The sequence below is a fragment of the Malus sylvestris genome, chromosome 1 (assembly GCF_916048215.2).
Source record: "Malus sylvestris chromosome 1, drMalSylv7.2, whole genome shotgun sequence".
NCBI classification, from domain to species: domain Eukaryota; kingdom Viridiplantae; phylum Streptophyta; class Magnoliopsida; order Rosales; family Rosaceae; genus Malus; species Malus sylvestris.
Genome location: NC_062260.1, coordinates 27,707,536 through 27,820,992, shown reverse-complemented (window position 1 = coordinate 27,820,992; position 113,457 = coordinate 27,707,536). Strand labels below are relative to the sequence as shown.

Sequence of the window (113,457 nt, the reverse complement as noted above, 5' to 3'; positions counted from 1 at the left end):
ATAGGATTCTGTTAATCCTAGTGCGCATGACGAGTAATTAATAAACTAACTATGTCATTCGGTTATGTGCGGGGTGTGCCAACTCGTCCGTCGAACTCGACCAGGAAGTAAAATATGTTGATGTGGCGTTGGGCGCACTGCTGACTTCTTGATCTCGCGATTGCGACCGATGAAGGAACACGTCTCGGCCTTTGGGTTCTAGAGTCTAAAGACAAGGCTGCTAGTTGTGTGAAGTTCAAATATCAAATTCAGCTTTCAATGTGCCGAATGTAGTAATTTGTAACACCTCACTTTGCTAAGAAGGCTGATGAAATGACCTCTACCAACAAGGACTTGAAAATCTTTGTCGACTAAGATTTGGATAAATAACCAGTTGGTCTCGAAGCAGTGTTATTTATTCAAACTGAAGTTGATCCTTGATCGGCTGATTCTACGACTCCAGTGCTGTTTAACCAAACTGAAAATGTGCTCCTTAATCGGCTGATTTTACTGCTCCAGTGCTGTTTATCGACTGATTTTACGACTCCAGTGCTATTTATCCAAACTGAAGATGATGTTGTTGGTTGCCTTCACAGTGTTGTTTATCCAAACTGAAGATGTGTTGGCGGAAAAAGAAAATAAAAATCTCAAGGTGGTTGAGAGGTTTATGTAGGGTAATTTATGCGTTGAATTAGAGGGACCTTAAATGTTGCCTATGACTCTGTATTTATAGCATCCATACTTTTTGCTTGGCACGGCCTGATAACTTCGTAGAAACCAACTGAAACTCAAACTCGTAGAATGAAAGACTGATCCGTGGAATAGGCTAAAGCCTATCTTCCGGATGCTTGACTTTTCAAACAAAATAAAAGCCTATATAAGCTTATTACATCACATTAGAAGTCTAGCCCACCTAGGCTTATTACCTCATCATCAAAACTTCATCAGTAGCCTTTATCCCATGCATAATGTTTTATCCATAGCACATTTATCAAACGAGTAAGATTCTTTCCCCTCTCTTTTTTTCTCCCCTTCCCTCCCCTCCTAATTGAACGGTCACGGTTAAGCCACGTCAACATCTTATATTAATTTTTTATAGCAAGAGAAAGACAAAATAAGAGAATGTGAGAGGAGGGGATGGAAGAGAATGGAAAGAGGAGATGAGAGAATCATAGTCCTTTATCAAATCCATCCAATATAATCTCCGACTGATGCATTCCATGTGGCCAACATAAAAAAACATATACCATTTGTACGTATATGATAATCATCCCATCATGCATGCTTCATTATCTGATGTCGTGCATATCCCCATATTCCATCATCATTCAAATGGGATTTAGACAAATATTTAAATAATTTAATATACTACTAAGAGATAATGTCATGATTAAAACCACAATATTATTTCTCAATAATAACTAAAGATCGTTTCAACCATTTTATCATTTAACGGTCTAAAATTCTGCTCATTCAAAGGCCTCGATCTCATTACGAGAAAAACTTGTGTAGGGCTTGGCATGCCACTGAACTTTGCTGAGTGACACTACAATCCACTCAAAAATCACCACGTGACAAGTCTTAAATATAATTTTTTTTTTCTCATTCTTTTATATTTAAAATTGTCACAGCCCGTTCCAAAATATTACATTCGTGGCTGTGAATGGACGAAATTGCCCTTAAGAAATACTAAGTATGTGAAGCTCAAGTTGTTAATTATCTAGGTTCCTAAGTTTTGAAAATAAAATGGAATTTATTAAGGATGGAACTTAGATTTTTAGGTTAAAATTTTGTGGTTTGGAGTTGGGGATTGGAAAAGGACCACGAGGGATCCCCACATCCCTCAATCCTCTCCCTATTTTCTGCATACTGTCTCTCTCTCTCCTCCCTCACGAAACTCTCAGTTCTCTCTCCCTCTCCTTCGAACTCACGGACCAACCACAAAACCACCCTAAATCTATACCAACGACGAATCTAAGACCACCATTGGAACCCTGAAGACTTCACGAGCACGATGGTATCCATTTCAGGTAAGTTCTACTTCGGAAAACCCTAGTTTTCAAGGACCCCGTGATATTGCACTGTTCATGAACTTCGAATTGGCTTTGTTTTAGGTGAAACCAAACTCACAGTGAGCTTTAGGAAGTCACAAGGAAGCTCGGAGTGCTTCGTTGGCATGGATTGGACGTCGGGATCACGAGTTGTAAGTTTGGCCGATTTCTTGAATTTTTGAAAAGTTTGATCTCGTAGTTTTTAGGCCCTAAAACTAGTCCAACGTGAAAGTAGATGTTTAGGGCTTCAAATTGGTGTAAAATTCGAGAAATTTGGATGAAAAACGAAGGAGAATAGTGGATTTGAAATATTCCCCAGTTTCCGGTGACCGGAGTCCGGCGAGGGACGACCGGAGAAGAAGAAGGAATAATCCGTTATATTTAACGGAATATTCCTAACGGCAGTAACGGAAAAAGGTTAAGTTAACGGAATATTCCGGGGTTTTAACGGAATATTCCTGACGGCGTCAATTGACACCGTCAGTGTGCTTGGCACGTGGCCGCGCGTGGGGGGCGCGTAGGTCCGTGCCACGTCAGGCGCGTGGGGGCGCGTGAGGACTCCAAAAATTATTTTAAAAATATGGGGATGATCCTGAGGTTGTGTAGGTCACGATGGTATATTCATATACCCAATTTGAGCAATATATGAGGAGTTATTAACTAAGTTTTGGGTTAGGCGTTAAATAACGTCAAATTGGTTACTTTTGTATAGGTGAGGTTTATGCGGGCATCGGGCATGGCCAAGGGATGCTCAGGGACTTACGAGACGTCGATGTATTCTGTGAGTGGGCAGTTTTGTTTTCCGTATATATATATATACTTGACGTTTCCCAGAAATTGAATTGAAATGAAAATATGTTTAAAATGAAATGCATATGAGTTATGTGGAAAAACGGGAAGTGAAATACCATGCATAGAATTGATATGAAAAGTATATAGAAATGTGAGTTGAAATGCCATGCATGAATTAATATATGATGCATATGTATGAATTAGTGCGGTGGACGCACAGGTAAGAATTGATTTATGATGCATATGCATGAATTGGTGCGGTGGACGCACGGGTAAGAATTGATTTATGATGCATATGTATGAAATGGTGCGGTGGACGCACATGTGAGTATTTAATTCTGTTATGATGATGTTGATGTATATTGAGCTCAAATCCTGCACCATGGTTTAGTGCTTATAGTATTCACCGCATCGCACGCTCGCCTTGGATCCAAGTAGATGCTGGTCGCACAGTCCACGCGGAGTGGGTGCGACGGGCCAGTCGAAGAGTGTTAGTGAGATTTCGACTGGTGGGTGACCTTAGATTATGTGCACAGATGATTGATGAGAAAGCACTAGAGCGTAACTTGTGTGCAGAAGGCCGGACAGGTCACGCGGAGTGACTCCGGCAGAGTGTGAGAGTGATAGATTTTGAGCTCTAGGTTCAACCGTGCAGGGCTATTAGAGGGCCTCCGGTTGATTACTTTCTTGCACCTGATATGATTATTGTTGATGCATCCATACTTAACTGTTGAATTAGACATGGCATGGCATGATTGATAAAGAAAAATGTTGAGATAGTAAAAAATGAAGTTTGAGAATATATATGTATATTTATATTTTACATTTCTGGGAAAGTATACAGGTTTTACGGAGAGGGGTTACAACGTTTTGAGAAATGTTTGGATTTGGAAAAGAATTGTTTTACTGACCCACTCAATTTTGGTTTTGCGCCCCTCCAGGTTCAGGAATCACAAAGGTGTGGTGACTACGAGGAATTCGACGGTGTTCTGACAGATTGGACAAAATTAGGACTCACCTTCGGGTGTATCAACTTATAAATTGTATCTTAAAGCTTCCGTACTGTGCAAATGGTTACGTCACTCTCACGTGACGGCCAGCATGCCCTCCTTCGGGACGGGGTGTGTCAAAAATTCTCATAATTATTTTTTTCACTAATTAATATGCATCAATTTAATGGCTTATATTTTGTTCGTCCCCCCCCCCCTTTTCCCAAATATTCCCTCCAGTTTATGTTGCAGGGCATGCTGCCTTCTTTAACTTCCCAAACAATCTCATTGTGTAATATTATTTTATTTATCTCTTCGAATATGCTCTTTACGAAGACTGAACCCTTTCCTCATAGCATAAGCATTGCGTACTTGAAAGGCTTTAGCATCATAATTCACCATCATTCTAATTTTTACATCTTCTTAAAACTTCATTGTCTCAGCAGCAACCTACCAATTGAATGAAAAAAAAAAGACTACCACATTAATAAAATACTCATAGTAAAGAACGGAAAAAACGATTGTATAAATATGTGGGTAATTTGTATTAACATATTAACCATAACATTGATTAACATTTGAGCCCTAATATTAGATTAACATGTTAACGAAAACAAATAAAAAATTAGATTAACATTGATTCACATGATCAAATCAAGTATTGTATAAATAACAAAAAAACTTAAAGATTCTTGATAGCTTTCCATGACAAAAGTTGGAGAAAGTGATTTTGTTTAGGGTATAGAATTTTTTTTGAAGAACAGTGAGAGAAAAAAGTCGGAGAGACAAAGAAGTGGGAGAGAGAAGAAAGTGAAAGAGTCCTGCAACATAAATTGGAGGGAATATTTGGGATTGATAACCGTGACTTACCACCAGTTTGCCCATTTCTTTAAAAAGAAAGAAAACAAAAAAATATCCATTAGATTGAGGTATATTAATTAGTGAGAAATATAATTATGAGAATCCTAAATATAAAAGAATGGGAAAAAAATTATAGTTAAGACTTGTCACGTGACGATTTTTTAGTGGATTGTAGTGTCTCTAAGCAAAGTCCAGTAATAAGTCAAACCCCACACAAGTTTTTCTCCTTGATTACTCGGGCCGATGGTATAATTTTGGATCCAAACATATTCACTTTGATTTTTACAAAAGGTTGGTTTCAAAAACATTTCTACCTAAAGCGTTTTCAGTTATTTTAAAAGTATTTCCAAATGAGACCTAAGAAACGGTGTTATTAATAATCTCTCACTGCCAAACCACACCGTAATGGCTTCAAACACTTTTTGAAAAGTTTAATGGCTTTTGAAAAGGGAAAGGGATCCTCTCCAAATCCCTTTCCTTTGAAAAGTATGTGCAATCATAGTGTTTGTTTCCTCCTTCGGGAATTATGAGTCGTTGGCTTTGCATGAACAATTTTTTGGAACGGTTCTAATTTCTCATGGGTCATCGTTGTTGGTGGGTCTTCCGCATCCCAACACACCTTTTCTTTATCTCTACGATCTCCACGCGTTATTTCAGATTATGTCAAGTGAGAAAAGTAGAGGGAGACTTGAGTTGGGACTTTGGTTTGGTACAATATTGTCACTATATATGACTCCAAGCATGGAGGAGTTCAACAATGGAGAAATTCTTGAATACGAATAATTGAACCGTAGCGCAACTTCTCACAATTAGAGTCGATTGTGTGATATGTAGTTTGACCTTTATTGTGAGTCGTTGTTGCCCGTACCCAAGAGTCTCTCTTTGTGACCAGACATATTTTAGTTTCTTTTGAAGTTTATCTGTCGAATCACGTGACCATGCAGTTACACACTTAAAAAGAGTCCGTACGCAAGACTCAATAGTCTCTCTTTGTCCTCTCACAATCAGGACCAAGTGAAAATTAATTAAATTTAATATTATTTACATCATCATGTAACCAAATATTAGAAGCTTAAGAGCTCGTTTGGAAGTGTTTTTGAAATGATTGAACTTGTTTTTTTGTGAAATTATTTTTTCTTAAAGTGTGTTTTTTTAGGATCTACTTGGATTTTTACAAGAAATTGATTTCAAAAACATTTTCATCCAAAACAGTTTTAATCATTTTTAAAACCACTTCCAAACAAAACCTAAGAACTTTGTTATCAGTAATCTCCCGTTGCCAAACGACATCGTAATGGCTTCAAACACTTTTGGAAAAGTTCAATGGTTTTTGAAAAGTATCTGCAATTATAGTGTTTGTTGGAACCAACATTAATTCCGAATCGTTGGCTTGATGAATAGTTTTTTGGTACGTTTCTAGTTTCTGGTGGGTCGTCGAAGTTGGCAGGTCTCCATATCCCCCACAGCCACCTTTTCTTTATTTCTACGATCTCTACGCGTTATTTCATACCATGTCAAGTGAGACACTGTAGAAAAAGGCTTGGGTTGGAACTTTGGTTTGGTACAATATATGACTTCAACCATGGGAAAATTCTTGGATACGAAAACTGACCTGTAGGGCAGCTTCTCACAATGAGAGTCGACTTTGTGATACATAGTTCCACACTGACTGTTAGCGGTTGTTGCCTGTACTCAAGAGTCTCTCTTTGTGACAAAGCAAATTCTAACTTTTTTAGAATCTACTTGTCAGATCACGTGCTCATGCAATTACGCACACATAAAAAGAGCCCGTACTCAAGAAATTAAGAAAATAAAAGGATATTATATTATGGTAGAAGTAATTAAGAGGAAGAGAGACGTTGAAAGTGTCTTGGTGAAGTGAAGAGTCCTTGGGGGACTGCAATTTTTTTTTTTTTTGAAAGACTGGAAATATAGCATAATCAGGGCCAAAGCCAAAGATACAGGAAGCCTACAAAGAGGGGCAACACGGGGAACCACAAACATAAAACAGAAGAGGAGGGTAAATAACCAACAGACGCTGCACCAAGAGCAAGGCGTCGCTCCCTCCACTGCGGGGAGAACTAAAAAAGTTTATGGAGGGCAAGGAAGTCCATCTTTCTTCAATACAGCAATTTATACTGAATAATTGAAGGTAGGAAAGGGAAGAAGAACTTACAAAGAAGGAACTGAGTCAACGCAACTAGTCAAGAGTCAAGACGCAAGAAGTTCATTCTACAATCAACAAAATCATGTGCTAATTTTGGCTGCAAGAGAAAAATTAATTAAATTTTAATATTATTTACATCATCATGTAATCAAATACTAGAAGTTTAAGGGTTCATTTGAAAATACTTTTGAAATGAGTGAAACCGCTTTTTGTGAAATTCATTTTGAGTTTCAAGAGCACTTTTAAGTGTTTTTTGGAAGAAATACTAGACATGTATTTCTTGCAGGAAACACTTAAAGTATTTTTTTAGGATCTACTTGAATTTTTACAAGAGATTGGTTTCAAAAATATTTTCACTTAAAACATTTTCAATCATTTTAAAAGCATTTCTAAACGAGATATAAGAAACATTGTTATCATCTCCCACTGCCAAAAGACACCGTAATGGCTTCGAACATTTTATGAAAATTTCAATGGTTTTTGAAAAGTATTTGCAATCGTACTGTTTGTTTCCTCCTTCCGGGAAGAAGCCAATGTTAATTCTGAGTCGTTGGCATTTGCTGAACAGTTCTTTGGAACGATTCTAATTTCTCGTGGGTCATCGTTCTTGGTTGGTCTTTAACCCCAATTAAAAGTTAAAACAAAGGTTACTCAAGTCCAACTCAAGTGCAGTAATGATTCTTTCATCATAATTATTTTTTATGAAAATCTGACGAAGTTGACGAAAATGATTATAACTACATGTTTTGATGAATTAAGCGATCAATGCTTAAGAACTTTTAGTTGAGAAATTATTGTTCTGATTGAATTGAGTTAAAGTTAAGATTCATAGTTGAGATAGACATCGGAATGCATTCTTTCTCTTCCTCATCCTTTCCACAATTAATTGTTGCGGTCACAAGTTATCAGCTTATTCGTGTAAAACATCATTCAATTTAAAATTTTTGTTTACCGATCATAATACTCAACTTTTATGTATTCATTGAGATCTATCAAAAAGGACATGAAAATTTTCAAGTTTATAATCAAGTATAACGAGGGATTAAAATGAGAATAGTGCAGTAAAAAATGATAGCATATAAATATTAATGAAATTGCTAAGACAGCTGATTTTCATTCACTGATTATTCGAGTAAATACTATATAAAAGAAATACAAAGTAATACATCAAAAATACCTCAAAGACTTCTGGATCATGGAAAATTCAAGACCAACCACAATATTTTAACCAAAATTTTATCCCAATTTCAACCACTGTACATATGATTTCTCTCCTTGAAAAAACACCGTATCAACTGAATTTTGCCAACCATTTAGCAAATGACACAAGCATTGGGATCCTCTTCTGAACTTCTTACGTAATAATACGCAGGCATTGGAGGATAAAGTGCTGGGTAGGCCTTCATAAGCTCAAGCATTTCGTCCTTTGGATCTTTCTTCTTCGGCTCCTCCTTCTTCGGCTCCTCTTTCTTCTTCTCCTCCTTTGCCGGTCCGACTGAGACTATCTCCGTCCGGCAAAGCTTCCTCAATCTTCCCACCAAATGCACGGGATCTATGTCCCCTGTGGCCGTCAACTTCTTGTCCTTCATATCCATAGAAATTGAATCAAGGCCTGCAAACAGAAAATTCCAGGAACACAATTAAATTAGTTCGTTACTCAATAGATGAGGATTCGAACTTGAGTGCTCTTACTGACTTGTCTACGCTTGGGTCTGCTAATTCGAAACTACTGTAATCGGAGTAAAAGAGAGTAATATGGCCATGGAATTTATACCTTCAAGCCCCGAGACGGCCCTCATGACTTTCTTCTTACACTTCTCGTCGTATAATTCCAATTTCAACACTACTTTCTGTCAGAAAAAATAAGCAACGATCAAAATCAGAACCAAGTGACAAATTAATATAAATATAAAAAAGTGAAGGGTAGCCAAGATTTTCCAAAAGTAAGTTTTGGGTTTACCCAAAAGTAGCATCATCACTCATGCAAGCATATCTTTTATGTAAAAAAATCACATAAAAAAACTTGTCTGCAGAAAGAGAAACCTAATTACCTTCATTTTTCTGTGGAGCTTGAGTGATCTGAGAGCAAGAAGTTGAATCAAACACTTCAAATATCTCAGCAGAATCCAAGAAATTAAGAAAATAAAACGAGATTATATTATGGTAGAAGTAAATAAGAGGAAGAGAGACGTTGAAAGTGTCTTGGTGAAGTGAAGAGTCCTTGGGGGACCGCAATTTATACTGAATAATTGAAGGTTGGAAAGGGAAGAAGAACTTACAACGAAGGAACTGAGTCAACGCAACTAGTCAAGAGTCAAGACGCAAGAAGTTCAGTCTACGGTCATCAAAATCATGTGCAAATTTCGGCTGCAAGAGAAAATTAATTAAATTTTAATATTCTTTGCATCATCATCATGTAACCAAATACTAGAAGCTTAAGAGTTTGTTTTGGAAGTATTTTTGAAATGACTGAACTTGCTTTTTGTGAAATTAATTTTTAGTTTACAAAACTTAAAATGTTTTTCTAAAATTCACTTGAATTTTTACAAGATATTAGTTTTAAAAATATTTTCACCTAAAACGGTTTCAATTATTTTAAAACCAAACGAGACCCAAGAACTGTGTTATCAGTAATCTTTTTGCTGCCAAAGGACACCGTAATGGCTTCCAACACATTTTGAAAAGTTCAATGGTTTTTGAAAAGTATATGCAATCATAGTGTTTGTTCCTTCCGTGAAGGAACCAACATTAATTCTGAGTCCTTGGCTTGATGAACACATTTTTGGCACAACTCTAGTTTCTTGTGGGTCGTCGTCGATGGTAGGCCTCCATATCCCCCACAGCCACATTTTCTTTATTTCTACGATCTCCACGCGTTATTTCAGACCATGTCAGGTGAGACATTACAGAAAAGGACTTCTGTTGGGACTTTCGTTGGGTACAATATATGATTTCAACCATGGAGAAATTCAACAATGGAGAAATTCTTGGCCCCTAGGGCAGCTCCTCACAATGAGAGTCGACCTATGATACGAAGTTTCACACTCATTGTGAGGGGTTGTTGCACGTACTCAAGAGTCTTTCTTTGCGACAAGGCAAATTCTAACTTTTATAGTGTCTACTCTTCGAATCATGTGGCCATGCAGTTACACACACATAAAAAAAAGTCCGTACTCAAGAGTCTCTCCTTGCGACAAGGCAAATTCTAACTTTTTTTTTGTCTATCCGTCGGATCACATGGCCATGCAGTTACACACACATAAAAAAAAAAGCCCGTACTCAAGAGCCTTTCTCTTCGACAAGGCAAATTCTACTTTTTTAAGAGTCTACCCGTCAGATCATGTGCTCATACAATTACACACACATAAAAAAAGCCCGTGCTCAAGATTCTCTATTTGTAACAAGGTAACTTTTTGAAGGCCTACTCGTCGGATCACATGCCCATGCAGTTCCACGCGCATAAACAAGCCCCCTACATTGCATTTTCTCCCGTCCTTATATGTGGTCCCGTCAGCTATTAGACAAATAAAAAAACTTCTTGTGGTAGGGATGCATCTGTTAGTATGTAAGTTGTTGTACTGATTAGTAAACATTACAAGATTGTTATGTGTGTCATGTCTCAGCTCATAGGCTGAGCTATTGTGTAAAATTGTGATGTGTTGATTAAGTCTCATAGGGCTTATCATTTGACAAGTGTCTTGATCTTAAGATAGGTTGTGATGGTTGGTTGAGATTGAATTGAGGTTATGATTCTCTCTTTCTCATCTTTGTCATCAGATATATGTCTCTTCGGGTTGTTATGCCCATAATGCAATACAATGATAGAAGTTGAAAGGCTATGCTCTGTGTGTGCTCTCTCTCTCTGATTTCATCTTCTAAATCTTACAATCTTTCTCTCAAATCCTGTTAGACTTAGTTATATTAGTTGTATTGCTGGATTCCAACATGGTATCAGAGCCGAGTTCGATCTAGATTTCTGGGCGTTGTTTCTACGAGTGGGTCTCGGATTCACAGCAAAAGCTTATTGCGGTGATTCGAGTATCTAATATGGTAGGATCTGGAGGAGGAGAACTCCGGGCACCAATTTTCAATGGTGAGAATTTTGATTTCTGGCAAATCAAAATGAAGACCATCTTTCGCTCGTATGAACTGTGGAATATGGTTGAGAGTGGGTACAGAGCTCCGGCGAAGGAAGAGGAACTCACAGAGGCGGAGAGGAAGCTGCTGCGTGAGAATGTAGTTAAGGATGCTCGAGCACTGGGTATTATTCAAGGTGCAGTTTCAGACCAAATTTTCCCGAGGATTGCAACTCAGGAAAGTGCGAAGGCTGCGTGGGACATTCTGAAACAAGAGTTCGTTGGTGATAAACAAGTAAGATCTGTGAAACTTCAAGGTCTTAGGCGAGATTTTGAATATACTCACATGAATGATAGTGAATCTCTTTCTGTGTATATTGCTAAGTTGTTTGATCTGATTAATCAAATGAAGAGTTATGGTGAAGATCTGAGTAATCAAAGAGTTGTTCAGAAATTGTTAATCAGTTTACCTAAGTCCTATGATAGTATTGCAGCAGTGATAGAGAATACTAAGGATTTAGACACCATAGATGCACAGGATGTTGTAGCTATCTTGAAAGGTTATGAACAACGGTTGGATAGACATGGAGAGAGTAGTATGGAGAAAGCATTTGCTAGTTTGAAGTTTGTCCCGAGGTCAAATAAGTTCAATGGTCAGCCAAACAGTAACAAATATCACAAGAATTTTAAGCCAAAAGAGAAACAATGGAGTAACAAGGGTGATTGGAGCAATAAGGGTGGATTCACTGTGAAAAATGAGGCAAACAATACTGGAGATAAGTGCAAGTTTTGTGATAAACTTCACTATGGAGAGTTGGGTTAAAAACAAAGTTAAGTGTCACAAGTGTAACAAAATTGGGCATATTGCAAGGTATTGTAATATGAACAAGACTGTGCAGCATGTGAACTTTGCTAATCAGGTTGAAGAAACTGGAAACTTGTTTTATGCAAATCATTCTGTAGAAGTAAGGAAGATAAGTGATGAATGGTATATAGATAGTGGATGTAGTAATCATATGACATCCAGAGAAGATCTACTTGTTGATATTGACAGGAAAGTGAAAGCAAAAGTCCAAGTTGGCACTGGAGTTTTGGTTGAAGTTGAAGGGAAGGGAACACTGATCATTGAAACTGTAAAAGGTCGAAGATATATAAAAGAAGTTATGCTTGTACCTGGTCTTACAGAAAATTTGTTAAGTGTGGGACAAATGACTGAGCATGGTTATTTTCTGTTATTTGGAGATTATAAAGTGGATGTGTTCGATGATAGATCCTTACAAAACCTGGTGGTCAGTGTGAAACAGAGAGGAAATAGATGTTTTCCCTTAATCCTCAACACAAACAAGGAGCTTGCATTGAGGACAAATGTGCAGGAGTGTGTTAGAATTTGGCACAAGAGGTTCGGTCATCTAAATTTCAGAAGTCTCAAACTGTTACAGAGTCAAGAAATGGTTTTGGGGCTGCCTGAAATCCAAGACAGTGAAACTGTATGTCAAAGTTGTGCACTGGGGAAAAATCACAGGGAACCATTTCCCAAAGAATCAATGTGGAGAGCAAAGGAACCTCTTGAACTAATACACTCGGATGTGTGTGGTCCTATGCAAACATCAAGTTTGAGTGGCAATCGATATTTCATTACTTTCATAGATGATTTTTCAAGAATGTGCTGGGTATATTTCTTGAGAAACAAATCAGAGGCCTTCTATGTGTTTAAGAAATTTAAAGCCATGGTTGAGCTTCAAAGTGGATATCATGTAAAGAAGCTAAGGACAGATAGGGGAGGTGAGTTCAACTCAAATGAGTTTGGAAAATTTTGTGAAGATTTGGGGATAGAAAGACAGCTCACAATTGCATACTCTCCACAGCAGAATGGAGTAGCAGAAAGGAAAAACAGGACGATTGTGGAGATGGCAAAGTGCATGATCTTTGAGAAAGGACTTCCAAACAATCTCTGGTGTGAAGCAGTAAACACATCTGTGTATTTGCTTAACAGGAGTCCTACAAAAGCAGTGAAGAATACTACACCTTTTGAGAAATTCAGTGGAAGAAAACCTGGGGTTAAACATTTGAAGGTGTTTGGTTCAGTTTGCTATTCTCTTATTCCAGGGAATCTAAGACACAAATTAGAAGAAACAAGTGTCATGGGTGTTTTCATTGGATATGGAACCTGTGAAAAGGGGTATAGAGTACTGAATCCCTTAACTCAAAAGGTCTTGTTGTCTAGAGATGTAATTTTTGATGAACATGGTAGATGGGACTGGGAGAAACACAAAGTCAAGGAAGTCTGTATTCCTTTATCTGCAATTGAGTCTTCAGAGGTGGATAAAATTGATGAGATGTCTGAATCTCATGAACAAGAAGGATCTGATGGGTCTCAAATTCAAGCTGGAAGTTCTACAGTTACTGCTATTGGTGAATCAAGTAGTTCACGGGTCTCTGCTCAGTATGATGATACTACACTGAGGTATAGGAATTTGAGTGAGATCTATGAGAGATGTCACTTATGTATTGTTGAACCTGAATCCTTTGATGAAGCTGCACAGGATGAAGCTTGGAAAAAGGCAATGAAGGATGAAATGAATATGATTGAAAAAAATCAGACATGGGAGTTGGTGAGAAGACCCTCAAATAAGCCTGTGATTGGAGTGAAATGGGTGTATAAAACAAAGCTGAATTTGGATGGAACAGTTCAAAAGAACAAGGCTAGACTTGTTGCAAAAGGCTATGCACAAAAGCCTGGAATTGATTTTAATGAGACTTTTGCACCTGTTGCAAGATTAGACACAGTTAGAACTCTAATTGCACTGGCAGCAAAGAATAAATGGAAGTTATTTCAACTAGATGTGAAATCAGCTTTTCTGAATGGAGTATTAGAAGAGGAAGTATATGTTGAACAGCCAGATGGGTTTGTAGTGCAAGGAGAGGAAGAAAAGGTTTACAGATTACATAAAGCTTTGTATGGTCTAAAACAGGCACCTAGGGCCTGGTATGGTGAAATAGACTCATATCTTATGCTTTGTGGATTTAAGAAAAGTATCAGTGAGGCAACTCTGTACACCAAATACAAGGGAGACACAGAATTGATCATAGTATCCATCTATGTTGATGATATTATATATACTGGAAATTGTCAAGAGTTAATGGATGTTTTCAAAGCTGAGATGATGTCTAAGTATGAGATGACTGATCTTGGTCTCTTACACCATTTCCTTGGTATGGGGGTAATCCAAACTGAGGAGTGTATCTTCATTCATCAGAGAAATTATGCCTTATCTCTTCTGAAGAAGTTCGGACTACAGAATTGCAAATCAGTGAGTACTCCTTTGGTTCCAAGTGACAAACTGAGAAGAGAAGATGGAAGTGGAAATGCAGATGAAGCTCAGTATAGACAGATTGTAGGTAGTCTGCTGTATCTCACAGCAACTAGACCTGATATAATGTATGCTGCTTGTCTCTTAGCTCGGTTTATGCATTGTCCCACTAACAAGCACTATGGAACAGCAAAGAGAGTATTGAGATATGTTCAAGGAACCCTTGATTTTGGTTTGGAATACAAGAAAGGTGAAGGAACACTCTTAATGGGATACTGTGATAGTGACTGGAGTGGTTCAGAGGATGACATGAAAAGCACATCCGGGTATGCTTTTACTTTTGGAAATGGGATTTTCTCTTGGTCTTCAGTCAAGCAACAATGTGTTGCATTATCCACAGCCGAAGCAGAGTATATCAGTGCTTCTGAAGCAACAGCACAGGCTACTTGGTTGAGATTTGTCCTAGAGGATTTTGGTGAAATGCAAACGGTTGCAACACCAATGAATTGTGACAATACATCTGCCATAGCCATCACCAAGAATCCCATCTTTCATCAGAAGACCAAGCATATAAACCGAAGATATCACTTCATAAAGGAAGCATTACAGCAAGGAGTAATTGATTTGATTCACTGTCCTACAAAGGAGCAACTGGCAGATATCTTTACAAAAGCATTGGCAAGGGAGCAGTTCACTTACTTGAGAAATCTACTTGGAGTGAAATCAGTTCACAACTTAAAGGAGAGTGTTAGTATGTAAGTTGTTGTACTGATTAGTAAACATTACAAGATTGTTATGTGTGTCATGTCTCAGCTCATAGGCTGAGCTATTGTGTAAAATTGTGATGTGTTGATTAAGTCTCATAGGGCTTATCATTTGACAAGTGTCTTGATCTTAAGATAGGTTGTGATGGTTGGTTGAGATTGAATTGAGGTTATGATTCTCTCTCTCTCATCTTTGTCATCAGATATATGTCTCTTCGGGTTGTTATGCCCATAATGCAATACAATGATAGAAGTTGAAAGGCTATGCTCTGTGTGTGCTCTCTCTCTCTGATTTCATCTTCTAAATCTTACAATCTTTCTCTCAAATCCTGTTAGACTTAGTTATATTAGTTGTATTGCTGGATTCCAACAGCATCATGGTCATAGTGTGAACGGTATTTTTAATGTTTCTTGTATTTCTTAAATAATTTGATTAAGTTAAGGGTTAGTGTCACATGGTGGAAGGTATAGTCTAGATAGCCTATATCTTTTGCTGGGTTTCTACGTCTGCATCTCTGCATCTGGTATATATACCATATCCTCTAGTTTTAAGATTCTCACTGCATTAATCGAAGCTAGTAACATGCTTAATTTGAGCAAGATATAAAAAGTTGTTATTTGATATACGACAGGCTTGGATTCGGAGTCCGGGGATCCGCAAGCGTATACAAGTAGTTACAAAAATTCTGTTTACACCTGACTTTTGTTTTTGAACACCCATATAATTTGGACACTCAAATTTTTCTTCACTTTCTTTGGAGACCTAAAATAATTTTTAAAATTTTTCAAAATTGCCCTTTTACTTAATCAATTTTTTTCTTTCTCTGTACACTCATCTCCTCTATTTTTATATTTCATCTCTTTCTAACATAATTCATGGCATCTTTGTGTTCTTCAAGCACATTCTTCTTCTTGATAAAACCTATCAAACTTCTCTATGGACTCAAACATTTCCCACACACCCCAGTGATTATCCTTATATAATATATATATATATATATATATATATATATGTTTTCTTTCCATTTAATTTTTGTTTAAGAAAATTTTCAACGTGATAATAGTCAAGTTATGTTTAACGATCTCTTAAGCAAAAAACAATAGCCGATTCGTGCACTTGAGATTTTGCCTTCTTTTCTCTTTAGATATCTACACCAACCTCAGAGTTTTTGAAAAATACAGTGCAGTAGGCAAAGACACTTAATAGAAAGGAAGAAAAACACTTCATTTGATATAAGAGATAAGTACACTTAATAATGTAAACATCATACTTCATTTCATATGCCAATTCCAACAAAAAAAGAAGTATAAGTTACATGCAAGACCTAATCCTTGCGAAATTTTATTTTTATTTCTAAATACAAAATTAAACCGTTGTTTCTCTGGACTATTAAAAAAAAATTCTCAAAATTAAGAAACAAAGTCGCGTGGAAAGCAAAATGTGGTGGGGTTGGAACTTGGCCGTCTAAATATCTGGAAAAATATATGGTCCATTCGCTCTCAATGTATTAGCTTCAATGAGTGGCCACATACTCGGCCACATGATACGTCACGCACCTTGAGCTCCCAGGTCCAAAGACCATGTGTCTGCTTCACTTGGGGTCCCTATTTTGCAAACCCTAATCAAATCATAGAGAGGTGATGCACTGGTTCCTGGTTCACACAAGTCCACCGTTACCACAAACAACCAAAATTACATTAACTTTTGTGGATGGGAACAAAGTTCTATGACACATCCCGACCGCGATGACATGGTGGACTCTCAAATTAAGGTGTGTCAGCCAATTCTGAAGATGACGAAATCATAATGTGAAGATGATGTGTAAAAAGTACGAATAAATTAAAAAATAGTATAAAATAGAGTAGAGTGTTCAATGAGTGTGATGAACTTTTAGTAAATATATGTACGAGAAATTAGAGCAACTAAATATCTACAGTGAAAGTACACAATGTACCACAAGGTCCACAACAAAAAATGCTAATTACAAAATTATGAATAACCCCTATACTAATGAGGGAATATTATGCCTCCACACCTCGACATCAAGGATTCTAAAGCCTACTAAACTCGAGTTGGGGTGTGTCATTGTTTAATTCAATAACTAGAAAGAAAAAAGAAAAAAAAAGGAAAAGAAAAGAAAGAGCATTGGGTGAGAAAAATTGTGTATAAACCAATCAAATCATAATCATCCACGATCAACATGGTTTCCTTCTCCTTTTGGTAAGGAAGTCTACTCATCTCATGTTCTCTTAGTTGGTCACTAATTCGGTATGTACCTTAATTGGGTCACTCAACTTAAACATTTTGTTCACGTGTTAATTTGCTAAATCATACCATCTTTCACTACTTGGAACACCCATTGCACTTAATTTGTTGGTCGCTTTTGATAAATAGCCAAAGTTGTTCATGTATATGACTTTTAATCCTATTTTTACTCTTAAAATTTTAATGATTGAAGGGGAGTTTGAATATGTATTTTGTCCAAGTGTTATCTCAAGAAAATTTTAAGCGGAATTTTAGCTTCCAGCATTTCTCGAGATGTCTCAAGAGGGATCACAGACAACGACTCCTTGCTCCGGCTTGGAGTTGGTGGCAGCCCCTTTCCTCCTTCCTTCTAGCCTCCCGCCCTTCTTCCCTATGCCCTCCTCCTTTCCCCTTCACCCCTCTGTTTCTTCTCTTTCATCTCCTCCTTCTTGCCGATCCCTTTCCCGCGCCTCATCTCCTCTCTCGTTTCTTCTTTTTCTAATGAAGTCTCCAACACCTCTAATCCTAATTTTGTTTCTCATGAACTATTGAGCATGTTGGTTGTGTTCACGATGGTGATTATTCATGTTAAGTTATTGAATTTCTCATGCGTTCATGATTCGTAACACTTTTTTTCTTAAATTATTATAATAGTTTTACACCTTCTTTTTCTCATTATTAATAATATATATATATATATTAATCTTATTTCCCAAATTTTCCTAAAATTGGAAAGAACCAATCAGTCAATCTCACGACCGTAAACGTGGCGAGTTACTATTGGCCAGCTGCACACCCACCTAAATCTCCGCCGCATCCAACAATCCCCGAGTCCTTATATAAAATTTCCGCCGCCTCCAGAAGAGCCGCGGCTTCTTTCATCAAAAAAACCCGAATCCGACTATTCCGCAATTTATGGTATCCAAAAACCCGAACCTGCCAGAGGGCTTGTACTTGGATCCGGACGTAAACGGCATGGCGTTGGGCGGACTCGGGCCGTTCGCCTCGGTCACTGCGACGGCGTCAACGACGTCGTCTTCGGCGGAGGATCTCAGCAAGAAGATTCGGAAGCCCTACACTATTACCAAGTCCAGAGAGAGCTGGAGCGAACCGGAGCACGACAAGTTCCTCGAAGCCCTCCAGCTGTAAATTTAAATTCTCCTAATTTCTTTAATTATTTTTTTGTTTATTTTTTTGTTAAATTCTCTTAATTCTTCAATTCTGTATATGTTACATATGAATTTAGGGGGACAGAGTTGTAGTTCCGAATTGGGTGTTGAAATGTGGGGAAAAAATGGTGTAGATTTTGTGTGTTGAAATTTGTAAGATTTGTTTGGTTGCGGAGAAAATTTAGGAAGGGAAGAAAAAACGAGAAGTTTCAGGAATGTGGAAAAAGGGTAGGAATTTAGTGTTGAATTGGGTTTTAAAATTTGTAGGATTTGTTTGGTTGCTGAGAAAATTTAGGAAAGGAAGAAAAAACAAGAAGTTTCAGGAATGTGGAAAAAGAGTAGGAATTTAGTTTTGAATTGGGTTTAAAATGTGGGGGAAAGAAATGGTATAAATTTTGTTTGTGTTTTGAGGTTTGTAAGGACTTGTTTGGTTGTTGAGAAAGTGTAGGACTTAAGTGGGAAAAAGAGTAGGATTTGTTTGGTTGTAGAGAAACAGTAGGATTTTAGTAGGAAAGAAAGAAGATAGAAGTTTCGGGAATGTGGAAAAAGAGTAGGATTTTCGTGGCAATTGATTTTCTCAACAATGATTTGTATTATTATTTGTTATGATGCTCAGCCCATTTGAGTTTTAGCTCAATTTGGTATAAATTTTTGGGTTATTCCCTAATTTTGTTAATGTACCCTCTGTTGTATTCAGCTTCGATCGCGATTGGAAAAAGATTGAGGCTTTCATTGGGTCAAAGACAGTCATACAGGTTAGTTTTCTTGATTCGTTCTATAGTTTCCTATGCAAAGAGGAAGACTGCTTGAGTTTCAATTATCACCAACTTATGCTTTTGGTTTAGTCTTATGTCTACAAATTCATCAATTAGGAAATAATGAACTCCCTTACTCATAAGAAGGATTCTTTTCGCAGATACGTAGTCATGCACAGAAGTATTTTCTAAAGGTTCAAAAGAATGGGACAAGCGAGCATCTACCTCCCCCTAGGCCAAAAAGGAAAGCTGCTCATCCGTATCCTCAAAAAGCTTCAAAAAATGGTGTGAATAGTTTCTGTTTTGTGTATCCTGTTTTTCATATGACAAAGTCTATACAACCCTTGCTCATATGTGCTATGTTTTCCAGCTTTGGCACTTCCGCCGGTATCTGGGTCATGTCAGTCTTCATCTCCTTTACTTGAATCTGGGTTTAATCAAAGGCCAGATTCATCATCAATGCTAATGAGTCCCATCCCTGGTCCTGTAGCCACTTCTTGGACTAATGGTTCTGTGCAAACAGCCAATCCATCTCACGAGTCCAAAGGTGCGACTATTAAATAGTTTAATTCATCACAATGACTTGATCTCAGTGTACATTAATGTTGTCGTTCACAAATTTGATGATTTCTTTTTCATGTGGTAGTTGTTTCAGGGCCAGCAACTGTGCCGAACAACAGTTGCAGCACCCCAGAAAGCACCCCTAAAGCTCAACCAGTTGGTGGAACAACTGATCAAGTGAACCATAGCCATGCATTGAGAGGTGAGGCTTCAGTCTTCCTGTTTGCAGTTTTTTTCTCACCCGACAACTTTAGTCACATAATGATTCTAATTCTTTGATATTGAATTTGAACTCTGTCACCTTGAAGTGGGATATAATGTGGCAAGAACATGGAATTTCATTCTTGTATGGGTGCACAGGTTTTCTGTTTCAACATGTAATTGGGTACTCAATGTATCAAACTTTTAGGAGATAAACACAGCTATTTGTATGTTTCCTTCATTTGTTCTGTTAAACACCGGAAAAGTGCACATCTTTGTCGTCATGGCCTTGGTTTGCATTTTTGTATGTGTCATAGACGAGGAATTGCACTATTTATGTACTCTCTTCTCTGGATAAGACTACATGTCTAACGGCTTGTCACAGTTGGAACCAGTAATGAATGTGGTTTTTTATTAGCAATGCACAGTTGCAACTTTTGAATTTGTATGTCACCCGTTTTGTTTGCTGTGTGCCGTGGCCTGAGCTATGGATTACAAATTTATAGCTAGAAAAAAGTGTTTTTCCATGAATATGACACTTACTTGTTTTATGCAGTTCTTCCCGACTTTACTCAAGTATACGGATTCATTGGCAGCGTCTTTGACCCCAATGTTACAGGTCATATGCAGAATCTGAAGAGGATGGATCCGATAGATGTTGAAACGGTACTTTTCTCCCTTCTGACCTCATGTGCAATCACTTTTAAGTTTTGACTGTAGTCTATATATTTGTTTGTTATCTAAACTAGTGTTCGGTTACTGCCTCGTATAGATTTACAATTTTCTTTTGTAATTGTAATTGGCTTGTGATCTTATTATTTTTCTTTGGCTCCTCTTCAGGTGTTACTGTTGATGCGAAACCTGTCCATGAATTTGACCAATCCTGATTTCGAGGATCATGTAAATTTCCGTTCCACTAACCTCTGATTTATTCTTAGCTTTGCTTTTACTATTGGAGCAAGATTTATCATAACAAGCTATAGTTTATTTAGTTGATCTCTTAAAAGCAAGTATATTAATGAACTTTTAAATTGGATCCAGAGACAGTTGCTTTCATCCTACAAGATGGATGCAGATACAGGGAATCTCAGTGATGAAACTAAAAGCCGTTGTGACAATCAACACGAGAAAGTTGCTTAAGTGGTAGTTCTGGAACTTGGAAGCTTTCTTCTCATCCCGTTGGCGGTGCTTGAATTTCAAATCTAATCTTTGCCCAACTGGTCTTGGCATCCAGCAGATGAAACGGCAACTATTAGAAAGCGTCAGGTTTCATCTAGGTATTGACTCTTCGTGATACTGCGTTGTAAGTGTAGTGAGCTCGTCGACCGCAAAACATGTCACTTGATATGGCATTTTGCTGTGGTTGTATACATCAAGATATAAGTAACGGGTTTCGGTATAGTTAGTTCAAGTTATTTTGTACATCCCGTTGTATTCAAGTTTTCGTTGTTGATTATGCGATGTTGGCATGGTGTTTGCATGCCTGTTTGAATTCTCTTGAAATTGGATGCGTCCGACTTTCTGTGTACTGTAATCTCGGTTTTTTGTGTACAATAATCGCGCCAGAAGCCCTTGCAGCTTGGGCGCGATCCCTGGTCATTCATCTGGCTCTCGAACCATTCTCCGGCAGTTTTCGGTTCAACTTGAAATGGTTGTCACAACAGAATACAGTAAAGCAAGTACCTAACATAAAATTTTAACAAACAAAATCGAGCCAGAATCGTAAAGATAACTTTTCTCCCCCTTTTCTTTAAGCTTCTTAAGCTGCTGTTCTATTTTTGCCTTTTTCGCGTCGTTGTTTTCCTTGTACAGAGTCATATTTCAGTAGAAACTAATAGTCAAACTTGAAGTGAACACCGAAATATTTACAGTCGCATCATCTACAGATTGGTAGAATCAACGTATAAGCTGATGCCGTAAAGATGTTCGTTAACCGCTTTGTTTCTCAAAGGTTGTCCGAGTATGGCCGGCCAAGGTAGAAGCCTGTCCCCGCCTTGCGCTGAGTTTCTTGCAGAGGGGTGTTGAAAGTCAGATCATCACTGTTCCCATAGACACGAAACCCTGAAAACACCAAAAGCAACGGAAACAAATATTACTACTGGATCATACTTTTCCGAATTATGACAGCAGGTAGAAAGCTCGAAAGAGATTCGATGCCAAAATATCAGATTAACTAACTTCCCACATCGTACCTAGACCTGGCATTTCGAAAGATCCATGACTTGGTGGCTGGTAGTTCAAAGGAAAATCTTGAGTAGGGCCGAACTCCTGCAAGTAACGAGATTGATCACAAGGACAATGAGTCATTGCACCTCCGGGACACCCACTAAGTTGGTGTTGTGGAATCCTTCCTGGAACGTGCATCTGCAGCAGTTGCTGGTGTTGTTTTGCAAGGGAGTGATGGACAGTGCTGGGGAGTATATTAGTAGAGAAAGGATGGTGGGATGGGACGGAGGCCTTGCGAGCTTGAGCTGGATGAGAATCTAATGGACAAAAAGATGTTTGCTTCGTCTGTCTTGATTGTATGGTTCGTACCCGATGAAATGTTGCAGGGCTTCTGTATGCTTGTAGTTCTTGACTGTTACTGTAAGTCCCCAAGCCAGTGACAACATTATACGAATTACAGAAGGAAGTGGAATCTTCTGAACTCAGTTGAGTAGATTTTTCATCTTTGAAAATATTCAAGCCTGTTAGATTTGTAGAAATAGCAAACGGTGAACTTGAGTTTACCCCATCAGCTTTGACTGGACTTCCTTCAATTGTGTTATTGTCCTTTTCGGGTGTAAACTTGAAGTCATCCGCTGTAATTAGGCTGTCCTCATCGGGCAAAAGAAGCTCAATGGGAAAACTCTCCGTATCATCAATGCAGCTGACAGGATTGTGTATCAACCCTGGGTCAAATGGAACACCGGATCTCATTTTTTCGAGCAAATCATTAGAGGCCAACTGACTTTCCCTGCTCTTACTTTTCTCACCAGAGCTTGAAAACAGCATGTTTTCACAATCCAGCCAAATGAGTGCATATTCGTCAATAGGAAGTGGGAACTTGCATGGTTCTGAAACATCATTCCTTGCCGACCTTTCTAAAGAGCTTTGCTGAATTAAAGAAGTTGCATCAGTTGATTGCAATCCCTTCCCAGAAACTGTATCATATGATGGTTCTCGGGTCAAGTCCTTTGACACTCCATGAGCTATAGATTCTGATCCCGGGTCAAATTGAACACCCAATCTGAGTTTTTCTACAAAATCATCAGAGACTAACTGAGTTTCCCTGCCCTTACTTTGTTCACCAGAGCTTGAGGACAAGCTGTCTTCCCCATCCATTGAAATGAGTCCATATTCTTCAGTGGTTGAAGGAAAGACATATTTATCTGCAATTGGAAGTGGCAAATTGCACGGTTCTGAAATGCCATCCTTTCCTGACCTTTCAACAGAACCTTGTTGAATGAAAGAAGATGCATCAGTTGATTGCAATCCCTCTCTGGAACCACCGTATGATGGTTCTTGAGTCAGGTCCTCTGAAACTTCATGAGCTATAAATTCAGACCGTTCACAGCAAGATATGCCATAGCTAGGCGTTTTCTCTGGAGAAATGCAAAAAAACATTAGCTTCTCTCCATATTTCAGCAGCTAATGCAAGTTAAAATTTAATGGACAGAGGTCAAAATGTTCAGTTGAAACCACAATTTCCACAAAATATTAAGCTACTAAAGAACAATCAACATTTGCAACTCTACCTGTAACATGAAACTGGTGAACAAATTTAGAACAACAGATTTCAGGGTCCTCGGGGTGAATTGTGGTCAGATCAGAATGCTGCGGGCAAGACATTTAACAAAGGGGTGAGACAGAAAAATGATGTTCAAATTTAGACTAATAAGTTAGTTAAGCATCACGCATACCTCTGGTATGATCGAATCAATTAAGAATTTTGCTTCAGTATCCTCGTCAACGGATATGACCAGGAGACCTGGGGATAATTCTTGTCCAGATACAGGAGTTTGTTGAGATGCACTGTTGGAAGAATTGACAGGTGAAGCAGGGGAGACTACACGTTCCTCTGATGTTTCACATTTGTTTCTTGTACTGTTGGTAGAATCCTCAAGAGGCAAGCCAAATTTGGAAGTTTCGTCATGCTCGTTTGAATTTTGAGTTTGCTTCTCTTGAACGGCGTTTTCCTGTGCTTCTGCCACCAAACAAAACTGATAGTCAGTAGTTTACATTTGCATTAGGAAACTTCTTCAGTAATCCATCAAAGAAGCAAACTAAAAGGGCAAGAAAGCACTACATAACTACAACCCAAAACTTGCAGTATTTTTAAATGCAATAGCACAAGGAGATCGTCGCACCTCTTGTAATGTTTCCCTCCTCTTCTTCCTTCTGACTTGGACACTCGGAAGAACCAAAAGTCTCATCATTGTACGAATTCCAAGGGTTTGTCCCCAAACGATTCACTGCCTGAAAGGTTATAAATTAAAACTTTTAAGTAGATGTCTTTAGCAACACCTTCTAAATCCATGCAAATATATAAGGACCAAAAAAGGCTAATGAGAATTACTTAATTAAAGACATCGTACAGGCTTGCCTAATGCCGTAGTTTGAAATAGAATAAGAAAGTTATCAATCAGACCTTATAGAGTTGTCGAGGACGATATGGTTCTTTGCTCTTATGGAGTAGGTGAGGACTGTTTTGCAACATGGAAGCAGAATCCCCAGGAAAGCGCCCATATACTCCCAGTTCGTGCCCGTTTCCCAGAAGTCCACGATATTCTGAGTTTTGCAACAAACATGTCATTTATGTACGTTGTCATGCCATCTTTCACATGGACGCTCATTGTAAACAGAATCAAAATGCAAGAGTATTCTCCAAATACAGAGAGAACAGTTCGCAGAATGCGGAGGGCTAAAAACAGTGTTAGGAAACCATAAACTACACACCTGAATCACGAGAAGGTTGTGACGAACGAGGACACACAGAATAAAGTTCACTGTTCCAGGACAATCATCAAAGTAAAAGCATAAGAGCACGAACCAATAGCTAGCTATACACAGAATAATTTCGAAAAATATGTAAACAACCAAGCATTAAGTATTGTACCTTAAAATCGAAGATTCGATCCCACTCGGAAGTTTTATGCTTGCATCCACATTTGCTAGAGAGAACAAAATATCCCTACTATATGTAATCCTTGAATGTCTGAATAAAATTCAGAAAATAAAAAACAAGTTATCAGCTAATTAGGCTAATATCACGGCATTTAAGCAGGTTTAGTGACTTCAGTAAAAACAAAATCACAAAAACGAGAATATTTTCTCGGTAACCAAACAGAAAATTTGAGCAGGATTAATTCACTTCCTCCATTTTCTCGGTATCCAAACAGCAAAATAACAATATAACAGTAAAAGTAGCATATTGAATATTTTATTAGGAAGATCAGCTCAAAAGATTATAATAATGCAAAGAATACTTAAAAAGCGATATTAGATTACTTGGCGAGGTCTTGTGCGTCAGATTCAGAGTGCGGAAGTCGACCCTTGTCCTCACTTTCCGAGCTCATTTTCCCGGGAAAATCCGGCATTTTAACCAGTCACTTCAAATCAACTGCAGATTTTCTGCCTCCTCCACAAACCTTCAAAGATCAAGATGCAAAAATATGCAAAATCTTCAATACTCTGTGTTTCTCTGTACAGACAGAGAAATAAGAAGCAAAAAATTACTAGAAAATTAAGGAAATAATTACAAAAAAAAAAAAGAAAGCAAAACTTTGACAATGCTGACGAAATCAGAGTTTCCAGTGAAGTATGAAACTCTTCGTGTGCAAAATTTTCCGGGAAAATATCTTAGGGTTTGGCGAAATGAGTGTTTGGTTGGCGAGAAAGTGAGAGAAAATTCTTGAGAGAGAAGATTATGATGAGCACTACCTGGTTTGTGTTGCCTTTCTGCAGAGCTATCGCCAATAGGGGAAATATGCATAATGTACGCATACAAGTTTTGCGGGAGAATAATCCGCTGCGGAGCGGGTGAGGACGTACATAGTGTAGCTTTGACGGGGGCTTGCCACGTGGGACAGAAACGCCGAAGTTGCCCGAGTTGAATCTGTTTGACCTGGTTGGGTATTTGACTTTTGGTGACATGGGAAGACCACATTGGTTGGCCCCTTTGAGGAGCATTGCAGCGCCCAAATATGTCCTTGTCCAAAACTCCGATTTGGCCGGCTCCATTGAAAAATAAACAAAAAAATGTGTGCCAAGTGGGAAAAAATCCTAACCACGTCATTTGTACAACATGTCCCACAAAACGTAAATTTTGTGTGTGATGATTCAACCTAATTACAAATGGTACTTTATTTATATGAGAGCTCGTCTAATTAGACCACAATCAAATATTTTCTTGATCAACCCGAAAACATAATAATTTCATTTATCGATGGTTTCATTTTTTAGAAACAATTTTCTTTAGGAAAAATTGAACGCAATAAAGACGGAAATTTACATGAAATCGTATGCTCACTTGTACTCTTTTTATTTCGGAACTACTTGTTACCGATTGTTTCCTTATTCGAGTTGCCTTTCCTTCACTCTTGCAACTTTGCAAGCAAACTACCTAATTTTGGCCATACGGAAGTTATAAAAAAATAAAATAAAATAAAATAAAAAAACTTAACCAATATTTTTGTTTAACCAATACTAACCATAGAGTTTTTACCTTAATTGGAGTGGTAGAAAGTATGAAGGCATTTGCCATTTTTGGGAAGGTTGATGGAGACCTGCAACTTATTGTTCCCCGGTCAAATAAATAAGACGAAACGTGGTTGAACAGGGGAGAATGAGGATCCCGAAAATTCTTCAATTACAATTGTTCTCTTATATCGTGTGACTATAATTTATTATAAATCTTTTTATTTAAAATAAAATATAAATAGTATCTGACGAAAATTAACCATACAATATATGATGAACGATTATGATTGAAGAATTTTCGAGATGAAGATCCGGGGATTCTCGTTCCGCAGGGGAAACCATCACTGCATAATTGAAAATTGTACACTGAAAAGGTAGCCGGAAAGTGACAGGCCGTACCAAAAGGACTGTAAAAATTCAAATCGAGTTAATTGACTGGTAGAAAATGACGTTTCATGGAAATTACATCCCCACCCTCCGCCCCCGAGCAGAGAAAACGTGTGCCCCAAGCAAGCGTACCCTGGGCCTCGCCTACCATCAAACTCATGCGGCCTTCTAATATCAGTCCAAGGCATAAACAAACGACAACATGATAATTGGACATGTTGCTTGGCCCCAAAATTAGAGTACGACATGTCGCATATTACATTAGATTAAGCCAGCAAATGACGTATTTGCACATTACAGGGCTGTGGAACTCAGTCGCTCTCAACTCAATCCAATTTTAAACAGTTTGTTTGAAAGGATTTTTAAAATTAATGAAACCATTTTTTATGAAATTATTTTTAAACTTGAAAAGCATTTTATGTATTTTTTATAATCAACGTGTTTTTTTTACGTAAAACACTTCGTTTTTTAAACATAAAAAAAAAAATTTTAATTATGTAACCTATTTTAGTTTCATTGAGCCATTGAGCTGATCGAAACAAAGTAAAAACTCGTCCAAACCTAACTTGACCAACTTCGCCAACTCGGATCTCTTCTGTAATAAGTTGAAACCCCGAATTCAACCCAAACCCAAATCGATTTTTAACCTAAAGCCAAGAAGGAGAGTAGGTAACAATACAAGTGAAAAAGAAAAAGCACAAAAAATATGAGAAACTCAAAATTATATTAACATTATCGAGTATCAGAATTAACCACCATCAAGTTTTGACACGGACTGAAAACTGACAACACAAAATTAAAAGACACTACAAGATTGACACACCACGGGGGGACAACTTTCATCCAATAAGACCGCGACACCTACCAACAATTAGGTAAACCAAAATACCCGAAATATCCACAAACTCAAATGACATCCCAATTGACTCCAAAACGCAGAAACTGGCTTAGTCCACCTCCTCCATCTTGCTCTCCTCAGCACCGTCCTCCTCCAGAGCAGGCATGTCAGTATCATCGCCGCCGGTCTCCTCCTCCTCAATGCTCAGCCCCAGCTTCAACATCCGGTGAATTCTCGCCGCGAAAGTGTTGGGGTCATCCAGGCTGAAGCCGGAGGTCAGCAGAGCAGTCTCGAACAGCAGCAGCACGAGGTCCTTCACGGATTTGTCATTCTTGTCAGCCTCCGCCCTCTTCCTCAGCTCCTCCATGATTCCGTTGTCCGGGTTGATCTCCATCGTCTTCTTGCTCGACATGTAGGAGCTCATGCTGTTGTCCCGCAGCGCCTGCGCCTTCATGATCCTCTCCATGTTGGCCGTCCACCCGTATTCTCCGGTCACCAAGCAGCAGGGCGAGTCGACAATCCTGTCGGAAACCACCACCTTCTCGACCCTGTCTCCCAGAATGTCCTTCATTGTCTTGCAGAGGTTCTCAAATGACTTCTTCTTCTCCTCTTTTGCCTTCTTCTCTTCCTCTGTCTCGTCATCGAGTTTGAGACCCTCCTTGGTGGCGGACACCAGCTTCTTGCCGTCGTATTCCTTCAATTGTCCGACGGCATATTCGTCAATGGCATCCACCATGTAAAGAACTTCGTAGCCCTTCTTCTTCAGGCGCTCCAAGAACGGAGAGTTCTCCACCGCCTTCTTCGATTCTCCGGTGATGTAGTAAATGTCCTTCTGACCCTCCTTCATTCTGGTCACGTAGTCCTTCAGGCTTGTCAGCTCGTCACCGCTCTTGGTCGAGTGGTAGCGGAGGAGATCGGCCAATTTGGCTCTGTTCTGGCTGTCCTCATGGATGCCCAATTTCAAATTCTTGGAGAAGGCTTCGTAGAACTTGGCGTAATCCTCTTTGTTCTCAGCAATCTCATTGAACATCTCAATACATTTCTTCACAAGGTTCTTCCTGATCACCTTCAAAATCTTGTTCTGTTGCAGCGTCTCACGAGAGATGTTGAGAGGCAAATCATCCGAATCGACGACACCCTTCACGAATCCGAGGTACTCCGGAATCAGCTCCTCGCAATTGTCCATGATGAACACCCTCCTGACATAGAGCTTGATGTTGTTCATCTTCTTCCTAGTGTCGAAAAGATCGAAAGGAGCCCTCTTCGGGACGAAGAGGATGGCCTTGAATTCGAGCTGGCCTTCGACTGAGAAATGCTTGACAGCAAGGTGCTCCTCCCAGTCATTGGTCAAGCTCTTGTAGAAGGCAGCGTACTCCTCCTTGGTGATTTCTTCCGGCTTTCGGAGCCAGATGGGTTTCTGCTTGTTGATGAGCTGCCACTCGTGAGAAACCTCCTTGATCTTCTTCTTCTTTGATGTCTTCTCCTTGTCCTCATCAACCTCCTCAACATCTCCTTCCTCTTCCTTCTTGGTATCTTCGTCTTCGTCGTCACTGATCTCCTTCTCGGTAGTCTTCTCGGTCCAGAGATAGATTGGATAGCTGATGAACTCAGAGTGCTTCTTCACAAGATCCTTGATCCTCCTCTCTTCCAAATACTCCAACTGATCACAATCACAAAAACGCATTAATACCCAACTCTTCTTCTTAATTATATAATTAAAGACTTAAAACATTGGCTCAATTCTTTACCTGATCCTCCTTGAGGAAGAGGGTGATCTTGGTGCCCCTGCCGAGCGGTTCGCCATTGACATCCCTTGTGACAGTGAAGGAACCACCAGCCTGTGACTCCCAGATGTACTGCTCGTCGTCATTGTGCTTGGTGGTCACAATGACCTTCTCAGCAACGAGATAGGCCGAGTAGAAACCGACACCAAACTGACCAATCATGCTCACATCGGCTCCGGCTTGCAATGCCTCCATGAATTCTTTGGTTCCAGACCTTGCAATTGTACCCAAGTTGTTCACCAAATCTACAGAAACCAATTGCAATCAGATTCACAGCTTATTAACATAATCATAAACGATGACTACGTAATTAACAAAACGCCAAGAATAATTAGTTAAGCATTCCATAACCAAAGTTCTGATTTTTGAACAATTGTAAGCGTCTACAGAAACAATCATACAATACATATAAACAGGGGAGCCAGCTTAAATACAGAATGCACAATTTTACTAATCAAAAGGTATATGCTAATGGATTTTCTTGGATTTTCTCGAAAGCCAAACAGATCGATAAGAGAAGTAAGGAAGTGCAATTTACACAAATACATACCTGCTTTGGTCATGCCGATGCCACTGTCAATGATTGAGAGGGTCTTGTTAGCCTTGTCAGGCACCAGCCTGATAAAAAGCTCCGGCTGAGCATCGAGCTTGCTTTTGTCTGTGAGGCTCTCGAAACGAATTTTGTCCAAAGCCTAAGAGAAAAACAAAAATCAATCAATCTCAAAATCCTACAAATTCCAGATCACACTTTATCGCGGAAACAAATTTTAAACCAGAAACAAGATTATTGACCACAAAACATAGTGATTAATCACTAAATTGTGGAAAAAAATGAAACCAAATCAATATTAGTTGTAAATTAAAGAGCAAAAACCAATACTACATTGTCACAGAACGTATTATACTTCGAAAATCAGGGTTTTAAACGCCAACACAGCGATTTATCGAAAAATTGGGGAGGAAAATCGTACAAATTTATACAGTGAATCGAAACGAAAACATGCAAGAAACGGAGAGGAGAGACTCACATCAGATGAATTGCTGATGAGCTCACGAAGGAAGATCTCCTTGTTGCTGTAGAAAGTGTTGATGATCAAGCTCAGAAGCTGGTTGATCTCGGCCTGGAAGGCGAAGGTCTCAGCGTCGTGCATCTGAACGTCGGCCATCGATCAAGTTTTCCGAGAAAATGCAAGAAAGCGAGAGAAAATTCGAGCTTGTTTGCGAGAAAATTCGAAGCGTCGCGATTGAAAGAAAGCAAGAGATAGATTGACGATTGAGATTGTCTGATGGTTGGGGGAGAGACTGAGGAGGCTCTTATAAGGAAGAGGACTCTGGTTCTGGATGCTTCTACTCTTTTCTCGACTTGTATAATCTCCCGCGTATGTTGGGGTCCAAAACGCTGCCGTTTCAGGGAGAATGTTGGGATTTGATGGTTTTACGGCGTCGTTTGGGGTTGGTTTTATTTGGGGGAATGTGAAATCGAGAATGTTCTGCTTCGTTATGTTTTGTCGATTGCTCAGGAACGTTCCTACCCAAGAAAAACCGCTTTTATATGACGTCATCGCGGGCTCTCCCGCACCTTCGAGGGCTAAACGGGCTAATGGCTAGACCAGGTATTTTTAATCCGATCTCTTAACTCGATTCTACCCATTCATTAAAATTATTATTTGAAATAAATAGTTTAAAATTAATAAATATAAACTACCAAAAATAATAGATATGTTGAATTGGGTATTTGGTTGTTGTGGCAGAGGGTTTCAGAAGATAGTGAGCGTGGGTGATAAGAAAATTAGGATTGAACTTTTGTGATAAAGTTTGTTAGCTAACAAAATTAAAATTTTTCGTTAACTTTTCGTTAATAGCATGCATGTGAGCCTTATGTATGAGATTAATTTTGTCATGTCATGATTTTTTTGCAATTGTTGAACCCTCGTTAACGTAAACAAATAAGGGGCGTTAGGTTTTGAATTTCATTGGAAGGAAAAGGGGATGATGAATTGATTAAACTGTTCTTAGCTCATAGTTAATCAAAATTTACAATAACGGAGCAGGAAAAGATCGCTTTCATGATACATGACAACACTTAAATTACAAAGTTAATCTCACACATAAAGCTTACGTACATAATATTGACTGGGATTTAACAAATTTTTTTACCACGGGAGTTATTTTTTTATGGGTAATGTTAGGAAAACTAAATTTGTAAACTAAATAATGTGATACCAATTGGAATGAGCACGTCTGTCAACGCTTAAGTCATAATCTAATCAATTTCTATGTCATTTAATTTGTAAAATTTAATCTACAAATATTATCTCCCTAAGACCATCTCCAACCCTGGGCTAAAAGCCAAATTACCCCCCCAAATTACCCCCCAAACACTCTCCAATCCATGCTAAAATTTTAGGCTAAATGCCAAATGCTATTTCTGGGCCAAATACCCCCCAGCTTTCCCCCCGGGCTAAATGCGAAATGTTTATCGGAATTTAAATTTTTTTAGATTAAAATGTTCATAAAATTAATTTACAATAATCTACATATTTATTTTTTTTTTAAAAATTGATTTAAGAAAAAAATTTAGGCTAATTTCATTCTTTAATAATTCCGGGCTAAAATTTTAGGGTAGAAGGGTTGGAGCAGAAAAGATGTTTCTGGGCTAAAAGCTAAATTTTCCGGGCTAAAAAATTTGGCTTTTAGCCCAAGGGTTGGAGATGGTCTAAGACCATCTCCAAACCTGGGCTAAAAGCCAAATTACCCCCCCCAAACACTCTCCAACCCATGTTAAAATTTTAGGCTAAATGCCAAATGTTATTTCTGGGCCAAATACCCCCAGCTTTCCCCCCGGGCTAAATGCCAAATGTTTATAGGAATTTAAATTTTTTTAGATTAAAATGTTCATAAAATTAATTTACAATAATCTACATATTTAAAAAAAATGATTTAAGAAAAAAATTAGCCTAAATTCATTTTTTAATAATTTCGGGCTAAAATTTTAGGACAGAAGGGTTGGAGCAGAAAAAATATTTCTGATCTAAAAGCCAAATTTTTCGGGCTAAAAAATTTAGCTTTTAGCCCAAGGGTTCTAACATTACCTTTTTTTTTCTTCCATTAGTCTACAAATTTGGCCTAATAAATATTTCGGCGCGTGTTACCGCAAGCATGCCGTTTCCACCTGCAAACCACTCGAGCACAGCCTTTTACCTCAAGTTCTCAACCCCACTTTCTGATCCACCGGTTCATGGCCACCGGTTCGCTTAGGAGGAAGCTGAATAACAATAAGCGGTCCGACCGCAGGCCATACAATAACGCTCCCATGGCGGCCTCTCGGCCCAGGTCGCTTCCGAACTACAGGAAAATCTCTCTGATCCTCGCCGCTTTTCTCATGCTCGGCGTTCTTATTCTCCTCGGCATTTCGTCGAACATGTGGAGCACCGTCATCTACGCCGACGTCTCCCCTGGACTTTACTCGATCGAGGTCGTCCATGAGTTCCCTCACGATCCCGACGCCTTCACCCAGGTATCTTCGATGCTTAATTTTTAGATTTTGGATTTGGAAATTGGTTTTCAATTTTTGGAATTTTAGGGTTTTTTTTTGGATTGCTTGTTCTTCAGGGGCTACTTTACGCTGGAAATGATAGCTTGTTCGAGTCGACTGGGCTTTACGGGAAGGTGAGTTTGCGCCCTGTTGGTTGCTGGTGTTAAATTCGACATACATTTTGTTTATGTGATTTGGATTCATATTTTCGTTCAATTGTTTCAGTCATCAGTGCGCAAGGTTGCGATTCGAACCGGAAAGGTAAAGACTTTCAATTGATCTTCTTGATTTGTAGTTAAGTGGGTAACAAGTTTTATCGGAAGTGACATATGAAAATTTCTGGTCAGGTTATCTGTTATTGCTGGGAAATCGATTTAGTTTGATGCTTGGTTGTGACATTGCTTAAATTGAGATTGTTTATGCGTAATCCGGTTTTGTTTTTTGATACATACAGGTTGAAGCACTTCAGAAGATGGACCCTTCTTACTTTGGGGAGGGATTAACTCTCCTTGGTGAAAGGTCTGAAAAGAAAATCATGTTACTTACGTTTTTCCGTTGATTTATTTAATAGTGAAGTGAAAGCGGATTTGGTGTTTTGATCATTCGATCTGTATTTTTATGATATGATTGACCTCTAAGGAGTCCAAGAGTGCTGATCTAGTCATTTATATGTTCTTTTGTAGGCTATTCCAAGTAACTTGGTTGACGAAAATTGGTTTCATATATGACCGAAAAAATTTAACCAAAGTTTGTGCTTTTCCTTTATTCCTTTTGAAAATACTTTTATCGTTGTATAGTTTCATTATACGATTCTGCATCTGCAGTATTTGAAGTTTTAGGTTCAGTGCATACGTATTCAATTTGTCGGATGCTAAATTGATCAGCATCAATCAATTCTAGTAATTTTGACATTCAATTGAGAATTGATATTCCAGTGAAATGTAGGTCTTAATCCTTAATAACTTGCTTGACGTTTTGCTCAACGCAGTTTGAGAAGTTCACGCATCAGATGAAAGATGGCTGGGGACTGGCTACTGATGGAAAAGTGTTGTTTGGAAGTGATGGCAGTTCAGTGTTGTACAAGATTGACCCTCTAACATTAAAAGGTTTCTTTGTTTTTTCCTCTATCTATAATTGTTTCATTGTTAGCCCGTATCTTATCTTTTTATCTCCTCCAAATTAGCGGTAGGACAATTTTCTTGATGATTGTGTTTTTTATTTATAGTAATAGTTGTGTCATATCTCATGCAGTTACGGACAGACATATGGTCAAATATAAAGATCAAGAAGTGCACAACCTCAACGAGTTAGAGTTTATAAACGGCGAAGTTTGGGCAAATGTATATCAGGTCAGTCTTTTCATCAGCACACATAAATCCATGTCAATGGAGCATTGGCATATGACATGACGTGACTTCCTTAGAGCGGTTAGCAGTATCTCTGCTACCTGTGGACAATAGAAATGATCAGTTGTGATGCGCAGATGGAAAAAAAAAAAAAAAAAAAACCCGCGTATTAGAATGCTTTATTCTGCCTTGGATTGGCTTCTTGAAGTTTTGTGATCTCACTTATGTAGACAGATTGCATAGCTAGAATCTCACATGAAGATGGTAGGGTGCTGGGATGGATCGTCCTTCCAAAATTAAGGTTTTTATGTTCATTCATTTTCCTTTATTTAATCATTAGTTTTTAGTCTAAGTATGAGACGTATCATGTTCTGTTTGTTTTTCTTGTTAATCTCATTTAATGGCTTATATGTTATATTATCACTTACAGGGAAGGCTTACTAGCTTCTGGGAATCATGTAAGCCCTTGAACCAAAAACAATAAGTTCTCCGTTTATGTTTTCACGGTTTTGCTTTTTTTTTTTTTAAATGTCGATTGGTATACAACGTATGTTCTGTATGGCTTCCTTGAAAGTGACAGCTCGTTCGTTTTCAGAACCATACATCTCAAACTAATAATTTACTCATTAGCAATTTGACATACTTATACAGGGTATAGATGTTCTAAACGGCATTGCATGGGACAGTGACAAAAACCGTATATTTGGTAAGCTTATGTTGAACTGGAAGCGATCGCCATTGTTAGGAAGAATTGATATTTACTCTTTTAGTAGGATAGAATTGTGTTGTGCAGTCACTTCTATTGATACGTGTTGTGTGTTGGCAGTGACCGGAAAACTATGGCCAAAGCTTTACGAGATCAAGCTACATCCGATGAAGAAACAGTTCAAAGACGGGGCCATTGAGCGGCTTTGCATGCGGAGGCCATTCAATTTTTGAAGATACTCGGCTATTGTTGTCCAATTTGTGGTATTGGAACTCTAATTCTAACAGTTTTATGATTGTGAAAACGCTTACTTGTATCATGAATTTGGTCACAAATAAATGTGGCAGTAGAGAAAGAAGCAAAATTTGTACAAAAAGAAAAGTATTCGTGTCGATTTATTGGTGTGGCGGGGAAGTATCAACCTATCAATGAGGGGAGTTCTTTGTTCTGGACGCCGGATCACATGGTTGTCCGTCCAAGGACTCATCGGATGGAACTAGAACGGGGTGGGTGGCGCCGGAATACAGATTGATTTGGAGAAATTTCGAGAAGAACGAAATTCAGAAAAAGAAAAAAACCCATTGAGCGGCTTAAATGTTAAAATGGTTTAGTTATTTTATTCTATCTGTCAATTTGGTCCAGTGTTTTCAATTTGGCTAAATTGTTCTCCGTGTTTACTTCAGTTAACCAATCTGTTAAATTATCATTATAATTGAGACAAAAATATAATTTGATTGTAGATCCATTAAATGCCAGCGAAATCAGATAATCAACGACGATGCCTCAAAATATTTTCATGCCTAGAGTATTGCAAATTAGTTGCACAATAGCTTTTAGGATTACAATTCTCTTGGAAAATAAACAAAGGATTTGAAAGACTACCCAAGACGGAGTTGACGGGGTTCATGGCATTACAATTTTGTCCTTGCAATGATGGGGTTATGGCTTTACATTTTTGTCCTCTCAAATGCAAGACACACATATCAATTTTAACGGTCCCTTAATAGATCGTTTAAGATTGGCTAACAGAGACAAACATGAGGATCAATTTGGCCAAGTTAAAAACACAGGAACTAAAATGACCGATTGGGATGAAACACAAACACCGTTATGACATTTAAGCCAAATAGAAATGGGCACTGTTGAAGTGGCCGAAGACGATTGGTTGATTTGTTGGGAAGAAAATCTGGTACCAAATCCTTGCAGATTTTTCTCGCTGCTCCCGCTGGTTAGTTGGTACCTGAAAATATTTGAATTTTACCCAAGTGATTTGGATGATCCCAACTTCCTGTGTCAAATCTCTTTTTACTGCTATTTACCAAGCTCCATCTCCATTTGCTCTCTCTCTCTCTCTCTCTCTCTCTCTCTGTGAATATGTCCTCCAGTGCCTTGTCTCTCAAGAAAAAGCTCTTGAAGCCGACCTCATTTTTCGGTGTCAAATCATGGGTTTTGCTTGTAATCTTCATAGCTCTATTCACAGTTATCACTCTCATCATCTCTCTGCTGTGTGTCATCCATTACCGTCGACGAAAATCCTCCAAATCCAACTTCCGTCTCCCGACTCCCATTGTTTCCAAAACTACACACAATGGTTATTGTAATTCATCCCTGGACCGGAGGCTGCTTTCGCGTAACATGTCTGATATTGAGATGAACAGCGGGAAGCTGCAGCAGCACGGGCGTGTGTTTTCCGGTCAGTTCGCATCTCCTCAGGCTAGTGGGAGAATCCGAAATAGTAATGTGATGGAGTTGGGACCGGTTTCTATGTATTCACAAATGGTTAAGGATGTGTGGAGGGGCAAAAAGTTTAGTCTCAAGGAGCTTGAGGTTGCAACGAATGGATTTTCGAAACAAAATCTGATTGGAAATGGGGACTATGGAATTGTTTATCATGGCATTCTGTTCGATAATACGCTCGTGGCAGTGAAAAGGCTAGTGAGTGACAGGTACTCAAGTTCATCGAATCCATATATTTTCAACAATTAAAGTGAATGCTAAAATGTTCAATGAACAGATTCCAAGTCGACGACTTCATCGCAGAAATGGAGGCAATTGGGTTTGTGAGGCACAAAAATCTTGTCAAGTTGCTTGGATACCACATCGAAAGAGCCTACAGGTATGCAAATTTTTCGTCATTGCACAATTTCCGATGTTCGAAAGGCAGCCAATGATTTGATTTTTCTTCTACCAGGTTGCTTGTGCATGAGTATGTAGACAATAAAAGTCTGCACCACTGGCTTCACGAATGCTCGAAACTAGTCAGCCCTCTAACGTGGAGCATTCGGTTGAAAATAATCCGAGGAATCGCAAAAGGGTGAGATCCTGCGTATCTAATTTTATCTGATTAGACAAATTTGTGGGAAAAGGCTTTGTTGTTGTTGTTGTTGTAGACAAATTTGTGGTTATATAATTTGAAGTGACTGTGTTTCTGCAGATTGGCCTACCTGCACGAGGATATAGAACCGAAAATCCTACACAGAAGCCTAATATCTAGCAATGTGCTGCTCGATCACCAGTGGGATCCTAAGGTCTCGGATTTTGGCCTAGCTAAGCTCTACAATCCCGAGTGGGGAATCACTATAATGGAATCATTAGGGTTAGTTTCTTTGCTCGCGGAAAAATCTGTATGCATATATGCCTGCTGATGTTCGCTATTGGAACATTATCAATATCAGTTGTTAATGATTTTATTATCGTTCTCGAATTGCATGGAAGTTCAGTTACATTGCTCCGGAATATGCTTCTACCGGTGAATTCACTGAGAAGTCCGATATTTATAGCTTTGGAGTACTCGTAATGGAGATCATAACGGGGAGGAGACCTATAGATCGCAGTCAACCCCAAGTATGTATAAGTTCTTAATTTCGAAACATGTAAGATGTAAGGGTTTGTTTTTTCGGTTCAATATGCGAGTACTTAAACAATGACTATTCGCTTGCAGCCATATGTGGTTGAATGGTTAAAGTCCATGGTTGCGGGACAGAAAATTGCTTGCGTGGTTGACCCTAAAATGCCAGAGAAGCCATCTCCGAAGGAGCTCAAAAGGGTACTTTTGGTTGCTTATCGTTGTGTTGATCCCGATTCAGAACATAGGCCTCAAATGGGAGAAGTTGTTCACATGCTTGAGCTCCGTGACTTGATGCTCTGCGATTCAAGAACAGGTATTTCCTTTCAATTAGCCTAAATTCGTAGATTCGGAATTTAATTTCTGCCTAACTTCTGAATATGATGTGTTTATTTTTTCCTTCTCTGCAATGAAAAGGACCAATGGCTTAAGAGACAAACTTCTTGTCGTTCTATTTGCAGAGAAGAAAGCTTCTGCAAGAACAAAGCATCTGCAAAATTGGCACAAGAAAATCCGTTGAAGTTAAACGAATAATCCTGAAACTCTCATGAGATTCCTCACCAGACATAACATTCATCAATCAGGGACGTTCATCCATAAGATAAATGGAATAATCGAAAATCATCGTAGAACGAAGATTTCTTGTACATTTATTTTATGCAGTTGAGATTGTTAATTTGCTTAGTTTTTGACCAATTAAGACTGCTTGCGGTGATTAATTAGTGAAACGATGGAGCATACATAGCCTATGGAAATAGAAATAACGAAATTTTTTTTGCATTTATTAAAATTCATACTGCAATGTTCTTAAACGTATAAAAATTCCCATCTAACACACTCAGAAGAAGGGGGTGCTTGCAGAGCAAGTCACCAACTCAACATCCTCGATCGCCAGCCTATCCTCAGGGAAAGCACAATCAACCGCTTCTTTCTGCTCGGGCAACAAATCGCACGCCTTTGGGGTCACGGTGCTTGTGATTCCCTCGACATCAGTGCAGTTCCATTGCAATTTCTTCGCCTTCTCAGCCAGTGTGATGGTCACGTTCGAAATGCAAATTCCCTTGAAGGGATCATCATGGATTCCATCCAGCCTTGCTGAAATAGTAACATTTTCTGCCACAACCTGCTTGTAGTTGATGTTTGTAATCTCAGGCAACGCTTTAGGATCAAAGCCGGGGTCAGGGTGCGATCCATAAGAGCCGGTCATCCAGAAAACGTACTTCATCGTCTTCAAGGTCATTCTTCTCACATAAATGTCTTTGACATAACCTCCTCTTCCGACGGCAGTTTTGATCCTCACACTTGATTCAGTATCAATGGCTGTGATGTCCTCAGCTCTAACATCGCGGATTCCACCGGACATTTCACTGCCGAGGGCAATGGTGGCACTGGAAGGTGAAATGCAAGTGAGCCTTCTGATCACAAGGTGCTCCGTCGGGATTCCGACTTTGATTCCGTATTCATCAAATCCACTCTTTACTGCAATGCAGTCATCTCCAGAGACTATGTAGCAGTCTTCAATTCTAATTTGTGAACAAGAATCTGAAGGAAGCATAGAGATTTATAGTTAATTAACAGAAAGGTCATTGGTTCGAGGCGTGGAAACAGTCTCTTTGCAAAGTAAGGATAAGGCAGCGTATGATAGACGTTTTCCCTGAGCCTTATTGACTTGGGGTCGCCCTTTAATCATGTTCATTTCCCAATTAAGCACTAATGAGCAACAACAAGAACAAATTAACTGGCAGCAAAAATAACAAACCTGGGTTAATCCCATCGGTGTTGGGAACCTCGATGGGTGCAAGGATTGTGAGCCCTTGAATTGTTATATTGCTGCAAAATTAGAACAAGATTAATGGTAAAACACATTGAGGTTTTTGGGTATCCACTCCGTAATATATTTTAACCATCCGAACCATGTCTCTCTTTAAACATCATTCACAGATCATCTATGCACAAAATTAGACAAATTCAAAACCATTAAAACATTCATTTATAGCAACAACAAAAAAATGGACGCATACGATTCTACAAAGAAACTCTTAACCCGTAATACATTGATGATATATTTTCAGATTTTGGTGATTTTAGGTTGACTGTAGAAATAATATTTGAGATAAGACAGTTCGAATTGTTGAAATACATTACAAAATAAACCTCACAAAAACTTGTGTCAAAAATTGTGTAAAAACAATAATAGCACGGATCCACATACAATATATATATATATATATATATATATATATATGCATGTATAGTGCGAGGAATTTTTGAGAGTAGCCATCATTGTGACGTGAGTAACACTACCACATGTTGATGCGGCTGTCGTGCGTTAGTTTAAAAAAAAAGAGTCAAATTACCTGCTGTATATGGGATGGACAAACCACGAAGGAGAGTTGACCAAAGTGAGATTAGAAATTTGGATCTGATCAGAGTACATGAGCTCGATCACGTATGGTCGGGTGCTGTTCAAAAGACCTTGTTTGAACTTTGCCCACCAGGAAGCACCTTGGCCGTCGATGGTGCCGTTGTGACCGGTAATTACGACGTCGGTGAGGTTTGTTCCGAAGATGAGACTGCTAAACCTTTCACCGGGGCCATCTCTGCCTTTCCCGTATGAAGGCAGTGCCGGAAGATGAGGCCACTCTGACTCATCCTGTGTTTAATATGAGAAATATACAATCATTATCTACCGGTCACCCGACTAGCGCCAAACTCCGTTTAAAACCTAAGCGTGAAACCCTATCCGTCTTTCGACTAGCACGGTTTAGAACCTTACTTATGTCAAACAAGCCCAAAATATATATACCAAAAGAAAAACAACTGAAGAAATATCACACAAAACAAAGACAACACATTCAAACCTGAGTTGCAAGAATAACGGCATCCTTGTGGAGGAAGAGAGTGAAGTGGCTGGTAAGGTTGAAGCTCCCGGTAAGCCACCTCCCCGGCGGCACAATAAGCTGCGCTCCGCCGTCAGATGCCAACTGGCTTAGATGACCGACGGCCGCCTTGAAGGCCTTTGTGTTGGAAGTTTCTCCGTCGCCAACGGCTCCAAAGTCAGTCAAAAGAGCACTGTGCTTTCTACAGTTAATGGCCGAGTACTTGACCGTGTTCGAAATCGGGTTTCGACATTCTGCCGCTGTTAGGAAGAGTAATCCCAACGCAGCAATAATCGCAGAAGCAACCTGTAATGGTTCAAAACAACATAAATTTGTCAATAAAATATGTAGCAAAATTAGCATTCTAAACAAAATATGTAACAAACTAGACCCGTGGCAAGCGCGTCCTCATCCCAGTAATTTAGATTAGACTGAAATATAATACTAAACTTAAAAAATCGGAATGATTTCGAAAATTCCCTATTGGGAAAATTGATAAAAACAAATTACAACATATCATACATGGTTTCATTCCTAATTACACAGTAGTCTTTTAGAATAATTCAGGTTGGGCCAGCAAGTGGATAGGTTGGGAGCAATATCCGTGTTGAACACTGGGACGTCACTTTCAAATTTGACAAATGAAAATGACACTGCTCAAAGTTGAAGGTTTAACCCCAGAAAACAAGCAAATTAACACACAAACACACACACACAAAAAAAAGGATTGAAATCATTTGTGGAAAAGAGGAGAACTTACATGAAATTTTGAGGACACCATTGTCTGAAAATTGAGGAATTGTAGAATAATGTTGTAGAGCTTAGGAAGGAGGATAGGGAAGTTTATTTATAGGGGTGTGATATCCACACACCCCATTTTACTTCTCACACACCCTTTTAATTTTCGGGCTTCAGATCGGATGAATTGAAAAAGATCAACGGATAGAAATTAACAAGGGTATGTGAGAAGTAATTTGGGGTGTGTGGATAGCACACCCCTATTTATAAGGGTGCAGTGGACTCCTATACATGGGTAGGATATCTAAACCTCTATATATAAAAGGAGAAGGTAAAAATGGTGAAACTTTCATAATATCCAACTCACCCTTCTTTTATTAAGATTTGAAAAATAAAAACCTAGATAATAAGACTATGGATGGTTACGTTCATTATTTTTCAAAATTTAATTTAATAAAAAATTAACATCTAAAATAAGTTAAAAAAAAGAAGAAAAATAATAAAAAAGAGTTAATTGCTAGACACGTAAGTATGTAGCAAGAGGCTAATAAAGAGTAAAGAGCGGATACGAATTAATTACCACCTGGAATTAAAGGTAATTACCTCCATTTACGTAAACAAATTAAACCATTACGTGCAAGGAAAGTTCAGCTTTGCTTATGAGTATGGACCATACAAAACTTACCGCACAAAGCAAAGCAACCAAGCACTTGCGCACGATGGGTGTTCGATCCGTGAGACGGTTTGGCGTATTTCAAAGAAGCGGGCAGCCACAAGTTGGGCATCCCTTTGCACCCAAAAGCGTATCCAAGAAATATTATCTAGACGAGGTAGCTTGCAAATTGGTATTTCGTGGAGTTTTGATGGGTCTGATGGCATTTGCGAAGTTATATTGCATGTTTGTCGACATATGCCAACAAATTTCAAGTGAGCAAGTTAACTTGTGTCAATAGCTTTTGAGTGAGCATGTCGACAAACGATAACGACAACGACAACATATGCCTAGTGAGCCTATTGACATATGTTCGTAGTAATGCATACAAAGGCATGAGGTTTGCAGCTATCCTACCCCGTGCTCCTAAAGTCAATTCGTCGAACATCTAGATGACAACTTTCAAGAGCATCTTATATTTTTAAAGGGCAAGACCCGACTTTTTCATGAAGGATTTTCTAACCAGACACGCCTTGCCCTAAAAGGTGGATCCTCCTCTGTTTGTTCCCCTTTCGTTTTCAATACGAGTTCAAGCGTCAAGGCAAGAACCCGCATCTTCACATTCTCCTTTTTTCCTTATGAATTATTTTCCACCATTGAATTAAACAAATCTTTAATAATTAATGAACAAAAACAAGTAAAAATGTGCATAATAAAAAACGAGAGTATGAATATCACTGTTTACCAAGTGAAATACTTGAAAAACAATTCTCTTTGGGCTTTTTGGGCTCAACTCATTGGGATTAATTATTATTATTTTTTCTTTTTTTTGGCATACAAGATAATATATTATCCGGGTAAAGATGCCAAAGATAAAGAAACCTAACCCGAGGCAAACAAGCCAATAACAACAACTAGAGAGAAGTAGTACAAGAAGGTACAAACGACACCGCATCTAATTCTAAAATAGTCACTCCTCGTACTACCAAGAAGAGATTAAAGAGGATAAGGAAGACCATCATTACACAGGACATGCACAAGGGAGCATGGGGGTCTGTTGACCCAAATATTATCACATACCTCCCTACTTTGCCGCGATGCCAAGAGATCCACTCCCATATTGGTCGATCTTGAAACCCAATACCAGCGGCAGTCATGAAAAGCCTCCCCCAGTCCTTTGCTCCGCTCTAGAATTGGGAAAGCTTCCTAACTGCCCATCGTAGCCAAATCTCGAGGACAGGAAATAGATTCGAGAGAGTCAGATTCCACGATGACATAATTCTATCCCATATTTCTTCCTAGCGTACACCCATGCAGCACAACCAATGCTTTCGCCACAGCCGTAGTAGAAGCTGTCACCTTATATCTGCCCGCTGCCACAAACCTGCCCGCTTCATCTCGAGCCACCACACCCACAAAACCCGAACCCCAGCTCTTTATCCAGCCGGCATCCACATTAATTTTAATAAATCCCGCACAAGGAGGAGCCCAATGAACAAACGGATACCGTACCTGGGACAGAGACCGGCAAGCTAATGACCGTGGCCTGATTAGTTTCCTCGAATGCAGCCACCGAATGGGTGATAGCTGCAATAACCTGCCATGGAAAGATGGATTGTTAATTGAAGAGGAAGTTGCATCTTGACTTCCTTAATTCTTTGCTTAGGGCTTCATAAACAAAGTATCATTTTCAACCAAAAATATCATGCACTTTTATTTGTTTCCTCGTAATATTATGGACAAAACAAATTAAAGACCGTTGACTGCCATTATCAATGGTCCATTACTAAACCCCGGTTCAAAGCGGAATGACCCACAGAACGTACTACGTTTCGGTCTTCCGGAGTTCGGAAGGATTCCAGAGATTCGTAAATCATGTTCGTTTATCGTATATCGTACAGTCAAAATTTATTTTAAATATTTTTATTTAAAAATAAGCATAAACAACAATTGATAAAAATTAATCGTACGATATATGATAAACGAACATAATTCACAGATGTCCATAATTCTTATCAAAAGAATTCGGAGAGGATCCTAGGTCGGTCTTCTGGACCAAGAATTTGCCACGACGCCTACCTACCTGTGGAGCTGTTCTCGCCAATTAACATCCCGAAAAGTTCTGGACTCGTAGCGAGTGAATACGTAAACTGCTACGTGGCGATATATAACAGCTAGTAAACTATCCAGGTGTCGTTTGTTGCAACATGCTGTTGTGATTCGCTGTCGTCTCCTTCGCAATCCTTGCGATGAAATTATTGCCACGTATTGTTTTTTATGTGTTAATATAGGCTCCTCTTTTTTTGGACAAATTAATATAGGCTCGTTTATAAAGTAATTTTAAATATAGAAACTTCATTTTTAATGAAAAATTCTTTTTAAAAGTATAGTAAATAGTACCAGAGGAAGATATAAATATAATTTTTGTTAAAAATAAACAATACATTTAAGTATTTTGTTAAAACTCCTTTTAAATAATTGAAAACTTTTTTTAAAATTAATTTTTAGTAAAAATAAAAGTTAATCTTTAAAAAATATTGGGATTTTTTTATTTTTTTTATTTTTTATGAAGCACATAACTGGTACTTCATTAAGGAAGCACTTCATGTGTTTTTAGAACTCAAAATTATTTTCTCTAAAAAAATTTTCAATCATCAAAATGCACTTCCCAAACGATCTTGTATTGTGCCGTTTTCTATCTAATATCTAACAAAGGTTTTTTAATTTAAAATAGTCTTTGAGATTAGTATAACTCCTCATTTTAGTCTCTGAAATTTAAAATCGATTGAAATAGTCTTCAAGGTTGTTCACCATCAATCATTTCAATTCTTCTATGAGAAATCTCTGTTAAATTGAGAGCATTTTTGTCATTATTGAACTAACAGTTTTTTTAATTTAACAAAAAAATTTCACAAAATAACTAAAATAATTGACGAATGCCAATCCCATAAATAGATATTATCAATTCTAAACCTCAAAGATCGACTTGAAAAGTTATGATAATTTACGAGATCATTTTACCTCAAAAGCAATCCATCGAAATATTTAAATAAGAGGAGAGGAGTGTGAAAAGAGAAGTGTGAATGGCTTAGCTGTAATTTTGTAGACAAATCAATGGCATCAATTTTTAAAGTTTTTGTGCTTTTACCCATCCGAGTAGTATTTTAAAGGCGTTTTGGTCTGCGCCTCAAGAGATTTTGAGGGACAGAAAGTTGTGGTCTTTGTTCACCCCAACTCCACTCACCTTCAGCTCAAATCTCTCTCTCTATCTCAACTTTCAACCTCACCAACAAGCATACTTCCATGGCGGTCGGACTCTTCGCCGCCACAACCCCCACCCCCTTCCGCCTAATCCAGTCCTCCTACGTCATTCCAAAACCCAACCCCGCCACCGTCTTCTTCCCAAATCTCCGCCACCAGAAGTCGGCACTCCACAGGACTCGCCGGAAACTCTGTTTCACCGTCTATGTAGTGATGGAGGGCCAAAAACAGATAACCCACCTCGACAATTCCGCCGGAAAAGCCCCGGAAGCCGATGATTCTCAGATCCCAATCGTAATTCCGTCGGTTCGCGTGGCGGAGAGGCTGTCGAGGAAGAAGTCGGAGAGGTTCACTTACCTTGTCGCTGCCGTGATGTCCAGCTTTGGGATTACTTCCATGGCTGTCATGGCTGTTTACTACAGATTTTACTGGCAAATGGAGGTAAATCTTTAAATTTCCAAGCTTTTCTCAGCTCTCGAAAACCCACAAAAAAATCACAGATTATTATTATTATTATTATTTATTTGATTGAGTTTTTGAGTTGGGTGTTTCTGTTTGTAGGGTGGGAATGTGCCTATGTCTGAAATGCTGGGTACATTTGCTCTATCTGTTGGTGCTGCTGTAAGTTCAATCACCACTTCTTTTTTAGCAAAAGCAATATTCTATACTATTTTTGTGCTTGTTCGGGACTGCTTCTGTTAGAATCGAAGGCATTTTCTGACAACCAAAAGCTTAACATGTGAAAGCATATAGATTTCCGATGAAAATCATTTGCATCAAAAGTACTTTTTATCATAAACGCTTATAAACTGCTTATAAGCAGAAGTGCTTCTGACAAAAGCTAGGCCCCAAATTGGGTATGAAAGAGGAATTCAAACCAAGTAGAATTGGTTTTTTTTTTTTAAATTAACGAAAAGTTTAAGAAAACTCTCTTTTAACGAAAAGTTCATTTTAAAGGTATAATTAATAGTACAAGTTAAAGGTTTTTCGTTAAAATTAAACAGTACCACCGGGAGTGTTTTATTAAAACTTTTTTTTTTTTTTTATGTTTGTAGGTGGGAATGGAGTTTTGGGCAAGATGGGCACATAAGGCTCTCTGGCACGCTTCCTTATGGCATATGCACGAGGTTTCTTCTCTCTTCGATGCCAACAAAATATTGGGTTTTGATTTTCTTTGCTGCTTTTCATTCGTTAGAAACCCAGCAATTAATGAGAGGAACATGCCAAGATTGGATTTTTACTTAATATGAGTGATATTCTACTTTAAACTAATTTAAGTCGCGGGATGAACGTTAATTGCAGTCGCACCACCGGCCTAGAGAAGGTCCGTTCGAGCTCAACGATGTCTTTGCGATAATCAACGCGGTTCCGGCAATCGCCCTCCTTAATTACGGTTTCTTCCACAAAGGCCTTGTTCCTGGTCTTTGTTTTGGTGCTGTAAGTCCCTCTCACTGTGTTTACTGTTTAACGACTTTAATCATAATTAATTAATTAATTAATCTATTTTTGGTTGTTGATATATTGACTTGGAATAATAGGGCCTTGGAATTACGGTGTTCGGCATGGCGTATATGTTTGTCCACGATGGTCTCGTGCATAAAAGATTCCCAGTGGGGCCCATAGCCAACGTGCCCTATTTGAGAAAGGTTGCTGCAGCTCATCAGGTAAACTATCACCGCATAATTTGAATCTTCTCCGGAGCTTAAAGAATTACGAAATTTGGACTCTTGGTTTGTGTTATAAAGAGATTAGAACTCTTGATTTGTGTTAGGTGAGCCAACGGAATGACTGAATGAATTAATGAGTAAGTAGTCTGGATTGCCTGGTTCTTGGAATCCGACAATAAGATCTGGAGAGGATCTCATTTCATCACCACACAAACAAGACACTATAAAATAATACTTATCATATTAACTAGCTCCATTATTATTGATTAGAAACAAGATTAGGCATTTAATTATGAATTTCTGTTCGACTGAATCTAACTGTCAAAGATTTGGTTTTGATTTGGATGTTTTGGCCTCAGCTCCACCACTCAGAGAAATTCGAGGGTGTCCCATATGGGTTGTTTCTTGGACCTAAGGTTAGTCATCAATTTTTTCTGCCTTGAAAATATTGTTTTTATTGCAGGATTTTTTTTTTTTTTTTTTTCGAGCAAGCGATATTTTAATCTCGAACTTGAGTGCAGAGGAAGAAACAAAATGATTTATCTAACTTGGCTAATTTCAAGCCTGCTTTTTACATATCGTGTGATTTGGGGTCGCAGGAACTCGAAGAAGTGGGAGGACTAGATGAGTTGGACAAGGAGATCAATAGAAGAATCAAAGCATACAATACAAGGGCTTCTAACTAGATCAAAATTTTCAGTGTAGAAAAAATGATAGAGGTAAATTAAATTAAATGGGTTTTCGGTGATCAATTTTGTGTTACATGCATATGTATGTATGTATGTATGTTTTTGCCAATTTTCTGGGCAGCCAGAGGGTCTTTGCAATGAAGAAAGAGGAGGACATGTGTATATTTTGTATGGGGATTTGTATTTTGTTCCACTTACATACTATGACGTGCGACCACCATTTGGTCATTGAATTCAAACCTTAAACCCTAAATTGAGTGGGCAAGGATCCTCTTATGACCAATTAACTCCGGATCCTTGGGTAATGATCTTTTCCACTCGCAATCAGTGCAGACCTTGTAAGGCCATTTGCAACCGATCCGTCCAAATGATTATAAGGTTAAAAATAATTCGGAATAACACGAAAATCGTCTTCGACCGAGAGCTAGGTCAAATGGCTTATGGGCCTTACTGGGCCAAAGTCCTCAAATCAGGCTAGCTGGCCGGCCATTTCTAGCCACCTAGCCCTCCAATGTCACAATGTCAAGCTTGACTTTGTGACAAGTGTAATAATATCACGCTTTCTACGTTATTGTAGTAAGTGACATTTAAAATATGTTCGAAAACTTTATTTTTATATGGTAGTTTAATTTAATTAACCATATTAATTCAATTAAAATAATAAATTATTATGGGGGTTATGTTTGGCATATGGTTCTTTGGCCTTCTCGGTTAGAGATGAGTATAAAATATGATCTAGCGTTCATTAAAATATAATTCTTACGTGACTATAGGGCTAAACATGACCATTTGACCTTATTTGATTGGAGATGGCCTAACTCTCGTCGTTGCGACCAACATGCTCGTCTTTCTCCCGCTACCACTGATGGTGAGAGTTCAACATGCCCATTTTTATCCGTTTGTTCGGAGTCGCTTGGTTTTTCTCAAATTCGGCGTCAGAAGCGTCGATGAATTCCCAATATGTATGACTCAAGAGTTCTTCACTGTCGAAGAGGAAGAGGTAGAGGAAGAGAAAGGGAAAGAGGAAGGAAAAGAAAGAGGAAAGGAAAGAAAGATCTCCAACTGCAAGATTTGAATGTGACGGTCAAGATAACTTGGTCGGCAGATCCGAAGGACATATATCTTAAGAGGATTGTTACCCAAATTAAATAAGGATGGTAACTATCTTTTTTCATTAGGTCAAAAGATGAAGTTTGTTCATGGAATATAGCACCCATGGCCTAATGCTATCACTTTCACCGACTTTATTATAAAATGTTACTTTTGACGGTGCATGGAACACGATGAAGACTGAGGAGGACCAACATTACGGAAGACTTTTAACTTTAGACATTTGTTCATTGACGTGTGTTACATCTATTGTATAAAACTTACATTTGTGAGGAAAATTAAGAGAGAATGTTTGTTAGGACTCTTTTAAATTTAATTTATACATTTTATGCGTGAAGGAGGAGCTTAACTGTACATCAGTGAACGTTTATATCTTTGTTGACGATAACACACCCATATACAATTTACAAGAAAAAGAATCTTCAAATCTGTACTTATTTTTAATTTGCCAAAGCATTTCGTCGTTTACTACCTTGTCGAGTTGCTTCACAGTAAACGTAAGTGATTGTGTTTTTACTAATGAGGGATTGATTGGTTACTTTTCCTTCGAAGCCATGATGTTTATTTTAGTTGGAGGGCACTTTATTTTCCTCTAAACCTATTTATCCGTTAAGTATCTCAATTGACACCCGAAAAAGTCAAGATTTAGGTTTAGTTTATGTTGGAAGAGGATCCTCTTCCGAGCTCAGGATGGAGATCCTTCTGATCATAAAATCCGGACCGTTCAAATTTAATCCAACGGCTCCAAACAGGAGGATTCTCTAAAAGTTATAATAATTGCAATCATTAGATTAAATTTGAATGATTCGAATTTCATGATCAAGAAGATTCTCTGAGCTCACGAGAGGATCCTCTTCCGTTTATGTTGATCGAAGACGAAGGATCGAGGAGCTTGTGTTTGGTAGGTAGAACATTTGTCACGCATTCCCACGCGTCAAAAGTTTGTATACAATACTCCACCACAATATAATCTCAGATAAAAAAATTGAAAAAGGCCGCATTCATAGTTTTTTTTTTTGGGAATTTTAACGAAAAGCACCCGGTACTGTTCACTTTAACGAAAAACCACATTTTTACACTAAAAAGTCAATCCTGGTACTATTCACTTTACCTTTTATTTTGTCCTTATCATTAAAACTCAAAGTTTTCAAGTCATTTTCATTAGTTTTCCTATTTTTCTTTAATCTCATTGTGCCCTCGATTGAACTATTTCTCTCAACTTAGTCTAGTTGAATTCAGCGGCTGATTTAGTCTCATTATTAAATCTCTAAGTTTTTTTTAATAGAAACAAAGTGAGAACTACGCAGTGCGCAGTTTTTTTCTTCAGTTTATTCATCAAGGCATATTTTCACAGAACACTTGATACGTTTGTTATTGTCACCAAACTATGTTGTGCATACCAAAAAAGACTCATACTAAACATTCAAATGATCATCGAAAAACATTCACATGTATATTTCTTAAAGTTCAAATGATCCTAAGACCAATTTGGTTCCGAAATACATTCTTCACTGGTCGAGTAAGCAACATCGTCCGCCATAAATAGATAAATGGTCCCTTGGATAAATAACAAGTATGATTATATACATGACTCCTTGAATCTGAAGAGTTTTGAATTTTGATAACGTCCTCTTCGAATGAATAGGGTTTATGTGTGATTCAATTATTCAAAAGTCTGTGACATGAAATAAAGTATAGCTATTCAGATTCACATCCAATATCCTGAAGCCACCTATTGTATAGAGGTCATACCCCAAACTGTGGGTATCGTGGTGCTGACTCAACCCAACCATGCATATAATTTGACCTAATTTCCATATCGTGTCGTGTGTGTGCGTTGTTGCCTCTTGAAGTTACCGCGTTTCGTCCATTTTGTTTGGTCATGCCATTGCTCGACGTGTGGAGGGTCGTGCCATCGTCCCAAATGCCCCATCTTTGAGAAGAAACTTGGACGAAACTATCACATATCTCTCTTATTACTTGTTATGTGATGAGAGATGTAGAAAAGAATTATATGTATAACGACAATAACTAGGGTTTGGTCCTTAGCTCAACGACTATGTGATCATTGACAACTTTATTTTTTGTTTATCTCAATCATCAAGTGACGAGAAAGATATAGAAAGCAGAAATATGCAACATGTATTGAAACCCTAGACCCCAATATTAAAACGCAACCTTAGTGGCTCATGCACTTACCTTTACAATTAATACGTATGATCTTTTCCAATTTCCAATCCAATTTTTCATTTCCAAGAGATTAAGAGCTCCACTTTCCTTGTTGGTTTGGCCGTCAATGGGAGTGTTTAAATTGGAGTGTACCAATACCTGTCAAAATTTGACAGGAAAAAAAAAATGGGGACCTACTTTCTACTTGACCCAACTTCTCGACAGAGGTCGGAAATAAGATAAAAAAAACTTTTTATCTGTCGAGCATATTGTATATTGCTTCCGACATCACCTTTGCTTTTCTTAATAGCAGCGTTTAAATATTCTGTACTTATTTTGTGTGAGTTTTTTTAGTGACTTTATTATGATCCGAACTCAGAATGTGTCATATAAAATATAGGTTTGAAATTCATCATAATCACTAGGACACGACGGGGTGGTTGTGGCTTGATTATTGATTGATATGTGCTTATAAACTTAATCCTCATTAACTATGTTTTCATAAACTTAAAACATGTCAATAAATAATAGGAGCCACAGAAAGGCCATACACAAAACAGGTATAGAAGATTTCAACTCCATTATCTTTATGGGCATGTTTGGTGGCTGGTTGGATAGGTCGTGATTAATTAAAATGGACTTGCGTTCATTTTCTTGTTTGTTGTGTAAAAAATATGTGATGGTTAAGACTTGACATGATATGTTATAAATTCACAATAAAGTGAGTTATTTAACATATCTTTATGCATGGGTTACAAATCTTGTCTTACATGTCTCTTCCAATCCAATCATATTTCATCCAGCCCACCAAATAGACCTATTTGATATTGACCTTAATCCCTTAAAAAAGGAAAAAGTATACTAATATGGGATAAGAATGTATCACAATGATGATGTAAGATTTCCAATAATTTGAATATTGGATTAATATATAGTTGACTTCCAATTGAGGGAGAAACTATTTGTTGTTCAAAAAAACGTGTTCATACCAATGATGTAGTGTTAGTCATACAACTGGTTGAGACGTGAATCTAAAATCCAATCTAATATATTTCATTTTTTTGCGACATTTGATTAACTTGATTAAGTTGAAGTAAACTCAATTTATGTTTAACATGATAAACACGAATTTAGTCAAGTTAATTAGAATATTGAGCTTCACTTTTGCATTCAAGTTTGAAAAAATTCTATTTGCAATTGATTCGAGTTGAATTTGGATTATCCAAACTATTAGTTAAGCATTATGAACTTGTGAATGTGTTGTTTGAAATACCAGATCTTTTGAGTATCGTTAATAGGCCATAATATAACTCAAACCAAGTAAGAAGGGCAGTCCGCCTCGTGGATCGATTTCGGAGTCATAAGTTAACTCCTTTTTCCATTTTCAGATAAAAAAGAAGATGCTCGAGGTTCGATAGCATTTCAATTTATACAATACAAACGACTAAAAGATAGTCTAGAAGCGCGATTACATGTGCACTAAAACCAGAGTATGCTACTTGCTTTAGGCAAAAGCCGGCTTTAACTTCATTCTCCTATCTTAAATAACCCTTGACCAATGGCATAAAAGCCTTGGAACGGTAGCCACGCCTGATTTGGATCGATGACTTGCTTATCCAGTACTGCCAAAACCATACAAAGAGTATGTCGTCCCCTCGAAACGACAAGTAATTTTAGTTGTAACATCTCCGTTTCATACAAGTCCTTTCCTCCTTTGACGGTAGGAAACAACAACTATCAATTACTCAGCTGATCTCATATTAATGGTGCTTCTTTGAAAAGTTCTAATTCTTTTTAGTATTCTTTATCTTATCTTTGTATTCATAATTTCATATATTGGTTTCATGTGGCCAATGTCGGTTGATGTTCTCAACCGTCTAACCAAATTTAATTGACAAGCCAATTCAGGCGGTGCTTAGTGGACACATTGGTTAGTTGGTCTCCCACTGCCTTCAGTTATATTTCTCTTGAAAAGGTCCAGATGGGAGCTTCGTCGCGATAGTTTATTTTTTCAAAAGTCAAAAAAATGTATAAGACATTTTAATCTTTTTCTGATCATCATTGTATAATTCACCAGCGCAACAAATCAAATCATAACGTGCCGTATGAAATACGAGCCTTTAATTTTCTTTCTTTTAAAAAGGTTTTGCATAATTGCATTCTAAGCATGCCACGTGTGGTTACAAGTATGGGTGGACGAGGAAACAAATTGAATTATTCTTCATTTTATGGTGTTATTTCTCAATAACATTTGCATGATACTAAAGTGGGGAATATCATTACAAAATTGGTATTTCGTTTATCTCCATTTTCATCAGTTGGGTGCCTTTTTTTCATAAAAAAATACCTAATAACGGTGGTGCATTCGTGCTTTTCAATTTTTATCTTTTATATTAGCCGTATTTTAAATTAACGGATACATCGCATAATTTGAGTTAGTCACATAACAAATAATTATAATAATGTAGTTTAAACTCGCAATAGAAAGGAGTGAAACTTAAATTCTTTCATTTACACATAGATCGAGTATTAGTTACAATGCTTTTCAATTATTTTAGTTATGAATTCTTTTTTTCTTTTGTAGTGAAGTTAATTGCGGAAAAGAAATATGAACTGAGAGGATAAGCACATTCCTTTAAATTACTTGGCTACAGTTATAAACCACCACTAGGTGACCCAACGATTAATGACGAATCCAGGCTCGTATTCCACGTAGCAAGTTTTGAGCCCAATTTCTGGCACTGGTGAATCACAATAGTAGCCAAGGGAGGTTGGAATGCCTCTGTGATGATTTCCTGCCTCAAACGATGAACTGTCTGAGCGAAGCCACTATCTAGTCCCTTTTTTAAAACAAAATTAAAAAAATTAGAAAATAAAAACGTTATTTGAAATATTTTGGATATCAACTCAAGTGATTAAAAGGTATTGGGCGTTAATGGGTCAATATGATGGGCCTAACAAAGCCCATTTTGTAATTTTAAACTATCCGTTTCCATTTCTCCCAATTCACGATCCAACTTCAAAGCTGTCACTTTCCCGGGAAAAGCACTGTATCACAGTCGCTATCACACCAATGGAATTCCCGGCGATGTCAACGTCCGAACACCTCCGTTTTCCGGCGAATATCATCGGAAAACCGAAGATCGACTTCCAGATATTTGTGAGGGAGAGCTCGGCCCAGTGCAAACGCAATCGCATTGCGAAATCCGTGCAAGCATCGAGTAAAAACAACAGCGGCAGCATCTCAAACTCGCCGGCGTTCACGGACGAGAGCGATCGAGAATCCGATGGTTTGAGAAACGAAAAGGGTTGGATTCACTTTGTGGGGATTGGAGGTTGCGGGTTGTCTGCGCTGGCCATGCTTGCACTCAAACAGGTAATGCTTGATTGAAACCCTATAGTTCTCTGTTTGGTTGCCGAGAAAATGGTGGAAATTTTGTGGAAGTATTAGAATGTCATTAGACTTCTGAAAACTGGACCATTTTTGGGTTTCTTGAATTTTGAGAGTTGTTTTTTATTTCGTAGGTTTATGAGGTTAGTGGCTCGGATATTGTGTGGAGTAGCTTCATGGATGGGCTGCAGGAAGCAGGGGCATTTTTGCATATAGGCCATTCGGTGATCAATTTGCAAAGGAACGGGGCCTCGAGATTACCTGATGCCATTGTTGTTTCAAGTGCTATTCCCCAAAACAATGCTGAGATTTTGTATGCAAAGTCCGTCGGAGTACCTGTGTGAGTATATCTTTGTTCACTTTAGCATTTGAAGCAATTGGAACTTCTTTTGGTGTGTAATGTTATAAACACTGAAATATTCTTACCATGTTAGCAGTAGTAGTAGGAATTACGAATTGTTAGCAGTTACGATAGGCTAAGTTTGTAGATTGTGCGCAACTGTCTATTCCGTTCCTAGGCTTCCTATGTTGATGGATAACCAAGTAGGCTATTATGTATGTTACTTTAACAGTTTAGGGCTCATTTGGAAGTGCTTTTAGAATGACTGAAGCGCTTTTCGTGAAATAGATTTTGGGTTTCAAAAGCACTTTAAGTGCTTTTTTGAAGAAGCACAATGCAGGAAGCACTTAAAGTGGTTCTACAGGATCCACTTAGCTTTTTACTAAGGATTGGTTTCAAAAACATTTCACCAAAAGCACTTTCGGTCATTTTAAAAGCACTTCCAAACGAGCACTTAGTGTTTGCTTATCTAAGTATGCTGCATTCACTGTTTTGCTTGATTTCATATCTTAACCTCTTTCTTCTACAGGTACAAGCGAGACCAGTGGTTAGGAAAGCTGACAGAGGGCTATAATCTCATTGCTGTAAGCGGTAGCCATGGTAAGAATATTTCTGTGCTATTATCTTCACCAATCATTGTTATGCTATCTGCGCATTATTTTCAAAATCAGTTTACGGAATGTCTTCTTTGGTCTATCTATTATGCTTATCTAGTTGTTAATGTGAATAAGTTGGTTGATTTCCCTTTCCTTTTGCTTCAATAGAGTGTAATGCAGTTTTTATTATAAAAAAAAAGTACGTGAAATGTGATGGCTATTTGCTTGAATGTGATATTGCCAAGAAACTAAGGGTGCGTGCTTCATATCAAATCATGCGACGGATGCAATGATAGTGATAGTAGTGATTTAAATGTGGGGAAATCTAAGATACTATTGGCTTGTCTTCATTTCTATTTTTGCATAATAATGATAAGTATTAATACTTACAGGAAAGAGTACAACTGCAAGTATGCTTGCTTATGTTCTAGATGCCATGGGTGATAGTCTTACCGCAGTAGTTGGAGCACATGTGCCGCAGGTATCATTTTCAATTCTTTTACTTCTCTATACAGCTTTGGAGAAAATATGAGCTTAGCAGATGCAATATGTGAAAAAACTCTTTCTTGTGCGGTCCACTCACCATGGTTAAATCATAGTTTCTTACTTTCTTTTGAATTAGCTTTTACAATAAAGAGTTTGATTGTCGTTTCATTAGTAAATGGAATTGGCTTTCTTAAATTATATGTTGGAAATGATTCAAACTGTCTTTTGCAGTTCTCAGGAGGAAACATTATCTTCGGTGATGGTCGTAATTTTGTCCTGGAGGTATACTTTTCCTTTCGAGGTTGAAAATTTTGATTTGAAATCTAGGATGACATATATTTTTTAAGGATTAAAGGTTGAAATGCTATAAAATTTTAATGGAATACATTATTCTGTTTAGGCCAAACAAGGGAGTTAGTAAATGGTATAGCATGCATGAACAAAACCTGAAGATATCTAATATTTAATTTTCCGTTCATGGTTCTGTGACAATGAGTAGGAACCTATTATTGATTGGAACAAATGAATTTTAGTTAACCTGTACTACTTAATACTTAATCGACAATAGTAGATCGATTTCATGTTCAATTGCTCATAAAGATTACTTACATATTTCATGTTTGTAGTAGGCTGATGAATACGATTGCTGTTTCCTGGGATTATCACCTTCTATAGCCGTTGTAACAAATTTGGATTGGGAGCATGTTGACATATTTCCAAACGAGGAGGCGGTTAAAGCTACTTTCAGGAAATTCCTGAACCGTATCAGGGTCGGTGGACATCTCATTTTATGTGGGGACAGGTACATTGCTCGACTATTTTGGCAGCATATTGCATTTCTGGTGCAGCAGAAAGTTCAAGTGGCAGGCATTATACCATTTCGCATATACCACAAAAGAAATGACAGTTTCCTAAGTCATCCAGCATATTACTCGAGCTGCTCTTCATTTTCGTATTTATCTTATGGTTGTGTAACTCTTATTTTGGATGTAATTCGACTTAAAACTATATGGTTCATTGTGTGTAGATTTTTGGTTTGGTCCTTTGCTAGCGGTTGCATGCATTAGTTATTCAATATACATGTCTATTGTATGTTCTGCTCACCATTCTTACAGATGTAAATTTATTTGGTAGTATACTCTTTGTAAATGTTTCCCGTTTGCAACAGTCAAGGTGCATTTTCATTGCTGACTGATGGAAAGCGGGCAGGTGGATCCGATAACTGGAGATGTTCTGATAGCTACAACGTAACAACTTATGGAACCACAAGTTCTAATGAATGGCATGCATCATCGATCAGGCCAAATTTAAGGGGTGGTAGTGATTATACACTGGTACGTAAAGATGGTTTCTTATCATGCCGGGATGCTCCCCTGTTGTCTACATTATTCAGTTTCTTCTGGAAAAAAATGGTGTAGGAAACTTAACTGAATTTCTTTTCCCTGGTTAATCACTCTTTCCCCTGCAGTGTCATTGCGGGCACCCTGTGGCAGACATCAGTCTACAGATTCCAGGAGTTCATAATGTCCTTAATTCGTTGGCAGTGAGTGACATACTGTTCTGAGTATAATTTTTCTCACCACATTTCTTTTCTGTGTTGTATTTTAATTTATAACCATCATTTGCTCGATATTTTTAAAGGCGGATTTTCGTGTTTTGGATTTTCGTCTGTTGGCATAAATGAACTACAAGCCCTGTAATGTGTAAACTTATTGTGGCTGTTAATTGTGCTGTATTGTGCAGGTTATTGCCACTGTGATGGCATTATTCAGTGACCAATTTCAAATCAACAATACAATCAATCTTGTGAGGTTGCACTTAAACAATTTCATAGGCATTTCAAGACGTTTTGAGATGATTGGCACCGTATGCGGATGCCATATATATGACGATTATGCTCATCATCCAACAGAAGTTAGTGCAGTAATTCAAGCAGCACGCCAGAGGTTCCCTGTCAAGTCTCTTTTGGTCGTGTTCCAGCCTCATACTTACAGGTATTCACTCAACACGAGAACAATGCGCAGAGTCTTTTATCGCTAGCATGATTCGTATGATTTGTGCTAGACTGACTGACTGATACATTTGCAGCCGTTTAACAGCACTGAAGGATGACTTCACCAATGCTCTCCGCGATGCAGATCAAGTCGTAGTCACAGAGGTAAGTTGTCATAGCACAGAGTCTTTGGATTACCTTATAGCCAAAGGGCTAATTGGTTGGAAGTATGATGTCAGGTGTATGCCGCTAGAGAGAAAGATGTCGAGAATGTTGGCGGAAGAGAGTTAGCTGCTACGATAATTGGCCCGCCATCTGAATACATCCCTTCTCTGGTAATACTCAACTTTTAAGTTCTTTTAGGTACAATTATGTCTGAAATCGCATGCGAAACATGCCTGTAAACGATAAAAAATCGCATACCAGGATCGAATAAAAACCCATAAGTGCTTCAAATGGTTATCTAGGAAGGATTCGGGTAACTGGATGATTTGAAGATTGTTGAATATGCATTATGCAGGACGATGTTGTAGAGAAGTTAGCATCTCAAATATGCAAGAACCCTCGTCGGGAAATCGTTGTTTTAACACTTGGAGCAGGTACTCAAATCTTGATGAAACTAATCTCACTAATTTCAGATCATTCTGGTTCATATAAAAAGGGACAAACTTTGAACTAAAACTTACGAATCAAATAATTATTTGATTTTTTCAGGTAATATAACTACCGTCGGCCCAAAGCTGCTCTATGAATTGAGAAGGAGATTACAAGTGAAATCGTAGCTTGCTCCCACTGATCTACCTTCCGTAGCTTCATCATCAAGTTTGAGGATTCAAGTGTTTGATGCATCAGTGACAGTCGCTGAGCCGAACTTCCCCAAACCGGAGGTGGAAGGTGTAGTAACCCCGTTCTGAACTACGTCAAGAGAAGCCATTTGACAAAAGTGACCGGCTTGCAAGCTAAGCATTCGTTTCCGAGCAAACTGCAATGCGTACTTAGCAAAGGATGGAAAGGAAACGAGTTGTTCAATGCACAATTCATCAAAAGATAAAGATCAAACACGAACTTCTCAATCCGGAAAATTCGAAAGACAGGTACGAATTTTCCTTGTTTCTCAATCAAGTAAATACATCACATTAATCCTTGCATTCCCTAAAAACATAGAAAGACTAGAAATCTAAACTTTAAGCTATCACTAACAAAAACACAATCGGAGAATTGAACTGACTCACCCTGTACACAGCTTCACTCACTTTTTTCTCTACTACTGAACGGTCATCTGCAGATAAAAGCACAAGCAGAACAATACTTGCAAGCTTCGAAATTGGCGCACTTCCTACCCTCCGAAAAAGGAGAAAAACCCGCGCTTCTTGGGCTCTTCCTCCACCATGACAGCCTGCATACTGTCCTGCTCAACAAGCCTCCAGGCCGCCTGCTCGAAAGCCAGCCCTGCCAATGTGGGTGGCCTGTTCAAAACCAGAGGGTACCCTCTGTTGGTGCTTCTGATGACCTCTGTATCCTCCGGAATCATCCCCAACAATGCCAGTCCCAACATCTCCTGCACATCCAGCACCGACATCATGTCTTCCCCTTTGATCATGTCCGTCCGAACCCGGTTCACCATCATCTTAATATCCCTTATTCCGTCACACTCCAGCAGCCCAATGACCCTGTCAGCGTCTCTCAAGCTCGTGATGTCCGGCGTGGTCACCAGAACGGCCTCATTGGCCGGCGTAATGGCTGTGATGAATCCGGCATCGATTCCTGCCGGGCAATCGATGAGAATGAAGTCCGGGCAGCCCTCTTGCCTGGCTTTCAAGGCGTCAACGACCCAGACCAGGGCCTTGCCGCCGAACCCCATTGGCAATTTGGACCGGGGCTTCGAGATACAGAGCAATTCGAAGTTGGACCAGCGCTTGTCCCTGACGAGGGCCTGGTCGAGGCGGCAGTCGCCGTTGAGGACCTCGACGACGGTGTAGTTGACGCGGTTCTCGAGGCCGAGGAGGAGGTCGAGGTTGCGGAGACCGACGTCGGCGTCTATGGCGACGACGGAGAAGCCGAGGCGGGCGAGGGAGAGGCCGACATTGGCGGTGGTGGTGGTCTTGCCGACGCCGCCTTTTCCGGAGGTGATGACGACGACGCGGGGGGTGTCGCCGGACAACTGGGGCTTCCTGTTGTATTGGAGGACGGCGCGGACTGTGAAGGGAGAAGAAAGATTGGGTTTTAGGGTTTTGGGTTTAAAGGCTTTTAGTGGATATGCGGCGGTGAGGAAGGAGGAGGTGGAGGTGGAGGGCTTGGGGTGGAGGATGGCGGGGAGGAGTTGAAGAGAGACCATTGCGGCTTTTGTGACCCTTGGATTAGATCAGGTGGGATCATCAAAACAAAAGGAAGGAGAAGGAGATGAACATTTTGGTGGGGAATGTGTGTGTGTGTGACAGCGTGACTAGTGAGCAAAAGGGAGAGTGTGAGTTGTGACCGTGAGAGAACGCTTCAACAGGGAAATAGGAGGTGGGTGGGTGATTGGAATCGAAATCCCAAGTCGTATTGAAGTGAACCGCATTGAACGGTTTGGTTTTTACGGCCTTGAAATGGTTTTGGTTTAAGACCTAATCATATACTAAAAACTGGGTTGTAAACCAAACAATATAAATTGTAACGACTAATGTAATTTATATTATTTATGATTTTGTTGTTTATAGTTGAGAAAATTGTTATCCATCAATTAAAAATTCATAACCATTGGTCTTTTTACTTATCAAAACGTGCAGCTATAATCATTTTCATCAATTCCATCAAAATTCCATCAAAATGATTCACGTTGAAATGACTATTATTACAAATGGGTTAAAGTTGAGTGATCGTTGTTCCAATTGAGTTAAAAGTTGAGGAACCATTTCTCTTATTGGGTTAAGGTTAAGGACCATTGCTGCAATTTTTTTGATTTGGTTTTCTATAGTTGCTTCTTGATTCAATGCGTGGCACGTGACTTATTTTAACAGAAGTTTTAACAGAGTTGACGAAAATAATCATAGCTATACATTTGGATAAATTAAGAGACGAATGATTATGAACTTTTAGTTGATAGATTATTGTTCTAATTAGATTAAAGTTGAATGATCGTTACTATAATTTCCATAACTATAAACAACAATAGTCCCTACCACTCAACATCACAGACCCACCTTATTCCGAGGAATATGCCCAATGTAGAGGCCCAGGTCGGCCCATTACCCACTCTACAGTCTACATTACACTCCCACCTTCTTATTCCTGTACTTAATCTAAACCGTCCGATCCAAAAAACAAGTGTCTTCAGATCTACAATCCTGACCGTCTAATAAACAAACCAATAGAAACACTGACGGAAAGCAAGAGACACCATGGATTGCCTCCGAACCTAGAGAGAGGATCCTCGTGCGATCTTCTTTACGAGAATCTTGATAATTCTCTAATTACATCTGTTCATCGTATATCGTACGATCAGCTTTTACAGGTACTGTTTATATTTAAATTTAAATAAAATATATATAATAATTTCTAACCACACGATATACGATGAACGAATATGGTTGAATCTTCTCAAAAAATATCCAGGCAGGATCCTCCTGGCCCAACGTAATCCCGAAAGGCCACAGAAAAGTCATAGATTCTAGATATTGTTTACCCTTTCAGATCAACTTCCCCCCTCCCGTCTTCCCGACACGTGTCCTCCGCCCATCTTTAAATTACAAAATTACCCCCCTTCACTCTCTCTCTCTCTCTCTGGTCGGTTGGTTATCAAAATTTCACTTCCTTTTTACTTACAAAACAACCACCGACTCCCGGTTTCTTCCTCCTCTGTTTTTCTACCCGGATCCGATTTCGTCCGAGTTTTTCCCGATTTCTTCACTCCGCGGATGAGATTCCGAGCTCGAGGTCCTTTCCTCCACCTGTGATTTCAATCTGGTTTGCTTTCTCTCTCTCTCTGTTCGTCTTTGATTTCGCGTGTTTGAATTTGGATTTAATTGTTGGTTTTTGTTTCGATTTATCTGTTTAGATTAGTCTGTGATTGGATCTGTATTGATTGGTGTTTGAATTTGATGATACTGTATTCGAACTGATTAGATCACGCTGTTATATGTACGGATTTGTGATGAGCTGTTGGAGCTGTGTTGATTTTTTGTACGGATCTGTTTGTTGATTTTTTGTACGGATCTGTTTGGTTAAGATTGGATTTGACGAATTGGATACTAGAATCTGTTTGGCTGATGAGAAAATTGAGTGGAAGTTGAATTTCTGGTTATTGAATTAAGTGAGAGGGCTTAGATGTCGGTTTTTGTGTTATTTCATCATCTCCCGAATACGATTAAGATTGGATTAATTGGATTGGTGTTGTTTTGTAATTCATAATCGAAGCGGGTTTCATGAGTTGACTCGATTGGTATCTTTTGATTTTGTGAGCTTTTTATCTACTCTTGGTCCAGAGTTTTGTCACCAACAAGTATCGGATGGATATATTTACCATTAATTGAAATCATTGGAGCTTTATCATTAACTAAGTGTTTCTTGGGATATAGCTTGCGAGGTTTATGAATTATGACGACGTTATTTGGATCCAGTTATTTGGGAAGCTTGACTTCACTTTTAATTATGATGATAGTTGGGGTTAGGCATAGTAGGGGATGCGTCCATGATTTACGTTGCTTGCGTTTGGTAGCATGTGTGTTCTGCCTTTCGAGCGTCCATTTTATTCCTTTCCAATGGCGCATCCACGCTGTTAATGTTCATGATTCAGAGGTGTTTTCTTGTTTATTGTTTCTTTGAATAATGACTTGGGAAGCAGTGGTTTTCTGGTTCCCAACTAGGCTGAGGATACTGCTTTCGGAAGTCTCTTCAATTGGGCTCTTTGCGGATTGCGGTGTTACGCGTGTTGTCTTATAGTTGCTGTTAAGCGTGTCTTGTATGCTTATTTATATCGTTACTTTTATGTGTGCATTCTATTTTTACTGACGTAGAAGTTTTGGTTTAGCTTGTGACCCTCTTTGCTATTTTTCAGCTGGGAAAGGCCATGTGAGCTATTTGGAATAGATTTTCGTTATTGCTTCCACAGTTGGTATTGGATGATCAGTTTTTCTGTATGCTCAAGATGGGTAAATGCAAGGGTTGTGGGAAACTAGGAAGAATGATGCCGAGGGGTGGCTCTGTGAGTGCATATCAGTTTTCCCTTCTGTTGTCACCTGTTGTTTCCGTATGGGATTGCATCGTTCGCAAAATGAGGTACTCCTATAGACCTGAGTGGGTGTAGTTGTTAGGATTATAGTAATTATATTAGTTTTCAGCAAGAAAAGTAATTAATTTTATTTAGTAATATAGAAAAGTAAGGGAACACAGTTATAGGGAAATGTATACACTTTAGAGAAATTCTCAAAACAAGTTAAACAAAGGCAACTTTTTGGAGGTTGTTGGTTGAATGGATAGCATGGATTGTAATAAATTGCAACCGGTTGTGAGAAAAGTTAAGAAAAAGCAGGTGAAGGACGAGTTGGATCGTCAAAAACAGGCTGAGAAAAAGAAGAGGCGTTTGGAGAAAGCCCTTGCTACTTCAGCAGCCATCATTTCTGAACTAGAAAAGAAAAAACAGAAGAAGAAAGAAGAGCAACAGAGGCTTGATGAAGAAGGCGCTGCAATTGCGGAGGCTGTTGCGTTGCGTGTCCTTCTTGGTGAAGAAGACTCAGACGAAACATGTGAGATCGTTCTGAACAAAGATCAAGTGTTCAATCATTGGGATTGTCCTGGCAACATCGACGTATTTATGGGTGGAAGGAGGACATGCTTTCCTTATCAAGACTCTGCAAAGTATTCACTCGAAACGATTGGGTGGGTGTCTGGTGCTTACAGATCGGGATACAACTTGGGCGGCTTAGGGAACAGTGAATGGTCACTCTCATCTGGACCTTATGAAAGAGATTACCCAGAATCATTTTGTGACGATGGAGGTTGGGGTAGCGCCGGATTTGCTGCTGGGCTCATTGCGGCGCAGGCTGTTTCATCTCTACAGATTGCAGAGGATGCACATGAAGGCACAATTGTGCTCGACGGAATGCTAAGGCGGTAGATGGACGTTTCAGTCAAGCTGTTATGTTACTGGAAGAGCCCTCGGCTGTATTTCGATGACAATGTTCTGTATATAATTTTGCGTTGAAGAATGTTGCAGTCTCATGCTCTTGCGTTTTCTTCTTTTTTCCCTTCGAGAGGCTGCTATATATTTTACGTGCAGTAACATTTCATGACCTTGAGGCATCAGCTGACTCATTTTTCTGTTCTTTTCAGTGGATTGTATCAAACTAATGTAGTTTCAATAATGTTTACATCTTTTGTGGTATGAAATTATTAGTTAAACCTTATCCCAAACTTTATTACGAGAGAGCATCTTTCAATCACATTCGTTTATCGTACATCATGCGTTCATTGTATGTTGCGCGGTCAGTTTTTATGCTTATATTCAATTTCAAATAAAAAAATTTACAATTATTTTTTACTGTACAATGTAAGATAAACGGATGTGAATAGGAGATATTTAGGGTCCTCACAAAGAGGGACGAGGATCCTCCTGGTTTTACCACAACCAAAAGTTATCTTGATTTTCCCCACTTAGGGCCTGTTTGGTGGGCCATTTGAATAGGATTTGTGACCAATTAAAGTATATTTGAGCCTAGTTAGTTAATTGTTGTGTTAAAATTTGAAATAGACATTGCTGAACGAGATGAGTAAGGAATTCACAATAGAATAAATTATCTATATACACAGGTTACAGGTCCTGCCTAACCAATCACCGCCAAATTCAATACCAACAGGCTCACCAAACGGGCCATTAAACCTTAAGATCAAGTTTGGAGCCCATTTGATGTTCAAGATTGGATTGAATTGAATAACTTGTATAGTTCAGAGCTGTCCCTTTGAATTTTACTATTTTGTGAAGACGAAAAGGGATGCATTTTCTGAATGAAAAATTCATCTTCTACCGTCAAGTTGGACAAGTTTCTTCGTTGCTAAAACGTACGTTGAATAACATAACAAATCGCGTAACGTAATGAAACCAACTACAAGCTGGGCAATCTATTGAATGTAATCCAGTTCTTTGGGGGCATGAATGGGGCATACTTCTGTTCAACAAACAAAAGAATTTTCTTCATTGGTACACGACGCAGGACTCATCGACCTGTGCTTGGATTTGACTAGTACACACTAGCAAAGTGTCCTCGGATTTACGTACTTTGCCATGTTCGAGAATTCTGCTGCAGCGGCGGCTCTTCATCCGGTTGCTGGTTCTGCCGAACATCTTCTTCCTTGTTCTCGAAATCTGAACTAGTAGAAGGCTTTGCTCCCGTTGTGATTAGATTCTTAAACCATGCGGCCTGAAATCTAGGAGTACCTGTGTCTGAATTTTCAGGAGTCGCGGGAGAAGCTATGGCATTGCTTGTAACACCCACAAGGAAACGATATGCTATTTTGCTAGCTGAAACAATCTCTGTCTTCGCTTGTCTAAACTGCAACGACGCAAGAAAAGTATCAGACTTGCATGCACCTAAGCAACCAAAAGCAACATTTCGTGTAATAACGAAAATAACATTAAAGCAAAGCAACAATGAGTGGAAGGTCAAACACGAAGAAGTATAGAGGCCAAACTAAATTGCAGGAAAATTCAATCCGAGCATGTACGGTTAGCCACATCTCCGGGCAAGGTATCATCAAAGTCGAGTCCAAGGCAAAGAAGAAAACAAAGAAATAGGCCACACTGAGACTAGAGGTAACTTCAAAGTTAACAGATCAGTACAGTCTGTGGATCAACCTATGTGGATGTGTGTAAGATTAATTTGATGCAATTGCCCTTTCCATTAAAGATGAAATGTCCATGTAAACATGTAAATGTAAAACTTGCTGCAATTTTCCCTTTCTAGTTTCTATGAACATGCGTAGAAAGCCAACAAAAACCGCGGTTAAATCATGTATCCAAATTACTATGAAATAAGCTGTTCTTCTGGGAGATTACAAAAGTTATGCATTCTGCATAAAATAACTCACCCGTTCTGCCGTGTTTCCTGCGACTTCCATAGCAGCATCACCAGCATGGGCAAAACGATTAACCCAACCTGTAAAAGAAGCTATAAGAATACATGCCATATATCTATTTACAAGACTACATTTTCAAATTCAGAGGCCCAGTACAAAACACGGAAGATCATAAATGCACAACTTAAACATGAAGATCACAAATGCACAACTTAAACACGAAGATCATAAATGCGCAACCATATATCAGGGAACTGACTGAAACAAGAACAAATCACCGGCCATTGTACTTATGATTGGTCAAGTAAACGCGCAGTTGGATAGAAAATAAATCTTTAGTATAGCCGGTAAACCCTACGATCTCACAAAGTTACCTGGAAGCTTTGGCACCCCAAGCCTTTCACATAACTCATCACAAAAGTGATTGCAGTTTTTTGATAACAGGTCATACGAATACCCTGGCCACTCTCTACTCAGTTCCCTCAAGATTTGGTTAACCTTGAAGATCGAACAATGCGTTGTCCCAAGAACGATGCTTTCACGATATGTGTACATTGGATTTTTCCCAGAAGGGCAACTAAACACACCAGATCCTTGTTCACAGAACCCAAATGACCATTCATCGTCTCCATAAACCTGTCCAATAGAGCATAAACAATTACGAACAGAAATATAAGCCGTTACGTTGCAACTTTTAACCGTCTTTACGCAATAAAACAGAGCCAAACTCTAGTCATTCTCCATGTAAGAATCATCAGAGTTTCTTGACTGGCAACATAGATTCAACATAAAGGCATTGTATCGTGAAACATCTATTGAGGCAACATAAAGCAGTTTACTGAAAATTATAAACCGCAAACGCAAATCATAAAGGTAAACTCAACAACCCCTCGGCACTGAAATACCGAAAATCCAAACTAACAAAGCGAAAATTGAAACTTTTTCGGTATTCAGATCAAACTCAAATCGAAGGTTTACAATCAATCAAGAAAATTATTAACTCCAACCAGCAATTACATGTCTACTTTCAGATTAAAGCCCTAAATCTCCCCCAAATTCACAGCACTCCAACTACCAATTACACGTCCGCTTTCAGATTACATACACATACATGCAACCGCGAGTACACAAGAGGAAGACACAGAGAGAGAGGAGGAGGAGGAGGAGGAACCTGAACGGCGCTGTGGAAGATGCCGCCGAGGCCGATACCGTCCTTGAAGATCTTGTTGATCTGCAGAATGGTGCTATTCGTCTTGTCCGATCCACTATTCGTCACATCGTATATATGCAGCACCACCTCCGCCATCTCCCCCCAGATTCTTCACCAAAAACCCCAAATCCCAAATCCAAAATCCCCCCTCCCTCCTCCTCCCAATTCAAATCACAAACCCTAACCCTAATCCAAATCCTCTCAGAAATGAAACAATGCACTTCAATTCGAACAAAAAGCCAACCACTTTTCGCTGCCTCGGCGATTACAATATGAATACTTTCTCGTTTCGAATTGCTCAATTGCTTTTCTCTTCCTTTCTCGCTCTAAACTGGTTCAATTTCTTCAAACTTTAGAGAGAGAAAGTCAGCGTCTGTGTCTGTGTGGGTCTGTTTAGCAAAATCTCAGAAATCGGGTTCGTAATGTAATTTTCGCGGGCCGAGGGGTAAAATTCGGACACGGAACAGACCCCGGAAGTCGAGCGAAATTACGGAACTGACATCCCAGTTAGCACAGCTGTCCGCCGCTGCGGTTATGATTAGCGCGACGTGGATAAGTGGGCCCACGTGCCACGCCACGCAATTATTAAAGGTTATGACACCGACCGCTTTTTGTCAAATGACCGACCTGCCCTTGTCTTGTTCGAACGAGTGCTCCCGTGCCGCAAGAAAAGCCTGCCACACGTCGCGTATCCAAGATCTTTTCGACTTCGCGACACAATTGGGCATCCGACGTCGTTTCGTAAGAATTCCTCATTGTGTCTTTTGTTGTTCTTGTTTGATAGATCTTATTCTTGTATTTTAGGAACTTTGTCACTAGCTAGTTAGGATTTGAGTTTGATTAATTCAGTGACAATATCTCGATTCAATCATCTGTGCTTGTTGGGAAGTGCTTTTAAAATGAATGAAAATGTTTTTGGTGAAATTGATTTTGAGGAAGCACCAGATATGTGCTTATTGCAGGAAGTACTTAAGGGTTTTAAAAAAAACATTTTCATCAAAAACGTTTTTCGTCATTTCAAAAGCACTTCCAAACGAGTCTGATTATTTTATCAAAAAATTATAATCATTTTAGATAACTGTGATTGGGCAGTAAACAAAAATAATTGTACAGTCAAACTATTTTTATTTACAAAATAGTTGCACGACTCCGACCAACCAACTTCAAAGTCCAATTTGAAATCTATTTCATGGCTCGAACTGCCAGCTTGCCCATCCCAATTTAGTTGGGGTCATCAATATTCTCATGGACCATCCATATCCTTGTGTTTTTGGTCCAAATGCCACTTGTATACAGAATTAGAATCTGATAGCAATGCTAATACTGATCAAACTCTCTACATGACCAATTCTTCCTGGAAGCATTTTAAGTGGTTTTTTTCAAGATTTACTTGTTTTTTTTACTAAGGATTAATTCTAAAAACATTTTCAACAAAAGCACTTTCAATCATTTTAAAAACGCATCCAAACGAGCCATGTAACTTTTAGTAGTTGTATATGCTTTGTCGAATGAGATATCATATCCAATTCATGTGAATATTACAAACGATAATCAAGTTCGATACTTAGTTGAGTGATCCGTTTGACGTCTATTATCACAAGAGCTTACATACGCAACATGAATGATGCCAACCCGATAATTAAGTTCGATACTTGGTTGAGTATGACCTGATTTTCCGGCAAGAAAATGAACAATAAAATGATGAGGGCCAATCTTAGTGCAACAGAAAGGTTGCTTCTTTGTAACCAAGAGGTGACGGGTTTAAGTTGTAGAACCAGTTTCTTTGTAAAGGTAAGGTCGTACAATAGTCGTGCCTCCCGACCTTCACAAAGCGAGAAGCCTTATTAACTTGAGGTCGGTGACTAAAACAATGATTTAGGTAGGACATCTTTGAGTGGAGAGACAACCTCCTCCCACTATCGCACTGGCAATTGGTATTTTTGCTTAAGCAAATCTATGCATGCATCATTGAAGATATTGTAGTGCATAACAGCTAGATAGCCAACTAGAAATTTTATTTTTTGGAAGATATGCAATAAGCCACCTATGATTTGATCTGCATTTTGGGTGTAAATATTAGATTCAATCAACAAAACTTCGAAGATTTGTGAGGTAAAGTGAATGCACGACCCGTTAACTAACACGAAACGATACAAAAATAATATGTTTTGGGTCAACCCGTTAACGATTTAGGTCGTTATGAGATCACCTGTTAGGAACATGTTTACGAGTCGGGTTGTTATCGGGTGACTCTTTAAAAACCCTATAAGATATGATTTGGATATTAGACATAACAATTTTTTGCATGACCTGTTACCAGAAACGAAACAACACTTGTTAATGAATTAGGTAGTTATCGGATCACCTAATAAAAACCCGTTAAGGTAACGAGTTTCACATGACACGACTCGCTAAGATAACGAGTATGACATGAACACGACCTGTTTGCCATGCATAGGTTTGGTACTTGGAAAAAACACCAAAAAAGCAAACAAATACAATACTTCTTACATTTCATACACCAAGCATGAGCAGCTTCTATAATTCCCTTCACTTACAAACATGGTACAACAATAATATGGAAACAAAAATAGCGGATTGCATATATAATCGTGGTAAGAAAATAGAGAAAAAGAGAGTGGAAGCACGTAAAACCTTAAAAACATACCTGTATGATTTGTCACAGTGGTAGTTCTAAGGTGGAGATCTTTAAAATTCTTGTATGGTATATTGATCGTATATTGGCACAAGCTCGAAAGCTATCTGCCAGCGTTGGTCATCAATTGAGAGAAAACTAGGCTTGTGTTAATCTCCGAACTGCCATTACCGCCATTTTCCTCTGTTCTTACATTGGTAGAGGGATCTCCAGGAACAACGTTATTTGTCGGAGGCTCATTGATGTCGCAGTCTTGAGGCTGTTCTCCACGCGGTCGAGATTCCTGAAGCTGAAGCGCATATTCTAAATTCCACAATACATCACCAATGGTTGGCCTATCGGCACCATAATCAGCCAAACATTTCTCTGCCGTTTCTCCAAACTTTTTCAAAGAGCTTGGTTTGATCTTCCCAACAAGGTGGCGGTCAATAATTTTCTCGAGCATGCCCTTCTTCTGCCATTCCAATGCCCATTCACCTAGATTCACCTGCTCCCTGTCAACCGAGGGATCCACAGCAGGTCTAGCGCAAAGAACCTCAAAGAGCACAACCCCAAATGAATACACATCTGACTTATCAGTAAGCTGCTGCCTCCGGAAATACTCAGGATCAAGATACCCAAAACTACCTTTAACAGCGGTACTTACATGAGTTTCACTGAGACACGGACCTGATCTTGAGAGACCAAAATCGGCCACCTTTGGCACATAATTCTCGTCAAGCAAAATGTTAGTTGATTTAATGTCACGGTGGATGATTCCATGAGCAAAACCTGTATGAAGGTAGTGAAGACCTCTTGCTGATCCAATGCAAATTTCAAGTCGTTGCTTCCAGGACAAAGGTGAGATCCCCAAACCATACAAATGTTTCTTTAACGGCCCCTTTTCCATGTATTCATAAACTAGTATCATTTCAGATTGTTCTTCACAATACCCAACAAGTGATACAAGATGGTGGTGGCGAATTTGGGACAAAACCGTTATTTCAGTCTGGAATTCTGGAAGGCCCTGCCTAGATCCAGGCACACCTCTCTTCACAGCAACCTTTGTGTTGTCCTTCAGGAACCCTTTATAAACCATGCCAAAACCACCAGAGCCTACAATTAGACTTTTATCGAAATTGTTTGTCGCCAATTGTAATTCAGCAAAAGGGATCTTCAAGCAATGATATCCATTTGCGCCTGGAGACGCAAGTGCAGTCCTTTCAGACATTCTACTGTGTGAACTACCTCCATATACGCGTAAAGGTGTCCAAACCGCACTTTCTGCAGGGCCGGGTTTCAGTTTCCTCTTTCTGCGTTTCAAAGCAAGCAGAAATGCACCAATTGCAAAACACAGAATAACAAAGCCTCCAACAACTGTGCCCACCAAAATCCATATACTCCTCTTCTTACGCCCAGTTCCAGCCCATAAATTGGAAACATTCACCATTCTCATGATCTCTGCCCCATTCAATATAGCATTAATCCTAACGGAACTACTCAGATCAGAAGGACCAACGCTAATTTCTATAATCCCCAAACCATCCGAATCCACAACAAAATCAATATAGACAGGAGATGCAAGCACATTGGCTGCCATCACTGACAGATCAACATCTCTGTACGCAGCATACCCATTGATATACACATTAAAGTACAACAAATTAAGTGCAGAACTAACAATGTCACAGAAGTGCAACCTAACCAAATGCCCGGAATTCGTATCCACTGGAAATTTCCATGTAAGATTAAACCTTGCACCTGTAATTGCCTTATCCGTATTCATCTCCTGGGCAGTCATATATACATTATCCGGCGCAATCTCTCGAGTTGCACCGCCCCTCTGATAATTGGGAGTATCCGTGGTGGAAGCGCGCTTCGCAGCGGATTCCAGAACAAGATAATCGACATCAGGGACCCAATCCCTCCACAAAGTATCATTAAAAGGTGTCAATTTCGAACCTCCAACATTAATCCTATAAAGGGTCTCTAAAACTTGTGAAGACAGATTCTTGTATTCGACAACATTCGCACCAACGAATTTAGCACCGTAATCAACAACAAGATCCTCAGGAGCTGTAAAAACTTCAATGGCATTTACATAGCAAAACCCAGAATTACCCACAGGCGCAAACAAAATTTCAACCACATGTGCATCAATTTTTATAACAAATTCTCTAATCACAGATTCCCTAACATGTAATTCTCTCAACAGAGCAAACCCATTAACGGAAACGCTAAAGTTTGCAGCTTTCAAATCAAAACCCTGAGCTACAAACGGCGAGAAGTGAAAACGTACCAAGTGGATCCCTGATTTCTTGATGCTGAAGGTGTAGCTCGAAGCCCTGGTGAAAAATCTGGCTGTGCGGTAGAGAACAGGTGAATTGGGAGGTGGGTTTTGGTCGGCGAGGGAAATGGAGCCCGGTCCGGGCTTGTACGGGTCCGCCGAGAAGACCCGGTTGAAGACGGAGGCGTTGGTGGAGGAGCCGCAGTTGAATAGGTAGTTGTCTAAGGGAGTGAAGGAGGCTGAGAAGTGGAGGAGAGACAGGATGGTTAGCGGGAGAAAATGGAAGTTCATGGTGCCCATGGAAGGAGGTTGGAGCTCATGAGAGAGTGAGGAGGAGTTGGAGGAACAGAGGCACAGTGGATTCTGACTAAAGTGGAAGTGTGAAATTAATTGAGGGTGTTCTGTTTGAATTTTTTTTATATTATTCAAGATTTTATTGGACCCTCTTTATGAGTGAGGATTCTCGTTGGATCCTCTTTGTGGATCCCGAGCATCTTCAAAAATACATCTGTTTATTGTATATTGTCTCGTCAGAAATTAGTGTAATTTTTTTATTTAAAATTTAAAATAAAAAATACCTGACGAAAATTGACCATACAATATATGATGAACATATGTGATCGAAAGATTCCCGAAATCCTCACAAAGAGGATTCAGCGAGGATCATCTCTCCCTTTTTATCTGGTGGACACAAAGGGAAAGAGATCATCTCCGGATCTTTCTCTCCAAAGCTCAGGGATCAAGTGATCTGGACCTTTAAAATTTGATCAAACGGCTAAAAACAGAGAAGTTAGTAAAAACTTTTAAAAGCTATAATATTTTTTAGCCGTTTGATCAAATTTTAAATGTCCTGATCACTTGATCCCTAGGCTTTGGAATGAAAGATCCGAAGAGGATCTCTTTCTGACACAAAGATATGTTCTTTTCTTTTGAGTGGCCAAAGTGGGTACATGATTGGGATTTGGATCCTCTTCTGAGCCCAAGGAGAGGATCCTCCTGAACAAGCAGTGTGGATCGTTGAATTTTTATTCAACGGCTACAAATAAGGGATCCCTTTAAAGTTATATTAATTATAGTCATTAAATGAAAATTCAACGGTCCACATTACTTGGTCATGAGGATCCTCTCCTTTTACTCAAGAGAGGATCCAACTCCCATGAATTGTATAGAATTCCAGCATCCAGAGGGAATGCTGATGAGCTGCATTTCACAATGCAATGCTGCAATTCCCACAACGAATTCTCATATTATGCTTGAATTTTCAGTTTTGAATCTTGATGCAAACTTATGATTCCGAGATTCCGTCATTTAATCGGGAGTATATCTCTTTCTCTCCCTGTTATCGTGTGATATGCATAAATTTGTATGTTACCGATAAATAATTCGATGTGTTATACTCACGCTTAAGATTTTGCACAATCCAAGAATTCCTTCTAGTAACGTGATGTTAAACATAAAAAACAGCATGGCCCTCACATTTATCTTATTTATTCAATTATCCAACTGCCCTAAAAACAAAAAAATGTATCCAACCTCCAAACCCCAATTCACATTACAGTACCAAGTACCTGTTAACTGTTTGGCATCCAAAGGCATTCAATGAATCTTTACTTTCTTCAAATATACGTTAAAAAAAAAACCAATGAAAATGACTTGAAAATTTTGAGTTTTAATGACAAGGACAAAATAAAGGGTAAAATGAATAGTACCATGATTTACTTTTTAGTGTAAAAATGTGGTTTTTCATTAAAGTAAACAGTACTATGAGCTTTTCGTTAAAGTTCAAAAAAAAAAAGAGATTAGCTGATTGTTTCGGAGGTTGGGAAGACTCATTGAGGCATTTCAGCATCATCTAGCCACCATTGTGTGATTCACCAGCACCAAGAATCAAACTGCAATGTGAAATACGAGAATGGAATTTGTCTTAATCACCGGGGTGCCCCGTGGTTGTTTTAAAATTCTTTTCATTGTATAAGCTGTTTTTAAGGGTAAAATTGGCTTGTAACGCAATTTACAATGTTTCCAAATGTATACACTCATCTGCCTGTCTCATTCATCATGTGAATCATAAAGACAACAAATATGCATTATAAGAAGAAATGTGTATGCACTCAGCCACACCGTAGATTTTGTAGCTTTTTTTTTTTTTTTGGTAAATTGAGAATGATATTCCAGGGCAAAGATGTCAGAACGTACAGGGAAAGCCTACAACGAGGCAAGCTAAAGCTAACAAAGCATTAATAAACAGTGCAAAGGGGTACATGAAGAAGGATGCTGCAACCATGCAAAAACGTCACCCCCTACATTGTCAAAACAAAATTAATAAGAACAAGATAAGCCGTCATTGTTCAGCACATGCACCAACAAATATTAGGGGTCTATCGACCGTATATTTTGTCGGTTTTCAGTGTTAATAAGAACGCTCAATTTAAGCGGTAAGCACCGAAAAGCATTGATGCATGCCAGCTAAATGGAGTTGAATGGAGGTGGGATGTTAGTGGGTGGATGTCGTTTTCTTAAGGACATCGCAATTCATAAATTGACACTTATCACAAATATAACATCAAAATTTAGCCTTGCCTTACAAACTATCACTAATATATAAAGAAACAAACTTGCTTAATATTGTTAATTATTATATATCATCACAACAATACAATTATTGCTCCTTAGATGATGTCAGTCATCAGTAGAGATTGGTTTAATAGAGTTTCACATCATCTAACTCGTTTTTCTTGTTACATTAGAAATATACTCGTTAACTTTGACTTCTGTTATTTTGATATTATATCTAGTATTTAAAGTTTGCTTTAATTTGGTACCGCTCTCGTAGTTCGCACCGAAACAGTGCTTTACCTCTAAGGGGGCGTTTGTTGCGTCGGACTATCTCGGACTGGACTAGCTTCAAGGACTAAGCTGGACTAGCTTAGACTAGACTAAGCTGGACTAACTTAGTAAAGCGTTTGGTGCAGTGTTGGACTAAGAAGCTGGATAATAACAAATTCTAATATTATATTATTTAATATATATAAATTATTAATATTTTATTATGATCTAGGTGACCGGAGATGACGAGGAATCTATCGGGAGTGGTTGTTGAGCATGACGAGAACGAGAGAGGATAGTCTTAGCTAGTCCCATGGTTATTGGGGGGTCTAGCTAAGACCTCTTAGTGAAGGGTTTTGTCCATGCTAGTCCCCCTTAGTCTCATTTATGTTAGTCCCAGCATGGAACAAACACAGTATTTGACTAACAGCTAGTTCAGTCTAGTCCAGTCCCACTTAATGAGGGCAAACAAACGCTCCCTTAAGGTCCAGTCAACTGTTGCGCCTCAATGCATTTCAGGGATAACTGACTAGCTTTGGGTTTGAGCGGCATTTCACCCCTAACCACAACTCATCCACTGATTACTCAAGATTAGTCGATTTGGACATTCACTTAGTTTCACTTAAGCTTCATCTTGATCATGGATAAATCACCCAAATTTGGATCCATAAGTAGTAACAATTGCCCTATAAAGACTCGCTTTTGCTACAGCCCTAGTGAGTTCCCTTAACCAAGCCACTGCCAATTGTTAGTCTCTTCTAATAAAGGGGTGTGCTATTCACACACCCCCTTTTATTTCTCACACACTCCTTGTTAATTTATGTCCGTTGATCTTTTTTAATTCATCCGATTCGACGGCCGAAAACTAAAAAAATGTGGGAGAAGTAAAAAGGGGTGTGTGGATATCATACCCCCTAATAAAAAATGTATTAAAGAACTTGCAAAAAGGAAGAAAACGAAAGGGAGCAAAAAGAAAAACAACGATAAACGATGTCGTTTAATATATTTTGCCTTTGCTATGTTCCTTTCGTAGAAGGAGCATCAAAGCTTCCCTGCTGGCTGCTGCGCATCCTATCTCGCTAACCTTCGACTCTCTCTGTGACGGGCGGCTTGATTTGCTTTGGATAATTCACGCAGGTACAAATTTCTCTCAAAAAGTTTCAATCTTTTCAATTTTCAGATGCTGTAATTAGGGTTTCGTCCCAGATCAATGCATAATTTAGCTTCCCTTATTTAGGGTATGGCCTCAGGTCAGTGCATCTGACTAAAGGGGGCTCTTACTGTTATTGAAATTTATTTACTTGCAGCCTTGCAGGTGAACAAAGAGTTGCTCTTGTTAATTTCGGAAGGTTCTTATATGCTTGTTGTGTGCTGGAAGCCCGGAATTTGAAGTTGGATTTTCATCGTATTCCCCTTTCACTGTAATGGTAAATTTTTCCAAGCTTTTTATGTTAAGATATGCACCATATGATTGCGTTTCTGCCGTTCGGTTATTGCATTGCCGGGTTCTTTAGTATAGGTAGGTGTTAGAGTTGGAAATCGAACGTTGAGAGGGATGGAGGGATGGAGGGAGGGAAAGAGAAGGGGGTAATTTGATGAATTGAAAAAGACTGTTTCTTTAAACTCTTGCTAGCATGATCAAATGCAATCCAACGCTTTTATTTCCCGCGGTACCTGCTATTTGATGAGTCTTGCTGATTGTGTATGTTTCTGTGGGTTGGTGGGGGAGACATGTTTCTGTGTGGTCCTTGTTTGGGGCTGCTTATGGTGATTGGTAACTTCGAAAATGCCCCTTTATTTGGTTGTCTTCTGTATGAACATTGGACCTGAATTAGAGGCCATTAGACCTTATAGTCGCATCTGCATCCAAGGTGATAGGATTTCTATATCTTCGTAACGAAGGTTCTCGCTTTGGCACTTTTGTATGGCCCCAACAAAGCTTTTGCACTGGAGTCTCCTTGAACATGATTCCTTTCCAAAGTAAAAAGAGAAAAAAGTGATTACTTATTGTTCCACTATTAAAAACCGTTAGTATAAAGATGCTATACAATCTGATCAACCCGCTGGATTAAATTTGTGACCTGTTTCATATTTGATGTTAGACAGCGTTATGGAATACTGAATTGGGTGGTGATAACTAATGCAGGATCCTAATGGTTCTTCCGATGAAAAGAGTGAAAGTAGAATCTACATTGGTAACCTTGATCTGAGAATAACGGAGTAAGTAAACCTTCGGAGTTGAATCTTTGTTGCTCTAGTCTAGTACCAGTGAGGCTGTGAGACTTACTATTGATCCCACTCTTGCATTTTCCAGGGCTGCTCTAATTAAGATGTTTTCTCCGTTTGGGAAGATTATAACTGAGGACTTTCTGTGGCACACTCGTGGCCGAAAGCGCGGAGAGCCACGGGGTTTTGCTTTCATCCAGTATAGCAACAAAGAGGTAAGTCAGTCGCTTATTTTTCTATCAGTTATGTTTTCAAGCAATTCCTGATCTCCACCGTTAAAGTGAGCATGCAGGAAGCAAGATTGGCCAAGGAGAAGATGCATGGGAGACTAGCATGTGGACGTCCGTTGGTTGTCCGTGTTTCCAGTGACAAGTACTTGGTAGAACCAGCAGACAATTCTTCCAAAGGAGTGGGCGAGGCAACCAAAACAAGCGTTTCCGGCACTAGCTCAGGACAGACGAGCAGGAGCTCCAAAATAGCAGCAATCAAGAACAAATTGAAGGCTCTGGAGGAGGAGGGCTTCAGCGCCAAGAAGCAGAAGCAAGAAGCCGACACGTCCATCGACAGAAGGTAACAAACTAGGACGCTAAAATCTGCTCAATTTCAAGTTGTAATCTTCCTAAACTTGGTCCAGTTGAACACAATAGTGATAACACAGTTGATTCTGTTTCGGGATTTATGAAACATGAGATGTAATAATACAATATGGCTAAATTAACAGGTACAAAACTATCCAGCTTCTGGAATTATTTTTGTTGATTCAGCAGGGCTTTTTGTTGAGGCTGTTTTATTAAGGCTATCGATCTGTGGTGTTTTTAGGGTACATACACGTAAATAAGTATGGACACCTATGAATCCCGCAATCGTGTCCGTTCATTGTACATCGTGCGGTCTGTTTTCATTAAATACTATTTTTATTTGAATTTTAAATTTTAAATTATTTTTTACCACACGATGTACGATAAATGGATATGATTGCGAGATCCCTAAGATCCCTAGGAAGGATCATTTTCCAATATATAGTAGCAGAGAACACACACAACGTGTGAACAATTTCTCTTAATAAGTGTATATTTTTTTAATGGAAAAATTAGTATCCCATCCCTAGTTGTTACTGTTCATTGACTAAGATCTTATTAATTCTCAAATTTTGATTCAAGTCCCTAGCATTAATGTGATAATGAATTTACATGTTTATTATATAATTTTTTAATATAAAAATTAGTAATTAATTTAGGGTTTAATACTCACACCTCTATTAAACTTCTAATTAATTTTCAATTCAAACATTTCCAAAATAATAAAAAAATTAAATTAAATTAAGTTTGTACCTATTAGTTTTTTTTTATATATAAAAAGATTCTCAATTTTTTTAATCTTAAATGTACCCATTCATATAATTTTCCAATTTTTTTAATCTTAAATGTACCCATTCTCAAATATATCAATTTGTTATATGTAAAATGTACCCTTTTTTTAATATAAAATCCATTCAAAATTTTTAATCCATGTTTAAACTTATATGGGTACATTCTTTTTCGTTGATTTGAGAATATATCCATGTTTTGGTACAATAACTTTTTTTGTTAATTTTGGTTAATGTACCCATATATATATATGTATATACACACACGCAATATAATAGAGAGTATATTTTATATTTTATTATTTTTAATCCCATAAATTATGGGTTTATTTAAAATCTCATTAATATAAACAATTACAAATTTCAATTTTTAATTTTTAATTAAAAGAATATAGTAACTTATATTATTATATTAATGTCAGGGACATCAATCAAAAACTAAAAACTAACAAGGTTTCAATCAAAGAATATTGATAGATAGAGACCGCATCCAAAGTGTCCATTTTTTAATATTACATATTACTGTTTTGTCCTCCTTATGTAAATATTGTGTATCAAAAGTGAGTAAAATTAGAAAATATGATTGTTATTATCTCAAAAAAAGAGGGTAAAATAGGAAAAGTAAGGATATGATTGTCATTTTGTCAAAAGGTACAAAATTATTATTTTGCCCTCTTCATGTCAACATTGTGTATTCATAAGTGAGCGCAAAATTGGAAGAAAAATGGGCAAAAAATTGACAAGCCCTATCCTCTTAATAGAATAGATACAGAGGTTATTAAGAGAAGAGATTTTCATTTTTTTTTATAAAAGTAGGGATTAGTTGTGGAGCACACATCACATCGAACTTTAACAATTCGAGCAGTTTATTTTTCAAGTTGCACATCTAAGATCATCCTTGCAACATATTAGCGAAATAAGAAATATTTGAGACATTTAATTAAGTTCAAAGAAATTGACAAACAATTATTCTATAAGAATCAATGAATTTTATCATGATAATTAAACAGACAGATGATTTCAAATTAAATTGAATTTTTGTAAGAATAATTTATGAATTGAAACTTGCAAAATAGACTGGTCGTATCTTTTGACGTAGAGTGGGTTCCACAATAAATTCTTATTTAAAAAAATTAGAAATTCTTTCCTAAAGAGATTTTTTTTTCTTTTCCGAAAAAGGTAATAATTACTTAATACTATTAAATTTAGATGATTATACTAGTTAACTCAGTGACTCGCTCCCCCAGAGTCCACTACCTTGAATCTCAACCAGAAGAACGAATCTCTCTCAGCGCAGAGAGGGAGGGAGGGAGAGAGAGAGAGAGAGAGAGAGAGAGAGAGAGAGAGAGAGAGAGAGAGAGAGAGAGAGAGAGACGATGTCCATGGCATTGAAACTCACCATTTCACCCGCCTCTCGTCCCCCGTTGCCGACGCTCCAACTGTCACATTTCCCTCCCCGCCAAAACTTGAGCCTGAGTGTGCGTGCCTCCTCCCCGGGCGCCACCGTCATCGGCACAAATCAGAGCTTTCTCTCCCCTCCGAATCCTCCCAAGCGGGACCGATCTGTTACTTCCAAGGCCGGTTTCCAGCTCAATGTGAACGCCCCTCTTATCTCTGCTCATGACCAATGGGGCATCTGGACGGTTCTCTTCGCCACCGGCGCTTTCGGTATCTGGTAATCCCCACAACACCCTCTCTCTCTCTCGTCCTTCCCAAACAAGGGAAAATTCAGCTCAGTTCAGTTGAGCTCAAAAAATTGAGTCCTTATATTTAATTTTTGTTGTTAAAGGTCGGAGAAGAACACGAAGATTGGGAGCGCATTGAGTGGGGCGTTGATGAGCATATTGATCGGACTTGCAGCCAGCAGTTTGGGAATCATTTCTTCGAATTCGCCGGCGTATTCGATTGTGTTGGAGTTCCTGCTCCCGCTGGCTGTTCCGTTGCTTCTGTACAGGGCGGATTTGCGCCGCGTGGTCAAATCAACCGGCGCACTTCTCTTGGCCTTCTTGGTTGGATCAGGTACCCGGAAAGTCATGGCCTTTCTAATTCTTGTGTACTTGTTTAATTATTTGGTTCTTTCTTTTTAAATTTTGATGATTTGCATTGTGGAAATTGTAAATTGAACTAATTAGTAAAGAAAGGAAGTTACTTTTATTCTAAAAAAAACAATGCTTGGCTACTCGGTAAAAATGAATTAAAACTAAGATCGTTTAGTCAATCTATTGTAGCAAATATATACACGGTTCCTAATGCTTTTACCAAATTTTTTCATCTATTTTTATGCAGTTATGACTAAGGAGTCTTAGTTTTAGTTGACTTTTTCCGGTGAGGATCTTTACAGAGTGATTGATAATATGAACGATTCTACGATTATTTCATGACATAGAAGTTGTTAGTACACGAATATATGCAGGCATAAGAATATGTGCTCAACTTGATGCCGATTTTTGGTTTTGGTCTTTGCTTCCTCTTGGTTTTGATTTCTTGCCCCTTTGTGTGTACCATAGTTGCAACAACAGTTGGAACAGTGGTGGCGTATCTATTGGTGCCAATGCGATCGCTTGGTTCAAACAGTTGGAAAATAGCAGCTGCACTCATGGGCAGACATATTGGTGGAGGTAATGTACTTACAACTTTATAGATTTACGTCCTCACACGAACAAATTGAGCCTATTTGGTTGTGCGGACTAAGTATTTGCAATTTGTTTTATGTAGCTGTCAATTATGTTGCCATATCTGAAGCTCTTGGGGTCTCTCCGTCAATTTTAGCGGCTGGCCTAGCCGCAGATAATGTCATTTGTGCTGTATATTTTTCAACATTGTTCGCGTTGGCTTCTAGAGTACCTCCTGAGCCTCCAGTATCTGGCGATGGTGTGTAAATTTCTACCTTGTTATGGCATAATTGTGGGATATCAAGGTGGATTTGTTGTTGGTTAAGCTTCCTTATTTTGAATGGATGCATTTGAACATATAGCCGGAAGGAACTTGTGGCCACTAACAGATACTCGAAATCTAATTGGCAGGCATTGCAAAGGATGCAGACTCTGAGCCTGCAAACAAGCTTCCTCTGATACAAACTGCTACGTCCCTTGCCGTGTCCTTAGCCATCTGCAAGGCTGGCCATTACGTCACGAAATATTATGGAATTCAAGGAGGTATCCTTCCAGCTGTGACAGCCATTGTTGTTATTCTGGCGACTGTGTTTCCTAGACAGTTTGCGTATCTCGCACCAACTGGTGAGGCTATGGCTATGATCCTAATGCAGGCAAGGAACATTCTCGTCTTCTCTAATGTAGGTCTAGCGGGCGGATGTCTTACACGAACTGACTTGATTTTGGCAAACAGGTATTTTTTACAGTCGTGGGAGCAAGCGGGAACATATGGAGTGTGATTAACACCGCTCCTAGTATCTTCTTATTCGCTTTAATCCAGGTCGCCGTTCATCTTGCTGTGATCCTCGGAATGGGAAAGCTATTGGGGTTTGACCTAAAGCAGTTGCTTATAGCGTCGAATGCCAATGTTGGAGGCCCTACAACAGCATGCGGAATGGCCACGGCCAAAGAGTGGCCTTCTATGATTGTTCCTGGTATTCTTGTCGGCATTTTTGGCATTGCGATCGCAACTTTCATCGGCATTGGATTTGGGGTTGCGGTTCTAAAATACATGTAATGTGAAACTTTCCATTGATGATTAGCAGAAATGTTTCAAATCTGTAACAAATGTGAACAAGGCAGACAATAGGGGTAAGTTGGAAGATATGTAGATAACTCACCACCATGTCTGGCATTGCAATATACATGTATGTAATAAACCAACGGAATCCTAGTCATTGTATATATGGTGTGTTGTAGGATCGTATTCTGCCACTAAAGCTTAATGGAAAATTTTATAGGATGATAATAAGGTCAACAATGCTTTGTGGCATAGAATGTTGAGCTGTCAAAAAGAAACATGCAATGGAGATGAGAATGTTTCATTAAAGTGCGGATTCACGAGAAATGACAAGATTAAAAACGAGTATGTCAGAGGTAAAGTAGGAGTTGCTTTAATTGAAGATAAGATAACAGAAAGTTGGTTAAGATGGTTTGGAAACGTGAACAGAAGACGTATAGATGTTCCGCTTAGAAGATGTGACTATAAGACGGAGGCGGGGACAAAAGGGATAGCGGAAGACCTAAGAAGACTTGGAAATAGACTTTAAGAAAAAATATAGAGTACTTAAAGTTAACGGAAAAATTAACACAAAACAAAGTGTATGTTTAACAGAAAAACTTAAAAGCGTTGCTGAATTTAGATACGAATTCTGAAGCGGCATTTTTAGTAGGTGCTTTTGAGGAAGCAAAAGCACTTGCATTTAAAGAAGCGGTCTTGAATATTCATAGGGCAAACATACTAATGATTAGAAGTGATCCACAAGTGCACTGTTCATCAGCTCACAATCTGCCACGTCATCCTCAACTGCAAAAAGTACCAAATAGACCAGAGAGGTTCAGAAGAGCTCATGCAGTGAAACCTCCGTCCCGAAACGTTAATGGCTTCTCTCCCCGTCACATGGCCGTTACTCCACCTTCCCGCCACTCCCACTCCATCACTCTCACCAGTCAAACGAGTCAAACCCAACCCTTTTCCGTCTCACGCCGTTAATGGAACGCTTCTCTTGCCGTTGACTCGTCCTCGGAGCCGCAAATGCGTCCATGCGACAAGGGTAATTACGTCACAGCTCAGGCAGCCTATCGTCGCTCCGGATGACCACTGGGGCTTATGGACCGCCCTGTTCGCCACCGGTGCTTTTGGTCTCTGGTAATGCTAATACCCCCTTCAGTTTTTTTCTCACATTTTAGTTACTGTTTGGTTGCCGAGAAAATGTCATCGATCGAAGAGAAAAAGATTTGAGCTTTTGGTAATTCACTGCATGGAAATCATACTTCTAATCAATCCAAACATGCCCATGTTCTTATTTGACACCAGATAATACAAATTATAATTTCTTTTGATGCCTTTTCACACTTGCTAATTACATATATCCGTTTGGTTGCCGGGAAAATTTCATAGGTCGAAAGAAAATGATTTGAGCTTTGACCAATTCACTGTCTGGAAATCATAATTGCAATCAAACCAAACATGCCCATGTTCTTATTGGACACCCGAGATTCGAGAAGAGAAATTTTTATTCTGTGTTGATGCTGGGAAATGAGATTTTTGCTAATAATGAATGACTTGATTTGAGCTTACATTGAGCGAATGTATATTTGTGGATTCAATTTCAAGGTCCGAGAAGACGAAGATTGGTGGGATGGTGAGTGCTGCCCTTGTAAGCACTTTGGTTGGGCTTGCAGCAAGTAATTTTGGCATAATTCCTTTTGAAGCGCCTGCATATTCCATTGTCTTGGAGTTCCTTCTACCATTATCTATTCCATTGCTATTATATAGAGCTGACTTGCGCAGTGTGATGCGGTCCACGGGGACTTTGCTCTTAGTTTTCGTGCTTGGATCAGGTAATATTTTCTTGCTCGTGATTCTAAACGGGATCAATATGTTGAGTTTTGACAGGTTTTTTTGTATGAGCTAGTGGCATTGAAGTTTCATACTGATTATTTGTAACTTCATGTATGTAACAGTTGCGAGTATGGTTGGAACTCTCGTGGCATTTCAAATGGTGCCCATGCGATCACTTGGTCCAGATAATTGGAAAATAGCTTCTGCTCTCATGGGTAGCTATATTGGTGGATGTAAGTGTCTTTGGAGATGTCAGCTTATGTTTATGGATATTCAGTAAACAGATCGTATGATTGTAATACGTTTCTTGATCTCTAAGTAGCAATCTCATCATCGTCAGTTTGGCCAGTTATAATTTGAACACTCAAGCTGCATATATTCTCTTACGGGCATTTCAAGGGAAAGGAAATCAAGGATTCTTGGATCTTGGTATACTTGGAGCTAACCAATACACAAGAAAAAGTAGCCTTTCTTTCTGTCCATGTTATCATGTCTATTAAATGAACATATTATGCATCCTACAACTGAACACATGATTCTACGTTTGTCTTTTGAAGCTTAGTTTTGGTGCTTCTGAATCGGTGTGTTTAACCGTAAGAGTTTATATGGTTATGACTAAAACGTTTTCTTTCTCTTTTTTCTGTTTGGTTTATTGCTGTAGCTGTTAATTATGTTGCGATTTCAGAGGCTCTCGGTGTTTCTCCATCGGTCATGGCTGCAGGAGTAGCAGCAGACAATGTTATTTGTGCTCTGTATTTCATGGTGTTGTTTGCTTTGGCCTCTAAAATACCTCCCGAGGCCTCAACAACAACTGATGGTATGAATTTCTCATCCTGCGTCGAACTTCTTTGGCTGATGATAATTTTTCGTTCCCAGTTATTATCTAAAGGCATGCCAGCTTTAAATAATCTTTGCAGATATTTCTAATTGGCAGATGTTTCAATGCAAACGGAATCCAATTACGACAGAAAGCTGCCTGTTGTAGAAACTGCCACTGCTCTTGCTACATCGTTTGTGATATGCAAGGCTTCCACATATCTCACAGGATTGTGTGGAATTCCAGGAGGCAGCTTGCCAATGATAACAGCCGCTGTTGTCATATTAGCAACTCTTCTCCCGACACGTTTCGCTTACCTTGCACCTGCTGGGGATACCGTTGCTTTGCTTTTGATGCAGGTAACTGCAAATCATTCTTTCTATCTTTCTATCAAACTACCTATCTAAATCATTTCTCTGTTGGTCCACATTCAGTTCTAGTATGCGTTTTGAAACGATATTGTTTTTACGTGGGGCGTTCTTCGCAACAGGTATTCTTCGCAGTGTTGGGGGCTAGCGGGAGCATATGGAATGTCATCAACACCGCGCCTAGTATCTTTTTCTTTGCTCTAGTTCAAGTGACCGTCCATCTTGCCGTGGTACTTGGATTGGGAAAGCTATTTCACTTAGATTTAAAACTGTTACTCTTGGCTTCCAACGCCAATATCGGAGGGCCAACGACAGCAGGCGGAATGGCCGGGACCAAAGGATGGGATTCTTTGGTTGTTCCTGCAATCCTTGCAGGCATATTTGGAATTGCCATTGCAACATTTCTTGGCATTGGTTTTGGAATGATAGTCCTCAGACACTTGTAGAAAATGTAGATTACATATTCTAACCGAGAACAATGCCGTTTTAGGATTTATATGACTGACTCACTTAGTGGGATAAGGTTTGGTAGTTGTATCCAAACGGGAAATCTTTGAGCTTAGGAATAATTAATTAATTAATAATCAATGGGAAATCTTTGAGCTTAGGAATATTAATTAATTAATAATGAATGTTGACCATCAAATATGATGTATTTTTTGCAATAAGCACGGAGAACATGGATAAAAAATTCTGACCATTAATTAAATATTGATTAAAACAATAATTATTCGATACGACAATCACATTTCTGAGTAGTATTACCAATCTAATGACGTTATTATATGTGTGTCTGTTTATAATATCACATCCAAAACATGATTAATGTACTGATCTTCTGTTTATGTCAACTATTGTGGTGTACCACCTGTACTACACTGCCTGAAGTCAGCCATTGGTCAACTGTACTTTCATTACGCCCTGAAAAGTCTACTCTTCTTGCTAATCTAGCCACATTCCATATGGTCATGCAAGTACAGAAACCAATATATAATTGAAATTTTAATATGCGAATTAATTTATCAAATCGATTTCAAGTATCCCGAAATTGAAATTAAAACTTCTCACTTATAAATGAAAATGAATAAATTAGTTGTGAAAAATTAAATAATTATGTTCACGACAGACCTTTTCTGAGGCTAGAGTCTAAAATCATTTCATATGGAGAAGTTATTGAATTATTGGATTCGAGTGGGAACTGCTATTCACTTTAAAAGTTGTTGTGAGTTCTTCATAATACACTTTAAGTTAATTGATACTTGGTCTCGTGTGATAAAATTTCATTACGTCATTATGTACTCTTCACGATTCACTTGAATTTATCTGATAATTTTTCTCATATTAATCCCAATGTGCATTCCTAATATATTTACATATCACTTGAATTAATTTATAAGTATTTCAAAGTCCACTCACTAGTTCATTGTACATTGAATTGGCAAATTAAAAGTAGCATATGATGACTTTTTTGGAGTGTGAATAATGCTACCTGATATCATCACGTAAGGCGTTTAATAAGGAGTTGTAAATGGGAATGAAAAATGCCTCTCTCCTCAACCTTATGTACGACTCTCGCCTATAAATTGCTTTAGTTGCACAGCAGAAGGTTGTATTTTTCCGAATAGCTAAGCTTCTCACTGACATTCCTTTCAAACGGCAGGATGAGCAGTCAGATAGTAGTGTTAATTTTAAGGTTGATTTTCCTTGTGGTGTTTCTTGGATGGCTTATGATTTGGATTGTGCTGCCTACAAAAACCTACAAAAATGACTGGAAACCCAACTTACAAAGCAAGCTCAATTCTACATATTTTGGAGAGCAAGGTTTTTCTCTTCCTTAATTACATTTGCTTGCTTAATCAATTTAATTAAGGTTGATATTATGCTTATAAGTTTATAACATAACCTTGTGTTGTGTCATGTAATAATTTACAGGGGTTAATCTTCTGTTCTTCTCATTCCCAATGATGTTAATAGCAGCTTTGAGCTGTGTTTATCTCCATCTCCAAAAGAAATCAACTAGGTCGTCATCCTCCACAAGGTTTAATACTATAATACAACTTCTATACAATTTATAACAAATGATAATTTCGTTAATATGCTCATCGATCTTGACTGGTGCAGTACTACCACTACCGGCGTCATTACAAAACGATTAGCCTTTTGGAGACGTCCGGTAATTGTGAAGGCTCCTCTGGGAATTGTCACTGCAATGGAGCTTGCTTTTGGACTCATGTTTGTTGCACTCTTGGTCTGGTCTCTTGCCAATTACTTATATGTCAGCTTCGGCCACCTCCATATGCATTTGCCTGCCGAGAAAGTGTAAGCATACACATATATATCCTTTCTTACATGACTTTTAAAAGAACGATCAATTAATTTTTTTTTTCTCTTGATTTTAGTCAATTAAATTCATGTTAATTAAGATTAATTATATGACAGGTGGGAAGCGAAGTTTCGAAGTGTGTCATTGAGATTAGGTTACATTGGGAACATTTGCTGGGCACTTCTCTTCTTTCCTGTAACTCGAGGATCTTCGATTTTACCTCTCTTCGGGCTCACATCTGAGTCAAGTATTAAGTATCATATTTGGCTCGGCCATCTCTCGATGATCCTCTTTGCTGCACATACCCTAGGGTTCGTCATCTACTGGGCCATGACTAATCAGATGGTTCTGGTAATTAACTAATTCAATCATCTTTTTTTTATCTTTAATTAATTCATTGTCTCAATTAATCTTGTATATAGCTAATATGTTTTAGCTTAATTTGGTTGTATTATGCATGCGATTCATGAAAACGATTGTATTGTTTTCTAGTTGTGAGAAGAGAATATGTGGAATTATGTTGCTTTATGTGTTTCTTCTTGTTTTGTAGTATACTGTGGAATATTTTCTATCTTAATTTCAAAAAGGAAGAAATTAGAAGAATTGAGTGGTTCAACTTAAATTCGACATCATGTCGATGTCTAGGTATTGTAGGCTGGTTGGCAGGAATCATCATATGGAAACATATCTAGACAACAAGGACATGAATTAGGGAAGATATATTTCTTTTTGGCATTTTTCTCATACGTGATTTCTACACCCTTATTCAGTTCATGATGATGATATATTCCTAACCAAATGACTTCATGCATCATGATTTATTTTTTATTATGTATATATTTTCCTCTAAGTAGTACTGCATAGTGGTGGCAAATTAATCCATTGGGTTGTTAATGGGCATTCATTAAGACCCGTTTAATTTGATACACCATATATAATATATGAGTGAAATTGCTAGTGATGATGATGGTGTAAGGTAAAATCAAACTAAATGGGGTTTAATGGGCACTCATTAACAACCCAATAGGTTGATTAGCCATTGCTTTTAACTTGCGTACCAACAAGAAGGAATGCACATATCTCACTTCTTTCGATTAACATTATTCATCATATAAATTTGATGAATACTGCTATATATTCACCTAGTCAATCGGATATACATGTGAATGCAACTTCATCTAGATTGATTCGTCAATATGATTAACTCCATATACAAATGGCGGTAATACTAAAATTAGTTTTCATCGTCAAGAAACATGACAATAATGTGGATAGCACCACCCTAAACAGGTAGTGCTATTTACACACCTATTTTTTTCTTCTACATACCCTTATTAATTTAATTGATCCCATCTTAACAAGGAAGAGAAATATCACGAAATGCGGGTTGATCAATCCGCATGGTATCGAAATGAATAGAAAATGGAAGGGTCGCTATATACAGGCAAGCATACATATATTGCAGCCACTCACATACGTTTGTATAGTACAAGAACTACCAGTACTAGCACTCTCTGTCCAACTAATTTACTACAAAATTACCTAATTAAGCTGTTGTGGTCAACCCTTTAATGTGTGTTGGACATTAATTAATTGCAGCTGCTTGAGTGGAGCAAAACCTACGTATCAAATGTAGCTGGGGAGATTGCAATTGTGTTGGCAATGGCCATGTGGATCACAAGCGTTCCTCGCTTTAGGCGTAAAATGTTTGAACTTTTTTTCTACACCCACCATCTCTACGCACTCTACGTCTTCTTCTACGTACTGCATGTCGGTGCTTCCTACTTCTGCATGCTCCTCCCCGGCATCTTCCTCTTCATCGTCGATCGATACTTGAGATTTTTACAGTCGTACCAACAAGCTGGGTTAGTCTCAGCTCGCGTTTTACCATGTGGTACCATTGAGCTCAACTTCGCCAAGACCCAAGGTAACTAATTTTGCTCTAGTCGTCATTAAATAAGTTGAGTTCATGTCACATGCTGGAAAATATCAACTTTGTTGTTAACCCATATTATAACTCATGGATCAGTAACGTTATTAACTTTAAGCACCATTAAATATATATGTCACATTTATACTTCTCACATATTGTGTATATATCTGTCTGATTATATTATATCCCAGCTAGGTTTGGAAAATATTTACTATATGGCTCACTCATATTATAACGCATGAATTAATAACGCATTTATCTCTAACCACCATCAAATACGTGCCACTGCCATGTGTTAGGTATTAGTTTATTAATACTATATCCTAACATTTGAAAATATGAATGTATATCCACTTATATTATAAAACGTGAATTAGTAACTTTGTTTTTATTTTTTATTTTTTTGTTTCAGGATTGGATTATAATCCCACTAGCATCTTGTTTATAAACGTGCCAAGCATATCCAAGCTGCAATGGCACCCATTTACAGTGACTTCAAACCCTAACATGGAGCCACACAATCTCAGTGTTGTTATCAAGAGTGAAGGAAGTTGGTCTCAAAAACTCTACAAGCAACTGTCTTCAAATGTGGATCATGTCCAAGCTTCTGTCGAAGGACCTTATGGCCCCATTTCATCTCATTTTCTAAGGCACGAGGCTCTGGTGATGTTCAGTGGAGGCAGTGGAATCACTTCTCTCATTTCCATAATCCGTGAAATTATTTTCCAAACCACCAAACCCGATTCCCATTTACCACGTGTACGGCTCATATGTGCCTTCAAGAACACAGATGATCTCTCCATGCTACAACTCTTGCTTCCTATTTCTTCAACCCCTTTCGATTTTTCCCATGTAGATTTGAAAATTGAAGCCTATGTCACCAGAGAGACAGAACAGCCGCCGGCATTGGCTTGGAAGCCCATCCAAACAGTGTCGTTTAAGGCCGACCCGTTGGACTCACCCATTTCTAGGGTTTTAGGTCCAAGCAGTTGGCTGTGGCTTGGTGCAACAATCTCGTCCTCATTCGTCTTGTTTCTCGTTACTTTGGGACTTACCACTCGTTTCTACATTTACCCGATTGACCACAACACTGGTGAAATTTATCACCAGTCTTTTATCTGTCTCTGGTACATGTTTTTGGTCTGTTCTTGTATTTTGCTGGTATCTAGTGTAACTTTTCTTTGGTGCAAGAGACAACTAAATGCCTTGGAAGGGAAGCAAATCCAAAATGGGGAAGCGCCAGCTCATGAAATAGAACTTGAAGGCCTTCCACATCATCCTGAAACCCTAATTGCTCAAGCCACACTGGTGCATTATGGAACAAGGCCTGATCTCAAGAGTAAGTTAATTAATTATCTCTCTAGTATTAACGACCATTGTCATGTTTACTTCTTGTAGTAACACATTTTTGGATAAGTGATTAATTACTGTTTCTGTTTGCAACCCAGAAATTCTGTTGGCGTCCAAGGGATCTGATATTGGAGTGTTGGTGTGTGGGCCAAGGAAGATGAGACATGATGTTGCCAAAATCTGTTCATCTCGTTCGGCAGATAATTTGCACTTCGAGTCCATTAGCTTCAACTGGTGATGCATGCCTGAACCGTTGTGTTATATAATTCAGCTTGTATTAATTATAACGCTCAAATAATTGTCGTTCAAGAGATTTGCTGAAAGATTTGCTTTCAGCACCTCTCATGTCGTCTTTAAAGATGTGTAAATGTATATAAAATGTTCATGGATTTGTATTTGTTTTGGGTGGTTGGAAATAAATTAGTACTAGATTTATCATAATATGGAATCTACATATGCTCTAATTGTACAATTAATGTTAATTACTATGTAGCCATCAGCCATGGCACTTGATCATTTGCAGAAAAACAATGAGGTTTATAATAAAGGAATATTCATATATTTACATGCACCTACCTAGCTACTCACTCACATATCAGAGAACCCCTCAAACCTTGTAACTGTTATTTATGTACTGTTTTTTGGCCGGTGGGAATCAAAGTTGGGAAGTGTTGCATTAACACTAGGGATAGTTTGGAGCATTTGTCTAGCCTTTCTCTTTTTCCCTGTGAGCAGAGGATCTTCCATTGTGCGGGCGGATCATTGGCCTTGCATCAGAGGCAAGCTTCAAGTACCATATCTGTCTAGGGCATCTTGCCATGATGCTCTTTTCGGCACACGGTTTATGTTTCTATTGGGGGAGCACAAACCAAATTTCAGAGGTAATTAAATTTCCGAAGCTTCAAAACACTATTTAGAAATGAGCCATTCTCACCATGAAGCAATTTTTTCGTGCTGGTGTAGATGTTGAATGGAACAAGGAAGGCGTTTCGCAAGATCTTTGAGCTCTTCTTATACACTCATCATCTCTACATTGTCTTCCTTGTCTTCTTCGTGTTTCACGTGGGTTTCTCCTACGCTTGCATAATGCTGCCGGGCTTTTACCTCTTCCTGATTGATAGGTTCTTGCGTTTCTTGCAATGTCAGCGTAGAATTCGAGTGGTTTCAGCCCGTGTTCTTCCGTGTGAGGCTGTTGAGTTGAACTTCTCCAAGAGTCCAGGTGAGAAAACAAAGATGATCAATCCTACGCCCCAAATGAGCTCTAAATAAATACTACATCGAGCTTTCCCATAGAACTCAATTATTCTCCAACAAGCATGGTGTTTGTAATTGTATCAGGAATTGTCATCCTCTGTGCCCGCCACCCGCCTAGAGGTCTCAGTCGAAGGACCGTAGGGACCCGCCTCAAGCAACATGCTAAGGTGCTCACATTGTAAACCATTTCCCCAATATTTAGTATGCCAAATGTGTGTGCTAATTTGACTGACATGGTGAAAATGACATGCCAGTGCAGGCACGACATGATAGTGATGGTGAGCGGAGGAAGCGGCATTACTCCATTAATCTCCGTCATCCGAGAGCTCCTCTTCGAAGCCAATAGCTGAGGCAGCGAGGCTCCAAAAATTCTCCTAATATCGGTTTTCAGGAAAACACTAGACCTCACCATGTTGGACCTCATCCTCCCCGTTTCGGGCACAAACCTAGACATTTCTTGCTTGCAGTTGCAAATTGAAAGCTTATGTGATGAGAGAGAACCCATCTCAGAATCCTACAAACCCCTCCACACAATTTGGTTTCTGCAGTTCTAGGACAAAACAGCTGGCTCTGGCTCCGAATGATCATATCATCGTCTTTCGTTATCTTTCTTGTACTCATGGGAATCCTCACTAGATATTGCATCAACCCAATTGACCACAACTCCAAACGTGATATTTTCCGACTCAGCTAGATCTGCCTTGAACATGTTATTTTTATGCCTTTCTATAGCATCTGCAACGGTAGTTTTCTTGTGGAACAAGAACATAGCCGCAAGGAGATGGGGCAGATTCAAGTCCTGGACACACCAACTGCGACGACTGCTTCTCCAAGTGGGCGGTTTTCCGTTGCTGAGCAAGAACTCGAAAGCCTTCCTCACCGGAGAAAGATTAGGGCTTTAACATTTGATTATTTTTGTTGGGATACGATTTGAGAGTGAAGGTTCAAGTATTGGGGTTCTTGTCAGTGGCCCAAGAAATACGAGGCAAAAAGTGGGCTGCAATTTGTCATCTGGCTTGGCCTACAACCTACATTACCATTCCAAGAGCTTCACCTGGTAAACCTCAAATACAAGAAAAGGAAAATGTTGTCATGGATGATTGAGGACCTGACCTACCCGCGTATGTATGTCATTGCGTCCAAACATTAATTTGAGATACCGTCACAGCAATATAAGTGACACTAATTTGAAATACCGTCACAGTAATATTAATGCATGTATACGAAAATTAATTGGTTCGAGAAAAGCAAAGGAAAATTATTATTGAAGAGAAAGTAGAGAGAAAAAAGCAAACAGCAATAACAAGGAAACGAGAGAAGCCTTTAAAAACAAAAAAGCTTGAGATTCTTCACTAATCATTTAAAAATGCCTAAAACAAAAAGAAAGGAAAATAAATTCAAGATGAAGGAAAGCAACATTAGGCCCTAACCTAAAAAGAATTTTGCCTAAGCGCAATCAGAACGGTAAGAGTAGCTTCCACAAGCAGCGCCAGCCGCCGCCGGGAAGAGCACGAATATTTCGACTTAACTATCACCGGAAAAAAAAATCGGAAGAACTCTATCCGCCAGAGAGTAACACATCGATTTGATGAAATAGCGGCAAGGGTGATGGAAGATTTCTCCTTGCGAATAACGTATGTTTCAGTTTAAATGAGTTGAACTCCGGCTTCTCCACCAGAAGCCGGAGTTCTAATACAGAGTTAGCATTGGAACCTTAATTTACTCTCCTCTTCGCTACTTCTCCTACGTAAGCTTCTCTAGGCCGCCTCTCGGCCGCCCTATGGTCAGATTCATCGTAGTTCTGCGTGTTGTGAGATGCAAAACGATCTTCATCATAACGGTACTGACGCACACCACCATCTGAATCAAAACGCCTCACGCGATGAACAATCTCATATCTTCCATCAGGTTTCCTTCTATCATCATCACTACCTTCGTATCTACACTCCCTTCCACCACTGGGCAACTCAGAGTATCTTGCAGGACGCATCACGGGTTCAGAGTAACCATCTTGATTCAATCTCCGAGATGAACGCTCTGAGTCAAACCTCTGTCCTGGCTGGAACCGTCTTCCGGCAAATCTCCCGCCCCTGAAATTGTGATCTACACCTCTATGTGAATCATCAAACCATCTGGAATTCTGTTGTGGGGAAAACCGACGCTTTGGTGGGGACACGAACCCTACATCATACTTGCCTCCGAAATTTTGCCTTTGGAAAGGCACCCTCAGCTCCATATTAGAATCAAACCTATAATCAGGAGACCTGCTACCACGATGTCTTGAAATATCATTCCGTTCTCTCGGTAAACCCCATCCAAGAGGAGAGCGACTTCTGCATCGAGACTGGGGCTTCTGGTAGGGTCTACTATAATATATAGGTCCTCTGCCAGGGGGTGAAGTGCTTTGTTCTCTCCTGGGCATTCGTCGTGGCACATTATAAGAGCATTCGTTGGGATCATCGGGTATGGGCCTGTGGTACTCCTCCCTGATGCCTCTGTTAACCCCTTGTGGATATCGTCTAAACCTCCGTCTATCAGGACTTGTATCTCTCATAGGTATCATTCCCCTATGTATGTTGTGTGCATCATTCCTTTCAGATGGCGATGATCTTCTAAACGCAGGATGATACGAACGATTTGATGAAAAAGTAATAGCTTGCCTGCGAACACGGTTGTGAACTCCTGCTGCGTCTGAAAATGTGACGTCTGATTCCATCTCATAACCATGGTTCTCAACAACAATTCTTGGTCTAGAGCGTCCAGAACCAAAGGAACCACGATAAGTGGGTGATTCGCGGCGCTTGGAATCCCAATAACTCCCCGAAGAATTAACCACACCTCCGAAACTTTTACCCTGCATACGTGAATCAGATTTTTCCCTTCCCATGGACTGATCAGAACCAGCTTCCTCAGAGCGAATAGAATCAAAGTTGCCCAACCTGACGCAAACGAATAATTAGTAACCAAGACAGAAAAACCAAAGTTGCATTCAAGAGAATAAAAGAATCAATAGAGTTTACCTCCTCCTTCTTGCACATTCAGTACCCATCTTATTTGAGGAGTCAGATGCCATTGATCCAACCACGTTGGCAGGAGAATGTTTGGCATCATGACAATCGAAGCTATTAACAGCATGTCTCCTTACAGTGCACCCCTCAATTGCTTCTGCAGTTCTGTTTGAAGAAGCTTCAGAATCACCAGGCAATTGATCAGATCCAGAAGTTTTCGTCTTCGAGCCAACGGAACATTGTCTCAAAGCATGCTCATTTTTCTCACACGTATTATCAGATCCTGGACTCAATCCTCTCACAAGCTTCATGTTACTGTTAATTTTCCTCGACTCCCCAAATAATTCAGTTTCTCTGCATTCAAGTTCCATTCCAACTTTCCCTGATACAGAGTCATCAGCAGCTTCACTGTCACATGTATCAGAACCATAGTCAACACATTCAACTTCTAAGTCATCAATTTCATTCTCCTCCCAATATGGTACATCTGACTCCCTCAGCTCCCCATCTTCATACTGAGAGTCGTAACCAGCTTCAGGTTCCTTAGTGTTTCCCTCGCCAACCATGTGATCATTATCATCTTGACGAGTATTCAAGTCATAATCATCACTGGAAGGATCTTCAGTGGCTCTACCCGAGCTACGTGAGGTACCTTCACCATAGTGGCATTGCTCAAGAGAAGACCCAGCAGTAGCTGCTGGATTCATCATGGGATTCCCTGAAGATTTATGCACTACTTCCGCAGAACCATCATTTGGCAGAGAATCAACAGTATGAGTGTCAGAGGCTGCTTTTACTGGCTCCTTTGCAATTACAGTCACCAGAGATCGGCCTTCTCCAACAGATGCACCAGATGCAGATTTATCATTAGAATCATGTTTGGAATGGTGAATAGCCACATCCTCTGTTTTAGCTACAGGCTGAACATCGAACTTGGAATGGTGAACAGCCACATCCTCTGTTTTAGCTACAGGCTTGACATCAAGTTTGGAATGGTGAATAGCCACATCTTCTGCTTTAGCTACAGGCTTGACATCAAGGAGAACGGGTGAGAGTGACTGACAGCTTTCCACACCCTTCGTCTCTTCCGGAGATTCTGGATCATCATGGACGCTAGATGTTGCACCAGAGCACTTCCCATCTTCATCTAGAACAGTGCCTTCAATCTCACAAGGTGCCCCCTCTGGCACACAAGCTAAAGCAGGGTTTTCAACCTTAACACTCTCTGAACAGACAGTTTCACCCAGTAGTTCACCAGAAGCAGTATCTCCTGTCATATGCTTAACAGGAAAGCTGGAAATCGGTGTTCTGTCGGTCTCCTCAGACACAGGGCATGTGACTGCGATGTCACAAGGAGAACGATCAATGCATGCATCCACACTGGCATCCTCAGAGGAAGCTTTTGCACTGCTACCAGAATCTTTTGAAGATCCCAAAGCATTATCAGTAGAAACACATTTACCATAACTCAACTCAAACTCAGGGCAAAGAGAAGGATCAATGCATGCATCCACACTGGCATCCTGAGAGGAAGCTTTTGCACCGCTACCAGAATCTTTTGAAGATCCCAAAGCATTATCAGTAGAAACACATTTACCATAACTCAACTCAAATTCAGGGCACGCTTTCAATCCCTCTTCCTCATTGTCAGACATGGGCTTCTTCACTGTGCTTGCAATGTCATTCTTTGCATCTTCCTCCTTTGGTATCTCATTAGCTTCTGAAGCCTGGAAATTTGCACCACCCTGCTTATTATCCATGGAGATATCATCTGCAGCAGTTGTTTGAGGATCAGCAATCCCCATATCACAAGGTTCCTCCCAAGCATCTATACCAACATTTAGGTCCCAGTGGAACCTAACATCTTTTGAGGAACTGGATCTTGCTTCTGCTTCGTCCTGTGCTTTGGTGGTATTAATCCCATCAGCCTCAAAAGAGGAGCTCCCTACTTTATCTTCTCGTCGTACATCTTTAGGGGATGAACGTACTGTTTCCAATGACGCACTACTTTCTTCCAAGATTGCAGAGACTGATGCATCTCTTGCTTCTGAAAATTCTGAAGCAGTTCTCATGACTGTTGAAGAAGTTGACGCATTGGTGGTTTGCTCCAAGGGCCTTGCAGAAGTTGATGCATCTTTTGCATCCCGAGATGAATCTTCACCCACTTGATTCTTCACAGCATGATTGATATCATCATTTATGCTGTTGTTGCAGGCAGCAGCTGCCAATATCTCAATACCGGAGAAGTCATCCACGTCACCAGGCTTTTGATTTGTCACCTCGTTCAAATTCTCAATAACACCGCTACCGGCTATATTATGGCTGACCCTAGTCAGGGTAGACGTATCACTCCTTGTGGGATGCTTTTTGCCAACTGATTTTGCACAAGACTTATGACCTGAAGAATGACGGCCATCCAATAGTGGTTTGTTGTCTTCAAGGTGTGGAGGGGGTGATGGAGACCGGACCATAAGTCTCCGTTTCTTAATCGGTACATGCTCAATTTTGTCACCCAATCGTCTCCCACATACAGCCACACCCTGCAAAACAGACAATTATATCAGCAACATGAAAAGCCTAATCAGATAAGCACTCTTATTAGAAAAATTGGTACAAACAAACAACAAAGGAAAAATCATGAAGTATTAATCAGATATGCACTCTTATTAGAAAGAATGGTACATACAAACAACAAAGGAAAAATCACGAAGTATTAACCTTCTCTGATTCAGAAACTGTTGCTTCTGATGCACTTCTAGCACTTTTCTCAGCTAGCTCTGCACCCAATTTTTGGTTTTTGTCAACAGGTTTCCTTGACCGCCTTGAAGAACTCCGATAACCCTTTGAAACCTTCCAGTTCAAGTCAGGACTAATAGATTTTGTAAGTTCTACACGCACTGTATTCATCATGCTTTGACAGAGAGATGTACTCCCATCAACTGTTTGTCTGCCACCACAAGTTCTGCACAGTGCAGTCCTTACTTTCTTTCCACTTTGCACCAGAGAGGTGGTACACCCCCAGTGCAAGCACAGAAATGAGTCTGCAAACGAGAAAAGGACATAAATATAACTACTCGGTCTATAAGTGCCAAAAAGCTTCGGCATACATGGTAAGAAGGTGCAGGATGAAAAACTGAGACGTTTCAATAAATTGTAAAAACCATCAGAAATCCTAGATTCTTACAATGCTTTGGTTTCTGATGAGGACTCTGTAAGAATTTTTCTTAGAACCCTCCAAAGGAAATACGTTTTTGAAGAGTTTTCTGCCTAATGAACCTGAAATCAGCAAAGATGAAGATCAGCACAGAAACTAGACCATAAACAAGAAACAACGATAATCATTGAAACAAAAGCAGATAAACAAATCAAGTCTCAAAATCTTTAACAATGTTATTGAGCCCAAAAGCTGATAACTATACTGCCAGCATAACCTCCAGAGGCCATTACCTTGAGGCAGATCGTGTTAACTAGTTTTGGAGGACTGCAAAAACTCCCTTGGTTCAGAATGTCGAATTGAACATTAGCAAGTCGCTAATACTCGAAATCAGGCTTCTTTTTGTAACCATAAAGTACTAGGACAACAAAAATATTTCTTCTAACATCAATCATTCAAACTAGTAGACTGAGTTTAATGTGCCCAAAAAAGAGATTCAGCACAAAAGTTTTTTTCCTAACAAGACATTCAAATTGTCTTGCTCATTATCACCAACAACAAGAGCAGGCAGTCTCTGGGCCTCGAAAGAACTAAGATTTACGACAGACCCACAAAACTTTTGCATAGTAGAAACAAAATTCTTCCAGATCTTGTGAAGGTTTCTTCGATCGATACCGATGGGCACATACAGGATGAATCAGTAATGGAATGGTGAAGTTCTAAGGACAAGGGGATTCTGCTAAAGAGCAGATCACACATAACCCATCACAGATCCAGCCATATAAAACTAAAAACTATACTTTTGTTCAGATTCCCTATCAACAATTTTATCAACCACAGCAAAAGCATGGCTCCCGGGGAAAAGCCCAACTACTTTATTCCTCTACTGCGGACGGCAAAAACTTTCAATCCAAATACCAAGATTTGGCAGCCACAGTCGATCGAAATCGACATCAGAAGACTCGGAGATCTCGGCCCTATGCCTCTACCTATGGTTATACAATCCTAAGAGCCCATCAGGACCAAGCTCCATGACATCCAGTCCAGTCCAGCGGGACAACTTGAAGAAAAATCTGCAGTCCTTCAGGATCAGTAATCGGACTAGTTCCTTATCAAAGACAGTGACTACAGAGCCCAATAAATCGGCGATTTTCACAAATCCAGAGCCGATCAGAAGCCTCCTCATCGTTTCGCTTCGCAGTCCTTGATGATGATGATTGATGATTGATTGATGATAAAGATAAAATTTAACCATAAAAAATGGCGAAACGCAAATTATCAAAAGCTTTTAGGGTTTTCAATACCTGATTCCTTCAAACTCTCAACAAATCCGCCGCCGCCTCCGCCGCCGCGGTGGTCTCAAAACGAATCCAATCGATCAACAACGAAGAGATTCCGTCACCTCACAACATCAAAATCCTTCATAACCTCGCCGAAGGAAAGCGATTCAAAAAACGGTTTTCGAATCCGATTTCTTCTTCTTCTAGATTTCAATCAGAGAAGACCAGTTTCAGTCCCGATCTTGATCGTTAAATATGGGCCGCCGATTATCGGTCCCTCGGAGAACAGTCGCTGCACCTCGCCGCCGCCGATTTATTCCCTTTTTTTTTTTTATCAATCTTCGCCCTACTTCTTCTTTCTTGTTTGGATGGGAGAACACAGATGGGAGAGCACTCTCGCACCACGTATTTATGGTGGTTCTTGTGCCGAGACTGCCCTCCGCCTTATCTTTTGTTTCCCAAAATACCCTTTAATTTCTTGAAATTTCAAAAGAAAATGGGAATAAAGAAAAATCTAAATCTAAACACAAATCTCGAAGTCAATAGTCAAATAATGGGGCCAATTTCTTTCCGAATTAAAGGCAATTTTGACTTTTGGATATTTGTGAATTTAGATTTTTGAGTAGGGATCGGATTCTCTCTTCTCTTAATTTTTTCATATTTTTATCATCTTTTTATTTGAACGCATGCGATTAAAGTATGTTAATTTTTTATAAAAAGAAAAAGATAAAAAGCAAAAGGAAAGAAAAATGATACTCCAATGAGTACAGGACCACCCATAATTTATATTAATTTTTTATCTTGGGAAAAATAAAGTTTGTTTTTATTTTAGACCGAAAAATATTTGGCTCCTGATACGTAAAAACGAGTAATTCTTCCTTATTGTTGAATCACACATTAAAATGTGTCCAAATCTTTTTGTGTATGGAGTCGACGGATGTCATTTTCTACAACGATTTTCATACTTCTTCTCTTATTTGATGACTCTCACCAGCAAGTTAGGAATCTTAATCCCGTTTTAAGAATTAATTGATGGCATATCTGTTAAAAAATTAGGAAAATCATATATCACAAATATCGCAATTTTTTAACTTAATTGACGTGACAATCGAGATGTTTGAATTAAAATTAAACTAATAAGACCTATTCCCTTTCCATATATTATATGTAATCCCAACATCATTTAAGATGTAAGAAACTCTGTCACATCATTTTAGTTATTGTATCATGAAATTGTCTTACAAAAAGGGTTATGTATGAGTGACCTTTTATATTATTATTTCTTTTATAAATTGGAATAAAAATTGATGCATCGGTTGAAGGGTGAGAAATTTATAAGTATTCAAAGTAATACTAAACAAATTACGATACTGAACTATCACGGAATGACTTAATAGTTAGGAACAAATTTTATATTACATATTATGATTCGATTACTAATAACACAATAGTGATAAGATAAGGTTAAAATGCCTGTAAATCTTCTCAATTCCGAAAAGACAAACTACAACGGTAAAATCACCAGTTGATTTTTTTTTTTTTAAGTTACCATACGCAATACATAATGAATATCATATTTTGTCTTAGAAAACAAAACTAATTAGATTCTCATTTAATTAAAATCTGAGGAAATGTGTTTTTGGTTACTAAATTCCACAACCCCTTTACAAATGGAAGGATTTCATTGGCCAGTGAAATCCATCTAAATCTCTCCATGTTTTCCACTCCAAATTCCACAATAAAATGTATAATTTAGTAAAAAGAAAAAGAATAAAGAAAATAAAAATTAGAAGAGGAAATTTCCTAAACATCTCACTACGCATTTTTTAACTTTTTTTCCACGGAAAGAACCCCAACAACCGCAAGCACAAGCCCAGTGGGCCCCACTCGCCCCGAAAAGTCTACAAATTATTCTCTTTCCACTCTCTTCCAAAGGAAACAGCCAACTAGCATCTTCCAACTGCGGCACCCACTAAATAAGAGAAATTGTGTCACACTGCCACGTGATATTACGATACTTGAATCTATCAACTTCATCATTCGAAGAGTTCCTTTTTTTCTTCTATTCTTTGAACAAACGATAGGATGGGGAGGGGATGTGTTTAGTTTCATAATAGACTAGCAATAATGTGATTCAAATTCGTCGTTAGCGAGAATCGAACCTACGATTTCTCACTTGCAAATTAAAAGAAATATTACTAAATCGTAGTACTAAGTGATTCGTCCGAAGAGTTCTTTGTTTTGAACACTCATCACATGGTTGTTTGGCCAAGGCTCATCAGGTGGCACCAAAAGACGGTGTTTTGGCTTAATGAATGATGGCCCTAAGTAAGATGTTATTATAACTTGTTTAACGAAGTAAGTTGCACTCTACAACTTTACCGTATCGTCCAACCATATAATAATATCACATGACGATGTCGCTATCTTGCTAAGAATTCTTCCACCAAGACGGACTCCACAGTCAACAAACCAAACTCCACAATCCGCAACCCCATTGGTGAAGCATCAAATCGCTTCCACCAAGACGGACTCCACAGTCAACAAACCAAACTTCCACAATATGCAACCCCTTGGTGAATCATCAAATCGCTTTCGGCGTAAGCAACTAGTCCTCCTAAAGTTTTGACTTTTGCTGCTGAGCCCCTAAGATCGCTTTCGGTGTAAGCAACTAGTCCTCCTAGAGTTTTGACTTTGCTTCTGAGCCCCTGAAATTTGGTGCTTCAAAAGTTTGTGCCCATATTTGTATTTATTTTCTACTTTGTGACAAAAAATAAAACTGAATCGGGCAACCCGCTTTGAAAGGAACATCTGCAAGTATTTTAAGAAAGGGTGATGCTATCCCTTTTCACTTTTTACACAACTCGACGATCGGAAATTAAGAGGTCTGTATGGAATGTAAAAACGAGTGTGTAGACAACACCAGCTTTAAAAAAAAAAACAATTTTCTAGAGAATCAGATGGCCACACCCATATACCAAAGAACAAATGTACTTTCTTAACAACGCATCTCAATCAGCCTCCAAAGAGGGGAAGAATCAGAAACCAACCGAAACTGGCGTTTTACGGCGAATGGTATGCTACGTCAATTGGTGTAATATTCTGTAGGGTATAAGAAGAAAGTATGGCAGAACAGACCACATGTAGCATCTGTCTTGAACAATATCGGTTGGATGCTTGTGTTCCAAGCGAAACCTGAATCTTGGTATGACTTTGCAAGAACGGCAACTTCCTCGGCAGGGTTACCAGTCATCAAGCATCTTTTAATCCCTTGGCGTGCGGCAGCTCAAAAGGAAAGCATCTGATCGTTGCCCCGGTTTCTTCTTTTGCTTTTAACTCTTCTTCGTTGTTGTGCGAATCATTTGCAGCTTTCAAAAGTACAAATACCTAGCCGACCAAGGATCTCTCGCCCATTTGCCCTGGGAGATTGCAACTTTGAGTTCATCATATGAATTCACATTCACAATATTGCTGCAAATAAACATAAACATTCATATTGTCAATGCCTCTGCTAACTTTCCGATAAACAAACAGATATCTAACTGAGAGCATAGGCAAGGCCCTGTTTAACCCGGCTTTCTTACTAGTTCTTCTAATGAAGGTAACTACAGAGATGTTTTATAAAACTCCGAGGAGGAGAATGCGTCATAAGCGTATTATAAGGAATAAACGCCAAAGCAAGAAAACACCGACGTCTACATATTTTTGTACAATGCATAAAGATCTCCAACTTTAGAGCTTCACCTGTATCGGTGCTATTTACTGACAGTCCATGAAGTTTGCCACACATGTTGCCTCTGTCTACTTTCATCAGTAAACTGCATGCATAGATTTTGGTCAATTTATGTTCCAGTGCCTCAGAAGGAACACTATAAATGAGGCTTTGATTTGTTGAAGCATCTGGAAGTACCTGTGTTTCGAAGGTACAAGAAAAATTCTGCCCAAGATTATGGCTGGTTCCGGCCTGTAGGCTGTAATGCCTTCCGGTCACGCATCATATCCTTTTCGTATAGGTCCTAACAGCACCAGCAAATGTTTCGATTATGTCCCTCCTGCCATAGAAACTCAAGAGTCCTCACGAAAGGTTTCGTTCGCATCTCCCATCTCGTGACATTTGCCCGCTGAAGAAGATTAGACATCAGTTCATCAAGACCAAAGCTTATACAAAAAATTACTCAAATGAAAATATCAAAGCAAGTGCGGTACCTGGTTTACCATAAGGGGAAGATCATGGTAACTGTGAATCCACTGGGTGAACATGTGATTGACCATGGTTTCGCTCGTGCCTCGAACCTGCTGGAGCCTCAACATGTGCAACAATCAAAGCTAACACCTTAGATCATATGTACTCAATAACATATACAATCAAATACAAATAATGCGAGACAACAGTTACTGATGGAAATACATACGACACGTTTCTGTTCGAGCTCCTTCCTCCTCCTGTGGTCACAAGTGCTAATTCCAACATGGCTAGCTTCTTTCCCTGCAAACGAGTAAGGTATAAACTGCAGCATTCGAATTTAAACTTTTAGGTCCAAGTCCAAGGTGGGATGCGAGAGGATGCACTATTGAATTTGTAGTTAGGGTCCAAGTCCAAGGCGTTAGTGTTAGGTCGATTGGGCCTTGTTTCTAACTCATCCAACCGAAGCCCCTTAGAAAACTTGGCAGCTTCTGTTTGACAAAGGTTGAAGTCCAATATAATATGGATGTTAAGTACTATTATTTTGAGAATCATTTTGATTGGATGGAAACTCGATTATTTGATGATATGATGAGAGTCATAGGACTAAAACTTTTCTGTAATAAGTCTTTGAGTTAGTTTTTGGGGTAACGTCAATGTTTAAAATATAGATATCTGTAGAAATATCGATATACAAATTTGTGGAAATATCGATCAATATATCAATATCGATTGTCTTCAATGGAAATTATAGAAATTTGTTTAAAATCGTGGAAATTTAAAATGAAATTTTGGAGAATATCATATGTCAATTTATTGATAATTAACCAATATGTTGGAACTATCAACCAAATATATTTATTTTAGTTGAAATTTAAGAATTTTTCTGATATGGGATGAAGTTTAAGACTTCAACCCCCTTCCTATGACTTTTTCTAATTTTTTTCAATATTTCCATAAAAAATATCAATGATATTGAGAAGTTTCAAACATTGGGTGATCTATCTTTAACAACAACAACAATAAAGCCTTATCCCACTAAATGAGGTCATTCTATGAAATCCTTAAATGTCAATGTATTCAATTTTATGCATAATCTTCCGTTAGATCTAAGTACTCAAAATTTTTTCTTAGAGTTTATTTCCACATCTTCCTCAATCCCTTTAGCTCTTAAGCCTTTATCTATTTATCTCGTCTTCCTCTGCCCCTTGTGTAAGAAAAAAGGTTGAAGTCCAATAATTGCCTGAAAAGTATGTTTTGTGGAAAAGAATTTATATTTTTAATATTTTTGCCAAACAAAAAAGATATTTTGACTTCAAGGGGAGCTGCCACCACTGCTGCTGCTGCTGGTGGGTTCCGTTTTTGCAATGAGATAGCAGTGAATAGGGTTTTAATTCAACCTCACTTTTGGGTGACACAACAAGTGAGTGATAATTCAACCCATCAAATCCGGCACTTCTCATATCATTATTACCTTTTTATTTTCTTCCTTACCTCAATTTAAAATTGTACTTTAACGAAAAAGATTTAGTATTATTTATTTTAACAAAAAATCATATTTTTATATTAAAAAATCAATCATAGTACTATTTACTTTATCTTTTATTTTGTCTTTATCGTTAAAACTCAAAATTTTCATATCATTTTCATTAATTTTCCTCATTTAAAATGGTAATTCAATGCTTCCCTCCCACACCTATATTTATTTCTTTATGAATGCTATTAATTTTCTTCTTCTTTTTTCTACTTTTACCCATACAATACAATACCAGATATACTTTCATCTTACTTTCTTGGGTTTCATTCTTATCTTGCAGTGTTGTACATTATTTGAATTCTTTACTTTCTTGGTTAAATTTGAAATCTTTAGGCAATCCGACTGTCATCGAATAAATTAACGAGCTATGTTGCTTACTTGAATGTTGAAATTTTAATAATGTTAATCAAATGGTTAAACGATTTGTGAGAATATAAAGATAAAAGAATTTCACACCGGTGAAAGGAGAAATCTTACAAAGGCTTATAAGAGGTTGAGTTATTCTCCAAATTATCAATTGGTTTTATAGTAGAACTTCAACTTTTTCATAGTATCAGAGCAGGTTGTCCATGTGAGAAGCCTAACAGCCACACGTGCTCCACTTCACTTGGTTTGTGTTGTCCTCATGTTAGGCTTGAAAATGAGTCACACGTGAGGTGGTGGTGTGTGAGGATGTAAAGGTAAAAGAGTCTTACATCGGTGAAAGGGGAAACCTTAGAAAGGCTTATAAGAAATTAAGTTACTCTCCAAATTGTCAATTTTTATAGTGAAATCTCAACTTTTTTCACAATTATTAATGTTTTTTTTTTTTTTTACAAAGTTGGCTAAAGAGTGACCTATATATTACACAATTCCGCAATCAAGCAACATTACAAGATAAAAATCTTCGAGTGATAAAGTTGCCGACGTTCCGAAATTAATTAGGATAAAATGAGTAATTCTCTGTAGCAGCATCAGCATCATCTAGCAAGTAGCCAGCAACTCATGCACTCTCCGTATACGACATCGCCAACCTTATCAATTCCTCCTCCTTTCTATAAATGTGTATTTAATTATCAGCATCCCATAATTATGATATTAGCTTTAAATGGATTGCCAACAACTAAAAAACAAGTGTGTATAGTGAGCACCTTGTGTGAAAAAGACACTTGTTTTGGATATTTTTTCTCATGCGTTGTTAACACGACCTGATATACTAAGTGTTATAATATAATTGGTTGAATTTTTTTTCAAGTTTTCAATCAATTATACTATTACACTTTATGTATCAATTCGTATTCTTTACATTGAAAAATATCTCATTGTTTTGAGGCAGAAATATATTGGCAAGTTGCAACAAAATTCTTCAAATACGAATGACCTGATATACTAAGTGTCATAATATAATTGGTTGAACTTTTTTTCAAGTTTTCAATCAATTATACTATTACACTTTGTGTATCAGTTCGTATTCTTTACATTGAAAAATATCTCATTGTTTTGGGGCAGAAATGTATTGGCAAGTTGCAACAAAATTCTTCAAATACGAAGTAAAAATAAATTAAAGAACAAGTTTGAGAAAGGGAATGATGAAATATGACATGACAATAAAAAAAGGTGACGTGGTACTACCCAATCGGCACGAGAGACATATTATTTACTGAATCCATAAACATTTAAAAACACATCCACATTGGCAGTTTTAGAATTCGAATATTAGGAATTCTAGCGTTAAAGTTCTGAGTTTTTTTTAATGAAAACTGAGCATGAAACACAAAATATTTTCAATTTATTCGCTGAGGCATTTCATCGAATACTTGATGAGTATCAACATTTGAAGAATTCTTGAAAGAATTTCACATGTATATTTTTCAAATTCCAAGTGATCCTGAAACTACCTTGGTTCCGATATACTTCCGCCAATAGAATCAATGGCAATGAGCTCCACCCATGCATACAGAGGGTACTTCGCTGCTGAAAATTTTAGCAGGAGGTCCTGCTTACAGCCAAACCCAAGTGAACATGTGTCCAAGTTTTGATTACCTCTTGCTGAAATTTCAGCAGCCAAGTCTTATTCCATGCATACGCACACAAACGAGATACATTTAATCGCACAAATCACATCTTAATTAATTTTAAAGAAAAACTAATGAAAATGGGCTTGAAACCTTTGAGTTTTAACGATAAGGACAAAATAAAGAGTAAAATGAATAGTATAAGGATTGATTTTTTATGTAAAAATGTGATTTTTCGTTAAAGTGAATAGTACCGGAGTTTTTCGATAAAATTCCCTAATTTTAATTTGACATAACCGTTGGAACCCATTCTTTATTTAAGGTATTTATTAAAACAATATATCACAAAAGTGATATTTTTATTTTCTTTAATAACAATAGAAATCATGTGATATTAAAAATCAATTAAACCATTTCCTATTGGACTATAAATAATATAAATCATACATGATCTCCGTTTCATGCCATCTTCTAATTTAATACCAAAAGATCCTCAAATCCTCCCCAACCAATTCACGAGCGACATATTTTTTACCAATATATATATAGAGGCTCGTTTGGAAGTGTTTTTAAAATGACTGAAAGTGTTTTTAGATGAATGTTTTTTTGTTTCAAAGACATTTGAAGTGTTTTATGCAAAAAAAAATCAGTTAAGTGTTTTTCCGTGATTTACTTGCATTTTAAATAATGATTGGTTCAAAAAATATTTTCATCAAAAACGTTTTCAACCACTTTAAAAGTACATCCAAACAAACTCTTCAACAAATCAAGAATAAATGTTTGATGAATAACCATTCACATAGCTCCAATAGATTTTTATGGTATGAACAAAACACACGTAACATTGTTTACAACGTAAGCAATTGCATAGCAAAATCTTAGATTACAAGGTGAATAACGCACGTCAAGAACTTCCTTGCCATACCACATTTGTGCTCTCCTAGTTTCCAATAGGAAACCGACACGTCCGTGAACAAATAACTAGGTTTTCCTAAAGCACACAATATCCAATAAAAAAACAAAAGGAAAAATACATAGGTGGAGCCATCGCATCCATGGTTGGTAGTTGGTAGCAAAGCAAGGCCAGACTCATTCCTCAATAACTCAAACGCCTTACGTTTTGAGTTTCTTTTTTGAGATTCATAATTAGTTTGGAATACCATTACCTTAAGTACAATATACCAAATACCAGAATTCGAAACTCGCACATGCCCAAAACCAAAAACTCGAAACCAAACGAGAACCATAAATGTACCATCACATGTGGCTCAATGATTGTAAACGAATTTCAGGCTCGTATTCTACACGACAGATCCTAAGTTCGATTCTTAATACTGATAAATCACACAACAATGGTAAAAAAAGTCTGAAATGTTTATGTGAGAATAAGCTGCCGGGAGACCACAACTTATTCTTTTTTTTACGGAAAAAGAAAAAGAAAAAAAAAACCAGTATCACAAATGCTGTGGGCACAAGAATTTTCATGGAATCCAAACACTACTCAAATTTTTATTTGATTTTCGTTTTGGTGGGGCCTTTTTCTCCTTTTGGCAGCATTTTTCCCCTTTCCATTTTCTCAGGAAAGCCTACATAATAATCAGAAAATAAAGTATTTTTTATAACAATTAGCCAGAAATTAAAATTAAATAAAAACAAAAATAAAAAAATAAAAGAAAAATGAGTGAAGTTAACGCCAAGCGGATGCGACGGTGAGAGTGCGGCTTATCCAACCAAAGCAAACCCCTCCATTCTCTTCTTTAACCGTGAACCCCGAGTTGACTCGGTTTCCCGACACCAGTCGATTTTTCAACGACTCGGTCACGTTTGGGCCCATGGGCCTCAACTCGAACCCCGCCATCCCCATGCGGGCCCGCCACTTCCCAAACACTTCACACCTTTCCACGCGATCCCTCCCTTCGCAAGCAACCGAGTTCGCTACCTTCCGACTCAGCGCCTCCTCCGCCTTGACTCGCTCCGGGTTCTCCCTCGGCACCGTCGCCTCGATCGACTCCAGCAGGGCCCCGTAGTACGCGCAGCACTCGTTTACGCGCGCCATGAAGGGCGCGGTGTTGGTGTTGAGCTCCTGCTCCACCAGCGTCACCACACGCGGCGCCAGTCCCTTCACGCGCCGCAGGAGCTCGTCGCGGGGGTTGTCCGTGGACACGCTCTCGTCCGGCATGCTATACAGTTTGAAAGCCAAATTTACGGCGATCGGCTCGTCCGGTTCGCAACCCAGCGATTCCCGGTTCAGGTCGCCGATTTTCTGGCTCGCTACGTTGAATTCCAGACGGACCCCGAGTCGCTGGGCGGCTTGACTCAGTTTCTGATGGACCATTCTCAGCCTCTCCTCCCCACCATTATCCGCGACCGTGGTGATCTTCACGACAGCGGGCCTGCCATTCTGACGCGCGACGAGCGCGTGGAAAAGATGCACGTACTGACCACCCTGCCCTATGTCGAAGTCAATCACATGAACCTTACTGGTCGCTGATTGGTCCGTCATGGTCGCTTCTAGGATTGCGAGGTTAGCGGCCGTAAATCCGAGTCTGAAACACGGAGATAACTCGTAAAGCGACTGAGTCGACCCGGTATGCTCCTGCCTAAAAAGCTCCGCTATCGGTGGCGGGTTATCAATCGGGTTGACCCGAGACTTCAAAGCTAAACCCATGAACTCCAGAAGCCTTTGTTCTGAACTGGGTCTAGGATTCGCGACCTGGGTCGGAGTCATCCGGGTGAGGATCTCCACCGCGGCCTCGGATTTCCCATCAGAAATAGCCGTCGCGGCTTCCATGAGTGACTGCTTGGAACACGTGGAGGTAGCAGGAGAGGCCACAGAGGACGAGGAAGACGACGACGAAGTAGGCGACGGCGAAATGGGCTTCTGGTTCTGACTCGGAGCCGCCGTACCCATCAGATTCTGTATCGTCTCGGACCACTCGCTGTTGGTTTTAGTAATGACAGAAACAGCGTCGCCTTCGTCGTCCTCGTCGTTATCGTCGAGAAGCTGTTTCTCCAACTCTTGCAGCCTGTTGCTAAACATCTTCTCGGAGTCCACACCTCGGGTCTGAACCGGGTTGTTCTGAACCGGATTGTTGGGAACCAGATTGTTAACATACGACATCGCCGGTGGTGCTGGCTGGTTAATGGGCTGAGGGCGGGGCTGCTGAAGCATAGGCAACCCGAATCGCTGATGAGGCAAAATCGAGGTGGACGAAAACAAAGACTCGGAGCCTGAAATTGATGACCCAGATGAGAAGTCTATCGGAGATAACGGCGAAATCGGAGAGGAGTGCTGGAAAGTTCTTGGCTTTAGGGAACGTAGATAGAGATTTTGGCTCGGATTCTGGTGGAGGTTGTAGTGGTTCTGCTGCTGGGCTTGGAACTCCGCCAGCGTCCGCTTTCCAATGAGACCGGCTGCTGGGTTTTGGGTTTGGGGTTGGAATTGTGTTTGGCGAGCGATCTGAGATGCTGTGGGGTCGAGGAACAGGCCGGGGAGCTGGGATCGGTGGTAGGGATTGTTCTGAGATGGGTTGTGGCCGTTCATGGCTGCGGCGATGGAGATGGATCGGCCGTTTGGGTAGAAGTCAGGAACGCCGCTGCCTCTTCCGTCGTTGTAACCGCCCGATTGCATTTTTGTTTCCTGTCTGGGTTTCTGAGAGCGAGGAAGGGAAAAAGGCTAAAAGTGGTGGGTTTTGAAGAAACGCATGGAAGGAGAAGAAGAGACAGTTTCGGTTTCTCTCTCTCTCTCTTCTCTCTTCTCTCTCTCTATCGCCTTGAATTCATTTGTAATTGCGATGAAATTGATTACAACTCGGGCAGATTCCAACTCCAGAGAGAGAAAGTGAGAGGAGAGAGAAAGTGCGTTGCTTTTCGTCCTGGTTTTTGGTTTGTTATTTGTCTCCTTTTCGTTTTTAAATCTGAACTTCCGAAATGCGTCCACGCGAGTATGTACGCCATCCAATTCCGGCCGTTGGATTTCTTTTGGGGCTCGATCTGTGACGATGGACGGTTTTCATTACGCGTAGATATACTCTTCCACGCGCACCTCATACTTTCCGTTTTGAATTTACAATCAGAGGACCCGCACGAGATTGAAGGGAGCGTGGATGCACGTGCCAAAAACTCTGAATTGCTTTCTTTGAGTTTTTAAAATTTGGCCTTGACTTTTCACTTTTTGGCTTTTAGTATATTTATTTTTTTAAATTGAAAATTAAATGGCTACCAAACAATATTTTAGTTTTCAAAAATATGAAAATTAAAAACTAAATAGTTAATAAACGATCCCTAAACTTACACTTATTTCTACTCGAACACACTATATTTTATTATGTTCTTATTGTCATTTATTTTATTTTATATGTAGTTCCTCTATTTCCTCCAAGAACTTGTCATCCATAGTCGATTTCTACCTAATTTCCCTCTTGGCTATTGTAAATGACTAATTTCTCAGATGTCGACATGTTTACTCATATTCTAACCAAATTTTCATTCCATAAAGTCATATTATTGTCATTAAAATTATTTGTTTGTCATCCTTCTTTAATGTTATTTTATACTTTTATACTTGGTCTTTATTGAAATTTAACTCTTTTTTAACGAAAAATACATAAAATTATGAGTAGATATTACCACATTTGAGGAAAAAAAAGTTTATTAATGATTAGAATAATTTGATCAAAATAGTAGTTAAATGGTAATCATAACAGTTCTTGACAACGATAAATCACAAGATGATGATGAGGATGATGAAATTCCTCTATATTTTTTTCAATCCTAAAAATGTAAATTATCGTTGCAAAGTCACAAATTGGTCCTTCGATTAATGAAAAATGGACAAAATATTCCAAATTGTAAAGGGGGAATTTGAGGAGCGTGCCCTCACAGTCTGCCTGGCGAGGTGGGGGTTGTGTATTTCGATTGAGTGAATAAGATGATCTTTATTCGGCAGTGATCATTTGACACGACAGTTACGAAGTATTCCAAAAGGCCTTCGACCGGAGCCCCGAAATGCAAATCCAGAACACCACGGAAGCGACCCCCCCAACCACGTGTGGCGAATGGCGTTGAGCTGTGAGGCTGCGTTAAGTGACCGCCCCCGTCACTGGAGAATTCACGCTGTGCTAGTTCGCAGATTCGAAATTCTGCTTGCTGGTTTGTCGTGACGGACGATTCCCGGTTGACTCTTGGCGGGTTTACGGACACGCGTCGGTTTCTGTAGCAGGGGTTTACGTATGAATGTGGTGATTTAACCTGAATTTTGTCTACGTCGCCAACCCCCAACCATTAGAATTTTTTGTCTCTGACATTATTAGACTTTTTTAATTAATAAAAACAGAACGATATATTGCCAACAGAGGGAAAATCCTCGCCGGATACTCTTTACGAGGATTCCGAAAATCCTTAAATTATATTTGTTCATCGTATATCATATGATCACAAATCATTTTAAATTTTGTATTTAAAATTGAATATAAACAATACCTGATGAAAACTTGTCACATAATGCACGATAAACAGATGTGATTGGATAATCCCTGATATCCTCAAAAAGAGAATCCAACTAACATCATCTCTTGCTAAAAAATACGGCTGCTCCAACTCTTTTAAGCTTGAACATAAAGTCACAAGGGGTTGTGTAACTGACAAAGTAGATGATTAAGAGCTGGTTTGATCTTTGCATTTGAAGTTTTGAGTTCGATTCTTCTTCTCCTATCGCTTATATCTAAATGCTTCGGCATGTCAATTATATGGCTACAATACTTGAATGAGATGAATAATAATTTTAAATAGTAATAGTCAGTTAAGGTATGAAGAATGCAGTTAGCATTAAGAGTGCAATTTGAGTTCGTTCAACCTGAATTTGTGCATTTTACCCAAAAAAAAAAAACTGAATTTGTGCATGTTCAATCTGATTTCAAACCTGATTGATTGGGTGAGTTAAAATGAAGTAAAAAAGGGCCCAAATCCAACCCGATCTCAACCCGATTAATTATTGGGTTGATGTTTTACCAACCCATGTCAACCCAGACTTAACCCGATTTCTAACTCGAATTGTTCATGCACATATTACGTGTCCCACTTCATAATAAATAAGCTAGATACAAGTTTAAGAGGGCTATGCTTGAAATTCATTGTTTGATCTTCATT

At 38.8% G+C, this 113,457-nt stretch overlaps 20 protein-coding genes, 1 long non-coding RNA gene and 1 pseudogene across 29 annotated transcripts; 12 read left to right on the top strand and 10 right to left on the bottom strand.

Annotated features, from left to right (window-relative positions):
- Positions 1-7,924: 7,924 nt before the first annotated feature.
- Positions 7,925-9,039, bottom strand: LOC126616680 (heavy metal-associated isoprenylated plant protein 39-like). Its single transcript, XM_050284770.1, has 3 exons — positions 8,891-9,039; positions 8,614-8,689; positions 7,925-8,451 (listed from the first exon to the last, which is right to left on the bottom strand). The coding sequence occupies exons 1-3, from the start codon at positions 8,894-8,896 to the stop codon at positions 8,153-8,155; spliced, it is 381 nt and encodes a 126-aa protein (XP_050140727.1). The 5' UTR covers positions 8,897-9,039; the 3' UTR covers positions 7,925-8,152.
- A 1,847-nt stretch (positions 9,040-10,886) lies between these two features.
- LOC126615295 (uncharacterized) lies at positions 10,887-11,738 on the top strand. Its single transcript, XM_050283110.1, has one exon. It carries the CDS (start codon positions 10,887-10,889, stop codon positions 11,736-11,738), a length of 852 nt encoding a protein of 283 aa, XP_050139067.1.
- A 6,349-nt stretch (positions 11,739-18,087) lies between these two features.
- Positions 18,088-21,455, top strand: LOC126616657 (protein REVEILLE 6-like). 2 transcript variants are annotated; one of them, XM_050284749.1, is made up of 8 exons: positions 18,088-18,380; positions 19,102-19,159; positions 19,321-19,444; positions 19,530-19,706; positions 19,815-19,922; positions 20,478-20,587; positions 20,762-20,821; positions 20,963-21,455. In XM_050284749.1, exons 1-8 carry the CDS (start codon positions 18,151-18,153, stop codon positions 21,059-21,061), a joined length of 966 nt encoding a protein of 321 aa, XP_050140706.1. In that variant the 5' UTR covers positions 18,088-18,150; the 3' UTR covers positions 21,062-21,455. The 2 variants fall into 2 exon arrangements, with proteins under 2 accessions (XP_050140706.1, XP_050140700.1); XM_050284743.1 differs by having other exon boundaries at positions 19,806-19,922.
- Positions 21,456-21,638: 183 nt separating this feature from the next.
- On the bottom strand, positions 21,639-25,860 carry LOC126616638 (uncharacterized). Of its 4 annotated transcripts, none has more exons than XM_050284717.1 (10): positions 25,844-25,860; positions 25,412-25,604; positions 25,020-25,118; positions 24,860-24,909; positions 24,552-24,691; positions 24,271-24,379; positions 23,824-24,107; positions 23,659-23,737; positions 22,114-23,505; positions 21,639-21,982 (listed from the first exon to the last, which is right to left on the bottom strand). In XM_050284717.1, the coding sequence occupies exons 2-10, from the start codon at positions 25,498-25,500 to the stop codon at positions 21,867-21,869; spliced, it is 2,358 nt and encodes a 785-aa protein (XP_050140674.1). In that variant the 5' UTR covers positions 25,501-25,604; positions 25,844-25,860; the 3' UTR covers positions 21,639-21,866. The 4 variants fall into 4 exon arrangements, with proteins under 4 accessions (XP_050140674.1, XP_050140683.1, XP_050140668.1 ...); XM_050284726.1 differs by lacking the exon at positions 25,844-25,860 and adding an exon at positions 25,686-25,837 and having other exon boundaries at positions 25,412-25,551; XM_050284711.1 differs by lacking the exon at positions 25,844-25,860 and having other exon boundaries at positions 25,412-25,837.
- Positions 25,861-27,694: 1,834 nt separating this feature from the next.
- Positions 27,695-30,914, bottom strand: LOC126616617 (heat shock protein 83). The gene is made up of 4 exons (XM_050284691.1): positions 30,640-30,914; positions 30,162-30,303; positions 29,576-29,856; positions 27,695-29,487 (listed from the first exon to the last, which is right to left on the bottom strand). Exons 1-4 carry the CDS (start codon positions 30,775-30,777, stop codon positions 27,937-27,939), a joined length of 2,112 nt encoding a protein of 703 aa, XP_050140648.1. The 5' UTR covers positions 30,778-30,914; the 3' UTR covers positions 27,695-27,936.
- Positions 30,915-32,749: 1,835 nt separating this feature from the next.
- LOC126616628 (glutaminyl-peptide cyclotransferase) lies at positions 32,750-35,579 on the top strand. The gene is made up of 11 exons (XM_050284701.1): positions 32,750-33,128; positions 33,224-33,280; positions 33,372-33,407; positions 33,601-33,665; positions 33,830-33,893; positions 34,135-34,252; positions 34,398-34,495; positions 34,723-34,793; positions 34,923-34,950; positions 35,144-35,198; positions 35,319-35,579. Exons 1-11 carry the CDS (start codon positions 32,850-32,852, stop codon positions 35,429-35,431), a joined length of 984 nt encoding a protein of 327 aa, XP_050140658.1. The 5' UTR covers positions 32,750-32,849; the 3' UTR covers positions 35,432-35,579.
- Positions 35,580-36,416: 837 nt separating this feature from the next.
- On the top strand, positions 36,417-38,823 carry LOC126616606 (probable serine/threonine-protein kinase At1g01540). The gene is made up of 7 exons (XM_050284682.1): positions 36,417-37,144; positions 37,213-37,314; positions 37,390-37,512; positions 37,633-37,794; positions 37,919-38,042; positions 38,140-38,359; positions 38,505-38,823. The coding sequence occupies exons 1-7, from the start codon at positions 36,573-36,575 to the stop codon at positions 38,561-38,563; spliced, it is 1,362 nt and encodes a 453-aa protein (XP_050140639.1). The 5' UTR covers positions 36,417-36,572; the 3' UTR covers positions 38,564-38,823.
- Positions 38,805-41,903, bottom strand: LOC126616597 (probable polygalacturonase). Its single transcript, XM_050284675.1, has 5 exons — positions 41,683-41,903; positions 40,905-41,228; positions 40,401-40,696; positions 39,803-39,873; positions 38,805-39,585 (listed from the first exon to the last, which is right to left on the bottom strand). Exons 1-5 carry the CDS (start codon positions 41,701-41,703, stop codon positions 38,882-38,884), a joined length of 1,416 nt encoding a protein of 471 aa, XP_050140632.1. The 5' UTR covers positions 41,704-41,903; the 3' UTR covers positions 38,805-38,881.
- A 3,587-nt stretch (positions 41,904-45,490) lies between these two features.
- Positions 45,491-48,100, top strand: LOC126616548 (beta-carotene hydroxylase 2, chloroplastic-like). The gene is made up of 7 exons (XM_050284623.1): positions 45,491-46,014; positions 46,135-46,194; positions 46,629-46,700; positions 46,876-47,010; positions 47,112-47,237; positions 47,600-47,656; positions 47,840-48,100. The coding sequence occupies exons 1-7, from the start codon at positions 45,616-45,618 to the stop codon at positions 47,924-47,926; spliced, it is 936 nt and encodes a 311-aa protein (XP_050140580.1). The 5' UTR covers positions 45,491-45,615; the 3' UTR covers positions 47,927-48,100.
- Positions 48,101-54,216: 6,116 nt separating this feature from the next.
- On the top strand, positions 54,217-59,349 carry LOC126616463 (uncharacterized). Of its 2 annotated transcripts, XM_050284528.1 has the most exons (13): positions 54,222-54,584; positions 54,734-54,939; positions 55,469-55,539; positions 55,928-56,016; positions 56,253-56,303; positions 56,651-56,823; positions 57,190-57,355; positions 57,490-57,564; positions 57,765-58,015; positions 58,110-58,179; positions 58,254-58,349; positions 58,535-58,613; positions 58,729-59,349. In XM_050284528.1, the coding sequence occupies exons 1-13, from the start codon at positions 54,282-54,284 to the stop codon at positions 58,794-58,796; spliced, it is 1,698 nt and encodes a 565-aa protein (XP_050140485.1). In that variant the 5' UTR covers positions 54,222-54,281; the 3' UTR covers positions 58,797-59,349. The 2 variants fall into 2 exon arrangements, with proteins under 2 accessions (XP_050140488.1, XP_050140485.1); XM_050284531.1 differs by lacking the exon at positions 58,729-59,349 and having other exon boundaries at positions 54,217-54,584; positions 58,441-58,577.
- LOC126616540 (septum site-determining protein minD homolog, chloroplastic-like) lies at positions 59,097-60,571 on the bottom strand. The gene has a single exon (XM_050284608.1). The coding sequence runs from the start codon at positions 60,347-60,349 to the stop codon at positions 59,351-59,353; it is 999 nt and encodes a 332-aa protein (XP_050140565.1). The 5' UTR covers positions 60,350-60,571; the 3' UTR covers positions 59,097-59,350.
- A 1,212-nt stretch (positions 60,572-61,783) lies between these two features.
- On the top strand, positions 61,784-64,397 carry LOC126616566 (uncharacterized). Its single transcript, XM_050284640.1, has 2 exons — positions 61,784-61,959; positions 63,050-64,397. Exon 2 carries the CDS (start codon positions 63,464-63,466, stop codon positions 64,106-64,108), a length of 645 nt encoding a protein of 214 aa, XP_050140597.1. The 5' UTR covers positions 61,784-61,959; positions 63,050-63,463; the 3' UTR covers positions 64,109-64,397.
- A 684-nt stretch (positions 64,398-65,081) lies between these two features.
- Positions 65,082-67,670, bottom strand: LOC126616554 (deSI-like protein At4g17486). Its single transcript, XM_050284632.1, has 4 exons — positions 67,235-67,670; positions 66,438-66,699; positions 66,076-66,143; positions 65,082-65,540 (listed from the first exon to the last, which is right to left on the bottom strand). Exons 1-4 carry the CDS (start codon positions 67,367-67,369, stop codon positions 65,259-65,261), a joined length of 747 nt encoding a protein of 248 aa, XP_050140589.1. The 5' UTR covers positions 67,370-67,670; the 3' UTR covers positions 65,082-65,258.
- Positions 67,671-69,759: 2,089 nt separating this feature from the next.
- LOC126616437 (probable receptor-like protein kinase At5g24010) lies at positions 69,760-72,582 on the bottom strand. Its single transcript, XM_050284496.1, has one exon. It carries the CDS (start codon positions 72,493-72,495, stop codon positions 70,033-70,035), a length of 2,463 nt encoding a protein of 820 aa, XP_050140453.1. The 5' UTR covers positions 72,496-72,582; the 3' UTR covers positions 69,760-70,032.
- Positions 72,583-75,998: 3,416 nt separating this feature from the next.
- Positions 75,999-78,006, top strand: LOC126616577 (uncharacterized). Of its 2 annotated transcripts, none has more exons than XM_050284651.1 (5): positions 75,999-76,158; positions 76,329-76,448; positions 77,168-77,241; positions 77,336-77,462; positions 77,540-78,006. In XM_050284651.1, exons 2-5 carry the CDS (start codon positions 76,446-76,448, stop codon positions 77,819-77,821), a joined length of 486 nt encoding a protein of 161 aa, XP_050140608.1. In that variant the 5' UTR covers positions 75,999-76,158; positions 76,329-76,445; the 3' UTR covers positions 77,822-78,006. The 2 variants fall into 2 exon arrangements, with proteins under 2 accessions (XP_050140608.1, XP_050140617.1); XM_050284660.1 differs by having other exon boundaries at positions 76,037-76,158; positions 76,337-76,448.
- A 1,856-nt stretch (positions 78,007-79,862) lies between these two features.
- On the top strand, positions 79,863-82,449 carry LOC126616507 (uncharacterized). Its single transcript, XM_050284586.1, has 6 exons — positions 79,863-80,288; positions 80,403-80,632; positions 81,121-81,231; positions 81,329-81,484; positions 81,637-81,878; positions 81,959-82,449. Exons 1-6 carry the CDS (start codon positions 79,990-79,992, stop codon positions 82,280-82,282), a joined length of 1,362 nt encoding a protein of 453 aa, XP_050140543.1. The 5' UTR covers positions 79,863-79,989; the 3' UTR covers positions 82,283-82,449.
- Positions 82,450-82,987: 538 nt separating this feature from the next.
- On the top strand, positions 82,988-85,816 carry LOC126616517 (uncharacterized). The gene is made up of 6 exons (XM_050284595.1): positions 82,988-83,413; positions 83,882-84,108; positions 84,232-84,342; positions 84,771-84,926; positions 85,044-85,285; positions 85,417-85,816. The coding sequence occupies exons 1-6, from the start codon at positions 83,145-83,147 to the stop codon at positions 85,738-85,740; spliced, it is 1,329 nt and encodes a 442-aa protein (XP_050140552.1). The 5' UTR covers positions 82,988-83,144; the 3' UTR covers positions 85,741-85,816.
- Positions 85,817-86,856: 1,040 nt separating this feature from the next.
- On the top strand, positions 86,857-91,341 carry LOC126616447 (ferric reduction oxidase 4-like). Its single transcript, XM_050284504.1, has 7 exons — positions 86,857-87,115; positions 87,227-87,332; positions 87,416-87,613; positions 87,734-87,968; positions 89,217-89,544; positions 89,963-90,889; positions 90,999-91,341. Exons 1-7 carry the CDS (start codon positions 86,956-86,958, stop codon positions 91,136-91,138), a joined length of 2,094 nt encoding a protein of 697 aa, XP_050140461.1. The 5' UTR covers positions 86,857-86,955; the 3' UTR covers positions 91,139-91,341.
- Positions 91,342-91,470: 129 nt separating this feature from the next.
- Positions 91,471-93,215, top strand: LOC126616528 (ferric reduction oxidase 2-like; annotated as a pseudogene).
- A 261-nt stretch (positions 93,216-93,476) lies between these two features.
- Positions 93,477-99,990, bottom strand: LOC126616418 (uncharacterized). Of its 3 annotated transcripts, none has more exons than XM_050284479.1 (5): positions 98,610-99,990; positions 98,347-98,438; positions 97,881-98,203; positions 95,175-97,702; positions 93,477-95,093 (listed from the first exon to the last, which is right to left on the bottom strand). In XM_050284479.1, exons 3-5 carry the CDS (start codon positions 98,070-98,072, stop codon positions 93,869-93,871), a joined length of 3,945 nt encoding a protein of 1,314 aa, XP_050140436.1. In that variant the 5' UTR covers positions 98,073-98,203; positions 98,347-98,438; positions 98,610-99,990; the 3' UTR covers positions 93,477-93,868. The 3 variants fall into 3 exon arrangements, with proteins under 3 accessions (XP_050140436.1, XP_050140427.1, XP_050140442.1); XM_050284470.1 differs by having other exon boundaries at positions 99,621-99,990; XM_050284485.1 differs by lacking the exon at positions 98,347-98,438 and having other exon boundaries at positions 99,621-99,990.
- A 2,450-nt stretch (positions 99,991-102,440) lies between these two features.
- On the bottom strand, positions 102,441-103,996 carry LOC126616591 (uncharacterized). Its single transcript, XR_007621204.1, has 4 exons — positions 103,803-103,996; positions 103,507-103,717; positions 103,341-103,414; positions 102,441-103,067 (listed from the first exon to the last, which is right to left on the bottom strand). It is a non-coding gene; the product is annotated as an uncharacterized LOC126616591 (long non-coding RNA).
- Positions 103,997-108,788: 4,792 nt separating this feature from the next.
- LOC126616456 (scarecrow-like protein 8) lies at positions 108,789-111,213 on the bottom strand. The gene has a single exon (XM_050284516.1). It carries the CDS (start codon positions 110,939-110,941, stop codon positions 108,998-109,000), a length of 1,944 nt encoding a protein of 647 aa, XP_050140473.1. The 5' UTR covers positions 110,942-111,213; the 3' UTR covers positions 108,789-108,997.
- Between the last annotated feature and the right edge of the window lie 2,244 nt (positions 111,214-113,457).

What these genes read in the sequence shown, in the direction of transcription:
- LOC126616680 (XM_050284770.1), bottom strand. An exon ending in GGCCGTCTCGGGGCTTGAAG is followed by an intron (nt 8,452 to 8,613) that starts GTATAAATTCCA and finishes TTCTGTTTGCAG; the next exon opens with GCCTTGATTCAATTTCTATG.
- LOC126615295 (XM_050283110.1), top strand. Translation starts at nt 10,887, where the DNA reads ATGGTAGGATCTGGAGGAGGAGAACTCCGGGCACCAATTTTCAATGGT.
- LOC126616657 (XM_050284743.1), top strand. Translation starts at nt 18,151, where the DNA reads ATGGTATCCAAAAACCCGAACCTGCCAGAGGGCTTGTACTTGGATCCG. An exon ending in TCCATCTCACGAGTCCAAAG is followed by an intron (nt 19,707 to 19,805) that starts GTGCGACTATTA and finishes TTCATGTGGTAG; the next exon opens with TTGTTTCAGGGCCAGCAACT. An exon ending in ATCCGATAGATGTTGAAACG is followed by an intron (nt 20,588 to 20,761) that starts GTACTTTTCTCC and finishes GCTCCTCTTCAG; the next exon opens with GTGTTACTGTTGATGCGAAA.
- LOC126616638 (XM_050284717.1), bottom strand. Translation starts at nt 25,500, where the DNA reads ATGCCGGATTTTCCCGGGAAAATGAGCTCGGAAAGTGAGGACAAGGGT. An exon ending in GACGCACAAGACCTCGCCAA is followed by an intron (nt 25,119 to 25,411) that starts GTAATCTAATAT and finishes AATTTTATTCAG; the next exon opens with ACATTCAAGGATTACATATA. An exon ending in TTGATTCGATCATACCAGAG is followed by an intron (nt 23,738 to 23,823) that starts GTATGCGTGATG and finishes TCTTGCCCGCAG; the next exon opens with CATTCTGATCTGACCACAAT.
- LOC126616617 (XM_050284691.1), bottom strand. Translation starts at nt 30,777, where the DNA reads ATGGCCGACGTTCAGATGCACGACGCTGAGACCTTCGCCTTCCAGGCC. An exon ending in CATCGGCATGACCAAAGCAG is followed by an intron (nt 29,857 to 30,161) that starts GTATGTATTTGT and finishes TGGTTTCTGTAG; the next exon opens with ATTTGGTGAACAACTTGGGT. An exon ending in TCTTCCTCAAGGAGGATCAG is followed by an intron (nt 29,488 to 29,575) that starts GTAAAGAATTGA and finishes GATTGTGATCAG; the next exon opens with TTGGAGTATTTGGAAGAGAG.
- LOC126616628 (XM_050284701.1), top strand. Translation starts at nt 32,850, where the DNA reads ATGGCCACCGGTTCGCTTAGGAGGAAGCTGAATAACAATAAGCGGTCC. An exon ending in ACCGAAAAAATTTAACCAAA is followed by an intron (nt 33,894 to 34,134) that starts GTTTGTGCTTTT and finishes TGCTCAACGCAG; the next exon opens with TTTGAGAAGTTCACGCATCA. An exon ending in TACTAGCTTCTGGGAATCAT is followed by an intron (nt 34,951 to 35,143) that starts GTAAGCCCTTGA and finishes ATACTTATACAG; the next exon opens with GGTATAGATGTTCTAAACGG.
- LOC126616606 (XM_050284682.1), top strand. Translation starts at nt 36,573, where the DNA reads ATGTCCTCCAGTGCCTTGTCTCTCAAGAAAAAGCTCTTGAAGCCGACC. An exon ending in AAAAGGCTAGTGAGTGACAG is followed by an intron (nt 37,145 to 37,212) that starts GTACTCAAGTTC and finishes TTCAATGAACAG; the next exon opens with ATTCCAAGTCGACGACTTCA. An exon ending in TAGATCGCAGTCAACCCCAA is followed by an intron (nt 38,043 to 38,139) that starts GTATGTATAAGT and finishes ATTCGCTTGCAG; the next exon opens with CCATATGTGGTTGAATGGTT.
- LOC126616597 (XM_050284675.1), bottom strand. Translation starts at nt 41,703, where the DNA reads ATGGTGTCCTCAAAATTTCAT. An exon ending in TGGTGTCCTCAAAATTTCAT is followed by an intron (nt 41,229 to 41,682) that starts GTAAGTTCTCCT and finishes GAACCATTACAG; the next exon opens with GTTGCTTCTGCGATTATTGC. An exon ending in GTCCATCCCATATACAGCAG is followed by an intron (nt 39,874 to 40,400) that starts GTAATTTGACTC and finishes CTAATTTTGCAG; the next exon opens with CAATATAACAATTCAAGGGC.
- LOC126616548 (XM_050284623.1), top strand. Translation starts at nt 45,616, where the DNA reads ATGGCGGTCGGACTCTTCGCCGCCACAACCCCCACCCCCTTCCGCCTA. An exon ending in GATTTTACTGGCAAATGGAG is followed by an intron (nt 46,015 to 46,134) that starts GTAAATCTTTAA and finishes TTCTGTTTGTAG; the next exon opens with GGTGGGAATGTGCCTATGTC. An exon ending in CTCTATCTGTTGGTGCTGCT is followed by an intron (nt 46,195 to 46,628) that starts GTAAGTTCAATC and finishes TTATGTTTGTAG; the next exon opens with GTGGGAATGGAGTTTTGGGC.
- LOC126616463 (XM_050284528.1), top strand. Translation starts at nt 54,282, where the DNA reads ATGGAATTCCCGGCGATGTCAACGTCCGAACACCTCCGTTTTCCGGCG. An exon ending in CCATGCTTGCACTCAAACAG is followed by an intron (nt 54,585 to 54,733) that starts GTAATGCTTGAT and finishes TTTATTTCGTAG; the next exon opens with GTTTATGAGGTTAGTGGCTC. An exon ending in TTGGAGCACATGTGCCGCAG is followed by an intron (nt 56,017 to 56,252) that starts GTATCATTTTCA and finishes TGTCTTTTGCAG; the next exon opens with TTCTCAGGAGGAAACATTAT.
- LOC126616540 (XM_050284608.1), bottom strand. Translation starts at nt 60,349, where the DNA reads ATGGTCTCTCTTCAACTCCTCCCCGCCATCCTCCACCCCAAGCCCTCC.
- LOC126616566 (XM_050284640.1), top strand. Translation starts at nt 63,464, where the DNA reads ATGGATAGCATGGATTGTAATAAATTGCAACCGGTTGTGAGAAAAGTT.
- LOC126616554 (XM_050284632.1), bottom strand. Translation starts at nt 67,369, where the DNA reads ATGGCGGAGGTGGTGCTGCATATATACGATGTGACGAATAGTGGATCG. An exon ending in TCTTCCACAGCGCCGTTCAG is followed by an intron (nt 66,700 to 67,234) that starts GTTCCTCCTCCT and finishes TCTATTGGACAG; the next exon opens with GTTTATGGAGACGATGAATG. An exon ending in CAGGAAACACGGCAGAACGG is followed by an intron (nt 65,541 to 66,075) that starts GTGAGTTATTTT and finishes GCGTCGTTGCAG; the next exon opens with TTTAGACAAGCGAAGACAGA.
- LOC126616437 (XM_050284496.1), bottom strand. Translation starts at nt 72,495, where the DNA reads ATGGGCACCATGAACTTCCATTTTCTCCCGCTAACCATCCTGTCTCTC.
- LOC126616577 (XM_050284651.1), top strand. An exon ending in CTTGATCTGAGAATAACGGA is followed by an intron (nt 77,242 to 77,335) that starts GTAAGTAAACCT and finishes TGCATTTTCCAG; the next exon opens with GGCTGCTCTAATTAAGATGT. An exon ending in TCCAGTATAGCAACAAAGAG is followed by an intron (nt 77,463 to 77,539) that starts GTAAGTCAGTCG and finishes GTGAGCATGCAG; the next exon opens with GAAGCAAGATTGGCCAAGGA.
- LOC126616507 (XM_050284586.1), top strand. Translation starts at nt 79,990, where the DNA reads ATGTCCATGGCATTGAAACTCACCATTTCACCCGCCTCTCGTCCCCCG. An exon ending in ACCGGCGCTTTCGGTATCTG is followed by an intron (nt 80,289 to 80,402) that starts GTAATCCCCACA and finishes TTGTTGTTAAAG; the next exon opens with GTCGGAGAAGAACACGAAGA. An exon ending in GCCTCCAGTATCTGGCGATG is followed by an intron (nt 81,485 to 81,636) that starts GTGTGTAAATTT and finishes TCTAATTGGCAG; the next exon opens with GCATTGCAAAGGATGCAGAC.
- LOC126616517 (XM_050284595.1), top strand. Translation starts at nt 83,145, where the DNA reads ATGGCTTCTCTCCCCGTCACATGGCCGTTACTCCACCTTCCCGCCACT. An exon ending in ACCGGTGCTTTTGGTCTCTG is followed by an intron (nt 83,414 to 83,881) that starts GTAATGCTAATA and finishes TTCAATTTCAAG; the next exon opens with GTCCGAGAAGACGAAGATTG. An exon ending in TTGCTTTGCTTTTGATGCAG is followed by an intron (nt 85,286 to 85,416) that starts GTAACTGCAAAT and finishes TCTTCGCAACAG; the next exon opens with GTATTCTTCGCAGTGTTGGG.
- LOC126616447 (XM_050284504.1), top strand. Translation starts at nt 86,956, where the DNA reads ATGAGCAGTCAGATAGTAGTGTTAATTTTAAGGTTGATTTTCCTTGTG. An exon ending in CATTTGCCTGCCGAGAAAGT is followed by an intron (nt 87,614 to 87,733) that starts GTAAGCATACAC and finishes ATTATATGACAG; the next exon opens with GTGGGAAGCGAAGTTTCGAA. An exon ending in AACAAGGCCTGATCTCAAGA is followed by an intron (nt 90,890 to 90,998) that starts GTAAGTTAATTA and finishes TTTGCAACCCAG; the next exon opens with AAATTCTGTTGGCGTCCAAG.
- LOC126616418 (XM_050284479.1), bottom strand. Translation starts at nt 98,072, where the DNA reads ATGATGAATACAGTGCGTGTAGAACTTACAAAATCTATTAGTCCTGAC. An exon ending in CAGTTTCTGAATCAGAGAAG is followed by an intron (nt 97,703 to 97,880) that starts GTTAATACTTCG and finishes TCTGTTTTGCAG; the next exon opens with GGTGTGGCTGTATGTGGGAG. An exon ending in GAATGTGCAAGAAGGAGGAG is followed by an intron (nt 95,094 to 95,174) that starts GTAAACTCTATT and finishes CGTTTGCGTCAG; the next exon opens with GTTGGGCAACTTTGATTCTA.
- LOC126616456 (XM_050284516.1), bottom strand. Translation starts at nt 110,941, where the DNA reads ATGCAATCGGGCGGTTACAACGACGGAAGAGGCAGCGGCGTTCCTGAC.